The 144,179-nt window shown below is 40.2% G+C and overlaps 4 protein-coding genes across 4 annotated transcripts; all 4 read right to left on the minus strand.

The window, feature by feature from the left end:
• Nucleotides 1–400: 400 nt before the first annotated feature.
• Nucleotides 401–34,865, minus strand: CDK7 (cyclin dependent kinase 7). The gene is made up of 12 exons (XM_070743249.1): nucleotides 34,644–34,865; nucleotides 27,942–28,001; nucleotides 26,798–26,831; nucleotides 23,518–23,585; nucleotides 19,549–19,617; nucleotides 17,552–17,662; nucleotides 16,788–16,906; nucleotides 10,939–11,038; nucleotides 7,461–7,547; nucleotides 7,223–7,372; nucleotides 2,525–2,672; nucleotides 401–941 (listed from the first exon to the last, which is right to left on the minus strand). Exons 1-12 carry the CDS (start codon nucleotides 34,701–34,703, stop codon nucleotides 916–918), a joined length of 1,032 nt encoding a protein of 343 aa, XP_070599350.1. The 5' UTR covers nucleotides 34,704–34,865; the 3' UTR covers nucleotides 401–915.
• Nucleotides 34,866–38,536: 3,671 nt separating this feature from the next.
• LOC139162643 (centromere protein H-like) lies at nucleotides 38,537–65,496 on the minus strand. The gene is made up of 11 exons (XM_070743250.1): nucleotides 65,238–65,496; nucleotides 62,422–62,474; nucleotides 62,163–62,214; nucleotides 57,667–57,741; nucleotides 54,959–55,015; nucleotides 53,234–53,297; nucleotides 53,016–53,067; nucleotides 52,661–52,824; nucleotides 43,640–43,703; nucleotides 41,460–41,662; nucleotides 38,537–40,369 (listed from the first exon to the last, which is right to left on the minus strand). Exons 1-11 carry the CDS (start codon nucleotides 65,393–65,395, stop codon nucleotides 40,352–40,354), a joined length of 960 nt encoding a protein of 319 aa, XP_070599351.1. The 5' UTR covers nucleotides 65,396–65,496; the 3' UTR covers nucleotides 38,537–40,351.
• A 3,739-nt stretch (nucleotides 65,497–69,235) lies between these two features.
• On the minus strand, nucleotides 69,236–78,117 carry CCNB1 (cyclin B1). The gene is made up of 9 exons (XM_070743252.1): nucleotides 77,777–78,117; nucleotides 76,934–77,089; nucleotides 76,704–76,820; nucleotides 75,531–75,713; nucleotides 75,229–75,387; nucleotides 73,511–73,747; nucleotides 72,629–72,769; nucleotides 71,809–71,919; nucleotides 69,236–69,448 (listed from the first exon to the last, which is right to left on the minus strand). The coding sequence occupies exons 1-9, from the start codon at nucleotides 77,795–77,797 to the stop codon at nucleotides 69,344–69,346; spliced, it is 1,230 nt and encodes a 409-aa protein (XP_070599353.1). The 5' UTR covers nucleotides 77,798–78,117; the 3' UTR covers nucleotides 69,236–69,343.
• Nucleotides 78,118–82,106: 3,989 nt separating this feature from the next.
• On the minus strand, nucleotides 82,107–107,688 carry SLC30A5 (solute carrier family 30 member 5). The gene is made up of 16 exons (XM_070743253.1): nucleotides 107,333–107,688; nucleotides 105,055–105,177; nucleotides 104,248–104,314; nucleotides 99,790–99,875; nucleotides 98,976–99,063; nucleotides 98,744–98,831; nucleotides 95,388–95,464; nucleotides 94,653–94,823; nucleotides 92,542–92,830; nucleotides 90,824–91,032; nucleotides 88,789–88,946; nucleotides 87,603–87,732; nucleotides 85,787–86,021; nucleotides 84,355–84,581; nucleotides 84,121–84,249; nucleotides 82,107–82,957 (listed from the first exon to the last, which is right to left on the minus strand). The coding sequence occupies exons 1-16, from the start codon at nucleotides 107,413–107,415 to the stop codon at nucleotides 82,787–82,789; spliced, it is 2,331 nt and encodes a 776-aa protein (XP_070599354.1). The 5' UTR covers nucleotides 107,416–107,688; the 3' UTR covers nucleotides 82,107–82,786.
• Nucleotides 107,689–144,179: the final 36,491 nt, after the last annotated feature.

Consider the following 144,179-nt stretch of genomic DNA (forward strand, 5'->3'; position numbering starts at 1 on the left):
AGCAGAAGGCGGTCCCTGAGATAGTCTGGTCTGGTGCCATGAAGGGCTTTATAGGTCATAACCAACACTTTGAGTTGTGACCGGAAACTGATCGGCAACCAATGCAGACTGTGGAGTGTTGGTGTGACATGGGCATATTTGGAAAAGCCCATGATTACTGTCACAGCTGCATTCTAATCCCCCCCCCCAACTAAACCTGACCCATAGGATAACCTTTCCTTCCCCCATTGCAAATTCCTGAATCTGCTGGCCTTTAAGAATGCTTTGAAGACTCAGTGACCCATAATGATATATGCACCTCTTGTAACGATGTTTTTGTTAGTTTTGAATGGGAAGCATAAAATTATTATGAAATAAATAAGTACACATTTTTCCATGTACATTCCAGTAATCTCTTTGATTTCATGTTATTCATTGTTATGTCTTTATTTCAATCCATTTTTTAAAAATTCTACATACTTTTTAATTCAACATCTGCTCAACATCATGTCTTCAAAGTACTTGAGTTTCTGCTTGGTAGTCTGTTTTCTTAAGCAGCTTTATCCTATATACTGAAGCATATTGTTAGAACAAAATATTTTGGCCTTGTCTCTGCCTAACAGGGATATTTGGAAAAAATGAGTTTCATTTCTAATCTTTGCATTTGCAATTTATAACTTTTCAGTTCATTCAGCTGATTGTTCATGTATTTACACTTAAAACATTTGTACACAACACATTACTTTTTTGTGTTTTTATTTTTTTTAAAAAAAGTAATAAAATACATGGTTGTTGTTATATATTGAAATACTACATACATATTACATACATTTACAAACTTCTCCTATTTTTAATTGACATCTCCCAGTTCTCACATTTGGTCTTTTCAGATACCATAGCAGCAGAAATGTTCAAGATCCTCATTTCTAATAGTTGTCAAAAAACCAGTTTTTTGGGTAATCCTGGGTGGAAAAAACACATGTATCATATTTTTGTATATTAGTTTAGCATATTGCTATGTCCTGATCCTTCTCAAACATTTATTATAGTTATGTATTGTATTATGCTGCTCTGAGTCCTCAGAGAGGGGCGGCAGACAAATTAATTTAATAATAATAATAATAATAATAATAATAATAATAATAATTTATTAGATTTGTATGCCGCCCCTCTCCGAAGACTCGGGGCGGCTCACAACAATAATAAAAACAATGTTACAGTGGAACAAATCTAATATTAAAAGAGAAAAAGACATATAAAACCCTATCATTTAAAACCAAACAACACATACATACCAAACATAAAATATAAAAGCCTGGGGAAGGTGTCTCAGTTCCCCCATGCCTGGTGATATAGGTGGGTCTTGAGTAATTTATGAAAGACAAGGAGGGTGGGGGCAGTTCTAATCTCCGGGGGAGTTGATTCCAGAGGGCCAGGGCCGCCACAGAGAAGGCTCTTCCCCTGGGACATTGTTTAGTCGACGGGACCCGGAGAAGGCCAACTCTAATTAATTAATTGTTGGGAAAATATAAAGTACAGGTTTTACTATTCCCAATCTGAATGTGGAACTGTGGGGATGAGGAATTTCTCTTCTGATTTTTAAATAAAAAAGACTATATTCAATAAATGCAAGTACTCTTTTGCTATATATCAGTATCCTTGTGAAGTCCAATATAGGCTGTGATAAAATTCTTTGCTGCCTGAACAATTCCAGTAAATATTTTCTAGTTTTAGGGCTGTAATCTCTAGATTTTCCCCATTTGTGAAATATAACCAGTGATGGGTTCCTACGGGAATGGTCAGGAACACAGTTCCGGTAGCAAAATTTGGAGCTCCACCCCAGAGCACCCAATTTGCACTGAAAGATGTTGAAAATAAATGCATAAGCCACGCCCACAGTGTGGTAGTAAAAATTTTCATAGCCCATCACTGAACATAACTCATTGAAACTGAATCTCATTCAAGCAGAGCATGGCTACATTTCTCTTACATAATCTCATACAAATAAATCTAAGTCTTTTAGGGTTTTTTTGCTAAAAAGCAGTCTACGAATGTTTAAATAAAAACATTTTAAATAATGGTAACACTAATTCAATTCTTAAACCAAGAGTGGCAAACATACTTTCCTGCCCCCTTACTTTGGATAAAATGCAATATATGTTTATTTTAAACATTAGAATTATGTAGTGAAATGCGCTTTTGTGCATGAAAAGTAAAGATGACTGTGTGATCAAAACTCTGTCCCTATTTATAGAATATGGAGACTTTGACCACACAGTTGCAGCTGCAATTATGATTTCCATAAACTATGTGGGTGCCCATGGATACGGTAGTTATGGTATCTGATAGATTTAACTTCAGACATGGAGACCCAATGCCTAACTTTGGGCCAATCAACCCTCTTAGCCCAATCCACAGGGCTGTTATAGAAATAAAATTAAATAAGATCTCCATATAAAAACCCTAAATTTCTGGGAGAAAAAGCAAGATATAAATTAGTTTAATTAACAGAAGATCTAAGACACACAACTGATCATAATTTTACCTTGATCTTTTCCATCCGTCCTTTTCCTTTTTAAATTACAAACAGGATTTTGTTGCTCTTTCAAAGCCTCTGCAGGGCAGTTGGGTCTTGGCAATTGACTTCCAGGTGTCGGTGCTGGTCGATTACTAAAATATTCATGTTTCAGTGCCTGAAAGGCAAAAGAACAGAATAAGTTGCATCTTTCAAGCAACAGTTTTCTCTATACAAGCTGTATTTAGCATGTTTGGTTGTATGGACTTCGGTTAATTAAAAGTTTTTGCATGACTTGGAAAGAAATATAATGGTAATAAAAAGAGAATAGAATGAGAAGTGGTACAGGAGTTGAAAATGGTGTCACTGTAAAAGTAAAAAGAAGGCAATAAGATGTCCAACGTTAGTAAGTTAATAGCTTTGGTATACTTAAGAACATGTTGCCAACATGTGTTGCAGTCAGACTTGGAAAGTCTGGATTTGTTTGGATCAGCTAGGAACATAGATTTATCATACTAACTCAGCCTCCAGTAACTTTGTACCCTGCAGGTGTATGGGCTATCCAGGTAGGGGTAGTACCTCTGGTGTAGGGCATGTCACGTTCTTTTATGGCAGCTCATTTACCTTTGGTCCTCACCTGTCACTCAGCTTTCACCTGTGGCTCCTAGTAGCCGTAGCATGCACAGTGTCCAGACCCTGGGCAACAGCTTCAACAAGCTGGCCAAACCAGGTTGAGAGTAGCCGTTGGGTCATTGACCTTCGGTGAGATAGGGACTTGAGGGGCTTGTCTGACATGAAGCAAATGCCATCAATGTTCTAGAGGATGGCGTAGATTAGAGCAGAAGTCAGTGAGAACAATTTCTTGGGCATGGTTGAAACCAAGTGTGCCCTTTAGTGATGAAAGACGGGTCTGTATAAAGGACTACCCTGTCCAAGTGGAAAAGACATAGGTCTTCTCTTACCGAGAATGTCCCTATTTCAGAAACCCATCTGGCCAAGGTGATGGCCACCACCAGGAAGGCTGTCTTGATGGAGAGAAATCGAAGGGAGCTGTCTGTAGGGGTTTGAATGGCAAGGAGGTAAGTGAGTTTACCTGTGAACTACTGGAGGTCTCAAACTGGTGGTACCTCTGAGAAACCTGCATATATTCAGATGGTAAGCCAGAGATCACAGGTTATCCAACTTTATGACAGTTGACAGATCCGTGACTTGACGCTGAAGCGTGCTAGCTGCAACTACCTTTTGGAGGCCTGCTTGAAGAAAAATCAGGACTTGCTTGATGCAAGGAGTCAAAGGATTCAACTGAAACTGTCTGCAGAAAGAGCAATAGGCTGACCATGTGGAATTCTAAATGTGCCTCGTCAACCCCCATCGAAAAGCTTGGATGGTGACTATGTCCTCTGCCCTCAAGAGGTCCCCCTCAAGTGCCAGACAGTCAACTGGAGCCATTGGGGCTCTGAGTGGAGTAGTGTTCCTTGGCTAAGAGAGATTCTGGAAACTGACTCGCCAAGATGGGGATATCAAAAGCTCTACTAGATCTGCATACCAGGGTTGACACGGTCAATGGGATGCAAAAGGAGAATTTCTGCACCCTGCATCAGCAACTTCTTAATTACCCGAGGTATGAGGGGAAGAGGGAGAAATGCACAGAGCAATCCCTGAGGCCAAGGACTGCGTTGACTCCTGCTCCCTGCATTGGGAACCTGGAGTAAAATCTTTGTACTTGCATGTTGCTGGGGGTAGCAAATAGTTCCACTTATGGATGTCCAAACATCCAGCAAAGGTCCTGTATCAGAGCAGGGAGACGCCATTCCACTGGGTCTACCTTTGTTCGGCTCAGCCAATTCTGCAGGTTGTGAATTCTGGAGATGTGTTTTGCCCAGAGAGACAGGATATGGGATTCCGCCCAACAACCTATGCTCTCCGCTTTCTGCATGAGGCGCCTCGATTTCGTTCCTCCCGTCGATTGATATGCAAATGGGCCAATACATTGTCCGTGCAAGATGGATGCAAAGTGCCGCAGAGCTAGCTTCATTGCTCTTAGCCCCAGGAAGTTGATGTTGGCGTCTGACAGTTCCGCCTGTGACCAATGTCCCTGGGCCCATAGAGATCTCAGGTGCTCTCCCCAACTGAACAGGCTGGCATTTCTTGAAACTTGTCACCCTGGCCGGTTCCAGAAAGGAGCATCCTTTTAACAGCGCCAGGAGGATCACCAGGTGAGGGAGTGGAACACCTAGGGTGACACCGAGACTGGGCAGTTGGAATGACTGTTGTCGTGAATCCTGGTATGGAAGGAGAACCCACTGGAGCAGTCTAGAATGGAGCACGCCCAGGGAACTATTCCAAAGCAGGAAATTAACTTGCCCAGAAGTTGGGAAAGCAAAGAGACTGGAACCCATCGTAACTTGATGCACTTTCGTAAAGAGAGAGATGATACTGATCTTGCGGTTTGGAGATAGGAACACCTTGCAATTCACCGTGTCGATGATGGCCCCAAGGTGCAGCAGAGAGGTGACTGGTGTCCGGTGGCTTTTTGTGAAATTCACCGAAAAGCTGTGGGCCTGTAACATTAAGATGGTATAACGGACGTCATCCTGGGAACTCTGGAGGAATTTTGATTGAATTATAATGTTGTACAAATAGCATTGGAGATGTAGAAGATGAGCTTGCAGGGTTGCTTTCACTAAGTCCAACAATTTGGTAATTGTTCTGGGGCTGAGGACAGGCTAAATGGTAGGGTCCGGTCAGAGTTGGGCAGCAAGTGGAATGGCATGGAACGCTGTTCCACTGGCGGAAATGGAGCTGTGTGTGCAGCTCTGTCACCGCCTGCTGTGCACGCGCCTTGCATGCGAGATTTGGCTTCAGTGCATGTGCAGCAGCCGAATCTCACCGCCCCAGTCAGGAGCAACAGCGCCCCCCACTAGGTGGGCCCTGATAGCACGGCGCATGTCTGGCAGGTGTGGAGCGCTTCTGCCACTGCTGCTGCTGCTGTAGCCGGCCTGTGGCTGCAGGGTTGGGTCCTGCGAGCCACGGCGGTAGTCAGCCCCACCCTACACTTTAGCTTCCTGCGTGGGTGCAGAATTGTGGCCCAAAGAAGTCCCACCAGGGAGCCACCAGCAGGAAGAAATTCTCCAGGAAGTAGAGCAGCTCATCAGGGAGACTCTGGTAAGCGGGCGAAGCAGGTGATGGAGGAGTGTTGTCTCCCCGATGAGCTGCTCTCCTTCCTGGAGGATTTCTTCCTGCTGGTGGCTCCCTGGTGGGACTTCTTTGGGCCACAATTATGCGCCCATGCAGGAAGCTAAAGGGTAGGGTGGGGTTTACAAATCCTATCCTGAGCCTGGATAGGATTGTCTGCAAGGCCCAAGTATCCGAAGATGTGGCCTCCCATTGGGCGGCAAAATACTGAAGCCTGCTTCCATTGGGAAAGTCCATAATAGAGTCACTTGGACCTTCTGAATCCTCCGGATCCAAATGGAAAGGACATTTGGACTGGGAAAAGGAGTGGCCTCTGACTCTGTTGTTGAATCTGTCTTGATGGTTGGACTCCTGGTAATACGACCTCTGGGATTGGGGACCCCCAGAGGTTTTTTATGGTTTCACAACTACATGATGTATCAATTATTTATCTCCCAATGGTCCCTTTTCTAAGGGTATTGTGATACAGCATGTATGCCCCCAAAAGGCAGAGTTTGTTATACAGTGCCATAGCATTCCTTTTATCATTCTCACAGAAGCAGCAAGATCTTTATACAACAAAATATTTTGTATAAAATCAATGCAATACAAAACAATTACAAAAGAATAGTCTGCACAAAAGAGATATGGTTGTTGCAACTATGGTATAAACCTCATATTTTCTGGCAGGCCCTATAGGACTGAAACACATTTCTAAGTATCTATGCCATGAAAAACTTTTAGTGTGACCTGAGAAAAAAAATTAAGACCACAAGAACAGCTGCAGCACATAATTAGACATTCCCAGTCTTAAATAAAAATAAAAATAAAGGTAGCTTTATCTGGAAACATTTGTTCCTATGTAATTCTCAAGAAACGGTTTTGGAAAAAGGTCTGAAACATTTTGCTAGTGTTGATTAAAAAACACACCAAACCAAGATTTTAAAACACATGCTTTCAATTACAAATATAATATGGGAATAAATTCAGTGGTACTTGCATCTTCTTATAATAAATTCTGTTGCAAGCGCTCTAGCTACTTGTGGGGCCTCAGAGAAAGGGAAGCTATTGGTTCCGTGCCCATTCTTCTACTTTGCAATTTGAGCCAAGGGAGAAATTGTTTTGCCACTAAGTGCTGAGAGGTCCAGTATCTTCTTTCTGCAGGCAAGATACAAACCTTGCTTCCTTCTCTCTCTTCTCCATTGCTTAAACTGCTTTATCTGACTATTTGCTTGAGTTGGTGGCCCTAGATTTTGGCTGATGAAGTCCTGCCTTGCAATTTGGTTTGGTTGAATTACAGCCAGCAGCCTGATTCAAATTGGCCTTTCACTTACCATTTTAATTTTAGCTTGAGAATTGGCTGTCGGAAGGCAAACTAAAGGTTATTAACTCACTGATAACATCATAAACAAACTCATTGCCAAGAAGAAGACTTGAAAAGGGCAACAAGCATGGGAGATGTGGGTTGTTGTTTCTTAACAATAAAATAAGGCAGTTTTCCCAACAATTTTGTTGGAATACACTACCAGTAATTTATAAGAGTAAGTTAATTACCTGGCTAGCTGTGAACCTAGTACAAGGATCAAAATGAAATAAGCCTTGCAGCAATTCCAACAAGTCGTCTCCAGCAGCACTGAAGATGTGCTGTAATGGCATTCCAGGGAAACTTTTAAAAGTAACATAATCTGGAAGATTTGTCATACCCTGTTGGAAGAAAAGGAAACAAATATAAGAATGGAATGATGGTCTCCCATCCATAAATACAATTTCATTCTTCGGCCAATCAACTTACAGGCCATTGCTCCTCTGTTGGCGTACCAAGGGTTTCAAAAATCTTGGTGAGCTGATCCAGATCGGAATCTCCTGGCAAAAATGGAACCTATAGTAAGATTAGATTAGATTAGATTAGATTAGACTAGATTAGATTTATTGGATTTATATGCCGCCCCTCTCCGCAGACTCGGGGCGGCTCACAACAATAGTAAAAAACAGTACATAGTGACCAATCCAATGCCCACCAATCCAATTACAATTTTAAGTTGAGAAATTCATAAAACAATCCCAATATATATAAAAAACAAGCACACAATCAATCAGACAGCAAACAACATGGGCAAGGGGGAGATGTTTTAGTTCCCCCATGCCTGACGGCAGAGGTGGGTTTTAAGGAGTTTACGAAAGGCAAGGAGGGTGGGGGCAATCCTAATCTCAGGGGGGGAGCTGGTTCCAGAGGGTCGGAGCCACCACAGAGAAGGCTCTTCCCCTGGGTCCCGCCAGACGACATTGTTTAGTCGATGGGACCTGAAGAAGGGCGAACACACTGGGACTCAAAATGTTTAATGGTTTCGCTTTACAAGTCTCAGGGTTTCTGAGAAATAAATTCAAGGCATGGCAATAAATCCTCTACATTGTGATGCTTTCTTTTTTTACAATAATTGGAGAATAATTTAATTCCATACAGATGAGAGGGAGGAGAAGAATGGGGAGAAACCCTGGAAGAACGGAGAAAAAGCTTTGAGCAATCTGTTCACTGCCTCATCAAGTGGGACATGAGAAAGAAATTGGCGAGAGGAAAGACAGAGCTTCCCACTCCAATGTGGCTCAGACCCCATCCATCATTAGTATCAACTGAAGGAAAGCAACCCTAAACATGTGAAAATTCTTAGGTAGAGCGCTGGTGAGACCACATTTGGAGTACTGTGTTCAGTTCTGGAGACCTCACCTACAAAAAGATATTGACAAAATTGAACGGGTCCAAAGACGGGCTACAAGAATGGTGGAAGGTCTTAAGCATAAAACGTATCAGGAAGGACTTAATGAACTCAATCTGTATAGTCTGGAGCAGTGATTTTCAACCTTTTTTGAGCCGCGGCACATTTTTTACATTTACAAAACCATGGGGCACATTGAGGGGGGGGGGGGGGCTAAAAAAAGTTTGGACAAAAAAATTCTCTTTTCCTCCCTTTCGCTCTATTTCTCTCTCCCTCTCTCTCCCTCTTTTTTTCTCTTTCTCTCTCCATCCCTCTTTCTTTCTCTCTTCTTTCCTCTTTATTGCTCTCTTTCTCTCTCCCACCTTCCCTCCCTCTCTTTCTCTCTCTCTCTCTTGCTTTCTTTCTCTCTTGTTCTCTTTCTCTCTCTTGCTTGCTTTCTCTCTTGTTTTCTTTCTCTCTCTCTTGCTCTTTCTTTCTCTCTTGCTCTTTCTCTTGTTTTCTTTCTCTGAGCTTCGCGGCACACCTGACCATGTCTCGCGGCACACTGGTTGAAAAACACTGGTCTGGAGGACAGAAGGGAAAGGGGGGGACATGATCGAAACATTTAAATATGTTAAAGGGTTAAATAAGGTTCAGGAGGGAAGTGTTTTTAATAGGAAAGTGAACACAAGAACAAGGGGACACAATCTGAAGTTAGTTGGGGGAATGATCAAAGGCAACATGAGAAAATATTATTTTACTGAAAGAGTAGTAGATCCTTGGAACAAACTTCCAGCAGACGTGGTTGGTAAATCCACAGTAACTGAATTTAAACATGCCTGGGATAAACATATATCCATTGTAAGATAAAATACAGGAAATAGTATAAGGGCAGACTAGATGGACCATGAGGTCTTTTTCTGCCGTCAGTCTTCTATGTTTCTATGTTTTGTGGACATACCAAAGATGATTGCAGAGTACTTTTCCTACCCCCCCCCCTTCATCAAGTGTGACTGACCTTTACCTTCAAAGCAGCTCTATTTTAATGGGCTGCTGGGCCCTGAAATAATAACACTGAGGAACAATTAAAAGTGTTGGTTATGAACTATAAAGCCCTCCATGGCATCGGACCAGAATATCTCCGGGACCGCCTTCTGCCGCAAGAATCCCAGCGACCGGTTAGGTCCCACAGAGTTGGCCTTCTCCAGGTCCTGTTGACTAAGCAATGTCGTTTGGCGGGACCCAGGAGAAGAGCCTTCTCTGTGGCGGCCCCGACCCTCTGAAACCAGCTCCCCCCAGATATCAGAGTTGCCCCCACCCTCCTTGCCTTTCGCAAGCTCCTTAAAACCCACCTCTGTCGTCAGGTATGGGGGAATTGAAATTTCCCTTCCCCCTAGGCTTATAGAATTTATATATGGTATGCTTGTATGTATGAGCGGTTCTTTAAATTGGGTTTTTTTAGATTGTTTTAATATTAGATTTGTTTACATTGTCTTTTTATATTGTTGTTAGCTGCCCCGAGTCTTCGGAGAGGGGCGGCATACAAATCTAATAAATACAAATACAAATTTGTAACACAATTTCTGTTGAGTTTGATTTTTGAACTTTTTTATAGTTAATTAGGCATGCTGGTTTCAAAACTGCAGTTAGTTTTCTTCTACCATGTCAATTTTTTTTTCTACACCTTATATATATATAATATAGTTAATTAGGTAACATGAGCATCAAATTGCATTTTTTACATAACCATCTTGCTAATTTCCCAGCAAATCTTGGTGCAGTCAGTAATGAGCAGGATGAGCGATTCCACCAAGATTTGAAGGTCATGGAGGCTCGGTATCTAGGTAGATGGGATGTACATATGATAGCTGACTATTGTTGGAGCATCAAATGAGAATGTCCACAGATTAAACACTCCAGAAAAAGCTATAAGCTATTTTTTTAACCTTAATATGTATAATTACTGCTTGATAAAAAACCAACTATTTGTATGAACACAATTTAACTTACAGTAACTATTATTTATTTATTTATTTATTATTTAGATTTGTATGCCGCCCCTCTCCGAAGACTCGGGGCGGCTCACAACAGAATAGAACAAATCATAAATAATCCTGTAGCTTAAAAGGTGGACGTGATAGACAAAAACTGTGGTTATTTTTGGATCCAGAGGCCAAACATTAGTTGGAAACAAGTCACAGATTCAAGACAATGAAATTGCTGTTCCCCAGTATAATAGTTTTAGTAATGAGGATGCTGTGCCCTGCTTAAGGTATCACCAGGGGTATCAAACTCACGTCAACAGTCAGTTAGGTTGGGGTAATCTATAAATATAGCTAAATAAATAAGATTCTTGTATTTCTTATGGTGGAAGGAATAACCTTCAGGATCAGTCTGTATCAAAACAATGGCTAGATAAAAGAAACCTAAGTCAGGGCAGAACTGTAACCTAAGAAAATCTCTCCGTAAAGGCTCTCCCTAGTTCTCTCTTATTTGTTAACACCGACAGATTGAACAATGGTGCAAGAAGTGAAATTTAATCTGTCAATCACATTCAGTCAAGGCCTCTCCTATATTTACCCTTAGAAGCAATTCCGCCAAGATGCAGCCTACTGCCCACATGTCCACACCCACGCCATACATTCTAGCTCCAAACAATAGTTCGGGTGCTCGATACCACCTGTAAAAGAGGTAACAATAGATTATATTGTTTTTCTTCAGTGAAGAGACTTATATAAGACTGAAGGTACAAACCTGTCAATTTACAAGTTTAAAACAATATAAAGGAGAAATGCAGAAAAAACCCCAAATATAAACAATGAAATCTATAAAAAAAATCATGTATGAGTAATATTTAGGTCCCACAGAGTGGGTCTTCTCCGGGTCCCGTCAACCAAACAATGTCGCTTGGCGGGACCCAGGGGAAGAGCCTACTCTGTGGCGGCCCCAGCCCTGTGGAACCAACTCCCCCCAGAGATTAGAATTGCTGCCACCCTCCTTGCCTTTCGTAAGCTGTTTAAAACCCACCTCTGCCGCCAGGCATGGGGGAACTGAGATACACTTTCCCCCTAGGCCTTTAAAATTTTATGCATGGTATGTCTGTATGTATGATTGGTTTTTATATAATGGGTTTTAACTGTTTTTAATATTGGATTATACTGTTTTGTTACTGTTGTTAGCTGCCCCGAGTCTGCAGAGAGGGGCGGCATACAAATCCAATAAATAATAATTAATAATAATAATAATAATAATAATAATAATAATAATATATTCTACCCTGTTTCCCCCAAATAAGACATCCCCTGATAACAAGCCCAATCGGGCTTTTGAGTGCACAGCAATAAGGCCAAGCAATTATTTCAAGGTTCAAAAAAAATATGACAGAATTTTATTTTCAGGGAAACATGGGCAGTAAATCTTTAAAAGTTTATCATGGTATGAGATATTTTATATCTTTTTCACAATCAAGATATGTGGAAAGAGCGAGTAACTACAAACTTGTTCACTTTGTCTTTGCGGTTGAAAATATTTCTTTAAGTATAGTCCTTTCCTAAAGATTAATATTTTTAAATTAACTTGAAAAATATTTTAAAACATTGAAGAAAAAGTAATGAAAATATAATTAATTCCATTAATACCAAACCTTCAAAAGCAAAGTTTCTAAAAAAAACCACCTGGTTTTAATTCAGCTTAAATTCACCATTAGGCTGAATGAGTCCTAAATGTAATTATCTACATTAACAATAAGGTCAATTTTGAAGTAACACATGCACTGAAAATTCTTAAAATAATTAAAGTTATTGGTAAGTTGCATGGAAAAGATGCATAACCACTGTTGTTAGCCGCCCCGAGTCTGCGGAGAGGGGCGGGATACAAATCCAATAAATAATAATAATAATAATAATAATAATAATAATAATAATAATGATAATAATAATAATCAGTTCTCATTTTCACACAGCTGAGTAGGTATGCAGCAATTGGCATATTTCCTTTTATCAACTATCTATTTACTCATATTTCTTCCATTTCCTCCCATGTCCATTCTTCACCCCACCCAAATACAAAAATGATCTTTCCCACACTCAAAACCACTCATCACCACTCTTGTATTCTTCATTAATTCTTTCAATTCTTCAACACAATCACATTAATCATATTTTTAGATTTGTACTTTCTTTGCCAAGTGCATATGAATACATTTATGTTTAACCACATATTCAAAACAGACTTGTTTTCTAACTAATTCTCACCATCTGCTCTTCCAATTCATTTTTAGGTCACCTCACAGACCAATGATGGTGAACCTTTTCGGCACTGAGTGCCCAAACCAGAAAGCACATGCATGCTTGTGCATTTGTGCATGTACTGGAGTGCTGGAAACTCAAAAACCAGGTGGCTGGCGCGCATACGCATGTCCGAGCACCAGAAAGCAGCTGAAGATCAGTTGGCTGCATAGTTCCCTCTAAGCTGAGCAGTGAGCAATCGCTCACTTAAAAATCATCATCAACTCAGAGTTTTCCAAACCTGCCCAGAAGCCGAGAGGGAAAGAGTGAGAGGGAAGGAGAGAGAGAGGAAGAGAGAGAAACAGATAGAAAAAAGAGAGGAAGGAAAAGAGAAAGAAAAAGAATGGGAGTAAGGAAGAGAGAAAGAAAATCAAAATCTAGTTTGAAACTAGCTCAACTATTTAAGTGGCATTTTGATATTGATAGAGTTGCCCTATTATGAGCTCACTGTTATAGACACACAGTACAGTATTTTATTTTGAAATTCTCTGAGGCAAAACAGGGTGGGTTTTTTGTTTGTTTGTTTGTTTGTTTGTTTATTTATTATTTCTGTGCCGCCCAGTCCCGAAGGGACTGCCGCTCAGACACTATACTTTTCCGCCCACACCCCCAAAAAATTAGAGGGAACACTGGTTGGCTGGCATGCATATACCTGCTTTTTGGCCATTCCAGGCCATTTTTGGGCTATTTTTAGGCCATTTTCCAGGAAATGAAAAATTGCCTGGAAATGGCCCAAAATCCAGCCTGAAAACTGCCCCAAAATGGCCCAGATGTCAGGCTGGCTTCAATCAGAATTCAAGGAAAATAAAACCCAGAGTCCATTTTGAACTTCAAAAGTGAATTTTACTTAAACGCACAAACACACACACATCCAATTTATATGCTGCCCATCTCACTTTCCAGAGATGTATGATATACATAAAGATGTTTGGAAATGTTATGGAATGTATGGAAATAAAGGTCAGTTATTGAATATTTTATGTATGGTTTGTATGAGATGTATGATTGTTTTTTATATTAAGGGTTTTAAACTGTTTTAATTATTGAATTTGTACTGTTTTTGTTGTTGTGAGCCACCCCGAGTCTTCGGAGAGGGGCGGCATACAAATCTAATTAATAATAATAATAATAATAATAATAATAATAATAATAAATCAGAACTGAGAGGATCAGAAGCAAAGCAAAGATGGAAGAAAAAGGCGCGATAGTTGCCCATATAAAAAAATCCCACTTGCCCCCCCTTTGGGAAATGGCCAATCCCAATTGTCCGTCTTTGTCAGGTGGACACATCTTCACCCCTGCGTCATAGAATGCAGCTTCTAACAGACTTTTTTCTCACTTCTTCTCACGGAGAATCGAAACTCATCTTGGCCCTTGCCAGAGAACTGAAAGTTATCAGGGCGCCTCCAGAAATCTTCCTCTCCCAAATCTCCCATCCCCATCTCCGTTTCTTATGACAGCCGAAGCATAGTATAAATAAATAAATAATAAATAGTGGACAGCATAGTTTCCTCTAAGCTGAACAGTGAGCAATCGCTCACTTAAAAATCATCATCAACTCAGAGTTTTCCAAACCTGCCCAGAAGCCGAGAGGGAAAGAGTGAGAGGGAAGGAGAGAGAGAGGAAGAGAGAGAAACAGATAGAAAAAAGAGAGGAAGGAAAAGAGGAAGAAAAAGAATGGGAGTAAGGAAGAGAGAAAGAAAATCAAAATCTAGTTTGAAACTAGCTCAACTATTTAAGTGGCATTTTGATATTGATTGAGTTGCCCTATTATGAGCTCACTGTTATAGACACAGTACAGTATTTTATTTTGAAATTCTCTGAGGCAAAACAGGGTGGGTTTTTTATTTGTTTGTTTGTTTGTTTGTTTATTATTTCTGTGCCGCCCAGTCCCGAAAGGACTGCCGCTCAGACACTATACTTTTCCGCCCACCCCCCCAAAAAAATTAGAGGGAACACTGGTGGAGAGATGAAACATAGCAAGGCTGACACCAGAAAACAGCCTGCTTTTTGGGCATTTTGGGAGGCATTTTTCAGCGCTGCAGAGACCTGCTGACCAGTGCACACGTGCGCACCAGAAACCAAAAGAGCAGCTGGCGACAGCATGCGTGTCCACATAGAGGTCTTTGCGTGTCACCTCTGCCATGCGTGCCATAGGTTCGCATTCACAGTGATGGACCAATAGTTTTTTTAATACTTTCCTATTGCGGTCATCCCATTTGTTATTTATAATTTAACAAAATAATTTCTTCCTTGTTTGTATTCATTTAAAATGTTGCCTGATTTTATCCAAAACTATTTTTTTATAATTGTTAAGTGGAATATGTCACCGTAATAATGTAACAACAACAATCTATGGTTTTCTACTTTCATACACACAACACATTAGGTTACTCCAATTCATACTTTTAGAGATATATTTTAGTCTTCTGTTCATAATTAAATCCATACTATTTTCCTACATGTAATTAACTGCATTCTCTAAGTTTAGCCAACCTTTATTAAATCCATCATCTTTCTCTTACTTGCATTGACACATTCTTTCTTTCAGTTATTAATGCATGCTTTGTATTACTTATTCTCCTTACATTTCAAACACAATCTTCCATATGCCATGGGCATAATTAGATGGGCTCATACCATCGCTTTGGTCCTTGGAGACTTTTCTGCAGCATTATTTGTAAGACAGAGATGGTGTAATCTAGTTATCAGCCACAGTTATACCATTGCCACATAGTGTAATTTCTAAGTGTAGGGAAAAGTCATTTTTGGTGCATTTTACCCAGTACGCCAAAGCACAATCATATACATGGTTCATTCCTAGCATGCTCACATTATTTTCTGTAAGCCAGGATCTTTATTGCAGAGACTATCTTGCAAGCCAATGTACTATTGTCCATTTCTTACAAAGTAGTCATGTGAAAAAGTAATTACATCCATGTAAAGGTGAAATAAAGGTGAATTGAACAATAACAGCAAACCTATGAAATGGACTTTTAAACATTTTTTAATTTTATAAAAAGATATTAATCTGTTTAAAACTAATAGGGCAGGAATCTAAACCTCCCAAATCAGTATCATTATATATACTGGCAATGAGAAGGAGAGGAAATAATGATTAAAATATTCATCTATCCCAGGATCTGAAAATATACTGCTCAAAAAAATAAAGGGAATATTCAAATAACACATTTGAAGATCCAATATTTCATTCATTTAAAGATCCAAATGAATGAAATATTCTCATTGAATACTGTACTTTGTTCTGTACAAAGCTGAATATTCTAACAACAAAATGAAATAGATTGCCAATCAGTGTTGCTTCCTAAGTGGATAGTTTAATTTCACAGAAGTTTGATTAACTTGGAGTTATATTCTGTTGTTTAAGTGTTCTCTTTATTTTTTGAGCAGTATATATTTCATATTATTATTATTATTTATTAGATTTGTATGCCGCCCCTCTACGTAGACTCCGTAGATATTATACTACCATTATAAATTAAGTTCTGTTTTTAATGTACTGCTATGTAATTTATTGTATTTGTATGCTGCTGATGTGGAATTTTGTGTTTTTACTTTAGTATTACACTAAATAAGTACCGGAAACATCTTCACTGTCTGTTTTTCTGAAATGCTTTACTTAGATAGGCTCTTTTCTTTATCTCCAAAACAAGAGAATCCCCCCACCCCCAGTAACTATGATACAGTCCATCCTTCTCTAAGGTATGACCAGTGATGGGCTGCTGCTTACACGGTTCGGTGCACCATCCCTGACGCACATATGCTACTGCGAGAGAGTTGGCTTCTGCGCATGTGCAGCAAACAAAATCTTATGTGACGATGCTCGCGCAAGTGAGATTTTGGTGATTTTGACTGGTTTTTTGTTTCTGCGCATGCATTAAAGCAAAAATATTGGCACAAATTGCCAAAATCTCTCTTGCATGCATGTCCACACATGAGACTTCGCTTGCTGCACATGCTCAGAAGCTAAATCTCACCACTGGACACGCCCACAACGACCTCGGAGAGCACACTGGTAGCACTGAAGACGAGCACCCCTTCACTAGCTATGACTATACAAGCAAACAAAGTGATTGTAAGAATAGCTTATTAGTTAGTATACGTTGAAGTTTCCTTCCTTACCTTGTGACTACTTGATGTGTATAAACTCTGTTTGGGCTTCCAAAAGATTTTGCCAAACCAAAATCAGCTAGTTTTAAAACTCCATTTTCATCCAGCAACAAATTATTTGGCTTAAGATCCTTGAAAAGAGAGTGAGCACAATGATAGGAGTATGTAATATTCAAATGAAAATACTTTCTGTTTAGAAAAGGAGTAACTTTTACATTTATAAAGGGAATAAATTAAGATACCAAAACATGTACTGAGAAATAGGTTTGCAGGCAGCAGATTATGCACATATGTGATTGAACAACCAAACAGAAAAATAATACCTAAACTTTTGTGCTTATTTCTCTCTGAAATGTCAAGTCCATAATGTATTAGAAATGAATAAAAATTGAAGACAGATATTTTTACACTAATGATCAGTTTGTTATCTGTTATGTCTCTTTATGTTGGCGACATAATATGTTTTTCCACCACTGAAGGCATTCTGAGAAAGTTATGAAAACATACCATAAATCCAAATGATATATTATTTGAAAGTATTGGCTATGTGAGAGGTATCATATTTTCAGAAAGATCACCATTGTCTATTAGGACAAAAATAGCAGTATGAATGCAAACTATTTGGACAAATAAATACAATTTTATTTAGATATTAGCACTTTAGATTTAATTAAGGCCAAGACAAGGAATTTATAAAGAGCTCCATCATTTTAGTCCCTCGATTCCTGTTCACTGTTGAATGGAAGTACATTCATTTTGTCTCTATGCTTACTTACCCTATGAAGAATCCAGTGTACGTGTAAATATTCTAATCCCTGAAGTGTCATCAGCATATATGCTTTGATGTGGGAAGGTGTCAAAACAAGACTAGTGTCCTTTATTATAACCTGTAAATCAATATATTTTTTATAAATTGCAACTACTTAATAACTCAGTTTACACATGTCTGCGTTCAAATACAGAACAGACCAATTCAGATAGTACAAAGCTTCATGGGAATAGTAGTGAGGAACAACAAACCTGAAGGTTTCTGGAATGATGAATACTTTCCACCTCAGGCTTAAAGAAGATTAATTCTTCAAAGAATTAAATATTGTATGTTTTTGTGAAATCTCTATGGTGCTCCCACAAGATACCGGGAGTCATTGCTCACAGTCACTCATGCCCTCATCACCTCAAGGCTCGACTACTGTAACGCTCTCTACATCGGGCTACCTTTGAAAAGTGTTCAGAAACTTCAGACCGTGCAGAATGCAGCTGCGTGAGCAATCATGGGCTTTCCCAAATATGCCCATGTTACAGCAACACTTCGCAGTCTGCATTGGTTGCCGATCAATTTCCGGTCACAATTCAAAGTGTTGGTTATCACCTATAAAGCCCTTCATGGCACCAGACCAGACTATCTCAGAGACCGTCTTCTGCTGCACGAATCCCAGCGACCAATTAGGTCCCACAGAGTGGGTCTTCTCCGGGTCCCGTCAACTAAACAATGACGCTTGGCGGGACCCAGGGGAAGAGCCTTCTCTGTGGCGGCCCCGGCCCTCTGGAACCGACTCCCCTCAGAAATTAGAATTGCCCCCACCCTCCTTGCCTTTCATAAGCTACTTAAAACCCATCTCTGCCGCCAGGCATGGGGGAATTGAGATACTCTTTCCCCTAGGCATTTACATTTTATGTATGGTATGTCTGTATGTATGTTTGGTTTTAATATTAATGGGTTTTAATCATTTTTATTATTGGATTATTATTGTACGCTGTCTTATTATTGCTGTTAGCTGCCCCGAGTCTCCGGAGAGGGGCGGCATAGAAATCCAATAAATAAAGAAATAAATACTAAGCTATAACCTGGAGTTTACAGACTCCAATGGTTAGAGTCATACTTTAAATTAAACCATAACGTGACTTGCCCCGTTTTGATTTAAGTAAATGGTATGAACTGAGTCACAAAGTTCAGAATGATTAACTCATAGGACATCAGTTTGTCTTAACTTAGTATCACTGATATCTATGGCTCTCTGCCAAGCATGATCAAGCTGACTCAGTTTGTATTTAACAAAAAGTTAATAATAATAATAATAATAATAATAATAACAACAACAACAACAACAACAACGTTGGAAGGGACCTTAGAGGTCTTCTAGTCCAGCCTCCTGCTTAGGCAGAAAACTCTACATTACTTCAGAAGAATGGTTATCTGAAATACATCCCATTAGAATATTTTAGATCTAATTTAAATGAATAACTCCTTAAGCAATTTACTCTGATAAAAGCACTATCATTTTCAGTCTTCTATTTAATGAACGTATTACTTTTTGGACTATATCAAATAGGTGGTTTTGCAGTATGACTCAATTATTTTACTTGCCTTCAGAATAATGGCATGTACAGTACATGTTTCTTATATGACCTCTATTCCTCTAATCGAAGAAAAATGAATTAGGGACAGAATGTATTTCAGTTACACATTCTTAGACTTTAAAATAATAAGATATCTCAAAAGGGTTCAAGACCAATTAAAGTTGAAAGAAGGAATAAATGATACCTGAGAAGTCTTATGAGAGATATTTTCAAACATAAAACAATCATTAGGTTTATTTAATAAATCAAGTGACATTCTACTTTTCTATACTTTTTCCTTTCCCCCCCTGTGACTTTGTGACTACTCCCCATGAGCTTTGATTACTCACAGTGATTATGATTATTGACTATGTATAAAGAATGAAACTTGCCTCTACAGGAACCAGTAGGAAATGATTGGTTTAAGCAGTCTTACCTCTAGATCAGTTTCCATAAAATCAAACACTAGACTGATGTTTGATTTGTGTCCAAATGCATCAAGAAGCTGGAAGAAAAAAACACATTTAAATGTTTCCTCTTGTTTCTTAAACGGAAATGGGTCCAGGTTTAAATAAATTCTGAGGAAAATCACCTGGGGTGTCTTCTTCCTGCTTGGTCAATTCACAAGCAGTGTTAGCTAGTTGGGATGCATGCCAAGATTGCTCTAACTACTCTTACCTTTCTACAGTGTCCCAAAATGATACTGGATCCAGCAACCAGCTGTGTCCAGGAGTGCTAAGCTAGGAATTTTTTAAAATGAGGAAACACCCATACATTTTCCTCACCAGCTGACAACTTCTGAAAGACATCAAGTATTGTGATGGCTCTGCCATATGTAGGGAATATTAACAGTAGAATACTAATCTTAAAGTGTGTTTGAGTCTTAAAGAGAATTATCTCATTGCTTTAGAAATATATACTATATTTTATTTTATTAATGCTTGTTAATGTTTTCTATATCTTACCTTGTTACTATGTATATACAGTGATACCTCGTCTTACAAACGCCTCGTCATACAAACTTTTCGAGATACAAACCCGGGGTTTAAGATTTTTTTGCCTCTTCTTACAAACTATTTTCACCTTACAAACCCACCGCCGCCGCTGGGATGCCCCGCCTCCGGACTTCCGTTGCCATTTTTGTGCTGCTGGAATTCCCCTGAGGCTCCCCTCCATGGGAAACCTCATCTCCAGATTTCTGTGTTTTTGTGATGCTGCAGAGGAATCCCAGCAGGGGAATCCCAGCAGCGCAAAAACGGGCGCTTCACTGGCGATGGAAGTCCGGAGGTGGGGTTTCCCAGCGAGGGGAGTCTCAGTGAAATCGCAGCATCACAGAAACACAGAGGTCTGGAGGTGGGGTTTCGAGGACTTCAGTGTTTTTGTGATGCTGCGATTTCACTGATGTTCCCTTCGCTGGGAAACCCCACCTCCGGACTTCTATTGCAAGCGAAGCGCTCGTTTTTGCAATGCTGGGATTCCCCTGCAGCATTGCAAAAACACAGAAGTCTGGAGGTGGGGTTTCCCATGGATGGGAGCCTCATGGGAATCCCAGCAGCGCAAAAACGGGCGCTTCGGCTGGCAAAAGGGGTAAATTTTGGGCTTGCATGCATTAATCACTTTCCCATTGATTCCTATGGAAAACATTGTTTCGTCTTACAAACTTTTCACCTTAAGAACCTCATCCCGGAACCAATTAAGTTTGTAAGACAAGGTATCGCTATACAGTGATCCCCCGCTCGTTGCGAGGGTTCCGTTCCAGGACCCCCCGCAACGAGCGGGTTTTCGCGAAGTAGCGCTGCGGAAGTAAAAACACCATCTGCGCATGTGCAGATGGTGTTTTTACTCCCACAGCGCTAGCGAGGAACCGAAGATTGGGGGCGGCGCGGCTGTTTGCCGCCGGCATGGGGGGCTTCCTAGCAGCCCCCCAAACCCGGGTTGGGGGTCCGGGGGGTGCTGGCAAGCCCCCCATGCCGGCGGTGACATTTTAAAATAGCCGCGCCGCCCCCAATCTTCGGCTCCTCCGCGCTGGCTATCGGCGCTTTCGAGCTGAGTCCGGGAGCGAATTCTCTTCCGGACTCAGCTCAAAAGCGCCGATAGCCAGCGCTAGCGAACGGCTCCTCCGCGCTGGCTCTCGGCGCTTTCGAGCTGAGTCCGGGAGCGAATTCTCTTCCGGACTCAGCTCAAAAGCGCCGATAGCCAGCGCTAGCGAACGGCTCCTCCGCGCTGGCTCTCGGCGCTTTCGAGCTGAGTCCGGGAGCGAATTCTCTTCCGGACTCAGCTCAAAAGCGCCGATAGCCAGCGCTAGCGAACGGCTCCTCCGCGCTGGCTATCGGCGCTTTCGAGCTGAGTCCGGGAGCGAATTCTCTTCCGGACTCAGCTCAAAAGCGCCGATAGCCAGCGCTAGCGAACGGCTCCTCCGCGCTGGCTCTCGGCGCTTTCGAGCTGAGTCCGGGAGCGAATTCTCTTCCGGACTCAGCTCAAAAGCACCGATAGCCAGCGCTAGCGAACGGCTCCTCCGCGCTGGCTATCGGCGCTTTCGAGCTGAGTCCGGGAGCGAATTCTCTTCCGGACTCAGCTCAAAAGCGCCGATAGCCAGCGCTAGCGAACGGCTTGTCCACGCTGGCTCTCCGCGCTTTCGAGCTGAGTCCTGGAGCGAATTCGCTTCAGGACTCAGCTCGAAAGCGGCGAGAATGAACCGCGTGGGCGGGCGAAGGGCGGGCGGCAGCGAGGAGTTTGCGTGGGCGGTGGGGAAACTCCTCGCTGACGCCAGCAAGAGGGGGAAGACCCAGGGAAGCCGGTTGCCATCTACGCATGCGTGCCCATAGAAAAAACGGGCACGCATGCGTAGATGGTATTTTGACTTCCGGGTTGAAAAATAGCGAAGTACCCTGTTCGCAATGGTTGGGGACGCAATAAACGGGGGATCACTGTATTCTGAAAGGCAGGATAAATTAAAATAAATAATACATAAACCAGAAACAGCATTTTTGACTTCTTGGTATGCTAGCTCAATTCAGATATCGAAAGGAATGTTAAATTATGTGCTGGCATTATACTGTACTTCAATAAATAAAACAAAGTTAATCCTTCTGCTCTATCTTTACAGATGTTTGCTCTTATCTTTGACATTTTGAATATGTTATAATTTTCTAAGTCACACAGAGCAGAAACAATATGATGAAAAGCTCCACTCATTCTATCTCAAGCCAAAAAGTTAGCAGGAATAAACCAATGTAAGCAGCCTAGTTTATATAGTACAGCAGCAAAGATGAACTTCTTTTCTTTAACCTGCTTAACTTGCAAATTTTAATAAATTGTGTAACAGAACCATAGTAGCGAGATAATGGTAGGCAATACCGGTAAAACCCTGGGTCATAGGAGTGATTTCTGTTGATCTAAAGATGAAATAGCTCAGCACATTTGCAATTGCAAAAGGTCCTTAGGTATTTTGCTTATCTGAGCAAAATAACCAAGCCAAAAGATTAAAACCACATTCCTGCAGTCAGGTTTCATTGTGAAGCTATAAACTAAGTTCTGGATTGTACTCAGCACTGTCTTTCATTTTTAGATTCTGGAGCAGAGAGAGAGGCAAGAGAGAGAGATTACAGTAATCTTTATGCAACAAGCAGTGTTCCCTAAATAATAATTTTTCTTCTTTGACTACTCCAAGCTATTTTCTTTATAATTTTGATAATTACTGCTGCATAGTGCTACTAGTTTTTGCCCATACATTTATTAACACTGTAATATGTGGTATATGTAGAGATTTAAGATTGCAAAGTTCTTTGAAAACTGAAAGATGTTTTTCAGTGTCTTGAGTTTCCTTGAATAGAAAACTAGAAAACTATAAGCATAATAAAGACATTTTCAGCTTTTTCAGCAAGTAACCAAACCAAAAATTCAGCTCATGGGTTCATAATTAACAGTATTTAGCAATAGCACTTAGATTTATATACCGCCCCATAGTGCTTTATAACATTCTCTGAGTAGTTTATAATTTTAGCATATTGACCCCCAATAATCTAGGTCCTTAATATCTGAAACCAAGGGGTTCATTTCTATTAGAAGATTACAATTCTTTTATTGCAATATATATGGTTTCTTCCCACTTTAACATACCGGTATTCAAGATTTACCAGTAACTGAACCATGCCATTTGCCTCTTTCATATCATCCTAACATACTTAGAGTACATGGGTGAACAGAAAAGTGCCACAGGTAAATATCTTATATAAGAATGTAATGAATTAAGCCTAATACACAAATGGCTTTTCCAAGTAATTTTTACCTATAAACTTTAGAAGATTGATTTTTCTGGAAATTCTCATAGAAATAATAATTTCTACCAATTATATTGACAGCAAGCTAATAGCATAACAAATATTACGTAATACTTCATACTTACTCCAATAATATTTGGATGGCTAAGCTCTTGCAGCAGTTTTATTTCTCGAAGCGCCGTTCTATTTATACCTTATTTGAAAGAACATAAAATTAAAAGACTTTGAGGTACCTTGTATATTTAAAATACTGCATTAATAAGGAAGGCTCAATGCTGATACTTCTGTTTTGATTATTTATGTACACATGTGTAATAGTGTAATGTCCATATGAAAATCTATTTGATGTGATCAGCCCTCTTAGAAGGACCAGACTCCTGTTGTGGACCTTTCTTCTATATCTCAGAAGAAAACTTCCCCAAATAAGAGTTGTACAGTAATTGCTTTATGTTTCTAATTTAATCACTAGAATTTCCAATTAAAAAGGAAGCAAGTTTCAGAGAGATTCCTATAATTTCCTCTCTGTATTAAGTGGTGAATTACAGGAACTAGTTTAACAGTATCTTAAAGCAGTTTCAGGATGAACAGATTAAGCATGGCATGAACTTTCCTCATAAAATTTACACAAGCACACCATTTTTGAATATTCCCATTTACCATATTTTTTGCACTGTAAGACACACCTGACCATAAGATGCACCTAGGTTTAGAGGAGGAAAACAAGGGGAAAAAATTAGGCAGAGCCTGAGAGGACCACAGATAGGTGTCCTCTCGTGTGCTAACTCTGCCTATTGATTCCTGCACTGCCGAAAAGAGACAGAAGAGGCGGGCAATTACAAATACAGAAGTGGCGGGGTTCAGCTTTGTAAAAGGAACCCGCTGCTGCAGCCTGTCTACTATTCACCAAAGGACTGGCATCGGTCCACCGATGGGGACCCCTAAGGTAATACACTTCACAGTCTGTAATACAATATTCTCTCCATAAGACACACAGATATTTCCACTCATTTTTTTTTGGGGGGGGGGGGAAGTGTGTCCTATGAAGCAAAAAAATACGGTATACCCAAGATTCACTCAAATATATTACAGAAAAAAGAGTAGAATTACATTTCACATTCTTTGCACCCTGAGCAGTGTTCCCTCTAATTTTTTTTTTTGGGGGGGCGGAAAAGTATAGTGTCTGAGCAGCAGTCCCTTCGGGACTGGGCGGCACAGAAATAATAAACAAACAAACAAACAAACAAACAAAAAACCCACCCTGTTTTGCCTCAGAGAATTTCAAAATAAAATACTGTACTGTGTGTCTATAACAGTGAGCTCATAATAGGGCAACTCTATCAATATCAAAATGCCACTTAAATAGTTGAGCTAGTTTCAAACTAGATTTTGATTTTCTTTCTCTCTTCCTTACTCCCATTCTTTTTCTTTCTCTTTTCCTTCCTCTCTTTTTTCTATCTGTTTCTCTCTCTTCCTCTCTTCCTCTCTCTCTCCTTCCCTCTCACTCTTGCCCTCTCGGCTTCTGGGCAGGTTTGGAAAACTCTGAGTTGATGATGATTTTTAAGTGAGTGATTGCTCACTGCTCAGCTTAGAGGGAACTATGACCCTGAGTCATGAGGGAAAAACTGTTTCCAGAAAAGGCTAGATCCCTATACATTTTTCCATGTGATGCCACACTTCCTCCAAAATTCATTGTTTCTACAGTAGGTTGTGATGGAGACAAAGAGAGATTAGAAAGATAAGAGCTTATTTTCTATGGGGTAGAAAATTAGGTGCCCATATCTATACTGATACACTTTAGAATTTTAAATTTCCTAAGCATCAGTAATCAGAGTACAAAAAAATTACATGTATCTTTATTATCTGTATCCACAATATTACTGCACTGGCTCTCTAATAATTGCAAAGTCAACAGCATGTAAACAGCCTGACATAGTCTGGTTCAGACATCAGCTACTCCCAATATGCAGTAAATCTTTAAGATTAATTTCAAAGGCCATATTGTTCATTCCACCTGATTCTGAATTTATTTATTTATTTATTAGATTTGTATGCCACCCCTCTCCATAGACTCGGGGCGGCTCACAACAGAATAAAACAGTTCACAGCAAATACAATAATTTACCATTTAAAATATTTTAAAAATCCCCATTATTAAGCAGACATATGTACAAACATACCATACATAAATTGTATAGGCTCTGGGGAGATATCTCAGTTCCCCCATGCCTGACGGCAAAGGTGGGTTTTGAGGAGTTTACGAAAGGCAAGGAGGGTGGGGGCAGTTCTAATCTCTGGGGGGAGTTGGTTCCAGAGAGTCGGGGCCGCCACAGAGAAGGCTCTTCCCCTGGGGCCCGCCAACCGACATTGTTTAGTTGACGGGACCCGGAGAAGGCCCATTCTGTGGGACCTAATCGGTCGCTGGGATTCGTGCAGCAGAAGGCGGTCTCAGGTGAACAACTTAAATAATGTTGTTGATCATGTCATCTGAGGTCCCCTGTTAGTAAATAAGATCTTATTCTTTACAAATTCATTGTAGGTGAGTACGTGAATGCAACGTGTATTACTGAGACCTGGATGGCCAAAGGCAACAAAGTCACGCAATCAGTGATTTCTCACTTCTAGGTTTTTATGTGGTCTCAAAGTTGGTGTTAAAATCTGCTCAGTTTTGGGTGTTGTGTGACTTCAATATCCATTGAAGTCTTAGAGTATTAAAAAAGAGTTTGGGAGTTCACTTCATAGGCTTTATGGTAACTATGAGATTGGCCAAGTAGATATTATAATCTAGATACGGAAGGAAATTAAATCTGCCCTTTGTTGGGATCAGATCCCTTCCTTGTCCAGATGATTATGGCAGCTACTAAAAACCCTGCAAAGCAAAGGGACTTTTTGGACAGTCTGCTTCAGTTGCCTTATACATTCTCAATGTTTCTGGTCATCACCTGGGTTTTTTTCTCAATACATATGTCTCAGGAGAAACTGATCATGATTCTCCACTTTCATGTAGCGGGGGCTGCAAATGCTTTTTTTCTGTCAGTGTTTTGCTGCATTTTGGAATTGCCTCTCCTTAGATTAGAAATTAGATCAGCCCTATATTGTTGGCTTTCCAAAAGGAATTAAAAAAAGAGGCTCTTTTAAACTTTTGTGATATGAGTTGACACCAACAATTTTAAATTTATGCTGGGATTGGTTTACTGTTTTCTTTGCTTTGCTTTATTGAGGGTGCTGTATGATATTGTTTTGATATATATTGTGAACTGTAGAATGTCTTCCTAATTGTGACAGGGATAATTCAAGTACATAAATAAACGTGAACTGGGATTTCCTCCTAACCACTGTCCCTTATTTCATCTTTCAGATGCTAGCTAGCAAAGACATTTTTACTTATTAGGTCTTTCAGATACTTACCATCTTTAGCTTCTGATCTGTGTCCAAGTTTTATCTAGAACACAGAATAATACTTTTTAGCATACGCAGGTCAGAAACTGTAAGAGTTCAATAAGAGTTTTCAAAAAATATGTCCCTTTTATGTACATATAGGATATTGGTCACACTTCCTGTATCTAAATACTGCCTCCCTTGAATCAGTGAAGGGTTACCAAAATTTTTACTACCACACTGTGGGCATGGCTTGTGCAGAACGCCCTGCATTTTCTTTCAACATCTTTCAGTGCAAATTGGGTGCTCTGGGGTGGAGCTCCATTTTCGCTACCCCACTGCCCCCCCCCAGTCCAGGCAATAGCCCACCCCTGCCTAGAACACAATAAATGTTTTATTTATCTGAACATTAGAATAGAATAGAATTTTATTGGCCAAGTGTGATTGGACACACAAGGAATTTGTCTTGGTGCACATGCTCTTAGCGTACATACGAAAAAAAGATACACATGTTAAGAATCATGTGGTACAACACTGAATGATTGTCATAGGGGTCAAATAAGCAATGAAGAAACAATCGTTACAGTACTAGTAGTAAAATAATTTCAGGGAAGACTGCCTGCTGTTATCAACAATTTCTCCCAATTTTTAAGGTAAGCTCTCAAGAAATGCTACAGTTATTCGGGAACAATTTAAAAACTACTGATCTAAAGTTTCATTCTACTTTATCCACATATGCTGTAATATTACAAACACCAAGAATGAAAAAAAAACTTGCTTAGCTAAAATACCATACCAAGCTATGGTTAAGAAAGCCATAATTTATTTATTTTATTTATTTATTATTTGGATTTGTATGCCGCCCCTCTCCGAAGACTCGGGGCGGCTCACAATGTATAGATTTATCCATCCTCCATCCATTGAGGCATCATGATCATCAGTTGCTCCAATTTACACATGACTCATTATCAACTGATAACCATGAGACCCAAATTGATATTGTTTATGATGCCACTACATGAACTACATTTAAAAGTCAGGATATGTGTTGAAAAATAACTTCAGAATATAGATAAATGATAGTTCAGGTCTAAAATCATCGCTGTTTTTTAAATTATGATTAGAACAAAAGATGATCTGAAAAGGCATAAAATGGAGCCAAAATAAGACTTACTTTTTTAATAGCAACAATTTGATTTGTGTTCTTGTCTCTTGCTTTATAAACAGTTGCAAACTAAAGAGAGAGAAAATACCCTGAATATTAAACAATTAATTTTTCCAAAGATAAAGCAATATCATATCCAGTTTTATTTACTTGGAATAATAAAGAGGGGACACTGTTCTTTCTGATCCTGAAAATACAATTTCAAATCTTCAGAATGGCTAACAGCAGTACAGGTAATCTGTATAGTAAGTATAAACTGTAGTTCAGTAAAACCAGAAGAAAAATAGCAATATCAATAGCAATGACTTATATACCATTCCACAGAGCTTTACAGCAGTGGTCCTCAACATTTATAGTTTGGGGGCCAAGGGGGGAGAGGGGAGCTGGACCGTCCAAGTGGCAGGCTAGTGCACATATTTGCACATGTACAACTTAACTTGCAAAAGGTTGATCTGTGCATGCATACACACAAGTGCTAGCCCACTACTTACACAGTTTGATTACAAATAGACCATGATTTGGTAATGTGCTATGGCCCAGGGAGTTGGGGACTGCTGTTTTATACCACTGTCTGAGAGATTTACGACATCAGCAATTGCCCCCAACAATCTGGGCCATTTTCCTGACCTCGCTAGGATGGAAGCCTGAATCAATCTTGAGCTGGTCAGGATTGAACTCCCGGCAGCGGGCAGAATTAGCCTGCAATACTACATTCTAACCACTGCATCACTATGGCTCCTGAAGAACAACTGGTTCTTCACTCCATGGCTAGGAAATATGTAGTAAGATTATGTAAAATAATCAATAAAATGCAGTGGTACAGGCAGCGCATCCATCCTAGAACATGAAAATAAGGTCTTCTCCAGAAAGCTTGACATGTTAGTTTGCACTGGCACCACTTTTTCTGGCAGCAGCAGAGAAGCCACTGTGCATAAATCTTTGACCTATGGCTACAATTGGGATCAGAATTTCTATTACTGTACTAAGATATTAAGTGAATCATGCTCATTTTATATTTTTGGTCATAGTTGTTAGACCAGTGTTTTTCAACCAGTGTGCCGTGGCACACTAGTGTGCCGCGAGACATGGTCAGGTGTGCCGCGAAGAAGGAAGCTCAGGTTCTGGTCTCGCAACTTTTTGCTGAGAGAGTGAGAGTGAGAAAGAGAGAGAGAAAGAGTGAGAGAGAGAAAGAAAGCGAGAGAGAAAGAAAAGAGAGAAAGAGAGAGAAAGCAAGAGTGTGAGAGAAAGAAGGCAAGAGGAGAGAGAGAGAAAGCAAGAGAGAGAGAGAAGGAGAGGAAGGGAGGGAGGGAGAGAGAGAAATGAGCAAAAAGGGGAGGAAAAAAGAGAAATGAGAAAATGATTGAGACAGAGAATGAGAGGAAAGAGAGAGAAACAAAAGAGAGAGAGAAGTGACTCTTGATTTAAAGCATATGATAAAAAGCACCCAAAGAATAAGAGAGGAAAAAACCCAGCCATCACCTGTTTTTGGAAATGGTTCAAGAGTGTGTATACACACACACACACACACACACACAAGGGTGGGGAGGAGACAGGGATGGAAAAAGAGAGGAGAGTGTCTTAGGGTGTCATTTTGTGTCATTTTGGTTGGTGGTGTGCCGCAGGATTTTGTAAATGTAAAAAATGTGACGCGGCTCAAAAAAGGTTGAAAATCACTGTGTTAGACAATTCACTGCAGCTAAGTGAATGAGATGGTCATTAAGTGAATCTGGCTTCCCCATTGATTGGGATGATAGGACGCCTCCTAGGAAGTTTGCAAATGGTAAATCATGTAACTCCAGGATGCTGCCGGGGTGGCGCAGCAGGTAAAGTGCTGTACTGCAGGCCACTGAAGCTGACTGTAGATCTGAAGGTCAGCGGTTCAAATCTCATCACCGGCTCAAGGTTGACTCAGCCTTCCATCCTTCCGAGGTGGGTAAAATGAGGACCTGGATTGTGGGGGCAATAGGCTGGCTCTGTTATGTTGTGCTATTGCTAACATGTAAGCCGCCCTGAATCTAAGGAGAAGGGTGGCATAAAAATTGAATGAATGATTGAATGAATGAATGAATGAATAAATAAATAAATTGTTGTAAATACATGCAGGTTGCCAAGTGCTCAAATTTTGATCACTGTAGGAATGCTGTGAGAGTCGTAAATGCAAGGATCAGTTGCAAGTCACTTTTTCCAGTGCTGTTGTCATTTTAAATAGTTGCTAAACAAATGGTTGTAAGTCAAGGACTACCTATAATTATAGCATAAACTTCAAGGCAAAGCTATTTTAAACATAAATCACTGTGAAGTACATACATGGGAGAGTTTAACATAACAAAGCATTCATCCCCCTTGCCTATGTAGTTTTATGTATAGTATGTTTGTGTGCATGCTTTTTAAATAATGGGGCTTTTAGATTTTAATATTAGATTCGTTATTTTAGACTTTTAATATTAGATTTGTTACTGTGTATTGTTTTATCACTGCTATGAGCCGCTCCGAGTCTGCGGAGAGGGGCGGCATACAAATCTAATAAATCAAATCAATCAAATCAAATCCAAATGACTGTAAATCTCTAGTCAGAAGGGTTTCCTATATCAGTAATGACAAATCTTTTTCTGGTTGCATGCCAAAAGTGTGTGTGTGTGTGTGCGTGATAGCAAGTGTGCGTGCCAGCACCTACAATGCAATATGTGCCCCACCTACACATGTGCGTACGCCCTGCTCTCTGCGCATGCACGTATCCCCGCTCATGTGCCATCCACACATCCCTGGTCTGTTTTGGGCCTGGAAAGCCTCCTGCACTGAACTTTGTTAGCGCGGACGAACAGTCTGCTGCCATTGCTCTTCCTCCTCCTGCCAGTCTTGCAGCCCGGGCATCATCCAGCATGGCCATTTGCAATGGCAAGGGTTGGTACAACCCACTTCCACCATGAGGGACCATGACTGTTTCTCAGCGGGCATGCCTCTTACTGCTTAAGGCGCTCTTCTCCAGTCTTCCTGGGAGGAGTTTGCCTCCCTGGCAGTGGCTTCTCCTTCTGGCTGTGAGGCGCGAGAGGCACGTTGGAGCCCATCAGAGGAAAAGGAGCAGAACTGCCAGCCATCTTGGGGCTTCCCTGTCTCCCTGCCTGAGCGAGCTTCTACTGCGTCTGGTTGGGAGAGAAGGAGAAGACCCATCCCACTCCCCAACCCATCCCCTCGTGCTTGGTGATAGCTGTTCTCAAATTATCATTTCCAGTGGGCTGGGGCTATTCCTTCCCTCACCACCAGGGGCTTTTGGGGAGGGGATGCAGTAGAAGCCTGCTTGGGCGGGGAGACAGGAAAGCCCCAGGATGGCTGGCATCCGCACTTCTCTGACAGTGGCAGGATCAGCTGGCGGGGCAGAGGGGACATTTGCAGGTTGCAGAAGCAAGCCCTAAGAGACAGCAGTGGCTCTTATTTATTTATTTGATTTGTATGCCGCCCCTCTCCGTAGACTCGGGGCGGCTCGCAACATACAATAAAACAATTCATAACAAATCTAATAAATTTTTAAAAAACATTTAAAAACCCCATTATTAAACCAGACATACACACAGACATACCATACACAAATTGTATAGGCCCGGGGGGGGGGGGATGCCTCATTTCCCCCATGCCTGACGGCAGAGGTGGGTTTTAAGGAGTTTACGGAAGGCAAGGAGGGTGGGGGCAGTTCTAATCTCCGGGGGGAGCTGGTTCCAGAGAGTCGGGGCCACCACAGAGAAGACTCTTTCCTTGGGACCCGCCAGACGACATTGTTTAGTCGACGGGACCCGGAGAAGGCCAACTGTGTGGGACCTAATCGGTCGCTGGGATTCATGCGGCAGAAGGCGGTCCCGGAGATATTCTGGTCCGATGCCATGAAGGGCTTTATAGGGCTCTTCATCCTCTTGCTAGCATTGTGCTCTGGACAGCGTCCAACCATCCATGCCTGGCCTCCCCCTGCCCATGAGGATCCCAGGCAGCGTAGTTTTGGAGCCTTTTCTCGCAGTGGCACTGACAAGGCGGGCAGGCAGGCGGAAAGGAGCGGCTGGCAGCAGCGCTCCTGGCTGGCAAGTGGGTGGATGTCATGGGGCATGCATACGCACTGGACAGCAAGTCTTTGGGTTACTGGCATGCATGCATGTGTGATAATCAGCTGGCCGTCTGATCTTCCGATTTCTGGCACTGCCACATGTATGAAGGCCAGTTGATTATTGTGCATGCATGTGTACCCATTTCCAGAAGACTAGCTGGCCGGTGCGTATGCATGCACTGGAAACCCAGAAGAGGAATGGGCGATGCCACGCACGCCAGGTGACATAGCCTCGCGTGCCACTTTGGTTCACCATCACAGTCCTACATAGAAGCAATGCATTGTTATTTGTCCAATTAGCAAACATTCAAAAGGCTATGACAGTGATGATGAAATGTTTAGACACTTATTATTATTATTATTAATTATTATTATTATTATTATTATTATTATTATTATTAATTAGATTTGTATGCCGCCCCTGTCCGAAGATTCGGGGCGGCTCACAACAGTAATAAAAACGATATAGTAGTGGAACAAATCTAACATTAAAAAACATATAAAACCCTATCATTATTTAAAAAACCAAACAGCACATTCATACCAAACATAAAACAAAGTATAAAAAAGCCTGGGGGAAAGGTGTCTCAACTCCCCCATGCCTGACGCTATAAGTGAGTCTTGAGGAGTTTACGAAAGACAAGGAGGGTGGGGGCAGTTCTAATCTCCGGGAGGAGTTGGTTCCAGAGGGCTGGGGCCGCCACAGAGAAGGCTCTTCCCCTGGGTCCCACCAAACGACATTGTTTAGTCGACAGGACCCGGAGAAGGCCAACTCTGTGGTACCTTATTGGTCGCTGGGATTCATGCGGTAGCAGGCGGTTCCGGAGGTACTCTGGTCCAATGCCATGTAGGGCTTTAAAGGTCATGACCAACACTTTGAATTGTGACCGGAAACCGATTGGCAGCTAATGCAAGCCACGGAGTGTTGAAGAAACGTGGGCAAATCTTGGAAGCCCCACGATGGCTCTCGCGGCTGTGTTCTGCACGATCTGAAATTTCCGAACACTTTTCAAAGGTAGCCCCATGTAGAGAGCCGAAACATGTGCATGCCCAAGCTAGGATGCACACATGCGCATGCGCGGATTTGTGTGCAAGCACAGCAGAGGCCCGAAAACCACCTGGCTGGCGGGAGGCAGGGCATCCCAACACTGGCAGCATGGAAAAATCTTTTTCTTTCGTGAGCTTTTGTTTCGTCATTTGCAGGGAAACAGAAGCTCACAAAGAAACACCATGGAGATCTGACCTGGAGCAACAGCGCATGTGCCAGCAGAGAAGGCTCTGGTATCACCTCTGGCACACATGCCATAGGTTCATCATCACACGGCTCTGCTATGAAATTTAATTTTTTGGGAGGGTGAAAGATTTGGGATATCAACAATATTTTTTCAAATTTAATATCAGTCTGTAGCATCAGCTTCCCAAAACAGTTACTGTCTTTTTATCACTATCCCTTTGCAGAGCTGTTTTTGGCATTATTTTGTAATTGTTGTTTCTATAACCATTAATTATTAAACTCAGTTTTAAAGAACTTTCTTAATGAGATTATCAGCAATCAATCTAAACCAAGATAAGTATACTGCATAACAATACTGTTTTGTGTTCATTTGTTTGGAAGAAGTAAAATATTTGAGTATAGGCTGAGATGCCAACCACAACAGAATCACTGATTTTCAGACCAAATCTGGTTCTCTGCCTCTATTTTAACAGGTTATTTTGCTGTTTACTTTCTAATTGCTACCCTACATCTTCACAATGCTGTCTGAAACACCAATCTGAAGAAAGCAAATTTAGAGGCTGCATTTGTATTACATGCTTAATGAGTGAGGTTTACTCAAACTACTTGATTTTCTGTATTAGGGAACAGGTGGTTCTGCCCAAAACAGATAGTTACAGCTTACTATGTTACACCAATATTTATCTAAGGATATTTTCTCATAATTAAAGATTATTTATTATTTATTAGATTTGTATGCCGCCCTTCTCCAAAGATTGGGGCAGCTAAAATCAGAGATTAATATAAACTGATTCCAAATTAGAAATTACATAAACTCTCAAGAAGCAGAAATGCCAGAGTTTGCTTTCCGTGAGGAAAAAAGTGGCCAAGAATTTTAAAAAATGCTGAGGGAAAAAAAAGTGTCTGATGAGGGGAAAGAAGTTGCTTCTTCTGCAGGATCTGTGGCTTAAAAAAGAATTTACATAAACGTCCTGGGAGGGACTGGATGACAAAGACAAACCATTTTTTTGTGCATTCATTTGCCTTTATATTAAAAATAAAGCATTTCAGAAAAGCAGTGAGCCAGCAGTCATTTTGGCACGAGGCACACCATTTACTGAATTAAGCCTTTCCCGCCAAATGTAACCCACTCCTAATTCAGACAGCCATACTTTGACTTTTTAGCATAGTCTACCTCGCAAGGTTGTTAGAAACAGAGACAAGAAAGATCTTCCTTAAATTCCCTTCTAGGAAAAAAAAGGCAAGAGGTAGATTAGAATGACCTCGAGAAATAATGGAATATCTCCGGGCTATTTCCCTCCATATAAAAAATAACTTTTTTTTATTAAGAGTCGCAAAACAGAATTACAGATAGCACAATAAAAAGGCAGATGGGGCTGCTATTCCTTACCTGGCCCTCCCCCAGAAAGTCCAGCTTTTCGTAGCGCTTGGCTCGCGCTCGCGCATCCATGGCGACGCGGGAACCAGGGAAGGTCGGAAAAGAGATTTAAAAACCCTCAGTGGCTGAAAAGGATCTTTAAAACTCTGAAAGCCCCAAAACTGCAATTCCCCCTCCGCAGCTTCCGGCTTCCGGCTTGGCCCTCTGTGGTTGCGCATGCGCCACGCGTTGATCAAAGGACGCTTTTGCCGGCCGGGTGACGGCGTCCAACGCGAAGGGCGCAAACGGCCATTGCTGGGACTCTGTTGTCAAGGGAACGGGGGACGCGAACATGGGATAACGCGCTTAGCTTGAATTGAAGAGCGGCAGCGTTCCCGTTCAACACTTGCCATCGGAAGGAATGCGTGCTTCCTATGACTGAAAGCAGGATGGAGAAGTTTTCGGTTTTAAAATAACGTTATCTGCCACGTTTTGTCCTTAAGATGCCTTGCACCCATTTTATAATATACGTACTGCTCAAAAAAATAAAGGGGACACATCCTAGATCTGAATGAATGAAATATGCTCTTTGAATATTTCATTTGCACAACTATTCCATTTGCACAACAGCATGTGAAATTGATTGTCAATCAGTGTTGCTTCCTAAATGGACAGTTTGATTTCACAGAAGTTTGATGTACTTGAAGTTATATTCTGTTTAAGTGTCCCCTTTATTTTTTTGAGAGTGTACTTTTTAATCGCGACCATGGTACATTAAACATTTTGAGGTGGGCTGGAGAGGGAAGCAGAACTTTGTAAATTTCTTAAAAGTGTTCTGCTTATACCAGCAAGGTGACCTGAAGCATGCAATAATTGAGTTCAGTTAAGTATTAAGAGTTTGTTAATACATTTTAATAATGATCGTGGTACATTGAACATTTTGAGTGGGATGGAGAAGCAGTAAATCTCTTTAAGTGTTCTGCTTATACCAGTAAGGTGACCCAAAACATGCAATAATTAGAGTTCAGTTATGTGGCCAGCTTTGTGGAATTGAGGAAATATCCCAGAGGAATAAGTCTGCATTTGCTAATTGATAGGTATATACACTACTCTGGAAAACATAGCTAAAACTAACCACTTCAGAGAAGACAATTACAACCAATTTATCTGATCCCTGTCATATCTGCTAATCAGGTACTGGTAGTATTTGTTGACGAGATCCTTAAATTCCACATCACTTTTGTTGGTTATTGCAATATTTTTTATTCAGAGGAAGGGCTGGTACTGATCTGGACTTCCAGCTAAAATTTACATATAGAGCTGGAGCTTATTAATATTTTTCCAGATTAAAATAATTCTCCAATTAGTCATTAATATTCTATTCGTAGAGTTTGTAGTCAGTAAATTGTTTTGGTGAAACATATTTGAAAGTTGATTTGCTTTCTCTAACTTAAATTTCACATCCAATTTGCTGCAATGTTCAATTAGCCAAGCCTTGAATGAAGGGTGATCTGAGATGAAATAGCATAATGGTCTGACACCCTTAGCTCTTTTCCAGTTATGGGGCTGGTTATTGAACTCTAGCAATACAATGCAGGTAGTCCTTAACTTGTCATTTATTTATTTATATACTCATTCATTCATTCGACTTCTATCCCGCCCAATCCCGTAGGACTCCCATAGGAATCATTTAGCAGTGATTCAATGTTAAGACAGCACTAAAGTTACAACCGATCCTTGAGTTACAACTGGTACATCAACCCCAATGGTCACGTGTTCATGGTTTGAACATTGGCAAACTGGCTTGCCCTTACACTTGCAGCATCCTGTGGTCATGCGATCTGTTTGCAATCCTTCTAGCCAGTGTCAGAGAAGCACTCAGCGGGGAAAGCTATAATGATAGTAATTTACTTAATGAATAGGGCCATAAAGGTCATAAAATCGGGTGCAGACACACAATTCCTGACTCTGTAGCTTAATGACAGATTTTCTGGTTACAATTGTGGTTGTAAGTTGAGCACCTGTAGCAGATATAACTAGGTTTTTCACTAGGCATGTCTTGTACTTCCAGTAACGATAATCTACATCCCCTGGCAATATTCATTGTTCATACAACTTTTGCCATTTAAAATACAGTGAAGTTGCCTTGAATTCATTTTATTTGTAAATTTGCTTGTATGTTTGGGATTACTATCTGGCTGCATGTCTTGCTATAGCTGATGGCCAAATGACTTGATAGTCTCCTGCAAAATTCTGACAGATATACATATCAGAAGATGGCAAGTCTGGGTCACACCCAAACCGTGACATTGTGCTTAAGAGATAGAATGTTTTTCTTGTGAAATGGACCGTTTAATTCCTTCCAGATACAATAATGTCCATGAAAAAGTCTATTTTTGACTCATGCCATTCATTGAATATTTTTCCAGAAGTCTGGAGAATCATCTGCCTGACTATATATTAATGCAGTGAGAGCTTTAGAAAAGTTTTGCATTTTTCCTATATTGACAGGCATCTTTATAAAAATGACATTTGAGTGAAGCATTGCATACTTTTAAAACCTAGGTGAACAGAATGTGTCTAATGAAAGCAATACTTGTCAGATTGGCATGTATCAACCATGATAAGACGAAGTGGCTCTGGGTTCTGCCTCCCAGGGACAATTCCATCTGTCCGTCCATAACCTTGGGGGGGGGATTATCGACTCCCTCAGAGGGTCTGCAACTTGGGTATCCTCCTCGATCCACAGCTCACATTAGAGAAACCATCTTTCAGCTGTGGTGAGGGGGGCGTTTGCCCAGGTTTGCCTGGTGCACCAGTTGCGGCCCTATCTGGACCAGGACTCACTGCTCAGTCACTCATGCCCTCATCACCTCGAGGTTCGACTACTGTAATGCTCTCTACATTGGGCTACCTTTGAAAAGTGTTCGGAAACTTCAGATCGTGCAGAATGCAGCTGTGAGAGCAATCATGGGCTTCCCTAGGTATGCCCATGTTACACCAACACTCCGCAGTCTGCATTGGTTGCCAATCAGTTTCCGGTCACAATTCAAAGTGTGGGTTATGACCTATAAAGCCCTTCATGGCATTGGACCAGAATATCTCCGGGACCGCCTTCTGCTGCACGAATCCCAGCGACCGGTTAGGTCCCACAGAGTTGGCCTTCTCCGGGTCCCGTCGACTAAACAATGTCGTTTGGCGGGACACAGGGGGAGAGCCTTCTCTGTGGCCGCCCCGACCCTCTGGAACCAGCTCCCCCCCGAAGATTAGAACTGCCCCCACCCTCCTTGCCTTTCGTAAACTCCTTAAAACCCACCTCTGCCGTCAGGCATGGGGGAATTGAGACATCTCCCCCGGGCCTATATAGTTTATGCATGGTATGTTTGCTTTTAATAAGGGGTTTTTAGTGTTTTTTTAAATTATTAGATTTGTTGTACATTGTTTTATTGTTGCTGTGAGCCGCCCCGAGTCTACGGAGATGGGCAGCATACAAATCTAAATAATAATAATAATAATAATAATAATAATAATAATAATAATAATAATAATAATGTTGCAGAGCCTGGTTATTAAGTTAAATTCTAGAATAACTGTCCTTTGTTCTCCCTTTAACAATTCCATACATTAAAAAAGGAATTGGTACCATTTATTTTTTTTATTAATAGCGTATTGTATGTTGGGTAACTTTATGAAATGAAATGTACATACCAAATATTATTTACCTAAATTCCTTTTATATTTCACTAGGACCCACAGGAACTTTTAGTGTTTGCAAAAATTCAGAAAATCTAAAAGAGGGCAAATACTTTTTTCACAGAAAGGTAAGTAATGGAAAAAAATAATGAAAGCACACAAAGTATATTTCAGTAAAAGGCAGACAGCACTGAAATGTGCATTCTATTAAGGAGTGCATTCACGACTGCAAGTCCATACTGTGGTTTTTATTATCCAACTCTCCAGAGGGGTTTGCTATATTTGTATTATTTGTTATACACCCGGCAATTAGAATTCATTTGGGTTTTGTGCAAATGCTAATATAGAACAAATCTTAAAATACATATGAAGAATATATCAAACAATAATAGAAATGCAAACAGTACATTCGGTATCATAAACAAAATTATTTTTACAATAAAAAAGCTGAATGGCTTAATAGATCTTTACCTACTGATTTAGTAAAACCCTGCATACACATTTGCATTGTAAATTGAATCCTTTTCTACTTAAACAGAACAGATGAAAATTCTTCTCAAGTTTGTGTAATCAAAAAATGTTGTTTCAAATAACATTTCTTTACTGGTTGATTGTATAGTTCCTCTTTCCTGTTATAAAAACATATGTGATAGCAAGTACATGTTTAAAATGAAATCAAATATTGATCACAATATTTGCCATTTCAGTGCTGCTCCACAGAAATAAATTTTGAATGTGCTTCATATAATTCACTGATGTGCATTATAATCATGTACTAAGTATTAAATACTATAAATTATACTTCATATTATTCTTGATTTATATATTAGTAGTGTACAATCAGTGCTATCCACATTAATCAGCACACATTTTTCCAGCTCCCTGATTCAGTGACTGAAACAATTCAATGATAGAGATGTTTTGATGTGCAAGTGATGAGCTTCTTTCAAAAAACAGGCATTTTGCTGGAGCTAAGTAAATATACATAAGAGATTTTTATACACTGAAATTCATGGAAATGCCTAGAACTCATCTGAAAACATTTATATTAGCTTTGATTGACAAGTTAATATTACAAATATTTAATTTATTGCAATGTAGTCAACTAGGATTAAAGATAGACATATGAAAATAAATTCCTGTCTATTCTGAACCAAATTTAACAATTGTGTATGTTGAGGTAGTATAGCACACAGAGAAGAGCTGGATTACTTTTTTTTAAATCTGAATGAATATTGTGCCTATCTGTAAATTACATTGTACAATGAGTCCACTAACAACATTTGTTGTATATACGACTCAAAAAAATAAAGGACACTTAAACAACATAATATAACTCCAAGTAAATCAAACTTCTCTGAAATCAAACTGTCCACTGAGAAAGCAACACTGATTGACAATCAATTTCATTTTGTCGTCAGCACATTTAACTTTGTACAGAACAAAATATTCAATGAGAATATTTCATTCCTTCAGATCTATATTTTATTTTATGTACGTTGGGAGCATATGCACCAAGACAAATTCCTTGTGTGTCCAATCACACTTGGCCAATAAAAATTCTATTCTATTCTATTCTATCTAGGATGTGTTATTTGAGTGTTCCCTTTATTTTTTTGAGCAGTGTATATATTCGACTTCTATGCCGCCCAATGCCAATGGGACTTAAGTTTAATTCACAGAATTCTTTGGAAGGACATGCTACTTGCTAGAAAGAACTAATCCTGCATTGTTCAAACTCTGAAAACAGCATGGTATTAATGTATCAATAGCAACTATAAGAGATAAGGAAGCTATATGCTGAATAGAATGAAAAAATAAATTTCATCAGACAATTAAAGTGGATGCTTCTGGTTACCTGAAACAGAATTCTCTTTGAATGAGACATAACCACTTTCTAAAGTGATTACCTTTTAGTCTCTCACAAAAGCACTTTGAAAAAAAAAACCCTTTCCTTTGATATCCAGAGAGAGAGAAAGTGAAGAAGGACTTTATTGTAAGTACAACGGTTTGTTATTCAGCAGTTATAAACTGCACAATGCTCCACCTTATTCTGGACCTCCACGCTGTAAAATAAAATATTATCGTTTAGCAGAAACAAAATCCAGTTCTTGCAAACATTGCTGATCAGAATGATATCTATCATGCACTCATTTACTGCTTTTCCTATAGAAATTCAAGTTGATATATGAAATGCCCCCCCCCCCTCCTATTTGATACCATAACAACAATCTTGTGAGGTAGGCTGAACTAAAAGAGAACTGGCACAAAATAATCCAGCGAGCTGTAGCTGAGGGAACTAGAACCCAATTTCCTCACTCCAACTCTTAATACCTTAACTATTTGTTTTTACTGCTTTCACATATACTCAAATGACACCCATTCTCTCTTCCACTCCCATATGATTGTTTCAGTTCCTTCTCTCAATATATTCCACTTGACTTGGGCAGAAGCTAGACCACATCTAAGTGCCAACTGGAAAACTGTAACAAACCCTTTCTCCAGCTGCAGATAACATGCCAAGCTATATTGGAGAGTACCAGGTTGTCTAAATCAGTTGTGTCAAATCCAAGATTTTTAAAGCTACAGAACACTTTTCTCTTGCCTATTTTTTTAGGGGATCTTTGGGAGAAAGTAACTAAATTCCCAATTTTCCTCTGTGCCCTACATTTATATTATGAAATTCCTGACAACAAACTCTTGGTAAAACTATTCAGAATTTGGAGAACAAGCACCAATAGATCAATGATATAAAGTAATGAAAAGGATGGATCTTGATAAGTAGAACTGACATAATAGCTGATACGCAATTGAGAGAGTTATAATTTTTAGTTATACATATCTGTAGATTACAGTTATTAACATACAGATATGTTTTAACCATATTATGGTGCTGAAAAGATGAATTCACATTGCCAAGGACTTTCTTTGTTTTGCAATAGGCAATCCATTCCTGGTTTAAACCACACTCTTTAATATTTTTTGGTAGAATCTAAACATTTTTCCAGCTGAAATTCATGAACTAATCCTTAAACATCTGTAATGTGAAATAAAATCAATACAATGCTAAAGTCTAAATTTTTATGTAATCATTTAATTTTTTAAAAACTGAAGTTTTGAAAATAATACATTTTTTTAAAAAAAATGAGAACTTACTTGAATGTATTCCATCTCTTCAACTGACATAGGTTTCCTCCTGTATTTCTGAGGTAAAGTTCTTACTAATTCTGCTGTGTCAGGTATACCTTGTATTCTACCAGTAAATAAAGTATTTTGAGAAGATGGCGCTTTGTTTTCTGAAGAAAATTGCGAGGCTACCCCATGAAGTGGAGGCACTCTTGACAGTATAGGATCTTGAACTGGAACAATAAGAGAAAACTATATTAGGAAAAATACTCTGGGTACCCTACATCAGAGGTCCCCAACCGCCGGTCCGCGGACCGGGCCGTTGGGGTTTTCCAGCCGGTCCGCGGCGCCGCTGCCCTCCCGGCAGAGGACATTATGCAGGACAGGGGCGTCGGGCAGGGCGGGGAGAATCAGGAGGCTCCTTTGGCGGCTGGGGGCTGCCTGGCTTTGTGATTTTGGCTGGGGGGGAGTTAGGAAGGTCCTACTTCTCCCCCCCCAGCCAAAAACTCAAAGCCTATCTGCTGGATACGGGCGATGAGCGGGACGAGCAGCGCCGAAGCCGGTGGCTGTGGCAGCTGCTGCAAGAGGCTTCCGCGCCGCTCTGTCCCACTCATCGCCCGTATCCAGCAGATAGGCTTTGAGTTTTTGGCTGGGGGGGGGGACTTAGGAAGGTCCTACTTCTCCCCCCCCAGCCAAAAACTCAAAGCCTATCTGCGATGAGCGGGACGAGCGGCGCCGAAGCCGGTGGCTGTGGCAGCTGCTGCAAGAGGCTTCCGCGCCGCTCTGTCCCACTCATCGCCCGTATCCAGCAGATAGGCTTTGAGTTTTTGGCTGGGGGGGGAGTTAGGAAGGTCCTACTTCTCCCCCCCCCAGCCAAAAACTCAAAGCCTATCTGCTGGATACGGGCGATGAGTGGGACAGAGCGGCGCGGAAGCCTCTTGCAGCAGCTGCCACGGCCACCGGCTTCGGCGCCGCTCGTCCCGCTCATCGCCCGTATCCAGCAGATAGGCTTTGAATTTTTGGCTGGGGGGGGGAGAAGTAGGACCTTCCTAACTCCCTCCCCAGCCAAAATCACAAAGCCAGGCAGCCCCCAGCCGCCAAAGGAGCCTCCTGATTCTCCCCGCCCTGTGGAGAAGTGTGGAGGGCTGCGTCACTAAGCTCCACCCCTCCATAACCCCACCCCCATTTGACCAAAGCGCCCCCCCCCCCACCGGGCCGTGGAAAACTGATCTAGCTTAAAGCCGGTCCCTGGTGCAAAAAAGGTTGGGGACCTCTGCCCTACATCATGAGTAAGCATGTTGGTCAATTGCAGCAAAACATTGCAGCTACCTTAAAGACTCGATAAAATTTCCTAATCTGGCCTACCTCAAAGGGCTGACAATGCCAATCTGGTCCTGATCATTGGCCATACAGGGTGGATAAGATGTGAGGGTTGTAATCTAGCACATATGGAGAGTCAAGGATTAAGGAAGTTTGACTTATATACATCATGTAAGACACTGAAGTTAAATGGTTAATTCAAAAAAGAATTAACTGAGACTGAGGCTCTAATTTAAGCTTAGAGTTACCCAGAAGAAACAATTACATTTGAACACAACAGTGAATGCTGTCAATATTTTTAGTGATGTGAAAAAATATTTTATTTTATCTATCAATTTTTAGTTTTTTTTATTTCCTACTTTTATTATTTTTACAAATAATCCAGGCAGTGAATATATCCAATACACCTTCCTCCTCCTATTTACCCCCTAACAACAACCCTAGGAGGTGAGTTGGGCTGAGAAAGTAACTGGCCCAAGATCAGCCAGCTGGCTTTCATAGCTAGAGTAGGACTTGAGCTAATGGTCTCTTGCTTTCTAGCCCTCTGCCTTAACTATTAGACCAAACTGCCCATCTCCCTCACAGAGCAACACTGTTATAAACTATGCCAGGGACCTTCAACCTTGGCAACTTTAAGACTTTTGGACTTCAACTCCCAGAATTCCTCATTCAGCAAAGCTGGCTGAAGAATTCTGGGAATTGAAGTCCACATGTTTTAAAGTAGGATTGGACACCCCTGAACTAGGGTTAAAGTTGGAAAATATATATTTGGTTTATGTATCATGCTAACCTATAATGTGAATTATAAACAATGAATTGCAATTTGAATGTCTTGAGCATAAATTATGGTAAGATATGGCGCCATGTGGACTTAGTAAAGATGTACTTACTTTTATGTTTTGGAGTACTTTGTCTGTCTGGAAACTTAATCAGTGGTGTATGTGGTTTGACTACCTAAAGAAATAGGAAAAGCAAGTCAATATATACATTTTATATGTGTGCAGTTCTGCCAAGAAAGAGTAAAATTTATGCCTTCTTTTAAACTGAAAGCCAAGTTGATATAGCCAAGTTGAGAACCAAAGATGATGGATTAGAAGCCAGAAGATTGTGAATTCTAGTCTTCTTAGGCACGAAAGGTAGCTCTTTCATCATAATCCCTCTCACATCAATATTGTTGGTGTAAGGAAAAAAGGTAAGATCATTATGTACATTGCCTTGATTGTAGAAAATAAAGGCAATATATAAATATAATAATGATGATGATGTTTCAGTGGAGATTAAGTGGAAGCTAATATAGTATCAACTGAACCAAGAAAGCAGAATTTAATAATTTAGGACTGGAATGAATGTATCTAATTTTACAACACTGCTCTGCTTTTTCAATTTTAAAAACTTGGACTCATTCTGTGCTAAAACTATCTTATTAATTCTAGGCACACCGCTTATTAATTTGCACTCAGGTGACATCCAAAGAAAAATACAGCCACAGTTATTACATTTCTTCTATTGTTTTGAAGAATATTGCCATCTGCAGATTTGCACAGTTGTCCAAAAATTTATTTTATTCTTAGCACTGCAGAGAAAAAAAGGGAAGACTAGGTTCCTACATACATAAACAAGAAATAATCAAAGAATATATTATCCTTTTTCCTTAAAGAATCCTGTGAATTTGGCAATTATAACATATTTATTCTGTCACTCAAGCCAAAAAGGATCTCTGAACACATTATATTTTGATACAAAACAAGAAAATCCCTGCTCATCTCCCCTTGGCACAATTTGGTGGAAAATCTATTTGCTAATACAAGGACACTTATGTGCCAGCTTTACCCTTTTCCTTATTCAGATTTTTTTTTCATATAAAACTTGAAATTCTGAGTTTTGAGTTTACAGAACCCTGGCTGATCTGAAATGGTTCGGTAGAGCAGGTAGTGGGAAGAAAATGAATGGAAAAAAGCATATGAGGAAAGGGGAAAGGAAGGATACATGCAACAGATAAAAATTATGACAGGGTCTGAATATTAGTTCATGGCTCACATTTTTAAATTTAAAAAAAAAATCACTTCCCAAAATAAAAGTGAGGATCATCTATAGAAATTGAAGAAGAATCACCTGTAGGCCATTTAAACCACTGGTACTACCGTAATCTTCTGCTAAGTGCAGGAAATACAAATCAAAAACATCCCAGATAGATGTCTATCAAGATTTTGCTTGAATACATCCAATGGTTGACTCCATCATATTCAAAAATAGCCAGTAAAGGCAGCATATTTAATAGGCAAAGAATGGGAGAAGAACTAGATGTGGCAAAAAAGGAGATACCATACCCCAGCCAATGCATTTTATGTTAAGTAATCCCAAAGAGAAATTGCTGCACCTCAGTTTTCAATAAGTCGAGCCAACAAGACCAGAACTAGTTTACCAATAATTATAGCAGTGGTTCTCAACCTTTCTAATGCCGTGATCCCTTAATACAGTTCCTCATGTTGTGGTGACCCTCAACCATAAGTCTAGCACCAATTCTCCCAACAGAGCTTTACGCTGATTGGCAGGAAGGTCAGAGGGACACCCCCACTGTAAACACCTGATTGGTCAGATTATAAAAATATGTTCCAAGGCACCAGAATAGAAGCTTTAGTTCCTGACAACATGGGAAATTTGTCTTTTCCCCTGTGAAATGGTCATTCGATCCCCAGAGGGGTTCTGACCCCCAGGTTGAGAACCACTGAACTATAGGATCACACACAGTCTACACAAAACCTTTAAATGCTTGACTTCGTAACAGCAATGGGTAGTTCCGGATAGATGTGTTCTAGATTTCTGCAAAGCTGTTCAAATAACAAACCATGCAATTCAATGATAAAAGGGCCCCTCAAACTTTTTTAAAATGTCAGACAAGTATTTGAGTGGAAATTTATATTATTTATATCATTTCTATTAAAACTGAGACAAAGTTAAATCCCCCCCCCCTTCTGACTTGTAGCATTTGAGTGTGGTGTGATTGTGCAGCATTGATTGTTTTTAGTATTAATGGGTTTTAACTTGTTTTTCTTAATATTAGATTTGTATTTTATTGTTATTGCTGTTGTGAGCCACCCCGAGTTCTCAGAGAGGCGCAGCATACAAATCTAATAAATTATTATTAATTTATTATATAATAATTATTATTATTATTAAATGTGGATCAGGATTTTATGCTGTGATGCAACAGGGGGTTGGACTTGATGACCTGCAGGGTCCCTTTCAACACTAACTAACTAACTAACTAACTAACTAACTAACTAACTAACTAACTAACTTTGCCTCCAATCTGGGAAACACGTTTTTTAAAATATGTACTTTGCCAGCCGTCTTGGCAAGCATTTATGGAATAAATCTCCAAGTGCCACTTTTTAAAACAACGTCTGCAAGGTCTCTTCGTGTTTGGGCTTCTCAGCAGCCCTTGCGACAAGCTGGTGTAACCTCTACTTGGAGAGGTCTGGGAATTGCAGTCCAACAATGCGGCGAAATCTCGTCTACCGATTTACTGGGGAGAGGAAACTCAAGGTTTTTAACCTGTACAAGACGGCTAAGAAAAGTCTCCGGAGCGACCGCAGTTTTCCCATTGAAAACTGCCAGGGAAGTCTCCGAGGTTGGCTGGCCAAGACTGAGTTACAGATACCCAGGTGGGTCGAATCCACTTTGTAAGACTGGGGTTCCTTCTCCTTCCCGCTCAAGGACACCAGCACCGGTTAGTGCAGCTAAGGACCGAGGATTCGGACCCCAACTTGCAGGCCCCAGAAACTTGCCCAGAAGCGCAGCGGCAGGCAGTTTCCAGGCCCACCCAAAGCTTTCGTCAAGAGACTCGCTTTGAAGGACTTACCTGAACGACCCTACTGGCCGCCGCCATCTTGCTGCCCATGGTGATACGCCGCCCGGTCAAAGGAAAGAGCGCGCCCGCACAAAGCGTTATGGGAGCCGTAAGGCGGGGTCTAGCTAAGCCCCTCCCTTCACGAAAGGCACGGCTTAGAAACCAAGGAAGCCGCTGTGATGTTTACACAACGTGGCACGGAGTGTTTTTCATGCAGCTATCCAATGAGGAATTGGTGGATAGCCAGTTTGTTTTAAACTAGCAAGTGATTTATTTATCCAACTTCTATGGCCGCCCATCTTAAGGACTCTGGGCTGCTTACAATTTAAAAGGGCTTGTTTAATTTCACTAAAATAACTGACTTTTAACAGATTAACAGAGTTGACCTTGCAGGTCATCTAGTCTAACCCCAACCCAAGCGGGAGACCCTACCTCTGCCTCTATTTAGAACCGAACTCACAACCTCCTGATTATGAAGGAAGAGCTTCACCTCTAGGCCACAGCAGCTAGCTACTAATTAACTATTTAATACTAATTAAGACTCAATTAATGATTAGTTATCCCTTGTTTAAAACTGATTTATCCAGGCTTACATTATCATCATCACCACCATTATTATTATTATTATTATTATTATAATACAACACAGCAAACAAGATCACTGCTGGATTTCGTATTTCATCACCAGTCGGGCGCTTCCCAAGCACCTAGGACTGCGTGATGAATTATGTTTGCTGATCCCAGTAAAGCTGCCTTTTGCAATTGACAGATGGAGATTTTGTCAATTCCGATGGTTTTCAAATGTCTGCTGAGATCCTTTGGCACTGCGCCCAGCGTGCCAAGTACCACTGGGTCCACTTTCACTGGCTTATGCCAGAGTCATTGCAGCTCGATTTTTAAATCTTCGTATTTCACGAATTTCTCTAGCTGTTTCTCCTCAATTCTGCTGTCCCCTGGGATTGTGATGTTGATGATCCATGCTTTCTTTTTCTACACAAACAGGATGTCTGGTGTGTTATGCTTCAGAATTTGGTCAGTCTGAAGTCGGAAGTCCCACAGTAGTTTGCTTACTCATTTTCGACCACTTTTTCGGGCATATGATCCCACCAGTTCTTTGCCACTGGTAGATGGTAGTTTTGGCACAAGTTCCAGAGGATCATCTGTGCCACAGCATCGTGTCTATGCTTGTAGTCAGTCTGTGCGATCTTTTTGCAGCAGCTGAGTATATGATTGATTGTATCATCTGTTTCTTTACAGAGTATTATTATTATTATTGTCAAAGATGTATTTTTGCTATGTAGCAAATAAATGTTTTCACTATGCAAATTGTTTGCTTAGCACCTTTTCATATTTACACAAAAGTACCATAGCAACCACAGTCTGATTTTTAAAAAATATCTGCACATTCAGATATTTGCATGATGTGTTCTGGCCTACAACAGAATATCCAGTCAGATTGTTACCAAGTCATTTTGAAGCATTGACATTTTTTCTTCATCTATGGATGATACTTTTATTTATTTGTTTGTTTGTTTTGTCCAATACACAACAATACACAATGAGGGTTATAGAGAATATAATCAGGCAGAATGTATTAAAGGGAGAATAGAGGAGAAAATAAAGGAGTAAAATATAACTATGAGAGAATAGCAGAAATAGATATAGGGATAGAAGAGAAGATATATGAGATATATGAGATATGGGAGAGACTATAGGACAGGGGACGGTAGGCACGCTGGTGCACTTATGCTCGCCCCTTACTGACCTCTTTGGAACTTGGTGAGGTCAACCGTGGATAGTCTAAGAGGCTTGTCCTCTGTCCTGGTGCTTCTTGACCTCTCAGCGGCTTTCGATACCATCGACCATGGTATCCTTCTGCAACGGCTCGAGGGGTTGGGAGTGGGAGACACTGTTCTCCAGTGGTTCTCCTCCTACCTCTCCGGTCGGTCGCAGTTGGTATTAGTGGGTGGTCAGAGATTGACCTCTAGGTCTCTCCCTTGCGGGGTGCCTCAGGGGTCGGTCCTCTCCCCCCTGCTATTTAATATCTACATGAAACCACTGGGTGAGATCATCCAAGAGCATGCTGATGATACCCAGTTATACATCTCCACCCCATGTCCAGTCAACGAAGCAGTGGAAGTGATGTGCCGGTGCCTGGAGGCTGTTGGGGTCTGGATGGTGTCAACAAGCTCAAACTCAACCCAGACAAGACGGAGTGGCTGTGGGTCTTGCCTCCCAAGGACAATTCCATCTGTCCGTCCATTACCCTGGGGGGGGGGAGGAATTATTGAGCCCCTCAGAGAGGGTTCGCAACTTGGGCGTCCTTCTCGATCCACAGCTAACATTGGAACACCATATTTCGGCTGTGGCGAGGAGGGAGTTTGCCCAGGTTCGCCTGGTGCACCAGTTGCGGCCCTATTTGGACAGGGAGTCATTGCTCACAATTGCTCATGCCCTCATCACCTCGAGATTCGATTACTGCAACACTTTCTACATGGGGCTACCTTTTAAAAGTGTTTGGAAACTTCAGATCGTGCAGAATGTGGCCGCGAGAGCCATCGTGGGGCTTCCCAAATCCGCCCACGTTTCTACAACACTCCGTGGCCTGCACTGGCTGCCGATCAGTTTCCGCTCACAATTCAAAGTGTTGGTTATGACCTTTAAAGCCCTACATGGCATTGGACCAGAGTACCTCTGGGACCGCCTGCTACCGCACAAATCCCAGAGACCGATAAGGTCCCACAGAGTTGGCCTTCTCCATGTCCCATCGACTAAACAATGTCGTTTGGCAGGCCCCAGGGGAAGAGCCTTCTCTGTGGCAGCCCCGGCCCTCTGGAATCAACTCCTCCCAGAGATTAGAACTGCTCCCACCCTCCTTGTCTTTCGTAAATTACTCAAGACCCACCTATATCGCCAGGCATGGGGGAACTGAGACACCTCCCCCAGGCTTATTATATTTTATGTTTGGTATGTATGTGTTGTTTGGTTTTAAATGATGGGGTTTTATATGTTTCTTCTCTTTTAATATTAGATTTGTTCCACTGTAACATTGTTTTTATTATTGTTGTGAACTGCCCCGAGTCTTCAGAGAGGGGCGGCATACAAATCTAATAATAATAATAATTATTATTATTATTAAAGTGTTGGGGGTTAGGGGATGATACTACAGAGTCCGGTAGTGAATTCCACGCTTCTACAACTCAATTACTAAAGTCGTATTTTTTACAGTCAAATTTGGAGCGGTTAATATTAAGCTTGAAGTTGTTGTGGGCTCTTGTGTTGTTGTGGTTGAAGCTGAAGTAGTCTTTGACAGGCAGGACGTTGCAGTTACTAAATTGTATCTTGCATTTAAATTCACCCCCGCATCACTGAACAATTAATTTGACCATTAACCATCCTACACTTTCTTAAACATCTCTAGCAAAATCAGTCTATCTTTGAAAGCAGGCTGCACAGTATTTAACAAATTCTTAATGTTTCACAAACCTTTTTGTATTTTAAACTTCTCAATGGGGCTTTTCTAGTAATAAAACCCCCAAACCTTTTCTTTGGTAGGACAGCTTTTATTGTCTTAAAATATTTTCCCCCCTAGCATACTCAGCTTCACCTATTTAAGAAATTTCCAGGCCTCATACATTTTTTGCCAATGCCTCTGGACATAACCAGTTTGCTATCTTTTGCAAACTAGTGCCCTAGAAGTACAAATGGTAACATGAACTGTAGTTATAACAGCACTGTATTGTCAATTGTCTGCCTTTTTGTCCTCTGACGTTTTCCTAATAGATTATTTTGAAAGGGAAGTTCCGACTTTTATCTAAGTACAGTGCACATATTGCCGTAGAGATAATAGCCTCAATTGGAATTGTATAGATCTAATTTTATTTAAGAGAGCAAGATCCTACTGCCATTTTATATGGATCCTTGTGTGTCTTGGTTCAAAATATTTATTTCTGTCTGGAACATTAACAAGAGGCAACCTAATAACACAGAACAATTAAAGTGTAACATTTCTGCAAAAAATTCTTTATCAACATTTAGGAGATAGCTGCCTATTTAGACATGTTATACTATATTATCTATTTATCAGCTATGAAGATGTAAAGAAACAGACTATTACAAATACCTTACAAGAATGGCCTTGCGAGAAAATACTGTTCAATAATATTTGGCAAGATCAACTAGGTATATTTGAACTGCCGATGATTTATTAAAAAGCTACTGAAGTTAGACATTAAAAATTGTAACAAGAATTTAACAAAAAATAATAATAAAGTTGCATCATACATATGCATACATAACATGAAGAGAAAGCACAGGGTAAATTGTGATTGAGAACAAAGTGGCTACCTTTGTAAAGATCTGCTTTTGCCAGAAAGCCTATTGTTCTATTATTACTGGAATCAGCAATTTGAAATTTATGCAAAATTAAGAGAAGGAGATGTGAATTATTTTACAGTTAAATGAATCTCCTATAATAGCTTCTTGGATATATTAACAATGACTAATAGAATTTCCCTTTTGTTGCCATATCAATTATATTTCAGTGGAATATATTCTTGTACAGATACATAATTCTTAGAATATGACTAGTATATTACAAAAACCTGATAGATTTTTCTATTATCTCTGAATCTGGAAATCACCGAAAGAAAATATAGTCATTAAGTTGATGTTTCAAATACCAGTCGCATTTTTCTCCAGTTGTAGAACAATTGTCTTCAATGTTGGATCCTTTGCCCAATTGACTTCACTTCCCCTAATGAGAGTCTGCAATAAATATTATTTAAATATAAAATAATCTAATTAATTATATAAATATAAATGAATAAATAAGGATTTTTGTCCTCAATTATTTGTCCTCAATATTGTTTTAAGATGCAAGTAAATACAAATTCCACAACAAAAGAAGCAATCAATTATTGCTAGGTTGTATAATTTGTAAATTATATTATGCTTCTAAAAGGAAGTGTTTTTAAATGTTTATTTATACACGATTTGCTTATTCTTAGAATAAGCCTTCCATCCTTCCGAGGTAGGTAAAATGAGGAACCGGATTGTGGGGGCAATATGCTGGCTCTGTTAAAAAGTGCTATTGCTAACATGTTGTAAGCTGCCCTGAGTCTAAGGAGAAGGGCGGCATAAAAATCAATCAATCAATCAATCAATCAATCAATCAAATAAATAAGAATATATAATAAATTCAATTTATACAAGCAGTTCTTGATTTATGACTGCAATTATTACTTTACGTTTACAATCATTTTTATCATTAAGTTAATTACCGGTATATAGGTGTCATAATCACATGGTTGTTAAGTGAATTATGCAGTCATAAATCTGAATCCATACTCCAGAAAGGGTATTTTTGCTGGAAATCTGCAAACATGGTGCAAATTGTGGGACCATGGGACACTACAACCAGTCATAAATATGAGTCATTTATGTGAGGACTACCTTCAATCTGAAAATGAATTCCATATAGAGCTTTATACCTGTAGCTATAATAGTAATTATGGTGGTAATAATTTCTATCAATAAACATTGAAACTCTAACACTCTACAGATGGTCTTTGTTTAAGGACAACTCAAACGTATAAGAGAAGTGGTAGTTACAACTGGTCCATGTATTTACGTTGTTCACAGAATCCCTGCAATCAGGATTGAGATCCAGGTGCATGGCACACATTTTCTACATCACAGCACTTTACAGTCACAATTGCCATTTGTGACTTTTGCTGGCTTCCTACAAAGTCAATAGAGAAGCTGGCAGAAAGTCACAAATGGAGACAGCATGACATCTTCGCTTAATGACCTGTCATCATTCACTTAACAACAGCAACCGGAAGTGCTGGAATTTTCATTCCTAGATAGTGCGGCCAACTGACATCATGCTTTAGAACTAAATCACTTGGCAATGAAAATTCCAATCCCAATTGCCAGAGTTAACCAAGAACTACCTTGCATTTGATATCAACATTTTAATTTTCATGTTTCAAATCTAATACAAATAAATTCATCCTACCAAGTAAGATATTATTCTATCTATACAAATACAACTCACCTGGAAAATGTTTTGAATCAATGTCGTCATCTGAATTTCCTTTTGTAAATTTTCACGAGGTTTCGTCAACATTTCACCAACCTCCATATTTTCTAAATCCTCTTTTTGTTTTGTCTTCATATCATGTATTTGTGCCAGTTTACATTCTCCAGCTCGCTTTAATTCTATTGTAGGATTGGAAGGGGAGCAGGGAGAGGGAAGATAGTAAAGCTATTCATTAGAAAAATGACCTCAAGAACATGACCTGCATTCACTATATTTGTAGATTAAGTAATGAATTTAACATTTGAAATTAAATTTGTGTTTTAAATTAATTTATCCTACTGATTTTTTATCACAACAAATTATAACATACCTAATCTGCTCTTCTTAACGTCATTCAATTTTTCTTCCAGTTCACGGGATTGCTACAAAATCAAGTGATTTATATAAATATATGTATATATTAAGAATTTTCATATATCCAGATTAATACAATTTACAAAGATTAGCTTTTCAAATATGTTACACCGTGTTTCAAATGATAATTTTATAGACAATAATAATTAATATTTTAATATAATGGATAGTCACCTGCTTTGATTTAAGTATTGCTGTACTAAGCATCATGATATGTTTAATGGTATTCCAGATAAACCTAATGAGAAAATATAGAAAAATCAACAAGATCTACTAATACGTGAAACCAAATCATTTTAGATAGATTTAAAACACTGGAATATCTTGCTTACCTTATATACTCGAGTATAAATCGACCCGATTATAAGCCAAGGCACCTAATTTTGCCACAAAAACTGGGAAAACTTATTGACTTGAGTATAAGTCTAGGGTGGAAAAGGCAGTGGCTGCTGGTAACTTATAAAAATGGAATCCAATAAAATTACATTAATTGAGGCATCAGTAGATTAAATGTTTTAGAATATTTATTTCAAAGAAAACCAGTAAACTGTGCAAACATTTTGACCAATTTAGTAAACAGTAAAGTTTATTGATGATTCTGACAATGGTTTAGCTGTCACGTCAGAATAACGTCCATTTGTTCTAAAATTGTGTTCTAGATTATGATAACTGTAGTTGAGATATAGCTACATCCCACAGCCATGATGGCAAACATATGGCAGCATGCCAAGCAGTCACCCAGCTGAGTTCCACCATGCATGCCCATGCGCGCCTCCCGTTAGGCAGTTGATTTTTGGGTCTCTGCAACACTGTTGGTTAATCAAAACGCAGTTAAAACACTATACAAACCATCGAGACTATAACTCTATCCAACAGGAACAGGAAATACCTCACAAGGGCAGATAGAGGTAAATCCTAGAGAGGCAGGAAATACATCACTGAACAATGGAGATGAATGCTAGAGAGGAATAAAGCTGACATAACACCTGTAACAGAGTAGGTATGCACGGAGGGGGGAGGGGGGATGGCGTGCCCCCCCGCCCCCCTTTTTTTTGTTTCCAGGAGGCTTCAGGGAGGCCTGCTAGGCTCAAAACAGGGCATGGGTGGAGGTCGCATGCACACTTTTGGCACACAAGGACAAAAAAGTTTGCCATCACTGTCCTACAGGAAGCAGACTATTTGGACCTTTTCAGTTAAAGTTCAGGTCTGAGAATAGATGGTGATAAGCTTTAGTGAACTATTAACCAGATAAATAATATTTGTATGGCTGGCCAAGTGAAGATTCTTCTCAAGTACAGTGGTACCACTACTTAAGAACGCCTCTACTTAAGAAATTTTCTAGATAAGTACCAGGCGTTCAATATTTTTTTGCCTCTACTTAAGAACCATTTTCTACTTAAGAACCCGAGCTCGGAAAAATTTCCCAGGAAATTTGAGTGGCACGAAGGCCCAAACACTTTCCTGCCATTCCCTATTTATTCCCAGCCATCTCGGGTTTTTCTGGGCTGCCAGAGGAGCCTTTTGGTGGTGCTTAAGGAGGATTTGGCAGACCAGTGCGAACGGAGCATTTTCCTTCCTTTGGGCCCTCTTTTTTTTTAAGCCTTTAAGTTTTGGATTTTTTTGATTCCCCTCACCTCACCTTCTTCCTTAGGCAGTGACTGCCCTTCTCCCCTTCTTCCTCCTCCTCCTCCCACCCAAATTCCGAGCTTGTATTTCTTTCCTAATGGGTTTGCACGCATTATTTGCTTTTACATTGATTCCTCTGGGAAAAATTGCTTCTACTTAAGAACCTTTCTACTTAAGAACCTGGTCAAGGAACAAATTAAGTTAAGTAGAGGTACCACTCTATATTGTGGATAAGTTTACAAAATGCATTCCCTTCATGATTTCAATGCTTACTTTGAATCATCATCTTCATTTTTCAGTTTGGTTCTAAGGGCATCAGTTATTTGGATCCTATAAAATAAAGAGAAAGTAGGTATAAGATTGTTTTGACCCATGTATTAGTGTACTTAGAGTTTTTATAATACTAGGATCAATTTGTATACCAAGTATATTTCTCCCCTCTCTACAATTTCACATAGTGTCAAGCATACGCCAAAGATGAAAAACAATGTTAAGTAAACAAGTTTTTATTTTAAGTATAAGCTTCCATACTTTTAGCAGATTTTAATATTTCTCTCAAGATGCCTATTTCAATTTGTAGCTGAACTTTTTCATCTGATAAAAAGAGAGTTTAGATCTGGAGAATTTAGCATATTTTAATCAATTGGCTCATAGTGGTGACTTAAGAGAGAAGCAAAACAATATTAGAAAAAACAACAGCCACCTTGAGAAAATCATAACTTCAAGTGCTCTCAATCCGTGTAGTTTGGCAACAAAACAAAAAAGGGATCTTTTCAGGGATTTCTACATCAAGATGACTTGGTGGTATTTCATAACACAGGCACTACACCCCGAAGAGCTCCTTGGTTTACCGAGGAACTCCGGGTGTTGAAACGCCAGAAGAGACGTCTAGAGAAGCGGTGGGGGAAAAGTAAATCTGAGTTTGATCGATCACTTGTAAGAGTTCATATTAAGACTTACAAAGTGGCGCTCAAGGGGACAAGATGTGTGTATCATGCCACCATGATTGCATCAGTGGAATCCCCCCTGGCCGCCCTGGTTAGGGTGACCCGCTCCCTTCTAAATCGAGGGTGGGGTTTGGGGACCCCTTGCAGGGTAGTGCCAAGGATTTTAACGTGTTTTTTGCTGATAAAATCGCTCAGATTCGGATGGACCTTGACTCCGATTGGAATGCAGTGTCGGTTGACAACGAGTCAGTCGAGGTGACAGGGGCCCGTCTTTGTCCATCTGTCTGGGAGGAGTTTGACCTGGTGACGCCTGATGAAGTGGACAAGGCCACTGGATCTGTGAGTTCCGCCACCTGTCTGCTGGACGCATGTCCCTCCTGGCTGGTTTCGGCAAGCAGGGAGGTGACACAGAACTGGGTCCAGGAGATTGTCAACACTTCTCTGAGGGGGGGCGGGTCCTTCCCGGCTCCCTACAAGGAAGCACTTGTGTGCCCTCTCAAGAAGCATTCCCTGGATCCAGCCGTACTTAATAACTACCTTCCAGTCTCCAACCTTCCCTTTATGGGGAAGGTTGTTGAGAAGGTGGTGTCACTCCAGCTTCAGCAGTCCTTGGAAGAAGCCAATTATCCAGGCCCTCAGCAGTCAGGATTCAGGCCCAGCTACAGTACAGAAACTGCTTTGGTCGTGCTGATGGATGATCTCTGGTGGGCCCAGGATAGAGGTTTATCCTCTATCCTGGTGTTTCTTGACCTCTCAGCGGCTTTCGATACCATTGACCATGGTATCCTTCTGCGCCGGCTGGAGGGGTTGGGAGTGGGAGGCACTGTTCTTCAGTGGTTCTCATCCTACCTCTCCGGATGGTCGCAGTCGGTGTTAGTGGGGGGGTCAGAGGTCAACCTCTAGGTTTCTCCCTTGTGGAGTTCCTCAGGGGTCGGTCCTCTCCCCCCTGCTATTTAATATCTACATGAAACCGTTGGGTGAGATCATCCAAGGACATGGGGTGAGGTGTCATCAGTACGCATCTACATGAAACTGTTGGGTGAGATCATCCAAGTACATGGGGTGAGGTGTCATGATGACACCCAGTTATACATCTCCTCAGCGAAGCAGTGGAAGTGATGCCTGGAGGCCGTTAGGGTGTGGATTGGTGTCAACAGGCTCAAACTCAACCCTGACAAGACAGAGTGGCTGTGGGTTTTGCCTCCCAAGGACAATCACATCTGTCCATCCATCTTCTTGGTGGGAGAATTATTGACCCCCTCAAAGAGGGTCCGCAACTTTGGCGTCCTCCTCGATCCAGTTGACTTTAGAACATCACCTTTTGGCTGCGTCGAGGAGGGCGTTTGCCCATATTCACCTGGTGCACCAGTTGCGGCCCTATTTGGACCTGGATTCCGGGGGTGGCAGTAGAATAATGGAGGATGGAATCCAGGAAGTGATCACCTTGGCGTGCTTAGCAACCTGCCAGTATACGTGACATCAAAGCTCCGCCCCTGGAATCCCTTCTTGGGATTCCCCAGCTTCTTTTGCTTGTGGCACGGCTGGGGCATCCTTTCACGTAAAGATTAAAAAAATTATTTTTACGTGAAAGGACCTCCCTTTGTTTGTGACGCCGCTGCGGCATACTTTTCTGTAAAAATAAAAATAAATAAAAATAAAAAATTCGTAAAAATAAAAAACGATGGGATTCCGGGGGCGGAGCTTTGATGTCACGCAGTGTTCGGAGTTCGAGTTTGGCCGAACTTTGCGTGAAGTTCGCCTGAACTCGCCGAACCTGAACACCGTTGTGTTCGCCCATCACTAATTACAAATACTGCATGGGTGCTTGGCTGGTTGGAACTTTGAGGACTAGTCATAACTACCATTCATTCAGCACTGTCATAACTCTGAACAGTAACTGAATGTATTAATTTATATTTTGTTCTATTTTAAAAACTATGGTTTCTTGGCAGAATTATATATTTTAATTGGCTGTATCGAACACAGATATTATAGAGAAATGCAATAAATGAAGCATATCAATAGAGTCTCTACCTTTGTAATGTTAAAGTTTTGTTCTGATACGATAGCCTCATCTCTTCCAAGTCTCTTTCCAATTCTTCTATGGAACTAAAAATAATAAGGAAAAGAAGTTTAATAATTAATAACTTGTATTATCTCAGAAATTAATGTTAAGATCATTTGTTTCATATCAGGTCTACAAGGGTTTTGCTGAGTGACAGAGTGACGGTCAGACAGAGTGATTCTGTATACAGTGATAACCAGATAGTTGTCTGTTTTGATACCAAAAGTGGTTTCCCCCCATGTTTGTCAATAGAATGTAAAACAGCAAACCAAAATTTAGTGATAACATATTTAAGATTAATACATTGATTTAAAAATAATGTTTAATTGAATTTCTATCACAACAGAATAGGAAAAGGATGTAAGCTTATGATTTGTTATGAGCATAGAATTGGAAATGGAAGTATAAACATGTTTTGATTCCTTAAAAATAGGATGGGATTCAGCAACAGAACAAAACATATATAAGCCACTAATGCAAGAAGTAGCTTAATGCTTCTCATGACTAGATAAGGCATATACAGTGATACCTTGTCTTACAAACGTACCGTATATACTCGAGTATAAGCCGACCCGAGTATAAGCCGAGGCACCATTTTTTGGCACAAAAACTGGGAAAACTTATTGACCCGAGTATAAGCCGAGGTTAGAAAATGCAGTGGTTACTGGTAACTTATAAAAATGGAAACCAATAAAATTACATTAAATGAGACATCAGTAGATTAAATGTTTTAGAATATTTATTTTAAAGAGGGTAAACAATATTTATTTCAAAGTGGGTAAATAAAAGCAATCTGATATTTACAATAAATTAAATAAAATTAAATAAATTAAAAAGTAAAAAAAGTAGTTCAATCAGCAACCAAGCTAAAACCTATGAGTCAAAATCCCTCAAAACAGGATTTTAGAGACTTAATTTTTCTCTCTATAATCCAATGATAAAGTAGAGAATATGGAATCAACTCCCCCTGGAGAGTAGGACTGCTCCCACCCTCCTTGCCTTTCGCAAAGTCCTGAAAACACACCTATGTCGCCAGGCATGGGGAAACTGACATACCCTTAGCTGCTATGATTTCTGTATGGTTTGTCCAGATTGTATGATTGTTTTTATAAGGGGTTTTTTAAATTGTTTTTTTAATATTGGATTTGTAGATGTATTGCTTGTTGTGAGCCACTCTGAGTCCTTGGAGAGCGGCGGCATACAAATGTAATAAATTGTTGTTCTTGTTGTTATTATTATATTATTATTACTATTATTATTGGAGGTCTTCCAACCCCCTGCTTGGGCAGGAGACCCTACACTACTTCCAACCAATAACCAACAAAGAATCCCTACCCCGGTGAATGGACAGGCCTTGAGGTAGATATACGACTCCTGGCACTTTTGAAACCCTTTTGCAGAATAACCCTTTACTCCTAGTAGTAATGCTTACTCAGGGCCTCTTTTTCACTCCGAGGACCGTTTCTGCGCACATTAGACTGCCATCCCCATTTGCCCCCCCCCCCCCCCCGGCCGGTCACAGACCTTTATATTCTGTTTCCTGTATTTTGCTTTTCCTAGGAATTTAATGAAAATGAATAATATTCGGGCCAGGGAAATGAGGAAAGGGGTCGGAAGAAACCCTTGCTGGGACCCTCCTTTTTGTCTTCTGAGCCACCGCAAAGGGTTTTTTGAACATTGATTTTTCGGGGGTTTTTTTCCTATTCAAGCAGGGATTCATCTAATAAAAATCAGGAGTCACTAACAGGGTATTTCCACACACAAAAAAAGAACAAAAATCCCGCACGCCAATCAACCCGTCCAAATTTCGGGCGAGGGTTGATCCCGGTCAGCGTGTGCTTCGTGATGCAATTTCAAAGACACATCCATGCAGAAGAGAAGTATTCTCCCCCCTCTCCTTTTTTCTCCCCCCTCACTTGATTTTAACAACAGTTTCACCTGAAAAACCTAAGAAAACAATCACGCAATACCGACAACAAAGCCCCATTTTCACCCACAACCCAGCACAATGCAAAAAACAAAACAAAAAACCAACCCACAACACACCAGTAAACTATTCAAACTAACATGTTCCTATATAATTTTGTTATCTAACTGGACCAAAACGTTTGTTACTCAAAATCAAGTTTTTTAAAAAAAGATTTAAAAAAAAGAAACTGGGTTGCGAAGGATGGTTTCCTTCTCTCTCCCCCCCCTCAGGTTGGGCCTCCCTAACCTCTTTATCCGTCGCTTTGTCCACTACTCCCAAAAGCGCGTAGAGGTCCAACTCCAGCAGTTCTTTATCGACCGCCATTTCCCTCACGACTCGCTTCTTCAGACGGTTGCCCACCGGGTTAATTCTCGTCGAGCTCTTTTTTTTTCCTCCCTTGCCCGCCACACACTCCTTCGCCCCTCCCACCCCAACAGCGATTGGACTTCTGGGAAACGTGGATTTTTCTACAGAGGAACGTCTCTTCTCCAGACTGGAAGGTGGAAGTCGAGTGGACTACAATTCCCAGCGTGCCAGACCGGCCATCTCGTCATCGCGCTGCCGTTAAAAACTTTCCCGAGCCGTGATTGGACAAATCGCCTGAAACCTCAGAAAGCTGCTGCGTCAGGGATAGGGGGGGGGGAAGAGTCTCTAGGAAATGTAGTCACAGAACAGTACTGTATTGTATTGCATTGCATTGCACCCGCTAAGATCGCAGGGTCGTAGAAAAGGCTGTAAGTATTCAACTGGTCGTCGCTAGCGGTAAAAGGAGCAGTAGGCAAGACTTTAAGGGGGGGCGGAGCAGAAAAGGCCTGCTGGGTTAGACTATCAGATTATCAGGCTAGACGCGGCTGTGGGAAGGGTAGGGCAAAGTTGCCAGCCAACTGCTCCGACGGCGCGAGAGAGGAACAGACGATGCGAAGGTGGGGGGGGGAACTCATGAAGCAGGAATCCCCCCCCCCCACCTTCGCATCGTCTGTTCCTCTCTCGCGCCGTCGGAGCAGTTGGCTGGCAACTTTGCTGGAACGGAGAAGTAGCTGCAGGAGCTCCAAGCAGGAAGTAAAAGGGGGCTCCGAGTGACGCGGCTGTGGGAAGGGTAGGGCAGCTACCTTCCCTTCTCCGTTCCAGCAAAGTTGCCAGCCAACTGCTCCGACGGCGCGAGAGAGGAACAGACGATGCGAAGGTGGGGGGGGGGGACTCATGAAGCAGGAATCCCCCCCCACCTTCGCATCGTCTGTTCCTCTCTCGCGCCGTCGGAGCAGTTGGCTGGCAACTTTGCTGGAACGGAGAAGGGAAGGTAGCTGCAAGGCGCCGACACGAGCTCCAAGCAGGAAGTAAAAGGGGGCTCCGCGGCTGTGGGAAGGGTAGGGCAGCTGCCGGGCTCCCGCGGTGCGCCCTCTTGTGGTCACCCGGCGCCCTCTTGTGGTCACCCGAGTATAAGCCGAGGTCGGGTTTTTCAGCCCATTTTTGGGGCTGAAAAACTCGGCTTATACTCGAGTATATACGGTATTTGGTTCTGGGACGAGGTTCTTAAGGTGAAAAGTTTGTAAGACGAAACAATGTTTCCCATAGGAATCAATGGAAAAACGATTAATGCATGCAAGCCCAAAATTCACCCCTTTTGCCAGCCGAAGCGCCCGTTTTTGCGCTGCTGGGATTCCCCTGAAGCTCCCCTCCATGGGAAACCCCACCTCCGGACTTCTGTGTTTTTGCGATGCTGCAGGGGAATCCCAGCAGGGGAATTCCAGCATCACAAAAATGGGCGCTTCGCTGGCAATGGAAGTCCGGAGGTTTGGTTTCCCAGCGAAGGGAGCATCAGTGAAATCGCAGCATCGCAAAAATACCGAAGTCCTCAAAACTCCACCTCTGGACCTCTGTGTTTTTGTGATTCTGTGATTTCACTGAGGCTCCCCTTGCTGGGAAACCCCACCTCCGGACTTCCATTGCCAGTGAAGCGCCCATATTTGAGATGCTTGATTCCCCTGCTGGGATTCCCCTGCAGCATCACAAAAACACGGAAATCCGGAGGTGGGGTTTCCCATGGAGGGGAGCCTCAGGAGAATCCCAGCAGCACAAAAACGGGTACTTCGCTGGCAACGGAAGTCCAGAGGCGGGGCATCCCAGCGGCGGCACTGGGTTTGTAAGGTGAAAATAGTTTATAAGAAGAGGCAAACAAATCTTGAACCCCGGGTTTGTACCTCAAAGTTTGTATGATGAGGCGTTTGTAAGACGAGGTATCACAGTACTATCAGTCATGGTAGTTATTTGAAGGACACCCACTCACCTCTGCATATTTAGTATGTATTACTCTGAGATACATTTTCTAAGAAATAAATTCCAGTCAGGTAAATGTGGCACATTTTCAAGTAAAACACAATATATATTAAAATCTTTAAAATACAAGTTTCCTTAAAAATAAAGAAAAGTTACATCAATTCTAATTTTCAAACAGAATACTGTATTAACATGCTATAATAACAAATTTTGAAAACATACCTCTCTAATATTTTTTCATTTCTATCTTGATCTGGAATGTTTTCTGCAGCTGCTAAACAAAAAAGATATACGGTATTTATAAATGATAGCTGAACAATCCTCCCATGTCTCAACACAAATATGGCATACAAAACTCCTATGCTACAGAGAAAAGACAGTAAAAAAACTTTACATTTTAATTTTGCTGGAAACTTTAACCTAATTTTTAAATATTTACTTTGATAATATAAAATAACAGTTTGAGTTTTTATGAACTTACCTGAATTGATTATATTATATTCCATAAGATGTTGACTTATTTGTTCCTTGATTCTAAAATAATGAAAAAAACAGTCACAAAAAAATTAGAAAAAGAAAATGCAATTGTTGCAGTTACTGCAAGACCAAATTGGATTAGTGTTTATTGAAGATTTTAAACTCATAAACTCAGCTTATGTACATTTACATATTTAAAATATCCTAAATTTAAATTTGGAAAAATTATGAAACCATTGCAATATGAACACGATTTTTCCATTTACACCACTGTTCACAGATTTTAAGTTTGTTGTTTGTTTGTTTGTTCGTTCATTCATTCATTCAATTTCTCCCTGGGGACTCTAGGCGGCTCACAGCAGAAATGTAAAATATCAATAACAATACAAAAACCTCTAAAACAGTTAAAAACAGTTTACAATTCACACAGTTAGACCCCTGCCTACCGTTCATGGCTGGATCTCCCTGGTTACCACCATAAGATTAGCAGCCCCAGGGCAATAGGGTGGGAGTAGTCCGGATCTCAGGAGGTAACTGGTTCCAGAGAGCCGGAGCAGCCACAGAGAAGGCCCTCCGCTGCGGACCTGCCAGCTGACACTGTTTAGCTGATGGGACCCGGAGAAGACCAACTCTGGGCCCTTACCGGTCTCTGGGAACTATGTGGTAGTTCCTTTTGTAACTTTTTTGTTGTTGTGGCAACACACTTCACAGGCCGTCAGTTTTTAGAGATCTTAGGAGCATCTTTTATTAAAGATGTGAGCATTGCCTAACTGAAACAACACTAGAAACATTTTGATATATTAAAACTGACCTTGCTTGTACTTCTACCTCTCTAGGTTAAAACAGTCGCTTTGGAGGGAAACAATAGGGAAAAATATTTCTAGGTATACTGTAATAGCTTTAGCTTTACTAGATAAATGGTCAAAACAATGGAAACTGCAGTTTAGTGTTTCCAAATGTAAAATAATGCACTTGGGGAAAAGGAATCCTCAGTCTGAGTATTGTATTGGCAGTTCTATGTTAGCAAAAACTTCAGAAGAGCAGGATTTAGGGGTAGCGATTTCTGACAGTCTCAAAATGGGTGAGCAATGTGGTCGGGCGGTAGGAAAAGCAAGTAGGATGCTTGGCTGCATAGTTAGAGGTATAACAAGCAGGAAGAGGGATATTGTGATCTCGCTATATAGAGTGCTGGTGAGACCACATTTGGAATACTGTGTTCAGTTCTGGAGACCTCACCTACAAAAAGATATTGACAAAATTGAACGAGTCCAAAGACGGGCTACAAGAATGGTGGAAGGTCTTAAGCATAAAACGTATCAGGAAAGACTTAATGAACTCAATCTGTATAGTCTGGAGGACAGAAGGAAAAGGGGGGACATGATCGAAACATTTAAATATGTTAAAGGGTTAAGTAAGGTTCAGGAGAGAAGTGTTTTTAATAGGAAAGTGAACACAAGAACAAGGGGACACAATCTGAAGTTAGTTGGGGGAAAGATCAAAAGCAACATGAGAAAATATTATTTTACTGAAAGAGTAGTAGATCCTTAGAACAAACTTCCAGCAAACGTGGTTGGTAAATCCACAGTAACTGAATTTAAACATGCCTGGGATAAACATACATCCATCCTAAGATAAAATACAGGAAATAGTATAAGGGCAGACTAGATGGACCATGAGGTCTTTTTCTGCCATCAGTCTTCTATGTTTCTATGCTGGCAGCTCTAACATGTGCCAGCCAACTGATTTTTAGCTCTCACAGAGGCTCTGGGAGGGCGTTTCTAGTTTCCAGGGAGCCTCCAGGAGGATGGGGGAGAGCTCCAGGGAAATCTTTGGAGCCTGGGAAGGGAGAAACATGAGCCTACCGGGCCCACCAGAAGTTAAGAAACAGGCTGTTTCCAGCCTCCAGTGGGCTTCCAAGGGGTGGGGGAAGCTGCTTTCGCCCTCCCCAGGCATTGAATTGTGGCTGTGAGCACTCACACATGCATGATAGCATATGCGCATGCTCTTTCGGCACTTGAGGAAAAAAGGTTCACCACCACTGCTCTAGACCATTTGATGGAAGCTAAGAGCAGGGGTGGATTGCTATTACTACTGCTACCAGTGCGCTGCATGCGCAGCTTTAGTTGTCTTGCGTGCACATACAATGTGTAGTTGTCCCCGGCGCGTTTTTGCTTCTGTGTATGCGCAGGAAGCAAAAACATGCTGAAATCTCACGAGGGGATAAACACACACTTATGGGATTTTGGTGATTTCTTGTTTCTGCGCATGCATGGAAGCAAAAACAATCACCAAAATCTCACACGCGCATGTCCCCTCGCAAGATTTTGCTTCTGCGCACAAAGCAAAAAAATACCAAAAATTGAAGGGGAAAAGATGACTGCGCCCATAGAATGCCACCCGAGCAGTCGTGAACAAATTGTGTAATCTGGCAGCCGCCATCAGTGTGCAGTCCCCTACTACACGGGTAGCAACTGGCTAAGAGGGTTTCTAAAGCAGCGGTCGCCAATCTTTTGGATCTCAGGGACCACTAAATTCATAATTTTAAATCTCGGAGACCACTAATATGATTTTTTAAAAAAAAGATATAGTATTTAGTGCAATATTAGAAAATGACATAATTTTTACGCAAACCCCCAAAATTTTGTCCGTGACCACTAGTGGTTCACTGGTTGACCGAACTGAGCTGGAAGAAGCTTCTTGGATGAGAAGCGAAACGTCTTCAAAGAAAAAAGAATAGAAAGTCCAGTTGCCTCTTGGGGGAAAAAAAAGCACTTTTGGGACAACCGTGATGTAGATGATTGAAAATCTGCATAGACTGACCGATAGAGCTTGAGCAAGTCGGGCGTCTTCTCTTTCTCTCCGTTGAAGAGCAAACGGGCTCCTTCCTCCATAACTCCTTCTGCCGGCTTACCGACAGCCGCCACCGGCGATGCCTCGCCTCCTATCTCCAGGTAGTCCGCTACGTCCCGCGCTTCCATCCCGGCACTGCCGCCGCCGCCGCCCAAACCTCTGTTCTTCTTCCCGATTTGCCCGAGCGCTCTACCGCAGCTCCACTGGGTGCTCTTTCAAATAGCCCGCCGAACCGAGTCCGCGTTACGTGAGGAGCATATCGTCAGATCGACGATGGATTGCTCTGGTCTTACGAGGCCTGCTCGGGGTCGGAGGGGAAAGAACGGCGCTCTTTACTCAGGCCTCGTGACGTGCGGGGAGGGGGGAGGGACGGGACAAACCCGTACAAAAGTATTGTGGGCCAGCCCAGCGGAGCCTGGGAATAACTAAAGGAAGCCTTCCATTGGCCGGGGACGCGGTGGTTGGAGTTGGCTGGGGAGGAAGTGGGAGTTGAGGTGGCATTTCTGTCCGTGGTTCTGGGTTTCCCCAAGGAAAAGAGGGGCAGAGATCCAAGGGAGAGAGCAGGAATAAGTTAAATTAGGGAAAATTGGCTATCTATCATCTATCTATCTATCTATCTATCTATCTATCTATCTATCTATCTATCTATCTATCTATCTATCTATCTATCTATCTATCTATCTATCTATCTATCTATCTATCTATCTATCTATCTATCCATCCATCAGCTCCCGCTCTCTCTCTCCCTATCTTACTACCTATCTGTCTGTCTCTCCATCCATCTATCCATCCACCTACCAACCGATCAATATATTATCTATTATTTTATATAGCTAGCTAGTTAGTTAGTACGGATTGGTGGTACACTATACAAAGAAATAACACTGTTTATATACATGATATTGGTACTAAAAAGAGAGAAACTTAGGACAGGACCGGTAGGCACCCTGGTGCACTTATGCACCAGCATACCTACCATATGTTTTAAGACTTGTGGACTGAACTCTGGGAGTTGAAAGTCCAAAAGTCTTAAACTTTGCCAAGGTTGGAGACCCCTGCTTTATTTAGCCAGAACTCCAATCCTAAACCTTTCACTTGGAGAGAATTTGTATCACTTTATTAAGCAGCACAGTGGCTTAGATGTGCTTAGGACGGCGGGGTTGACAAGCAGCGAAGCCCGCAATCGAGAGCTTCTGAAGATTGCCTTGTGTCGGGGTGAGCTCTGATCATTCTCTCCAAGCTCTCGGGGAGCTTAATGAGTAGAAAGTGTGGTCCCCAAGGTGCTTTTTTCAAGAGTTTTTGTCTTTGAAGATGTTTGGCTTCTCAACCAAGAAGCTTCGTTCCTTCAAAGAAAAAAAACAGAAAATCTAGTTGCCTCTTTAAAAAAGCACCTTTGCTTCTTAGATGAGAAGCGAAACGTCTTCAAAGACATAAACGAAGAAAGTCAAATTGTCTCCTGGAGTAAAATTAATGATGTGGTAGATGGATAAATATGCATAGATGTCTCCCCCCCCCCCCATGGAACAGAAATGTAAAATGTAAGAATGAACGTGCTCTGTTAATTGCTTTTATATGATTGTATGTCTTTTAAAATCTAATTTAAAAAATTTAAAAAACAAAAGAAAGTTCAGTTGCCTCTTGGGGGGTGGGAGGTATCTTTGGAACAACCATGACCTGGATGACTGACAATCTCCATAGGCATTCGAGGTTTGGGTTCATGAGTAGATATAGGTACCGCTTTGATGGACAGGTTAATGGAAACTTGAAAGCAGTTGTCTTAACTGGGTATCTTCCAGGTAACGGCGGATCATTTCAACCTGGAAGAGCTTTGGTGCTTCCAACAGGATTGCCACAGCATCATATTTGGTAACATTCCCGAATTAGATGGTTTAGGAATGATTTCTTAATTAAATCCATGTTTTCTACAGAACCCATGTTTTCTGTATTTGGGAAGGGTGTTGAATTTCTAGATCTTGAAAGGGACCTCTGAGAGTCCAGAAAATCAGTTGTTTACCAGATATTGGAGACATTTGCAGATTTTTTTGGTTAAATTCCTTTAATTAATTAATTAATTAAATAAATATTCACTTGTTTCAACATTCTACAAATGTTAAAACAAATATAACTCATAAAAAGTGCTTTTGGAGTCCTGTGTAATATTTCAAGGTGAGAAAGTATTTTAATATAACTAGAGCAGACCTGGGCAAAGGGTAGCTGTGACCGGCCCACGGAGGTTGGAAGGAAGAAAGAAATGGAGGAAGGAAAGAGAAATTGGTCTGAAGATGCTATAGTGTCTGACAGCTTAAATAAACCTGCACTCCGGGACTGCCTTCTGCCGCACGAATCCCAGCGACTGGTTAGGTCCCACAGAGTTGGCCTTCTCCTGGTCCCGTCGACTAAACAATGTCGTTTGGCGGGACCCAGAAGAGCCTCTCTGTGGCGGCCCAGACCCTCTGGAACCAGCTCCCCCCAGATATCAGAGTTGCCCCCACCCTCCTTGCCTTTTGCAAGCTCCTTAAAACCCACCTGTCGTCAGGCATGGGGGAATTGAAATTTTCCCTTCCCCCTAGGCTTATAGAATTTATACATGGTATGCTTGTATGTATGATTGGTTCTTTAAATTGTGGTTTTTTAGATTATTTTAATATTAGATTTGTTTACATTGACTTTTTTGTTGTTAGCCACCCTGAGTCTTCGGAGAGGGGCGGCATACAAATCTAATAAATACAAATACAAAATACTCCATATTACTCTATGGATATTCTAGGATGGCTTTTTTTAAAAAACGCAAGCAAGGCTAATTACTTTGACAATTGCATGATTGGGGCATGCTCTTCTGGAAAAAAGTTAGGTCAAGGTACAATTTGAATTTTCAGAAAACCAATGATGTGAAAAATAGGAGCCTGGGAGATTTACCTAATCAAAACAGGTAGCAATGCATTAAATGGGGAACTAGGCCTAATGTGATCAGAAAACTTAAGACCAAGTATTGCTGGAAGAAGGCCTGGTGAAATGTAATGAATAGAAGAGGTTCAAGTCCACTTTCAGCCATAGAACTTCTTAGCTCAGCTGCTTCACAGATTTGTGGGAAATAAAACCTGTGTTCTTGAACAAAAGGCAGGATATTAAATAAAATAAATTTTACTTAAATTGATATTTAACTTCTTACCTAAATCTGGTTTATTTGGATCATAATTTAGCATAAAACTTAATTGAAAACAAAAATCTACATACTTAGTTTTGATACTTATTTAATAGTCTACATTCCGTTACATTGACAGTTTATGAATAGGCTACAAAGAGTACCACTGGCAACATACAATGACGGAAATAAAAGCTGTGGAAAAGTTCATTTGCAGTTATGATTAATCAGAAATAAAAATGTCCATTTTAGAGTGCAAAAGCTCCAATAGCCTAGAACAAAACCCTGCAAAGGTCCTGACAATATAAATACTGAATAACAGAAAATATTTTCTAGGTTTTGGAAAATATTTTCCCTTAAAATGCTGTATATCATCGTTTCTTCATATTAAAAATCAGTTTCCTTATAAAATCATGCTATAAACACAAAATGTAGCTTACAGTAAGCATAAGATATATCATTTATTGAATTTGAGTTACAATAATTAAATTTACTAGTTCTGATGGTTTGTCAACAAATTACAGTATTCTGAGTTAATTTTTCCTATATTTCACATAGTAATATTTCTTGATGTTGATCTAAAAACAGACTATTTAGTAACTTATCCATTTTATGTATTCACTAAATCAAGTAATTAGGAATGACAATTGTAATTTTTATTACTTCAGAATACAGAAGAAAAATTCTTCAGAGAAAATAAATGAGAACTTTTTCCTGTTTCTTATTCTTCATTCAATAGATTATATAGGCATGAACTTCCAATGTCCTAATTTTATTTTAGGCTTAATATCTAACAAAACAAATGTTGAATAGACCATGACAACTGTTGAGGTAAAAGGAAGTTTATTAAAAACTTTAAGAAAATATATTATATACACACACGCATACAACAGTGACACATGGTGTCAACTTTGTCCAAACAGTTAAATTATATTTATTTCAACAGTGGTTTAGCCAAATCCTGTATGACTGCAGATTTCAACGCCGGAATGGTGCTAATCTTGCCATGCTTGCTGCTGGCGTATTTATTTTTGATAGTCTAGGGAGAAAGATTGTGATTCATTATAAAATACTTTGTTCTAGAGCAAAATTTCATTAACATTTTTATTGAATTTTTAAGGCAGGAGGAATATATAACTACCTCTGTTAAATATATAACCACCATATGCGCTACATAATCAACATTGCTTTAGTATTTGATAGATAAATCTGTATTGCTATACAGTGTGCCCCCGATTTTCGCGGGGGATGCGTTCCAAGACCGCCCACAAAAGTTGAATTTCCGCGAAGTAGAGATGCGGAAGTAAATACACTATTTTTGGCTATGAACAGTATCACAAGCCTTCCCTTAGCACTTTAAACCCCTAAATTGCAATTTCCCATTCCCTTAGCAACCATTTAGATTATTACTCACCATGTTTCTTTATTAAAGTTTATTAAAAAAAATATTTATTAAAGGTGGACAAAAGTTTGGTGATGATATATGACATCATCGGGCAGGAAAAACCATGGTATAGGGGAAAAAAACGCAAAGTATTTTTTAATTAATATTTTTGAAAAACCGTGGTACAGACTTTTCGCGAAGTTCGAACCCGCGAAAATCGGGGGAACACTGTATTATACAAAAATGTCCCAGGAATCAGAAAATTGAAAATCCTGAAAAAATGTGTCTGAGTAATTATGAAATGACTAGCATATTAACTTGCTTAGATACAAAATGGCTGCCACAAAGAGAGGAACCTATTATGCTCCTTCTCCAGGAGGAGGAAAAAAAGACAGAAATCTATTTAAGATTATTCTCCCACTAGTGAGCTGTTTTGGGGTGGCCCATGTTTGAAAGAAGATAGACGGGTGCTAGAACATTTTTGGCCAAACTGAACAATGTCTGGTTCCAGCAAAGGATGAGGACAGATGCAAAGACAATCTGGACAGACACAACGGGACATGCCAAGATGGATTCTTTGGCATTGATGGCTATGGTGGTCAAAGAGGAAATGTACCATGAAAACTGGGAGGCTGAGAATTAGCTACTCAAGAAGCCACCGAGGGATCAATATATACCAGTCTTGCTCTACTCATTCTATTGGGATGTTATATTGTCTGAAACACAGAACAATGAAGCCTGGTGTGGTTTGTTTGTTGCAGGTTTGCGGGGGAAAAAAATTCTACATGCTTCCCCTCTTCTCATTGTATCTTTGCTTTCTGTTCAGATGGAGTACTTTCAAATATTGAAATACAGTGATACCTCTACTTAAGAATTTTTCAAGAACGGTGTGTCCAGGATTTTTTTGCCTCTTCTTTAAGAACCATTTTCAACTTAAGCACAGGAGCCTGGAAAAATTTCCCAGGAAATTTGAGAGCGGCACAAAGGCCCGGCCAGTTTCCTACCATTCCGCCTTTAATCCTGGCCATCTCGGGCTTTTCTGGGCTGCCAGTGGAGCTTTTCAGTGGTGCTCCCCTTCTCGCCCGCCTGGGTTTCTCTCTGGCACAGTGTATGGAAGGCAACCTCGCGCTGGGTGTATGGGAGACTCAGAATCCCTCTTTTTTTTTTAAGCCTTAAAGTTTTGGATTTTTTTGATTCCTCTCACCTCACCTTCTTCCTTTGGCAGCGACTGTCCTCCTCCTCCTGCCACCCAAATTCCAAGCTTTTATTTCTTTCCTAATGAGTTTGCACGCATTATTTGCTTTTATATTGATTTCTATGGGAAAAATTGCTTCTGCTTACAAACTTTTCTACTTAAGACCCTGGTCACGATACGAATTCAGTTCTTAAGTAGAGGTACCACTCTATGTATTTTCTTACCTACAAATAAGAGAGATTGTGACAGGGACACTTTGAGAGTTGTCTGCAGGTAAATTGTTGTCTGCGCCATTATACTACATTTCCTTACATTGTAGAATTGCAGTAGTTGCTATAAATTACAAAGGGACTACTACTTGGATTAGCCAATTTACTTTGAAAAAAGCTTTCTTAATAGAGGCTAGTGGAATAAAGCAGAGATGGCAGATTCCCCTTCTTAATTTATTTATTTGGATTTATCTGCCGTGCCGTTCCCAAAGGGCGGCTTGCAACCAAATTTAACCTTCAGGCAAAGGATAGACAGCCATAGAGTGAAGCTGTGATTTGGATTCTTAGACTGAACAGTGTTTCCCAAGTTTGGCAACTTGAAGATATTTGGACTTCAACTCCCAGAATTCCCTAGCCAGCAAATGCTGGCTGGAGAATTCTGAGAGTTGAAGTCCAGATATCTTCAAGTTGCCAAGCTTGGGAAACACTGCTCTAAAGGCATCTTCCAGCCCATGGGGACTATTTAATTCACAGCCCTTTCTAGGATTTATTCATGAAGATTGAGATTTGTGCTTTTTAAGTAGCACAACTAAGCAAGAGGATATATTTACCATGTGCTTTGTAAGCTTGTCATTTACCGAAATCACATTCTTTGCCAAATGCTGCATCACAGGAATAAGAGTGTCCTCAGTATAATACATGTAGTGTTGAAGAATTGGTGTCTAAAGACAAGAGATAAATTTATAAATTAAAGATTTTGAAGATCTTCTGGTTTTCCAAAAAGCAGCCTTCCACGAATCTTTGAGAGCCTTCTATTAACAGCAAACTGAAAATTTTAGGTATATTCAAGACTAAGTAATGGTTTGCTTACAGATCTGAACTATACTGCTAAAAAAAAATAAAGGGAACACTTAAACAACAGAATATAACTCCAAGTAAATCAAACTTCTTTGAAATCAAACTGTCCACTTAGGAACCAACACTGACTGACAATAAATTTCATTTTGTTGTCTGCACATCCAACTTTGTACAGTACAAAGTAATTCAAATAAGAATATTCCATTCATTCAGATCTAGGATGTGTTATTTGAGTGTTCCCTTTAGTTTTTTGAGCAGTGTAGATTTATAGCAGAAAAAAGTATACCTTTCCAATTCAATTTCTCCATCATGCTAATCTGCTTTAGTAACACCTGAGCAACAGACATTACTTCAACCATTAGTTGGGGAACAGCAGCTTAGTTGCTAAGTGAAACTGCATACGATCTTACTTCTCTTTTCCTTTGTTTTACAGATCTACAAAGGTCATAAATGTGAGGACCGATCACAAAGTTACTTTCCCAACACCATAACTGAAGGTCACTAAAACAACCAGTCTCTAAATAAGGACTATCTGAATCTTTTCCTTTGTTAAGTTAGGGTTTTGTGACTTACCCACTCTCCCTCTTCCAGAACTTTAGCAGACAGACAAAAAGCCGCAGCTGCAATTTGGGAGGGAGGATAATGAACCATTTCATAATCCACCAGTGAAAGTTCCATCAGGTATTTCGCCAATGCATGCTGCTCTATATCTACCTAAAATAATCAGAATAAACATGTTATCTTCATTGCCCTACAAATCTCATCAGAAAATAAATATGTTATTATACCCTGCATAAGATTAAAGCATGAAGTTATTTTCTCTAATTGCATATAGGTAAAGAGATACAAACCAAAAGCTTTTTAAGTATCTTTCATTGGAAAACAGCAGCCATCACTATACACCAGTGGTGGCAAACCTTTTTTCCCTCGGGTGCCGAAAGAGTGTGTGTGCACGCTATCGCGCACGTGTGAGTGCCCACGCCCACAATTCAATGCCTGAGGAGGGCAAAAACAGATTCCCCCCACCGGAGGCCATAGGGAGACTGGAAATGGCCTGTTTCCCAAATTCTGGTGGGCCCAGTAGGCTCGTGTTTTGCCCTCCCCAGGCTCCAAAGACTTCCCTGGAGCCAAGGGAAGGTAAAAATGCCCTCCCCCACCCCCTGGAGGCCCTCTGGAAGCCAAAAACGCCCTCCCAGAGCCTCTGTGTGAACCAAAAATCACCTAGCTTGCACCTAGCTTGGGACTGAGCTAGGGTAATGGCTCGCATGCCAGCAGGTATGACTTCGCGTGCCATCTGTGGCACCCATGCCATAGATTCGCCATCACTGTTATATACCATTGTGTTGCCTCTGTTTTTACAATTAGCATTCTATTTATATCAAAAGGAGAACATTAATAAAAAATAGACAATTAAAAGAACATATTTTCCAATTTAAACATTTAAAAGTGCATTACCTCTCCAATTTTTGATGCCCTCCTTAGAAAATGCAGTGGAAGAGGGCGACCAAGGCTAAAATCCAGTGATCTTAAGATTTTCATTTCCATTTGCCTGATTTGTAAGGTGCTATAAGTATGATCTGTCACATAGGAAAAGTCACTAATTTCTGGTGGATACATTTCTTCGTATTTACTAGCGATGAACATGGCTGTTACACCAACCAGTTGTAGCATCCTTTTGGCTACTTTGTTATTCTGTAAGAGATTTCCCATCAGTTATTTTTAAAAACGCTCTGAAATATTGAAAAAAATAGTGCTTATGATGTCCCAATATGGCATTCATTGATCAGGCCATTCACTCTCATTGGATAAATACATGTAGGTTAATTGCAGAACAAGTTTAAGAGTGAATGTACAGGTAGTCATCAACTTACAATCATTTACCTAGTGATCAAAGTTACTATGGTATTGAAAATAATGTCTAAGGCTGATGTGTCCTTGCTTTTATGACCATCACAGCATCCCTAGTCCTGCCATCAAAATTCAGATGCTTAGCAAATGGCATGTATTTACAATAGTTGCAGTATGCTGGGGTTCATGTAATCACAATTTGAAACCTTTCCAGCTTGCTTCTGAGAAACGAAGTCAATGGAGGAAGCCAGATTTGCTTAAAAATGCTACTCACCTAACTGCAGCGTTATCAAGTGCAAAGAATCAAGACCATACATTAAAGTTACAGTTCAGAATACAGTGGTACCTCTACCTAAGAACGCCTCTACTTAAGAACTTTTCTAGATAAGAACCGACTTTTTTGCCTCTTCTTAAGAACCATTTTCTACTTAAGAACCCGAGCCCGGAAATCCCAGGAAATTTGAGAGCGGCACGAAGACCCAGCCAGTTTCCTGCCATTCCCCCTGGGTTTCTCTCTCTGGTGCAGTGATTCCCCTCACCTCACCTTCTTCCTTTGGCAGCAACTGTCCTCCTCCTCTTCCACCCCCTCCTCCCACCCAAATTCTGAGCTTTTGTTTCTTTCCTAATGGGTTTGCATGCATTATTTGCTTTTACATTGCTTCCTATGGGAAAAAGAGCTTCTACTTACAAACTGTTCTACTTAAAAACCTGGTCATGGAACAAACTAAGTTCTGAAGTAGAGGTACCACTGTATATAATTTTTACTCCAACCTATACACAAGGATCTAGACAACTAAAATTGAACACTCAACAGGTGCAAGTTGAGTTGAGTGTCAACAGAATTCAAGGAGTTGGATTGAGACTCTGGGAATGTAACAACCCTAGGTTGATTATTCCTCCAAGCTCTGCCTACTCCTATTAAGTGTTTCACTTAATATAATAAAAAAGTTTATAAAATCAAGTAGGATTCAAATAACCTTCTTGCTTAGCAATGTAAATTCTGGTCCCAATTGTGGTTATAGGTTTAGGACCACTTGTATCCATTGGTCAGGCTACTCATTCTTATTAGCTAGACACATATGTTGACTGCAGAGCAATTTTAGAGTGAATGTATTGTTCAGCTCCTAGTAGTAGCAGCAATGAAAGAAAAACGCTGCGGGTGAGCCAAGCTACTACTTAAAAGTTTATCCAATGGAAATCTCTAAATTAACATGCATATCTTGATTTCAAAGAAGCCACTTTACTTAAGCAAGCTAAAATTCAGTGGGGAGTTCTCATTATTCCGTTTGTTCAAATTTGGAATGAGTTCTTTGAGTTTTCCTTACCTGAAGAAACCGATCTATTATGGCAACCGCCATGTACATGGTCTCCTGCAACAGTTTGAATTTCATGTGAACTTGCACAAGCCAGTCAATTAGGATGGCCCTCATATTTCCAGTAATTTCATGACCGGCCAAGTAGTTTTCTTTCACGGATTGCTGAGTCTGTAAGGAACAGAAACATGCAGTTTAGATGTTATGGGATAACTTATTATCAACAGCAATCTAGCATTTGTAATAAAATACCATACAAAAGTAGTTTTAATTCCACAACCATACGTAAGGCCTGATTAGGTCTTTAAACCAACCTCAAGGACTTTCAAGTAGTTGTAGATATCCTTCACATATTCACTACAAAGGTTTGGATCGGAGACATCATCTGAATCTACATCTCTCACTTCAAGCAGTACATCCGAGAAAGCCTGGCATAATATGTCCTCTGCTGGAGCACAGCCAGATGTTTCCATGGGGCTTGGGGATAGACTTTCCAACTATAAGGAAAAATATTATCTTTAGTGCTTAACCCACAATGTTGGAAAAAATATGTAGCATATTTTTGCTTAATTCTTCTTTGGACCCACAGACGTACCAGGAAAATGCTACATCATATATGCATTTGTTTGTGTTCCATAGACAGAAGTAGCAGCTATTTTTTATGGATGTTTCACCTATGTACTTCCAGCTGTTACTATAGATGTAATCAAATGCATTAGTTGGTTCAATGATGTTGCTTTTGGAAATGCAAACCACCCCTCATTTTCCATGTTTTATTGATGGTATTAAGCCTTACTTTATACCAAGGAAGGATCTAAACTACAATTGTAGATCAGAGGTAAATTGAAAGGTGAATCTTTATTGAGGGTAGAGATGCTAAAATTGTCTCTGCCCTAGTTGTGCAATGGATTAAAAATATAATATTGCTGGAGAGAAAGCAGCAGTTCTGATTGGAGGCATTCTACAAAATGCCCCCTTGCAACGTATATTGTATAATGTCAATGTATGTCTCCCATCTAGCTATCCCAAGTGAAACATGGTTATGAGCAAATCAATTGACTTCTTGATTATCAGGTAAAGATGTATTTTCACATTTTTGTATTCCATCTCAACTAGCATTGACTTAATGTAAAATAAAGTAAAATCTTCCACCAAATCACCATAGAAATAAATCCAGAATAAAATATTGTTAGTTAATTAGGAATACCATCCTAAACCAGAATCAAACCTACAATCTTAGCCAAAAGATGTTTTAAGCTTTCATAGCTAGGTATTTCTTCACTGCCATCTAGAGGTCATTTGAAATGTTGCAACCTATATTTAAAGTCTAAAGAAAAGTTTGAAATTGCAACCTATTAAAAGTAAGTAAAAATTCTATAACTCACGCTTCCAGCCTACAAGTAACAACTACAGGTTTACAAATCTAAATGAAAAGTCTTTTCTCCTAATTACCCATGATCCTTAAACACTCATTGACAAACTGATACCTTAACAGGTTCTGGAATTGGCTTTTCTTCTTTTATAGGTTCAATTATTGGTTTTTCGGTAGGCTTGGTGATTTTACGAGTAGTCACTTTGTCCAGGGCTGTAGGCTTCAACATTTCCTAAGTGGGAAAGTGGTGTGGGAAGGGGGAAAAAAGATAGGAATAAACAGGACTATGGTTTTTACTAACTCCTATTGTATTATTGGAGAAAGAACAGGCAAGGAAACAATTACCTTTTTCACTACGTCTTTACACTGTGGCTCACACGCTTTGTTGCCTATGTCTCCCAGAGCAGTCCTAGGCCTCAAAGTTGGCTTGCAAACAGCAACCCCTCGCTTACCAAGGGCCATTGCAGGTTTGGTTTTGTTCTCAGCATTGACCTTTGCGTTCTACCAAAAAACACCAACACACACACACATTTAAGTGACAGAACATTCAGAAATATGTACATAGCATTATGATAAACTGGGAAGGGAAACTACATATTGTATGATTGTTTTAATAAGGGTTTTAAAATTGTTTTTTAAAATATTGGATTTGTACTTTATATTTCTTGTTGTGGGCTGCTCCAAGTTGGAGAAGGGCGGCATACAAATATAATAAATTATTATTATTATTATTATTATTATTATTATTATTTTCTAGTAGTTGTGGAGGGAGGGAGGGGAGCCCTCAGTTATATTTTAGGAGTAGGTTTCAATTCTATACGTTTTAAGGAGGCAATATCACTCTTTTCCCACCTGCAACGGGTTACTTCGACTTCCCCGTTCAAATATAGAGTTAAAAATATGAGAACCACCGCAGAGAGAGGGGAGCAAGCTATATTTGTCATGTCACACCCGCCATGTTACTCGCCCCATTATCGCGCCTGCATGATTGACAAAACTAATACAACTGATCTTGGAAGCAGATTTATTTATAAGTAAACTCCACGAGGCTCAAAAGGTATCACTGCCACCCCCACCCCCTTTAAGTTAGGTAGAATTTTAGCAAAAAATGGCAACCAGGCTCCTACAAATCCTAACGTGCAATGCCGGCCTAAAGATACACCACCACCCAGCCACTTTACTCCATACCCGGGTGATCCGCAAAGCCATGGCTTAGTTTGGATTCCTAGATCCTCACGACTGGTCTGCTCCGAATCGCTCCCTTCCTCGCCCAGGACCAAAAATACAAGCCGATTCCTGCGGCCGCACGACTGCGATACCCAATTTGCCTGCCGCTGCAAGTTTAAAACTCGCACCCGGCTGCGCTCATTGGCTGCTGTTCAGCTTCCGCCTTTTCCCATTGGCCGCCCAGCGTTCTATTCCAAATGCGTTTCTACGACTACGGGAGGCCGATTCCTCCGCGATTTCGAAAGGGTGGGGCGTGGTTAAGAGAGGATCGGCAGGTCGGGTCACGTGCCCTTCAGTTTAGCGCTCAGCTGGGGAAGGAAAGTTGGTTTACTGGGACGGTGGGATGATTGTGGGTGGGGATTGCGATTGGGTGATCGGTTTGAAAACTTAAAATTACGTATATTGACTGAGAAATTTGGGCAAAAGATCAGTTCCTCGGATACAAATCACAGCCTACAAAAATAAGTGGGTTTCTTTTGAAAATTATTTTTATTTTATTTTATTATTTTTACCCAGGCCTGTTTCATTTACGATCAAGGCATGTGCCAGTTTGAAATTTGGTGTATCTTAGTAAACCAGTACAATGTAGTGCAGGGGGTCTCCAACCTTGGCAACTTTAAAACTCCTAAAGTTGCCAAGGTTGGAGACCCCTGATGTAAGTGCATCATCGCAAATACAGCTGATACCTCTTTTCCCAATTCCTGACTAGGTCCCCATAAATTTAAACGTGTATAATCGTCAAACAATATAGAAACATAGAAGACTCACGGCAGAAAAAGACCTCATGGTCCATCTAGTCTGCCCTTATGCTATTTCCTGTATTTTATCTTACAATGGATATATGTTTATCCCAGGTATGTTTAAATTCAGTTACTATGGATTTACCAACCACCTCTGCTGGAAGTTTGTTCCAAGGATCTACTACTCTTTCAGTGAAATAATATTTTCCCACGTTGCTTTTGATCTTTCCCCCAACTAACTTCAGATTGGTATCTATATGATTGTATGTTTCTGCTGGAGCAACTGCATCTTTATAACTGCAACAAAATACCTTACTCCACCAGAATTGAAATACTGTACTGAAATTAGACAACTACGTTGCCTCCAAACTGATCTAACCATAGTTCACAAAATCATATACCAAAATGTCCTTTTTTGTTAATGACTACTTCACCTTCAACCGCAACAACACATGAGCATGTAATAGATTCAAACTAAATTTAAACTGCTCCAGATTAGACTGCAGAAAATACAAGAGCAATAGAGTGATCAATGCCTGAAATTCACTACCTGATTGTTGTTTCTTCCCCAAACCCCCAAATCTTCAACCTTAGATTATCTAGTTGACCTCTCCCCTTTTCTAAGAGGTCTGCCAGGGGCGTGCAAAAGCGCACCATTGTGCCTACCATTCCTGTCTTATTGTCTTCTTTTATCATTACTTTCTATGTTATGTTTATATAAGCTACTATCCTATACTTGATTGACGAATTAATTAATCAAATAAATAAATAAATCTTTGCTGGTCAGTGGTTCAAACCTAGATAAAAGAGAGATGGCTTCTCCCGATTTCTTATTAATGGATATTTATTATTTTTTACATAGAGGTTACTTATGTAGAAAAGCCAGGGATTTTACTGCCTCAGCAATGGTACATGTTAAGCTGAGAAATAAGCTATTGGGCCAGTTACAGGCTTCACTTGAAACATACTGAGCATCTTAAATCTCTTCTACTTGAATGGTGAAAGAATTATCTTGGTAGCAAACAGTAATACTTAACACTTTCACAGCAAAATATATAGAAGACAGATATTCTTAGGTTTTATTGATCAATGCCATCTTAATGTCACTTTATTATTATATATGTGCTTCTATGTGATTTGAAAGAAATTGCCTTGTTAAAATCTAATGGTATGTTAAGTCTCCAGGTAACAAACAGCACAATCCCAGGAATGCCTCCTCCGAAGTAAATTTCAGGCTGGCTCACTCCCAGGTGAAGGTAGGATTCAAAATTTAGGACCATTAAGTCTTTGGTAGTCAATAGGCTGACATACTAGCAGTAACACTTTAGATTTATATACTGCTTCACAGTCCTCTCTAAGAGTTCACATATCAACTATCTGGGTCATTTTACCCACCTGGGAAGGATGGAAGGCGGAGTCAACCTTGAGCCTGGTGAGATTTGAACTGCCAAATTGCAATCAATCAGAAGTGGCCTGCAGCACTGCACTCCAACCATTGTTGCTCATTTTGTCAATGTATAACATCTGTTGATTTCAGGCTGTCATTAAACTACTACTGCTTTTACGGAGCTATTGAAACAGTTATTAATGTTTCCAATAAGCAATGGCTATATTGGCTGATGACAGTTGTAGTTGTGGAGAAACACCAAGCTGTGTAAGGCTGTCATAAAACCTCGATGGGTCTTATGTAGTCTTGGCCAAAATGTCTTCACACAATTTAAATAAACTGTTGAAAGACATTGAATCACACAAACCTCAGTTTGAGTAAAAAAATAAGTAATGATCATTTTGAGATTTTTATCCTGCTAGTTAAAAGATTTTTTCAAATTGAGATTCATTTCTAGTAACCATATAGAAGCATTCATATAGTTTGATTTTATCTATCTATCTATCTATCTATCTATCTATCTATCTATCTATCTATCTATCTATCTATCTATCTATCTATCTATCTATCTATCTATCTATCTATCTATCTCAACATGAAAATGTGCTTGCTTCTAAGAGATTTCTTTCCATACTAATCAACAGCCCTTGGATTTCTTCTCATTCAGGTCCAATTGTACTATGGCTATGGTTGTGGTGAATCGGGCTTGTTAGATGGTGCTATATCTGCTGTAATGGCTTGGGTTACATTTACTGTTTACTTACCAAAATATTGTGTTGGACTCTGGATACTTACAAACTTTACTTACATTTCTCACATCTATTAAGTCATGTATTTTGCATTTAAACACAGAATTAAACTTAAAAGTCCTGGATTGTGCCAAATACCTTTATGTTCTTTTGGCATTCAAATGTTGACAATACAAGATTCAACACAGACCTAATGTTGTCTACATATTTGTTCAATATCTATGGCTCTAGAGTGGTGGGGAAGACCAACTGCATCATATTAAGCAGCCGGGGTGGCGCAGCAGGTAGAGTGCTGTACTACAGGCCACTGTAGCTGACTGTAGATCTGTAGGTCAGCAGTTCAAATCTTATCACCGGCTGAAGGTTGACTCAGCCTTCCATCTTTCGGAGGTGGGTAAAATGTGGACCCGGATTGTGGGGGCAATATGCTGGTTCTGTTAAGAAGTACTATTGCTAAAATGTTGTAAGCCGCCCTGAGTCTAAGGAGCAGGGCGGCATAAAAATCAAATAAATAAATGTAGTTCATCATCTTAAGGGGCACAATTAAGGAATTTTTTAATTGATACATATAGACAACTGCAGCCATTGTTTGAAATACTGAAAGGGTCAATGATATTCAAGGGAAATTAATCCTTTAATGATCTCATTATTGTTACATCTGAAATGAAGAAACATACTTCTCAGTCCTATATTCTGTTTCCAACCTCACCATCACCTTATTCTGCTTGTTTCAACATCTGTGGCCATAGCAAGTATTGAACTTGTCTAAATAGTCTATGTCCGTGATAGCAAACCTATGGCATGTGTATCAGAGATGGCACACAGAGCTCTCTGTGGGCACGCGTGCCATTGCCAGCTGCTCTTCTGGTTTCTGACATGCCAGCTGATCCTCATGGGTGCCAGAATGCCAGAAAACGGTCGAACAGCAGCCCAGAAATCGCCCAAAAAACGGTATCCATGTGCCGGCCAGCTAGTGTTCGTGAGTGCAAGAGTACCAGAAAAAGGGCTGGGTTTTGGCCATTTTCAGGTCAAAAGCAACCCAGAAAACGCTTGGAAAACCACCTGAAAACCAGCCTAAAAATGACCCAAAAACAGGCATGCTTGCACCAGCCAGCTGGTCTTTGGGTTTCCAGTGCTCCAGCATGCAAAGACTAGATGGCCGGTGCTCTGGTAAGCTCACACGGACACACATTCAAGTTTGGCCACTCAGTGCCGAAAATGTTCACCATCACTGTTCTATGCCATTTTAGAGGAACTTTATAGTTCTTTGAAATTCTATGGAAAATTGCCCTTGCAGTATCATTTTCTATTTGATTACTATAATTAGGGACAAAAGACTCAAGGCAAAAAACTGTCAGAGAAATGTTCTAGTGTTTAGCCTGTAATTTATGCAATAATTTCACTAGATACTTATAAAAATTACAAAGTATTTATTTTACACATTGGTTCAAACTAAGGAACACAGAAGTGCAAAAACAAAAAAAATATTTTGCCCCTCCCTGATTTGTGGTTACCAGGGATTTTTCCTTCTAAAAAAAATTAATTTACCGGACAATATTTATACAGCAGAATCTATTTTCCTTCATTTAAAAAAGCCATCCTTAGAAAATAGGATAGTATACAGAAATGGAATTAATATAAAAATGTACATTTGTATTTGTTTTTAAAAATATTTGCACTCAATGTGTACGTACACATACAGCAGCAAAACTTCAAAATAATTTTGAAGACAATTAATTTTATGGAGTCGGCTAATGTCCTTTTCAAAGCTTTTGAAAATAATTTTAGTTTGTAATGGAAGAAAATTGTTCATTATTCCGTTTTGGGGAAAGTGTACAATACATTTGTGCTCATCCACATTCATATAGCAAAATCAGTTTAATAAGACACCAAATACAATATTTTACATTGTCATTATTTCCACATATACAGCATATGTCCTAGGTGTCCCTCATTTTTATAAACTTCTTGATCCAATTTTAAAGGTACACAACAGTTTGTCTAAAAATCCATATATATATAATCTGTACATTTATGTGCAAATTCTCTTGATGAAATAAGGAAAATAGTGAAATCGATAGATGTGAACTCCAAATTACATGATGTAAGTACCATCTTTGTAGTACTTCATGGATTCCATTTGTTTTGTCATTGCAAGGACATCATGGAACCCTGTACTGAGGCCAGACATATGCTGAAAATAAGCTTCTTTTTCCACCTGGATTGTCAAATTGTTAACACCAGAATCTTTGAGAACAGCTGATACCTAAAAAAATTAAAAAGAACAGTGAAACACACAAACATTAAATTTTTAGCAAAACTCTCTCTGACGATCTCAGGAAGATAACTGTTCTTAGACAAGGAATATTACTTTATCACCTACATTGTAAATCATCTGCATGTGAAAAAAACGTTTTCCTTAAAAGTTTCTTTCTGAGCAGCAGAGGAATGCTCTAAGGTGGGATTCTACTTTTTCTTTTGGCATAATATGCATAGAGCCTATAGCAGTGATGACAAACCTTTTTGTCCTCAGGTGTCAAAAGAGTGTGCATGTGTGTTATCGCACCTGCGTGAATGCCCACACCCATAATTCAATGCCTGGGGAGGGTGAAAACAGCTTCTCCCGTCCCCTGAAGGCCTTCTGGAAGGAACAGCCTGTTTTCCAACTTCCAGTAGGATCATGTTTTGCCCTCCCCAGGCTCCAAAGGCTTCCTTGGAGCTGGAGGAAGGTAAAAACGCCCCCCCCCCCCCCCGAGACTCTCTGGAAGCGAAAAACGCTCACCCAGAGCCTCTGTGCGAGCCAAAAATCAACTGGCAGCACACACATGCATGCGGAACTGAGTCAGGGCTCAAGTGCCAGCAGATATGGCTCCGCATGCCACCTGTGGCACTCATGCTATAGGCTCGCCATCACTGGCCTACAGTGAAAGCAAATTGTGCCCAATAAACTGCATTTTCAAATAAAACTGGAATAACAAGGGAAATAAGTTGTACTGATCAATCTCAGCATTTTCTAAGGAGCAAGGAAGGAATAGAAAAATATATGCATTAAGCAAATTACATATATGTTATACTTTTTTTAAGATGTAAAAAATGGGTAAAGTATTTCACAGTTCCATTCTTGCCTCATCTAAGTCACCTTCTTACTGCTACACCTTTTGGAAACTTCTGGAGGCTTAGAAATAACTTTGAAAATGAATAATCTCCAGGCTAAGATTGCCTTCAACAATGCACAGAGGGGAGTTACATGCATAAAATTACCTATTGGTTTAAGCATTCTACTAATTGAAGACAATTAGCAACTTTATTAGCAATATGTTATCACAAAGGTGGTTTTACCATTTAGTTGTACTATTGGCAACTTTTCATTAATCTAGGGAAAGTCATAAGTATGAGAACAGAAGATTCATAATGAACATACTAAGCTACCTGCTGTATTATTCTCTGTTCCATTACTTCTGACATTACTTGTACATGTATTGTGCCTGCCATCACATTCGCAGAGTGACACCAGAAGTGAGAATCTCTGTAGGAAATGACACCATCTATGTTCTGGATCTGTTAAAAAACACAGGATAATCAGTAATAAATATTCTATAATACTGTTCAATATTATGCTTTTCCAAAAAAAATCATGAAATTATAGGCATTGTTGCTTCTAACCTTTTCTAAAGCCATGTGCAGATCTTTTTCATGTTCTGGAGGCAGTCTCAACAAGAGTACTTGGCAAGCATCTTTTATTAGAGGGATAACACTGAGAAAAATCAGTGTGGCAATAAATAGAGAACAGAGTGGATCAGCTATCAACCATCCAAACTGCTGAATGAGAATTGTTGATATGATAACACCAACACTGCCAAGGGTATCTGCCAAGACATGTAGAAATACTCCTGGGGTGAGGAAGGAAACACGGATCATTAATACACTTAGTAGTTAAGCAACATGATCACTAGAGATAAGTACTATCAAGTTCTCTAATCGATCCATATCAGATTTTAAAAACTGATATCCTCAAATACTTTTATGATCATTTAAAAATATGTATTACATTTATATGCCACTCAACTCCCAATACCTATGGGAAGATCACAAGTAAAATAAGAGTCAGAAATAAAAAAATAAAGAATTAAAAATAGCAGAGATAACAAGACCTGGATCAGAATGAGAAAAAAAACCACTCCTACAATCCAAGAAAGCTTGCCAAAGGTTTTTATCTTATATGCCATTAAAATACCTCCCTTTTACGACCCTGTAATCCCTTAACGTGGGGTAGAGCTGGGGCAACTGAATAGATCTCAGCATTTAATGGCCAGATGTGTAGGTTATAACCAATTATTGCAACGATATGGAAAATCAATCTTGCTAATATAGCATTTCATTATTCTGTATTATTTAAGTCTATTCATTTATATTCTCTATGTATCTAGAATAAAAGTTACTCTAAGAGCAAAGGTTAAACCAGCAATAATTGTATCAAATCTACCTGCCTAGTTAAAGCAATTCACTCCTTTGATTAGTTTAAGGAAATCTTTCTCTTTGTCTAGGGCAGGAGTAGGCAAAGTTGGCTTTTCTATGACAGGTGGACTTCAACTCCCAGAATTCCTGAGCTAGCATGATTGGCTCAGGAATTCTGGGAGTCCACAAGTCATAGAAGAGCCAACTTTGCCTACCCCTGGTCTAGGGCAAAAACTACTCAAGACATTCTTACTTTTGTTTTAGCCATCCTGCTGACAGGATTATGTTTGCTTCCTGTATGTGACAAATTAAACACTCCCATTGTAACTAGGAGTTAATGTTTTATATTTGTACACTCAAGAAAATGATTATAAATAATAAACTGGCAAGCCTGTGGTCAGAGCATCATCCTAGAGAGAAGAGAGCTTTACACACCAGAAACTGCCCATTCCAGAGAGATTCCTGGCCCAGGCAAAACCTTGCTTCAAGAAATCATGTGTCAATATCTGTGATTTCTGCATCTCTACACAGATGCCCTTCCTGATGGATGCCTTTCTTTATAATAAGATATATTATCTTATGTGTCATTCTATGGTAAATAAAAGCTGAAGTCATAAGAAATCCATTGCTTTCTACTTACCCCTCATATTGGCATTCATGCTGCCTCCTAATGATCCATGCCCATGTCCATGATTATGAGTGTGCCCGTGGTCATTGTGGGAATGGCCATGGCCATGACCATGGCCGTGACTATGGCTGTGATGGGAATGACTGTGCTCATGTGCGTTGCATCCTCGGGAAGGCCCATGGGAATGGGCATGGCTAAAGGCACAGATACCAACAAGGTTTACTATCAGTCCTCCAACTGAAACAGGCTGCATGAAAGAGAACAATCTTTTAAAATATATTTTATTTAATACTATTAACTATGGCTAAAAAGAGCAAAGAACCCAGCCCAAAGCAACTTCCCCAAGTTGATATCCTTGGCCTACAGATTACAGAATTCTTAATTAAAACAGAATGAATATATTGCAATATAAATAATATGTATTCAGAGAATCATGGTGCTGGTAAAATTTAGCTGCTATGTAATTCTCTGGAATAAAGAATCTCTCATGCAATGATGCAAAACTACAATCTTTCACTCTGCATAACTAAGAAACAGAAGGAAGAATGCAAGACTGTATGTTTACAGTACTGCTTTGTACTAATTCCTAAGCTGTGTACATTTACATGTTCACTGTTAACATTAATCAGAGTTTGATGCTAATTAAGATTTAGAATCAGCTAATTCCCTTTAATTATGGAAATGATATATGGATGTACCCCTTGGGAACTCTTAAAAGCAGTGGACCAATGTCAAGCTTGACTGATTGATTCATTCATTTAATTTGCAATGGCCACCTAATCAAAATGCCTCAAGTAGTGTTTAGGTGGTTTAAAACATCATTAAAACAAATAATAAGCAATATAGGACTAATACAAAAATAACACCTCATTGAATATGGATAAAAACATTCAAGAAGTTCACAAATTGCCCTAAACCTGACTTAGGAGCCTAATATTGGCACTCGTATGTCATTAAGCAACATACCTTGTATTCTGTAAATGCGGATGCAGCTAAATCTCTATTTCAGAAGTAATTTAAATTTCAGGTCATAAGAGAAATGTAGATTAGATTTACCGTTGTATATTGTGGCATTTGCCAAGCTGCTTATATCCCAAGTTTTAGTACAAAGGAGAAGATGAAATTTAGAAAACTCTGAAACAGTTGCTAATTTTTATTATATAGATTCTTTTAACCAGGGGAAACATGAAATAGATGTCACAATATATAGTTCAGCCTAGACAGAAAAGATTCAGTGGAGTCAAGTTCTATATTACATGGAGGTATTTTCGGATGAAGAATAATATATTATTCTTCTATTATACATTATTGAGTCTGATTATTATTATCTGCTTACAGGCAAAATATACTTTATTGAGAGAAGGCAATATGTTAGATTAGGTGGGTCATAGACACATAAACAGACATGTATTCTTTCCTTTACTATTCTCATACTTCTCCCCAACTTCCATTTTGCAAATGCACAATTCTGAGCCCTTTGACTGAGGCAATGGCAAGACACCAGGTTTTGTTTTTATCTCATGACGAGAAAAGAGTAAATGCTGCATTTTCTCTGCCATTACCAGCAACAGAATAACATTGTCTATTTTTTGCTATGAAGAAAGATGAAATCATGACACGTTATGCCCATTTACAGACACTCCAGTCTTATTGCCACATAAAGGTAATAGGATGTCAGTGGCTCTGGCACATAAACGCTGTCTGAATTGCCAGCCTCAGTTCTACGTACTTCCCGCCACTTTTTCCCTGAAGGAAAAGTACCATTAAAAAAAAAAAGAGGTTGAAAATTTTGAGGCCAGCTAAGTGTGAGTTATTTTCACAAACTTACAGTCAGCATATTGGTGTCTATATCTGGAGGATCAACCAGCCTGGCCACGGACTCAGTGAAGACAAAGAAAGCTATAACCATGAGAAAAAGGCCGTTAATAAAACCTGAGAGAATTTCCACACGGCCAAACCTGCAATTGAGAAAACAAAGAATAAGACTATAGACAAAATATACTGAGATGTTTTGAATATGCTGAAATTTCAAACTATTCTGAGAACCCAAGATTTCAGATAGTCCTTGTTTAACAGTGCTAATTGGGGCTGGAAACTCTATCATTCTTTTTTAACAGATTATTTTATTCCTAAATTTAAAATACATACATACATACATACATACATACATACATACATACATACATACATACATACATTTTGCACAAAATACTAAATAAGTGGTTCATTCCTTCATTCATTCATCTGACTGGAAGACAGAACTGAAAGCCTAGAAAAGGCTCAATCACCATCCTAACCCAAGGCTTTGGATAGGAACCACTTATTTAGTATTTTGTGAAAAATTAAGGGTTATTATTATTATTATTATTATCAATTTATTGGATTTGTATGCCGCCCCTCTCCATAGACTCGGGGCGGCTAACAACAGTAATAAAAAACAGCATGTAAATCCAATACTAAAACAACTAAAAAACCCTTATTGTAAAACCAAACATCCATACAAACAAACATACCATGCATAAATTGTAAAGGCCTAGGGGGAAAGAATATCTTAGTTCCCCCATTCCTGACGGCAGAGGTGGGTTTTAAGGAGCTTACGAAAGGCGAGGAGGGTGGGGGCAATTCTAATCTCCGGGGGGAGTTGGTTCCAGAGGGCCGGTGCCGCCACAGAGAAGGCTGTTCCCCTGGGCCCCGCCAAATGACATTGTTTAGTTGACGGGACCCAGAGAAGGCCCACTATGTGGGACCTAACTGATTGCTGAGATTCGTGCAGCAGAAGGCAGTCCCTGAGATAATCTGGTCCGGTGCCATGAAGGGAGCAGTCTGCCTTCCCTGGTTTGTAAATCAAGGCTTTAAAAAAACTTAAGTGTCTTAAGAAAATACATAAATTGTGAATATTCAATTTATTGTTTACTTTAGTGTAAACTAAGTCTTTTCATTATTTTTATATGGTGTAAGTTACCTATCTTTTAGTCTCACAACTTTGTCTTTAAACCCTTTATTCAGATACATACCCATAGGAGAATATACGGGTTGCTTTCCATCTCGTCATCAGCGCTGCAAAGAGACCCATAACTAAAGCTGAACAGTCAAAAAGCATGTGAAATCCATCCGAAATTAATCCTAGACTATTGGTCCAAACACCATAAAATAATTCTATGAATGTAAAAGCCTAAAAAAAAAAAAGTAAAATTATACCTGAGTTGTCACAATAACCATTAAAACAAAGATGTAGGAAAAAGTTTCACTGCTTGTCTTTTGAGCAAGCTAACCTGACCTATAGATCCTAACCAGCTCAAGTCTTCCATGCTTCTGAGATCAATAAAATGAGGACACAAATTGTTGGGGACAATATTATGATATCTGTAAATTGCTCAAAATACTGTGAAGAACTATGGGACAGTATACAAAAATAGCAATAGCACTTAGACTTATATATCATTTAACAGTGCTTTACAGCCCTTTTTAGGTGGGTTACAGCAGGGGTCCCCAACCACGGGGCCGCGGACCAGTACCGGGCCGCGGGGCATGTTGCACCGGTCCCTGGAGTCAGCAGCTGCCATCCCTCATGCCGCCACCCCCTCCCTCCAGCGCTTCGCCTCCTGCCGGGCAAGAGGCCTCGGGAGGCAGGTTCTGCCGGCCACAGGACGATGGACGGGACAGAGGAGCGGGAAGGACCAAGAGGCTCAAGCCTCTTTTGGCTTCTGCCGCGGGGCGCTTTTGCGTTTTTGGCTGGGGGGAGGCAGGAGGGCCAGCCTGACCCCCTCTCTCCAGCACTTAGCTCCCGCTGGGCAAGAGAGCTTGGGAGGCAGGTTCTGCCGGCCACAGGGCGATGGCAGTAAAGAGGGGTGGGGAGGACCAGCACCCCTGTGCTTAATCCCGCCCCCAACCACACCCCTTTCCGCCCCCACCGGGCCATAGAAAAATTGTCTTGCTGAAACTGGTCCCTGGTGGAAAAAACGTTGGGGACCACTGGGTTACAGAGTCAGCATATTGCCCTCAACAATCTAAGTCTTCATTTACCAAACTTGGAAGGATGGAAGGCTGAGTCAACCTTGAGCCACTCAGAATCAAACTCCTGGGATGAGTATTGAGTTAGCATGCACTACTGCATTCTAACCACTGCACATCTGCATCATCTGCAGTGCTATTGCTATTTTTTTTTTTTTGCCTTTTAGTAATTTATCTATCTTTGATAAGAGTAAAACAATCAACTGATCCATTGTTTTTTTTCCAAGGTGTGATTTTATGCCTGAACATTTAAAAATGCACAGTGTAAGACAGGATCAAAAATGTTTTTAATAAGGCTTTTAATAATGGTTGGGCAAGGTGGCCAAGGAAACAGCCTAGAGAATAAAATATCACCCTATTTCTAAGAGGAAACAGAAAATAAGTGCTACTCCAAGTCAATCAATTCTGCACACTGAGATAGAGCTCCTTCTTGAACAGTTTTGGCAGTTACAATTTTTGGGTAAGACAGCATATTCTGGACTTTGGGGTACAAAGCTTGGATGAAGCGGATTGATATTATCTAGGAACATATAAAAGTAATGGAAAAGAATCAAACATTCTTACTTAACTGTTTCCTTCTCCAACCCACTTTACATTTTCTGAATGTCTTGTGCCATATCACCTAATGTTTAAAAGCAGCTGACCTTCAGGTTAATTCACAAGTCATTTACATAGTTCTGTAAAACACTGTTATTAGTTTTACTGTTGACCAAAGGGATGACTTAGATCCTTAAGGATATATACATTTTTGGTGACGTTAACAATCATAAGAAATACACAGAAATAAAATTAGTTTCTGTCTGCAGTTCTTACACACTAACCTGTTTTACCAAGTTATCTATGGTGAAACTGGGATTTCTTTTGTCTAAAATAATAAGGCTGGACTATATGATCTCAGTGCAGGCCCTTCCAGAGAGATTTACATTAAATGGAGACCTGTTTTATTCTCAATAACAAATAACAGAAAAAAATAATTTCATATATTTCTCTCTCTCTCTCAAACTCACACAGGCTTAACTATTTTAAAGATAAACTTACCAGATTTAGGCATAGAAAATAAAAGATCTGCCTTGAGTCAGACTCTTCAAGAATTTGCTTCAGTGATTCTTTAATAAATCGAGGCAAGGACTGAGAGCTGTGTTGTAAAGCATCGCCCATAAAATTGTAGAGTGGTATTCCTTCTGGCGAATAACCAATAAGAGTGCCTTTCTGTCCTTTCCGTGTCGGGGAGGAAAGAATATTGGCAGCTGGGGGAAAAAAAGCCTATATCTCACATGAAATAGAAACACATTTTTAAAAGTCCCTCCCCACCCCGAGAGATTCAAAACTATTCAATATCAGTTCAGTTTTATATCACACTAGCTACCTAATCAGTTAATGCAGGGGTATCAAACTCAATTTCATTGAGGGCCACATCACAATTGGGTTTGACCTTGGAGGGCCAGGTGTGGGTGTGGCCATGGTGGCCGTGACATAAAACCGCACCTCTGCAGACATGTTTTATAAACTCATAATAGGGAGATAGACATTTCTGGGATTTTGTTTTTTTAATACTTACTCGATCTACCTTATGAGAGACCAGATCAAGAAACTGATACCATAGGAAGACTAGAACTATAAATTATTGACATAGGCTTGTAGCAGAATCCTACAAGCCTGAAAGGTAAAATATTTTACGTTTCCTGCCTTTTATAACCTTCTGAGTCAAGGACCTGGACTCAGGCCTCCATTTTGGGCCTTGAAGGTCACCTGGATGACTTTGGAGGCCCTGTTTTGGGTCTGGAAGACCTCCTGGGCCAAAAGTACTTGCAGGGGGGGGGGGGAGGCTGCCTGTGCCCCATTTTTGCTAGCAGACTCACCGTGGGCCAGTTCTTTGCTATTTAATGACTGGCGCAGTGGGCCAGATCTAAGCACCCATGGGCTGAATCTGGCCCACATGTCTTGAGTTTGATACCCTTGATTTAATGCATAGAGTGATTTTGTTTCTTGGTGCTTCAGGTTAAGACCCATGATGGTATTGAATTTATTTATTTATTTAATGTATGTGGCCACCATCTCAACTAATGAGTCAGGATGATGAACAATATTAAAAAGATGAAAGAAAAACAAATGCAAAAATTGAAATACACAGCAGCGAGAAAAACACAATTAACAAGGCTGGGAGATGGGCAAGGCTACACAGGGCAAAATACACAGCAGCGAGAAAAACACAATTAGCAAGGCTGGGAGATACTAAATAGCTGTTTTGTTTAAAAAATTAAACAGTAACTAATCACACATCTTCCATGGATTAACCTGCAAGAAACCTCAAATTTTAAAAACTAATCTATTTCTACAATTTAGCCTATGGACATTAACCAAGGCAGGATTTTCAAAGGAGGTAATTCATTCAGTTTGATAGGTACTGTTATAAAAACTTAAGCAAGAAATTGCTTTCAAAGAAAATCTAGAAACTATAAAGCTAATAACCTTGTCTTCATACGGCAACAGAATAACGAACAAGGAATACCTTGGTGCATGTGTACACAAGTTTAAGTTCAGAACACTTAATGTAACTTACTGATTTACTTTAAAATGAACAATGCACTGTGAACTAAATCTCTATAGTAGCAATAGTGATGATTTAAAGATAGAAATTTCAGCACATATTTGGAAAAAATAACACTGCAAATGAGTACATCTTATGATATCTAGATCTTTTATCAATGCATGCAAATGTCTTTAATGGTTTTTTTTTTTAAAATAGTCATACTTACATAATATAAAGAAAATGGCACTGACTACCACTCCTCCAGATATAACATGCTCTGTAGTTTCCTGGTGTGCTGGTTTGTTCATAGCACGAAGATGGTTTGTTATTGGATGTGTCCAAAAATTACCAAAAATTAAAGCACTAATGAAAATGAGAAAGGATCCGTAACGGGCACATTTTGATACTTCCATCTTGACAAAACACACAGATTCTACATAGAAGTCCAAAATTATGACAAAAAAAATTACACTTAAAAAGGGCATGATGAGGGGAGGCCATGATTCTACTTTGCTCTGCAATTAAAATATGCAAATATGTAAATACAGGCAGTAATATTTAAATACTGTTATACATTATTGAACAAATGTATTTTTGTTTACTTTTGAAAGAAACAAAAATTAGCATTGTTTATCAACACATTTTATAATTTGAAAATAACACTGGGTACTTAGGATCTCTTAACAATTTAGGAATAACTACTACAGTACAGTATTCTTAAAATAAATAAATATACCATAAGAAAATATTGTGCGAGATCAGATTTAAAATCCCTGAATATAACATTCATCTCCAAGAACTTGCTCTAGCAATCTCTACAGTACTGTGTATTACAGTAAATTCAGAATTTTAATTAATCAACTTTCCAATTAGGAGGCTAGTTTCATGGTTAAGGTACCAGGCTAGAAACTGGGTGATAATAAATTCTAGTCCTGTTTTAGGAACAAAACCAGCTTGGTGACCTTAAGCCAGTCACTCTTTCTCAGTACTAGGAGTTAGGCAACAGCAAACTACTTCCAAAAAACTTTCTCTTGGCAAGAAAACAGCAGGGACTTGTCCACACAATTCCCAGAAGTCAAGAATGACTCAAAGATACTCCAACATACTTTCCAATTATATCCTATTAAATTTATAAAATATTTATGGAAAAGGTAGCAAAATTCATAAAATTATAAAGACACGTTCTTAAAGCTAGCAAGAAATTGGATTAAATTGATGAATTATTTTTTTCAAAAATCAAGTGATATTTGGAGTGATGAAAATCAGCTGGAATTATGATATCAGTTACAGAAACAAAGTGGAACTATAGTTGCATTTCAAACTTCTGTAACTGGCAAAGCCATACGTAATAGAAGAGCCATGGTGGTGCATGGTTAGAATGCAGTACTGCAGACTACTTCTGCTGATTGCCAGCTGCCACAGTTTGCCAGTTTCATTCTGACCATCTCAAGGTTGACTCAGCCTTCCATCCTTCCAAGATTCGGTAAAATGTGGACCCAGATTGATTGGGGGCAATATGCTGATTCTATAAACCACTTAGAGGGCTGTAAAGCACTGTGAAGTGGTATTATAAGTCTAAGTGCTATTGTTATTGCTAGCATTAACACAGTATTGGGCAGCCACTTACAGTGCTAACCAGACGGTCCTCAACGGCCAGTGCGCGCGCTCCCGCATGTGAGATTTGGCTTCTGTGAAAATTTTGGCTATTTTGCCAGTACTGTATTTTTGCTTTTGTGCATGTGAAGCAAAGAAACCAATGATTTTAGCTAGGAATCTGTTTGTTGTGCCATTCCCAGGCCGAAATCTATCAGTTGTGCCGTTCCCGGGCCATTTCCATTGGCCGGACAGCATCCCCCTATGTGGGGGGAGGAGCCCCTGACTGCATTCACCCATTCCTTCATAATATCATCTAATAACTACTGTAGTATTCTTTGTGTCAAGCTGTGACACGCTGCAGGAACTTGCCCCTCCAAAACATCTTTCCCTTGCCCTGAACAAGATATGTTATTCTGTTTTGATTGCCCCCACCCCATATCTTTATGATAAAGGTGTGGTGGTTATACCAGCAGGTGTTTCTTTTTTATCCATTTTGTTCCCTTTCTCTTTGGGAAATGAGAGAAGTGCAAAAAGCCACTTCTTCCAGAGAACATGTTTCAAGATGAAACTGCAGAAGTTTCAATCGTGGCATCCCCATTCTTTTGGGAAAGGCATGTAGCAAACAAAACTGCCTCTCAAAGAGTCATGGTTTGAAGGTACTGACTGCATTAATAAGGATGACTTAGATATAATGTTTTGATATCAGAATGTTGTTTTCTTTTTAACAGTCATTCTAATTACCTCTGTTGTCAAAGACAAAACAATCACCCAAGGACACAGAAGGAGAACTGAAACAAGATGTGATAATGATTGAAGACGTTTGGCTCCACCAATATCAACTGAGAGTTTTCGGGAAGCTGTGTGAAATCCAACTTTACAACACAATGCTAATACAAGCAAGATTACTCCACCCTACCAAAAGAAAATAGAAAAAAGAAAAAGACTTTGATTAGCACTCTAAAAACAAATGCTCAATATTCCTTTAAGTATATATCTATTAATAAAAACCACAGATTTACATTTTTCTTAGAAAGCAGAAGATGCATATAAAATTATTGGCAGTCCCAAAAATGTGTAAACAATTAATAAAATCAATGCCTACAGCTGTACCTAGTTCATATCTACGTTTCCAGTTTCCTAAATCCACGTTCTCTGCTCCCTAGCATATTGCCATTATGATACAAATACATAATAAATTACTGCAAATTGAAGGCCATTACATAAAAAATGATTTGTCAATGCTGTTGCAATAGCCTTTCTATTGTGAAGTAAGCTACCCTAAATACAACGAAACTTTCCTGTAGGTAAAATATGATTGAAACATGTCTTTCATCTACAAAGATACTTACACTTAAGGACTGTGCATATAAAAAAATTAAAATAATTCAGCAGAAACTACTAATAGTACTTTTTATATATTTTTTGCTAACAGTAACCAATTAACATAATCAAGTCACTAACTTCTCAAGCATTTACCTTATGATCTGCAACTCCTAAGAAAGTGATGACTGTATAAAGCATATGGGTTAGAGCACTGTCATGATGTCCTTCAGCTAAATAATTTGAAGTTCAGGAAAATTCTGCAACAGGACTTTATCCGTGTCTCATTCAGGCATACATAACAAGAACAACATTCTGATTTCTATTAACTACTTTCTTAAATAAATTAAATGAAATATAATCCCTATAATGAAAAAAATAGTTCCATCTGGTTTTTGAAGGATAAGCTAAGCAATACTCAGTCACAAAGGTGAAGCCTTAAAGGTGCAAAACAAAGGAACAAATAAGAAGACTTTTTAACAATCTGGACAAAATATTTTGGAATTGTTTTGTTCATGGTATAATTTTCCAGACCTCCCCCCCCCCCTTTTGGATTTTTGTAAATGTTTATACTATTTTGTTAGCTTTTTATAATTGCTATTTCTTTATGTTAATTGGTTGATATCGCTTTAAAAAAAATCCGATCATAGAACATAACTGTTGGAAAAATTATTAGAATACATATGCTAAAATATACAGTAAATAACCATTTTCAGTCTAATGGGATTGAACCTTTACACTGAAATCTTATGAAATAACCTTCCAGTATCAATTCCATCTTGTTCCTTATTTTTTATTCTTACCAAAGGTAATGTTCCATAGCCTCAAATAGAATGCATTCCTATAAAGAACCTAATCTGTAGACATGCCAAAAATCTGCACCATAATTTATTAAGAAAGCTCGCTCATTATATTGCAGATAGTTAATGGCCTCTGAAGAAGAATTGTGTGCTTTATGTTCTTAAGGGGGCAGTACTGTAGTAATTATTAATGGGACCAACTTAGGAATTCTTCAATGTGAAGAAATAATCATTTAGATTCTAATTTTACATTCCTGGTCAACAGAGTTGAGGAATTCATGACTCAGCTACAATTTTACTGACGATTTAACATTTTTGAGAGGTTGAGGTTCATAAAGTTAAAAGGTAGCATACAAGGGGCACCATTATTTTCAGGGTGTTTGCAGATTTTTTTTTTAAAAAAACCTGTTTTAGATGATCCTTGAGTTATGACAATAATTGGGATTGAAATTTCCACCAAGTGCTCTGGTTATAAGAAGGATGTCAAGTGACCACATCATTTAGCAACAGAAATCCCTGTTGTTGTTGTTAACTAAATCTCAAGTCTCATCCAAGCAAGTCTTGGCTTGGTCCCTTTTGATGCACCCTTGCAGTCCTAAATACCTCTAGGTTGCCAAGCATCCAAATGTTGTTCATGTGATTGCAGGTGCAGCCATAATTTTGGGGACCAGACATAAGTACCATTTGTTTAGCAAAGCCATAACTTTCAACCGTCACTGAACAAATGGTCATTATGTGAGGACTACTTCTATACTTATTTCACCACTGTTTTCAGCTGTTACCTGTCATAAGATGTTGGAAAATTGTGCTTTCAGCAAACATGGAGAGAGGTTAGGATCACAGTATCAGCTGGTTTCACAAGCTGCCTGGATCCCTCTGATCTAATGCAAAATTGGTGTTATGGTGCATTTCTACTGTTGATTTTCCTAAATATCTCAGTAGCTTCCTGGATTGATAACAGCATTCTTCTGACTCCTCTACATGAACACCCACAGGAGGAACTGTGATGATGAATTTCCAGTCATTTTTGGTAATCAGAAGGCAATACTGGATGACAGAGATTACTGCTTTGACTACAGACATTGGTCAAGGGATCATGGCTACCTTTGAAGAGTGTTCAAAAACTTCAAATTGTCCAGAATGCAGCTGCGCGAGCGGTTATGGGGCTTCCAAGGCATACCCATATTTTTCCAGCACTCCGTGGACTGCGTTGGCTGCCGGTTGGTTTACGGATGCAATTCAAAGTGTTGGTTATGACCTATAAAGCTCTACATGGCATTGGATCATATTACCTCCGGGACCGCTTTCTGCCGCATAAATCCCAGTGACTGGTTAGGTCCCACAGAGTCAGTCTTCTCCAGGTCCCATCAACTAGATAACTCGAACAAAGTTCGTAAGAAGAGGCAAAATTTTGCTGAACCCCGGGTTCGGTTCGGGAGGTTGCTGGGAAGCCCCCCAGGCCGGCTGCGACCGTTTAAAACACCTGCGCCGCTTTGCAGCTGTCTCCTGAAGCCGAACTCGGAAGTTCGGCTTTACCGTTCGGCTTCAGGAGACAGATGGGAAGCGGCGCGGCTCTTTTAAAAGGTCGCAGCCGGCCTGGGGGGCTTCCCAGCACCCCCCCGAACCCGGGGTGCTGGGAAGCCCCCCAGGCCGGCTGTCACCTTTTAAAACAGCCGCGCGGCTTCCCAGCAGTCGCCAAAAGCCGTTTTTTTTGCAGGGGGTTTTTTGGTTGCACGGATTAATTGACTTTACATTGTTTCCTATGGGAAACAATGTTTCGTCTTACGAACCTTTCGTCTTACGAACCTCCTCCTTGCACCAATTAAGTTCGTATCATGAGGTATTACTGTAATAATATTGTAGAAAATAAAGTATCCTCATGCTTTTAACCATATTCAAAACCATTAAGCTAAATTGTCTATTTGGCAGCATCAATAGCACGCTGAATCTTTACTTTCTATATTCCCCACTCTCCACTCCCATTGCACTCCGAAGTTTAAAGAACTCTTGCTTTAAAGCAGGAGTGTCAAACTCAATTTCATTGAAGGCCGCATCAGGGTTGTGTTTGATCTTTGGGTTGGGTGAGGGGTTGGGGCACCTGTTTTCAGAAATGATGCCACGCAGCCCCTCAAGAGGGTGACCCCATAAGCCAGATCTAAGCACCCCAAGGGCCAGATGCAGCCCGTGGGCCTTGAGTTTGATACCCCTGCTTTAAAGCTTCAAATGATCTGGTTCAGGGATAGGGATTGTAGCAGAGAATTATAAATAGCAGGGCCTTTTCACTTGGGGTGTCAATTTTTTATATTTTCTCCCTAGGGGGAAATCCTGATTATAGTTAAATATCAGTTTTTCATAAGAGTTAAATATATTACAGTAAAGTTATTTTATTTTCTATTCCGCTGTGTTTGGAAACAAAGGCTAAGCAGTATTTTTCAGAGTTTATTTTGCTTGCACTATAAAACAAAAATACTATATTCCTTGCAGAGCATAATGGTAAATAGGCAATAAACAATAAGCAAAGTATCAAAGTATGCTATTACATAACCACTAATAATACTGTTACATATCTGTAAGTTTATATCAGAAATAGCAATTGAATTCGGCACAATTTCTAACAGAATAAAGTACTTTATTTTTTTGCTACATATTAACAGTCTCATTAAAATTAAGCAGCTAGTAATTTTTTTTCAATTATAAAATCAGAAAGGATACGGTGTTCTGCAATTTTAGCCATGAGATCATCATTATCAAAAAACAGCAGGCAGATCACAGCAATTATAAAAAATGCCACACCTCTAGTCTGGGGGAAAAAATGGAGAAGCTGGTTATAAAAGGAGACAAATACTCTGAATAACTTGTGGCAACAACAACAAAAAGGTAAAACAATAACTTGTTATTACAAAAATTGTTATTACATAAAGTTTTTTGTAAAAAAAAAAGATACCTTTGCTGGGCCTCCTTTGGAACTTGTGAACAAGATACTGAGTAATGAAATGACAACAATATCACTATGTTCAAAAATTAAGAGAGTTCTGCAAAAGAAGAACATAGCAAATATTTTTGTAAGACACTAAGTTTAAAACCTGTGGCTCAAACACTCAAATAATATTCTTGAATTCTTTATACCAACTTAATCAGAACAGTTGTGGCAGTACCTTCTCATCTGTCTATAATTGGGGTGGGAGATACAGTACATGTTCTGCTGAGTTTTCCCAGGCACGACAGAAATAAAATCCTGCATTTTCTCAATATCATCTATATTTTCTCAATATTACTCTTAAGTAACCTTTCACAGAATAAATACAAGTCCTACCCTTGAAGAAACTCCTTCTCCATTACTAAATGGATCAATTTCTGAAAAGAGCATTATAGGATTGCACTAAAAGGATGGGTCTGTGTTAACATGACTTTTGTTTTGGCTGCCATAAAGTTATGAATTCTAGACATAATATACTTTTTTTTGAACTGGTGTAAGAAAAAAGGTTAAAGCTTCTCTAAAAGTTATAATGCAGGTTTTAATTCACAGTCCAGAAAATTGATGCTACAATCATGGACATTTCTGGCATCTCAGTCTGTTTTAAGATATTGTATTATAGCTTAGCCTTTTACTATTACTGTGACTGGGTTCAAATACTGCTAATTTGAGCTGGCTGGCTGGAAGTTATGTTTTAATACTTCTGTAGGACTGGAGAAGGCTAACCAAAATAAACTTGATTTGTAAATCATATTTTTCATGGATAAACCCAGAATATATTTACCTTAGTGGTCCACACAGAGTGAGGCCAAAAAACCACAAGAATGATATTATACAACCAACAACAGCATGTTTAATTATTTTGATCCACTGGAAGAAAAGAAAAATGCATGAGGATTCTTAAACTCAATTCTGAATCCAAATCACTGTCTTAAAAACACACCCAATGTTTTCTTAGATTATTTAACTCTGAAATACATTTCATATAATTCATATTAAAACAGTTTTAGTACAATTATACACATATAAATAATTCATATTTAATTAGTAAAATTGCAGAAATACAGAACTTTGCAGGACATTTGATGCCCATTAAACTCTTTTCTTTGCAGTAGCCAAAATTCTATAGAACTGCAACATCAAATTCTACCATCCTGAGAAAAATACATAACATCAGGTTAAACTTTCACTGTTGAACTATCAACATTGTTTTTTAAAAACTTTAAAAGCTCCAAAATTCTCCCCCTCCAAAAGAACTGGATAATTCCAGTCCTTATGTAATTTAACAAAATAATGTCATTACCAAAATGCTATACCAATTCTAGATTGAATTTTCCAGAGATAAGAATAACGACAGCTCAGTGGCCCCCTGATTCTGCAGAGTGTTATGTAAAAACGAGTTTAGCAATTGACAATTTTTCTATGCTATAAACTCCATTGCCAGAAACAATACCAATCACAACAAACTTTGATAGAGACAGGATCTATCTCTGTTACAACGCATCCACTTCTGTGACCTCTGCGTGGAACTCAAAGGATGACTAGATTTAGGTGAAACAAATTTATACATAGATTACCGTGCTGGACACATCAAAAACAAGATCTGCAATCCATCCCCCAACATCGAACCCTCCATCCCTCAACAACAAATCAACATTCCACACACCACCAACCAAGACTAGGAAAGCACTCCCCTTACTTGCTCAATCCAATCCAATACTAATTTCAAATGCAAACTAATCAATGCAAGAAGCGTAATTAACAAGATGTCTGAATTCCTCCCCCACTGACACCTTCGATATTTTTTCTGCGAAACGTGGCTAAATGCATCCCTCCCTGACTCCATTATCATAGCAAGAAACTACCTTGTCTTCCAGTCTGACTGTGAAACCCGCAGACGGAGGTGGAGTGGCTATATTCTACAAAAAAGGCACTAAACCTAAAAAATATCCAAGTTATACATGATCTCACCCTTGCCAAAACCATTGTCTGTAATCTATCCTTAAATGCCACACTTTGCTTCCTACTTTATTTACAGAGCCCCAGACTACGACATGCAAATAAATTAAACTCACTGCTAACATTGGCAGCTTCCTGCCCGTATCCCCTTATCTTTCTTGGAGACCTCAATCTATCTCACATTAATTGGACCCTAAATGAATGCACGACTGAACCATCCATATAATCCTATACAACGCTGTTACCAGTCTCGACCAACTAGTAATGAAAAATACTAGGCTCAACAACTGCCTCAACCTCATATTCTGCAACAGCAAAAGTCCAACTTATGGATTACAAATAAAGTAACCCTTTTCCAACAGCAATCACAGCATGATAGACTTCAGCCTCAACCAAGACCATTGCAAGAATCACCTTAATAATGGGACACCTAAATACACAACTTTAAAAAAGCCAACTATGAACTCATAGATGCTAACCTCTCAACTCTTGATTGGCAAACTCTATTCCAATGATGGTGAACCTATGGCACAGCTGCCACAGGTGGCAAGTGAAGCCATATCTGCTGGCACAGGAGCCGCTGCCCTAGCTCAGCTCCAACGTGCATGTGTGTGCTGGCCAGCTGATTTTTGGCTTGCCTAGAGGCTATGGGAGGGGGTTTTTGGCTTCCAGAGAACCTCCTGGGGGATGGGGGAGGGCGTTTTAACCCTCCTCCAGCTCCAGGGAAGCCTTTGGAGCCTAGGGAGAACAAAACACAAGCCTATTGGGCCCACCAGAAGTTGGGAAAAAGGCTGTTTCTGGCCTCCAGAGGGAGAAGCTGTGTTTGCACTCCCCAGGCACTGAATTATGGGTGTGGGCACTTGCGCATGCACAATAGCATGCACGCACGCACTTTTGGCACCTGAGGGGAAAAAGGTTAGCCATCACTGCTCTATTCTCTGGCTGTAACACTGTCGATGACCACTATAACATCTTCTTGCTCAAAGTCAAAAGAACTATGAGACCACACGCATCACTAATAACCACCACAACCAAAAAGACCTTGACTTTGTGTCAGAATGCTCAAACATCTGGCAACTCCAAATCTCAACCAACAAATGCTCTGTCCTACACATTTGCAAAAATAATCAGAACACCAAATGCAAGCTGAATAGCCAAGACCTTGCAGACAACCTTCATTCTGTAAAAGACCTTGGAATACTCATATCAAATGACCTAAGTGCCAAAGCCCACTGCAACATCGCCAAAAAAGGCTTCAAGAGTTGTTAACTTAATCTTACATAGCTTCTTCTCTGATAATATCAGCCTACTAACCAGAACATACGAAAATTTCACCAGACCAATCCTTGAATACCGCTCATCTGTCTGAAACCACACCACATTTTGGACATAAATTCATTAGAAAATGTCCAGTAATACTTTACGAAAAGAGCCCTCCACTTCTCTATTCGCAACAGAATATCTTACGCAACAAGACTTGAAATTCTAGGCTTAGAAAGTTTAGAACTACGTCGTCTTTGACACTACCTAAGCATAGGTCATTAAATCATCTGCTATAATGTCCATCCTGTCAATGACTACGTCAGCTTCAACCACAACAATACACAAGCACACAAGAGATGCAAACTCAAAGTAAACTGCTCCAAACATGACTGTAGTAAATATGACTTCAACAACTGAGTAGTTAATGCCTGGAACTCACTATCTGACTCTGCAGTTTTGTCACCAAACCCCCAAAACCTTAACCTTTAGACTATCCACTGTTGATCTCACCTGATTCCTAAGAGGTCAGTAAGGGGCATGCATAAATCCACCAGCGTATCTACTGTCCCTGTCCTAATGTTTCTCTCTTATTAGTACATATCTCATGTACATAAACAGTGTTATATCTATGTATACTACCAATACATACTTGACAAAATAAATAAATAAATAAAAATATAGCACATGAACTCAGAATTTACTTCACTAAATTTTCTCAAAAACTATTGTATACAACACAACTTCCTTCTAGAACAGCGATGTCAAACTCACGTCATGTTGTCGTTATGTGATATATTGCAACTTCTCCCCCTTTGCTAAAGCGGGGGTGACTGTGACCAGCACATGACACATCTGGCCTGCAAACTGTGAGTTTGACACCACTGCCCTAGAAATCTCCCAATATTTTAACTTTCGGGAAGGCTTTAAAAAGCTAGCTCTTCTCCCAAGCATTGGGAAAGGTTAAGGTTAGAGCTAGAGAATTACATTTGGTGATGTACTACTGTACTTTTATTGTTTGTCGTTATTGTTTTGATTTTATTCTTGTGAGCCACCCAAAGTTGTGGCACATAAGATACTTTAAATAAATGCATGAAAATATATGAATACTTCTGCCTGTAATGCAGATAGTGCTCCACTTACAACCACAACTGAGCCCCAAATTGTTGTTGTTTTGTGAAACATTTGTTAAATGAATTTTGCCCAATTTTACAACCTCTCCTGCAAAAGCTGCTAAGTGAGTAACTGCAGTTGTTAAATCAGTAACATGATTATTAAGTGAAGTTGGCTTTCTCATTGACTTTGCTTGACAGGAGGTTGCAAAAAGTGATCACATGACCTCCAGACACTGCAACCATCATAAATATAAGCCAGTTGCCAACTGTCTAAATTTTGATCACGTGACCATGGGGATGCTGTTGTGTGAAAAATGGTCATAAGTCACTTTTTTCAGTGCCATTGTAACTTTGAACAGTCACTAAATGAACTGTTGTAAGTTGAGGTCTCCCAGTCACTGCAACCAGTAATAGTAATAGCAGTACTAATAATAAATAATAGTAAAGCAGTAATAGCAGCTAACATATCATTTCTTGACAATTAAGCTTGTGTTACTTTATAGAGAATGGCATTTGGTCTTGGATTGTAAATATAATGAAGTATAAATAATACAGAGAACTAATGGGTTTTTTTTCAATGTAGTTCAACCTGATTGTATCAATTCTTAACTTTAATAAAGTATTGCAGATAAATAAATATGTAACAGACGCAATATTTTTAAGCTTTCCAAATGCATTTTCCAATGTAAATCATGAAAAATATCTTGAATCTTTCATATGATTTAATACAATTTTGGGGAAGTTTCTGAAATTCTACAATTGATTTCCATCTGAAATAAGCATTCTGCCATTCTAATTCCATATACTATGTTCTGATCTATACATATACACAGCTTGTCTAGATACTTTAACATTTCCTTTAAACAAGTTCATATAAACATGATCTCTATAATCAAAGTTCTACAGACCTGATGCTTAGTTACTGGTTTTCCAGAAGAAAATGGTTTTTGAATCAAAATTGTAAAAAGTGCAGATCTGTACAAAGACAAAATCCTGTTAGTCAACAACTGCAATATAGGAAAAAAGATCAGTGACTATATTATATTTATATATCTGTAATTTGGCTATGGCATTTTAAAGCATTCACTTCACAGAATAAGACATATCCATCATTTCTAATCTGGAATTCAACAAATTAATTTAGGAATTAACATGGATTTATACATATTAAAACTACAGAAAAACAGGATTTCTGCATTGTTTATCTATTTATTTCTATATACTTATTTATTTATTTATTTATTTATTACTTAGATTTGTATGCCGCCCCTCTCCGAAGACTCGGGGCGGCTCACAAAGAGACGTAAAAGAGACGTAGAAATAAACTTATAAATACATCTGCAACATTTTACTAGCCAAGTAACCAAAAGCAATCTGCAAACATATTTCTTTTGACAACAGTCTCAGCTCTAAATTAATGCTAATTATTTTAGCAAACTACTGTTGCAGATTTTTTTGTGACAAAATAAAATTCATTTAATTACAGACATTGATCTGACTGACTCTAACAGTAACTAGAGATGGTTATGAAAAAGAATTAAAATGAGGGGGTTCGCTTGGTAACAGGACCATCAATTTTCAACAGTCATGATCTCAACAGGTCTATGATGATGACCCAGGAAAATGTTTAGATACAAATATCCCAAATGTGGTGTTTAGATACAAAATAAATGATAATAGCAAGTGCTGAAAAACCAAAACAAAAGTCAACTTACCCAAGTTTTACAATGAAGATAAATTGTACAAGGTGAACTACTTTCAAGAGATCATAGGATTCAAACAATCCTAGAGCCTTCAAAAATTTAGTTAAACATAGTAACACTATATATTTAGTCAGGCTGAAAAGAAGAAGAAAAAATTTAGTTGCTAACTTTTCAAGCAAGTCTATACAATTATGTAAACATATTTTAGGTAAGTTAACTTTCAATGTATAAAATCTAGAATTAAAGTTACCATAAGGCCATAAACATTTTTTACTCCTAATGGAGTAAGCATAATTGTACTATCCATGATGCACTTGTTCCTCAAAATAATATCCCATTATTAATTTATCTGCTATTCAGTATATTCCCCGCATGGTTTTAATATGGGTGATTGCGGTCTGTCCAGGTTAATAATACAATGACTTTAGAATAGAGGAAAAAAAGCCTTCTACTGTGATTTTGGAGGGGAAAAGATCTGGGAAGAATCCAAGGATGGAGTGATTCCACTATAATAAAAATTAGAAAATTTTATCCAGTTATCTAAGTCACAGAGAATCTGTTAGGCGTTTACTGGAGTCTAGGATAAATAAAGTTAGTTTTGACAAATGAAAATATTTTTAAAACTGAACTCTTAATCTGGCGCAGTGTAGGCTTTTCTACATTAAAGAAGTTTAGTGTAAAAGAACTGTTGCTATTCTAGGTGAATGTATGACTAAAGGAAATCGTGTATCTACATCTTTAACTGGGGAGCAGTTTAGAACTAAGACATTTCCTGACAGTTAGAATAATTGATCCGTGGAACAGCTTGCTGCCAGAAGTTGTGAATGCTGCAACACTGGAAGTTTTTTGGAAGTTTCATTGGTCTGAAGTGATATAGAGTTTCCTGCCTAAGCAGAGGGTTGCACTAGAAGACCTCCAAGGTCTGTCCCAACTCTTTTTCTTTTCTCTTTGTTTTGAAACCAGGAGAAGCTTCCCACCTGGCTTTGTATTTAATGGTGGACTAAAATACAGAGGCTTTCTAGCCTGCTGCCTTAATCACTACATCAGACCAATGAAACTTCCCAAAAACTTCCAGTGTTGCAGCATTCACAACTTCTGGCGGCAAGCTGTTCCACGGATCAATTATTCTAACTGTCAGGAAATGTCTTAGTTCTAAATTGCTTCTCTCCTTGTTTAGTTTCTACTCACTGCTTCTTGTCCTAATGTGGTGGCACAATGGCAGGCTATTTCAGGTAACTGCTAGCTGTAGTTCAGCAGTTCAAATCTCACCACGGGCTCAAGGTTGACTCAGCCTTCCAATGTAGGTAAAATGAGGACCCAGATAGTTGGGGACAATATGCTGATTCTGTAAACTGCTTAGAGAGGGCTGTAAAAGAACTATGAAGCAGTATATAAGTCTAAATGCTTTTGCTATTATATTCAGGTGCTTGCTTGACTTCCTCTTCTTTGTGGCAACCTCTGAGATATTGCAACACTGCTATCATGTCTCCCTAATCTTTCTTTTCATGAAAACAAGACAGACCCATTTCCAGCAACCGTTTTTTATATATGTTTTAGCTTCCAGTCCCTTGATCATCTTTGCCAGACGATCATGGTTAACCACTTTTGAAAATACCGCCTTAAAATCGCACCCATCTATCTCTCCCCTCCCCCACACAGAAAAGAAAACTAGCAGGTATAGGATAACACAACAAAACCACAGGTGGGAAAGAACAGCTGCTTGTTGTTGTCCCTGTCTCTGGCTTTCACTGCAAGGGATATAAAGAACCTCTGATGAGGATACAGGGTGCATTAAACTGGCCAAAGTCTGCGGTGCTTCTTCTACTTTCGTAGCAAGAACAGTGATTCCCTCGTTGCCTCTTCCACAGAAAGACCTGACTTTGCTCTATAGAGAAGATGATGCCTTCACATTAGCCTGGCTGCAGGTGGCATCTTTCTAGGTTCTATCATATCTGTCATATCATATCATATCATATCATTTCTAGGTTCTATCATATCTCAAGACCTAAAATGGTCACCCAACATCAAAAACATCCTCAAAAAAGCACAACAAATAATGTTCTTTCTGCGCCAATTCAAGAAGCTCAAAGTGCCCAAGGAGCTGCTGATACAGCTGCTGAGAACATATGTATAAAAGACAAATTCCTCGTGTGTCCAATCACATTTGGCCAATAAAATAATTCTATTCTATACTAAATGAAACTCCATCCAAGAAATAAGAACCCTCCTCTCATGCTCCGCCTGGACCCGCTCTCCCTCTCGACTAAACGCTCCCAGGACGGTCAGTTACCGGGCACTCGGCACATCCACCGGCCCCAGCCGCCCGCCTCTGGCCAGGGCCTCGCTGCTGCTCCCGCTGAACTTTTCTTCCATTGCCGGCTCTCTCGCCCGGTCTCCTCAGCCGCCACCGCCGCCACCGCCGCCCACGCGGGGCCTCCTCATTCTCCTCGGACCGAGTGAGCAAACGGGTAAACGACGGCCCGCTGCAGGCCTCGGCCCGCCGCGGAACAGGAAGACACCGGGGAGCCAAAAAGCCACGTCCTCAGCAGCCGCCGGAACTGCAGAGAAGCGGAAAGGGGGAAAGCGGGGACCGGAAGGAAAGAGACACTCGCTGCTCAACTTCCCATCTCTTCCCTCGCTCCTGCCTGAATGGATTCGCCCTCAGGGCTTTAAGGAAATGGTTATGAAGCAGCGCCATCTATCGGCGTATGCCTGCATATTTTCTTCTTGGAATGATGCTTACAGTAGTACAGTATTTATGTCTATTTTCTCTGGAGCAGATTCTCTTTGACATGAGTTCTTCAGACACGGGCGTGTCACACTGAATCAGAACTGCATTCCTATCATCCATTTCCTCCTACTTATGACTGCAACTTGTTGCTTGTATCCTTAAGATTTTTATTAATATTGATTGTTTCCTCATTGCTTATTTGACCCCCTCTGACAATCATTAAGTGTTGTACCACATGATTCTTGACAAATGTATCTTTTCTTTTATGCACACTGAGAGCATATGCACCAAAGACAAATTCCTTGTGTGTGTCCAATCACACTTGGCCAAAAAATAATTCTGTTCTGGGTTGTTCCTTGTAGCCCAGTTTATTTTGTTGGCTGTATGGGCATAGATTCAGAGCGAAAATCTGTGGCCTTCAAATATACCCACAGTTCCCACAATCTAGGGGATTTAGGGGTAGTGATTTCTGACAGTCTCAAAATTATTATTATTACTATTATTTATTACATTTGTATGCCGCCCCTCTCTGCAGACTCGGGTGAACAGTGGGTCAGGCGGTAGGGAAAGCATGTAGAATGCTTGGCTGCATAGCTAGAGGTATAACAAGCAGGAAGAGGGAGATTGTGATCCCGCCATATAGAGCACTGGTGAGACCACATTTGGAATACTGTGTTCAGTTCTGGAGACCATCTACAAAAAGATATTGATAAAATTGAACGGGTCCAAAGACGGGCTACAAAAAGGGTGGAAGGTCTAAAGCATAAAACATATCAGGAAAGACTTAATGAACTCAATCTGTATAGTCTGGAGGACAGAAGGGAAAGGGGGGGACATGATCCAAACATTTAAATAAGTTAAAGGGTTAAATAAGGTTCACTAGGCCTTTACAATTCTATGCATGGTATGTATGTATGTATGTATGTATGTATGTTTGGTTTTTATATTAATAGATTTTTAATCATCAATACCAAATTACTATTGTACACTGTTTTATTATCGCTGTTAGCCGCCCCGAGTCTCTGGAGAGGGGCGGCATACAAATCCAATCCAATCAATCAATCAATCAATCAATCAATAAATAAATAAATAAATAAATAGTGTTTTTAATAGGAAAGTGAAAACAAGAACAAAGGGGCAAATCTGAGGTTATTTGGGGAAAAGATCAGAAACAACATGAGAAAATATTATTTTACTGAAAGAGTAGTAGATGCTTGGAACAAACTTCCAGCAGACGTGGTTGGTAAATCCACAGTAAGTGAACTTAAACATGCCTGGGATAAACATATATCCATCCTAAGATAAAATACAGGAAATAGTATAAGGGCAGACTAGATGGACCATGAGGTCTTTTTCTGCCGTCAGTCTTCTATGTTTCTACGTTTCTATCTGCAACTGCATTGGCCAGTGGTTCATATCTTTCTAACTGGAGACTGTGTGCTTGAATCAGAAACTCTCCAGTGGGAAAATATTTGTCCTGCTGTGGGCTGTGGCTTCTCCCCAGAATTCATTGGATTCACTTAGAATTCTCATATAAAATAAGGCACAAAGTTGTAGCCTAATAATAACTCAGAAGCGAGCTCTAAAGCAGAGGTCTTCAAACTTGACAACTTTAGTGGAGAATTCTGGGAGTTGAAGTCCACAAGTCTTAAAGTTGCCAAGTTTGGGGACCCCTGCTCTAAAGACTTGGTGCAACAACTATATTGGATTGGAATGGGGAAGGTCTGCCCGTTGCTTCGCTTGCGTTACCAGTGTGCTCCTAGTGGTGGGCGCATGCACATATATCAGTGCGAGATATAGCTTCCTGTGCATGCGTAGAAGCTGAATCTTGTGCGAGGATGCTTGTGTGAGAGAGATTTCACCAATTTTTGGTGATTTGTTTGCTTCCGTGGAGGCAAAAACCCGCCAAAATATGCAAAATCCTGCGTATGTGAGCGTCCTTGCCTGAGGTTTATTGTTGTAAGCCACCCCGAGTTCTCAGAGAGGGGTGGCATATAAATCCAATAAATAAATAAAATAAATATATTTGGCTTCCTGCACATGCACAGAAGCCAAATCTCTCACCGATACCTGTGCCTACCTACCGGTCAGCTGGAGCTGTGCGTGCACCTCCATTTTTCCAACCGCAATTGTGCACCTGACCATACTGGCTGCAGCCCAATACTGGATTGCAATCTAAAGTCTCCTATAAGAAGCTTTCTCAGAAATAAGCTCCAGTCAGATTGAAGCCAAGAGGATTTATATTACTGGATCAAGTGTTCTGCTTAATTCAGGCCAGGAGTCTCCTCTTAACTTACCAGGTGCCGTGTGATTCCTGGCTTACCATACTGAGAAAGGAGTGTAATTTCATACCTTGCCATCTTGGCAATGAAACTCCAATTTGTGACCCTAAATTCAGTTTCACCTTCTGAGGTTTTGGCCACGGTACTTACATCTATCTGCTTGGCCCTTGTGTACTCTCTGGACTTTTTGCTGGAAAGCCCAGCCAAATTCTTGGGAAGAGTAATAAAGGTGAAAGGTGAGACTGGAGATGACCATATCTGACCTCAATAAGGCAGACAACTCACCCCAACCTTTGGGTACATTCGTCTCTGATTTCAATGCACCTTCTTCCAACCTTTAGTAGTAAGACAGCGAGGGGAAATTTTTAATTTAGAATTTTAAGAATTGTTAATAATGTATAAAATTAACAGAAAATTTTATACGGGAAGAGAGATAAGACCCACCATGGAGCGAGTAATGAGAAAAGAAAAATTTGTATATTATTGATTTTAAGCATTGTTGTTGTGTTTATAACCATATATTGTTTTATTTCATGGTGGAGAAAAAATAAAAAAAATTATACTGAAAAAATAATAATGAGGCAGACAACTCAGCCAACCTTTGGGTACGTACGTCTCTGATTTCAATGCACCTTTTTCCATTTGAGTAAATCACAGCAACCCGTATTGATTACATATGGGCAAAGTCTGTGCATCCTTCTGTTCCACCATCACTTCAAATTGATTACCTCATAATAAATGGAATAGAGTAGAATTTTTTATTGGCCAAGTGTGGACACACAAGGAATTTGTCTTGGTACATATGCTCAGTGTACACAAAAGAAAAGATATATTTGTCAGGAATCATAAGGTATAACAATGTTAGTCCAGGTACAAATAAGCAATCAAATCATATTAGGAACCAGTCAATATAAATTGTAAGGATACAAGCAACAGTTACAGTCATACCGTCGTTAGTGGGAGGAGATGGGTGATGGGAACAATGAGAAGATTAATAGTAGTGCAGACTTAGTCAATGCTTAGTGTTAGTCAATACTTAGACAGTGTGAATACTTAGTAAATACTAAGCAGAGTGATGGCATTTGTGAAAAAACTGTTCTAGTGTCTACTTGTCTTGGTGTGCAGGGTTCTATAGCGTCATTTTCAGGGTAGGAGTTAAAACAATTTATGTCCAGGATGTGAGGAGTCAGTAAATATTTTCACCGCCCTCTTTTTGACTCGTGCAGTATACAGGTCCTCAATGGAAGGCAGGTTGGCAGCAATTGTTTTTTTCTGCAGTTCTGATTATCCTCTGAAGTCTGTGTCTGTCTTGTTGGGCTGCAGACACAAACCAGATAGTGATAGAGGTGCAGATGACAGACTCAATGATTCCTCTATAAAACTGTATCATCAGCAGCAACATAATGTACTTGTACTGACATGTCATCAGAGGAGAGGGAAAACACTTAAATCTAAGAAATGCCGTAACTCAGAGGTGTACAACCGGAGTGCCTAAGACAACATAGAACATCAAACGTTTGGGATGTAGCTCCCAAATACCTTTGAATGTAGTTTGAAATTGTATCCCTTAATTATACCTCCTTTCGATTACTATAAATTTTCCCTTATTTATATTAAGGATGGCTGGAGAGGGCATTCAGCATGAGTAATAAAGTTGAGATATAACTGTATTGAATAAGGCCTTCATTATGGACCTCTTTATCCCCATTTTGAAGGCTTGCAATGGTTTTTCAGCAATTAAATCAATGTCTTAAGCCTTGCAGAGACTTAAAACTTTTCCAAAACTATTTTGGATGTTCAGGAGGACTTGCAATTACATTAAGGCTTTGCCTTAAATCAGTGTAAACCACCTTACTTTGACAAAGAGACAAAATCAGTGGACCAGGAGAATGCTGTTGATGTGGTTTACTTGGACTTCAGTAAGGCGTTTGACAAAGTAGACCATAACCTACTACTAAATAAAGTAGAAAAATGTGGGATGGACAGCAACACCTCCAGATAGATTCAAAACTGGCTAACTAACCGCACTCAATGTGTAGTGCTCAATGGAACTACATCTACATGGAGGGATGTATGCAGTGGAGTACCCCAAGGCTCTGTTTTAGGCCCAGTACTCTTCAACACCTTCATCAATGACTTGGAGGAGGGGATAGATGGGGAACTTATCAAATTTGCAGATAACACCAAACTGGCAGGAATAGCCAACACTCCAGAAGATAGGTGCAAAATACAAAAGGATCTTGATCGACTTGAACAGTGTGCGCTAATAAAATGAAATTAAATGGTGAAAAAAGTAAAGTTCTACATTTAGGCAAAAAAAACAAAATGCACAGGTACAGCATATGTGGCACATTGCTCAACAGTAGCAACTGTGAGAGGGATCTTGGAGTCCTAGTGGACAACCATTTAAATATGAGCCAGCAGTGTGCAGCAGCTGCCAAAAAAGACAACACAGTTCTAGGCTGCATCAACAGAGGCATAGAATCAAGATCATGTTAAGTGTTAATACCACTTTATAAGGCCTTGGTAAGGACACACTTGGAATACTGCATTCAGTTTTGGTCGCCATGATGCAAAAAGGATATTGAGACTCCAGAAAAAGTGCAGAGAAGAGCAACAAGATGATTAAGGGACCAGAGGCTAAAACATAATGAAGAACAGTTTCAGGAACTGGGCATGGCTAGTTTAATGAAAAGAAGGACGAGGGGAGACATGATAGAAGTATTCCAGTATCTCAGGGGCTGCCACAAAGAAGAAGGAGTCAACCTATTCTCCAAAGCACGTGAGGGTAGAACAAGAAGATATATTTTACTATGAGTATATCCTCTGTAACCTTCATTATGTTTTGTACAAAATAAATGAATGAATGAATGAATGAATGAAGATATTGGTTTTTCAGTGATTCATAGCATAGATTCAAGCACCTTTGGAATAGAGTATGCATTTCTCTTATTTGGTTTTCAATAGTAAGATCAAGGAGAATGTGTCCTGACTGTGTGGTATTTGTCAGCCTTGTTCACTTTAAACGTATCCATGCAAATGCTCTACTTTTTACAAAATCAAATAATCTCTTGTAAGCCAGAAGTCTTTCATTCATAAAACTCTAATACCTTTAAGTTATGAGAAATGAATGGATTAAAGAGCTATCCGCTATCAGTAACCTGCAAATTTCAGTTTTACAGTTTCATTTTGTGATGACAATTCTATATGGAACTTCAGTTTCTTGCAGAGATGACCAAATTTTCCCTTTCCTGATATTACTTAACCATTGATGGATTTTAGTAGCACATAGCACAATAGTATATATTTTATATCCAGAAGGGGGAGATGTTGCCAAACAGAGAATGAATATTTAACAGTCCAGAAAACTTGACCTCCAGAAGACACCCACTAGTAATAGGGGAAGAAAAGCATGACTGTTTGCATAGTTCTTAAACTTTGGCTGCAGGCAACAACAATGGCTTTCATGACTATTTTGTATAAATAGATGGCTGTGTCAGAGCAAGACGTGTTAATGGTCCGGATCCAAGGATATTTATTTATTTATTCAGCACACTTCTTTGCTACCCATCTTACTGACTCCAGGTGGCTTACGTGATATTCAATATGAAGGCAGCCTTGCTGACTTTGGGCAACACTTGTCAGTCTCAAAGGGCAGCTTAGAATATACATTTCCCTCTATTTCAGTGGCATACATTGCACTCCTGTTAGAGATTTGCATCTTACTTGGGCTTTGAGGTACCGATGTCTTCTCAGAATTTAAAGTAAATTCTGAAAGCAGACTGTTAAAGAAGAAAGGAAAACCAAAAGCTACTTAACCTTGTTTTCATAGAAAGGCCTGTATTTATTCACACTAATGAATACATTAGTTGCTGCTATTAATACATTTGAGATCCCATTCAATTGTTCAATTCAATTGTTTATCCAGAAATAATACAGATTATTGTCCTATTGTCTTCTTTTATAGAAACATAGAAACATAGAACACTGATGGCAGAAAAAGACCTCATGATCCATCTAGTCTGCCCTTATACTATTTTTTGTATTTTATCTTAGGATGGATCTATGTTTATCTCAGGCATGTTTAAATTCAGTTACTGTGGATTTACCAACCATGTCTGCTGGAAGTTTGTTCCAAGGATCTACTTCTCTTTCAGTAAAATAATATTTCCTCACGTTGCTTTTGATCTTTCCCCCAACTAACTAACTTTATTATTACTTACTACTTATGTTATGCTTATACAAATTACAATCCTATATTTGTTCGACTAAATTAAATAATAATAATAATAATAATAATAATAATAATAATAATAATTGGCAGAACAAAGCATTGCATGGCCAGTTCTTAGAGAAGATTGAAGGCAAAGTGGATAAAGAAAAGACCTGGTCATGGCTTACAAGTGGAACACTCAAAAAGGAGACAGAAGGACTAATACTGGCGGCACAAGAACAGGCCATTAGAACAAATGCTGTCAAAGCCAGAACTGAAAAATCAACAGATGACCCAAAGTGCAGACTCTGTAAAGAAACAGATGAAACAATCGATCACATACTCAGCTGCTGCAAAAAGATCGCACAGACTGACTACAAGTCATAGACATGATGCTGTGGCACAGATGATCCACTGGAACTTGTGCCGGAACTACCATTTACCAGTGGCAAAGAACTGGTGGGAACATAAGCCCGAAAAAGTGGTTGAAAATGAACAAGCCAAATTACTGTGGGACTTCCGACTTCAGACTGACCGAATTCTGAAGCATAACACACCGGACATCCTGATTGTGGAGAAAAAGAAAGTATGGATCATCGACATCGCAATCCCAGGGGACAGCAGAATTGAGGAAAAGCAGCTAGAGAAATTAGTGAAATACGAAGATCTAAAAATCGAGCTGCAACGACTCTGGCATAAGCCAGTGAAAGTGGTCCCAGTGGTACTTGGCACGCTGGGCGGAGTGCCAAAGGATCTCAGTGGACATTTGAAAACCATTGGAATTGACAAAATCTCCATCTGTCAATTGCAAAAGGCCGCTTTACTGGGATCGGCAAACATAATTCGCCACTACATCACACAGTCCTAGGTGCTTCGGAAGTGCCCGATTGGTGATGAAATATGAAATCCAGCATAGTGATTGTATTGACATAATAATAATAATAATAAACAATATTTTCATCTTTTATAAATATTCTGATTCTGTGGGATATAAATATGCTGGAGATGTGTAAATTGCTGTTATTGAGAACTATTTGCTTTGTTTTTTGTTTAAGTTGTTTCTTGTTTATTTTATTTTATTTTATTTATTTATTTGTCAAACATGTATAGGAGAGTAGTAGTTTGTATAAACATAGCATAAGTAAAAAGTAACAATAAAAGAGGACAGTAGGACAGGGAAGGTAGGCACAATAGTGCGCTTATTGCACACCCCTTAAAGACCTCTTAGAGAGGTCAACTGTAGACAATCTAAAGTTAAAGTTTTTGGGATTTGGGGAAGAAACCACAGAGTCAGGTAGTGCATTCCAGGCATTGATCACTCTTGCTGAAGTTGTATTTTCTGCAGACGAGTTTAGAGTGGCTTACATTTAGTTTGGCTCTATTACATGATTGTGTATTGTTGCAGTTGAAGGTGTTTGGGTATTTTGTTTTTTTAGTTTTAGGATGGTCTCACAATGACAAGTTATTTTGGTGGCAACATTATTTTTACTACAGAGAAGGTATTTCTTACAAAAGAAGAAACATTTAGGAACATCAGAAAAAAAATGGGGATTCTGCAAACATACACGCAAGACAGAAAAACACACATACAGAATTGGAAACAATCACAGGAAAGCAAATACCAAGTTGATAAATGGTACAAATATTTTACCAGGAATCCACTATCCCCACATCCTCGTAAACAAATCAATGTAAGCAATTCTGTATAAACAAACAATTAGTCTCATAGAAACAGTCCTGGGTCTTATTCTAAAACTTCCTTCGGTGCATCAATCGATGTGCAATAGGTGAAACTAAAAATTAACCCATGCACTTGTATTCATCTAGCATTTTATTCATCTTTACTACACATTTTACCCTCATGGTCCTAGGCTTATTGAGCAATATGCTCAATAAGATCATATGCTGCAACGTCCTGCCTGTCGGCGACTACTACAGCTTCAACCACAACAACACAAGAGCACACAACGGATTTAAACTTAATATTAACCGCTCCAAACTTGACTGTAAAAATATGACTTCAGTAACTGAGTTGTCAAAGCGTGGAACTCATTACCGGACTCCATAGTGTCATCCCCAAACCCCCAACACTTTACCCTTAGATTATCTACAGTTGACCTATCCAGATTCCTAAGAGGTCAGTAAGGGGCGAGTACAAGTGCACTAGAGTGCTTTCCGTCCCCTGTCCTATTGCTCTCCTATATCTCCTATACCTTTCTTCTATTCCCATATCTCTTCTTCTATTCTTTCATTGATATGTTCTATTACTATACCTTCTTTTCTATTATTTCTTAGATATATTTTACTATGGGTATCTCCTCTATAACCTTCATCATGTATTTTACTATGTGTATATAGATGTATACCCACTAAAACCCTCATTGTGTATTGGACAAATAAATAAATAAAAATAAATAAATAAATAATAAAGCAATAACCTTCCTTCAGAAGGACAATTGAGGGAAAGACAGCTGAATAACAAAGTGACTGAGTGTGGGGAGGAGGGTTGTGTATGTCTCTGGATTTTCCTTCCCCACCACTGCATGCTTTTGCCTGAGAGGCTCTGACATGTGTTAAGGCTTGGCTTTGTATTTTTGGTTCCCCCGTTCTGCTGTCTGTGGCTGCACTTTGCAAGGGAGGTTTTCAAATACAAAAATATTTGTATTTGAAGAGTGGAAGAGCCAGTGGTTTCAAGGAAGCATGCAGACGGCTGCATTCCATGGCCCTTTGGTCCAGCTTCTTAATACCACCACTAAGTAACAGGATCTCCTGTGAGAAGGGGTGAATTCTAACTCTGGCATTTGCTGATGGGAAAACAAATCTTGCTAAAACTAAAATAAAACGATGGCCCCCGCTGTAGCCTTGGAAAGAGAACGGGCGTTGAATTAACGTTAATTTCCACTTGGCAAAGGGGAACTTGACGTTTTTCTTCTTTTCTTTTTAAGATCTTTCTCGGATTGTGTGGAATTAAAGAAAGCACTAAGCAGCCTGAATGGGGTTTCCTGCCAATGTGCAGATAAAGGGTACATTGTCAAGCCCAGGAAGTAAGTGGTTATAGAAATAACAGGCTTTAACCAAATACACTATCCAGCCCTGTTATTATTACCTGTTATTATCACATTTTGTGACCTGGTGTCCTCTGGATGAAGTTGGAAGCACTTTTAAGGCTTCCAGTTTGATCATTGAAAATTTGGGGAATTGAAATCTCAACACACCAAGTGACTGTTTAGTTGGGAAAGACTGATTTAGTAAATGAAGAGTCTCTCTCTCTCAATTTGGCCTTCTAGAAAAGAAGGATTCTGTGCAGGCGGGGGTTGTGGCTCCCGCCCCCACCCAAGCTTTGGGTCTCTGGCATGTGCGCACCCGTGTCCCATGAGATTTGTGCAGGAAGCAAAATCTTGCAAGGGGACCCACATGCAGGATTGTGGTGATGTTTTTTGCTTCCATGCATGCGCAGAAGCAACCCCCCCCTTGAAATCTCACTCACACGCATGGGCAGAAGCAAACTTTTACTGGGACGCATACACACGCACACCAGAGATCCGAAGCGGTGCACACAGCTCCATATTTACTACCAGTGCGGCATCCTTATCCGTACCAGTAGGAACTCGATACTAATTCTGTGCTTTGCTTCCTTGCAGAGGTCACATTATGTTTGCACCACACAGGTTAGAACATATAAGGCTATCTTCTTTAACATGAAACAACATTTACAGTATTTAACGTTTGTGTCCATATTATATTTTTCTTTGAAGTCCAAGTTTAGTGCCTTTTGTAATAAAATAAGGGAATGGTGCGGTACAGATTTAAATCTTCATTTCGGAGAAGGAATTCTTTCTGCAAACAATTGAAGGAAAAAAACCAGGAACTAGCTCTGTTCAAGAAAGCAAACTGCTCCCTACTCATATGTATTAACACAGAACTTTAGCAAGTAGTGACTAGACAAGTTGGCTTGTGTTGATTTTTTTTTCTACCTGAGCAAAAATAATTCTCAGAAGAATGCCTGGTTAGGTTTTTTTTCCTTTTTCTTTTTTAAATTCTCAGAAATACCATTGCTCTTCGGTTCATAAATGTCAGAAGCATTTTTATGTACCGCATCGTGAAAACAAGACAGTACATGGCCAACAAGACAGGTCCTCAGATAAGTGCTGAAATGTGCTTAATCTTACATTCCTTTGAAACAGTTGCTAGCTTTTTTTATAGTAGAGTGCAGACCATTTATCATAACTGCGCAAATTATCTCTCTCTATGATGGTGTCCAACAGAGAGCATATTTCTTTGAAGTGGACTCTTTATTGTAGCCAAAATATTCTCTTTTTTTCTCCTTGTTCATTTCTAAAGTCATAGATATAGTACAGTAATATATTTTTATTGGACATATCATGTTATGGAATGAATGAACTCAGATTTGGCAAGACATTTGTAGTTCAAATTGTAACTTATTGGCTATTGGCTATTGCAAGGGTTGAGGTCAATTAAATGACTATCTGGTACATATCTCACCATTTTCTTCAGGAAAGGACTGATTGAAAGGTCTTCTAGAATCAATAATTGGACCAATGTCTCTCTTCCATGAACATTGGACAACTTCTGAATAAGTACCTTATTATATGAAACATTAATTCTTCATTTTTTGCAAATCACAATCACAATTTCCTGAGCCACAAGTAATGTGGACATGTGATATTGTGCTTTATCATCATATTGCTTAGCGAGGGAAATTCCAGTCCTAATTACTGTTGTTAAGCAAGGACTACTGGTAGCACCATATATACAGTTCTGAACAGAAGACTCTTAATGCTACAGTATGTGTGAATGACCTTGGGAGAGAAAAGGAGGGTCCACACACTTCCTCTTATCGGCCAAGATCATTCCCAATACTATTTATATGTAGCCCTTTTCTGAGAACGCATAATAGAATCATAGGGAACATTTTACTTCTTTCTTTTTAATTAGCCACAGTTAATTAAAAGGGACCATCCAAGAGTATGGTGATTGGAAAGAACAAATGTTAAAACATGTTAAACATATGACTAATCTTTATTAGCCAAAATTAAGATGAAACATGATTTGGCAGTTTTATTTTTTTTTAATTATTTTTTTGTATACAGTGGTACCTCGAGATACGAGTTTAATTCGTTCCGGACCTGGGCTCTTAAGTCGAGCAGCTCTTATCTCGAACGACTTTTCCCCATAGGAATTAATGTAAATAATTTTAATTGGTTCCAGCCCTCAAAAAACTCACAAAGTTAGTCTAAATTATGCAGAAAGACATGTTTTTAATGAAGAAATGTACATGTACATATAAATGAATAATGAAGTTTCTTTCACTTAACTTGTAAACTTTCTTAAACTTTTAAATTTACGTATGTTCAACTTCTCTGCCACCCAATCCTGTAGGACAGAGGTCCCCAACCCTTTTTGCACCAGGGACCGGCTTTAAGCGATCAAGAGAGGAATGGGTGAATGAATGGACGGAGGGTGGGAAGGAAGGAAGGAAAGAGGGAAGGGACAGGAACAGAGGAAGGAAGCAAGGAAACTTATGAAAGGGGAGAGTAAGAGAGGAATGAGTGAAGGGAGGGAGGGAAGAAGGTGGGAAGGAGAAAGAAAAGAAGAAATAGAGGAAGGGAAGGTAAAAGAGAGAAAGAAAAAGAGCAAGAAAGAAAGAAAGAAAGAAAGAAAGAAAGGGGGAAGGGACAGGAACAGAGGAAGGAAGCAAGGAAACTTATGAAAGGGGAGAGTAAGAGAGGAATGAGTGAAGGGAGGGAGGGAGGGAAGAAGGTGGGAAGGAGAAAGAAAAGAAGAAATAGAGGAAGGGAAGGTAAAAGAGAGAAAGAAAAAGAGCAAGAAAGAAAGCTGCAAGCACCCCCCCCCCCCGAGCCCCCCAGGCCGGCTGCAACCTTTTAAAACACGCGCGCCGCTTCGCAGCTGTCTCCTGAAGCCGAACGCGGAAGTTAGCCTTTGGCTTCAGGAGACAGCTCCTTGGCGCTTGTATCTCGAATTTGGGCTTGTAAGTAGAACAAAAATATCTCTCCCCTCCCAGCTCTTATCTCGAGTTGCTCTTAAGTAGAGCAGCTCTTATGTCGGGGTTCCACTGTATACGAAGCCCTCATAATGGTTCTGTACTCACTCTACTACTTCTTTCTTAAACTATATCCTTCAGCAATCTAAAATGTGGTTGGGAAGAATTCCTTTCTCTTTGTTTTCTTATGAAGTGAGAAAAAATCACCTCACTTTCTAACTGAAGTGGGAAAACCTCACCTTCTCAGGCAAAATAAATGTTGTTTATTTCCTCCAGCCCGATGTTGGATATGATAGTTTAGAAATAGGTTTTAAAGGAGGAAAGGTCATCATTTGCTAAAGTTCTCCTCTGACTTTGGTAGGATGGGAAGTCTAACTGGTCCCTGTCTCTCCTTTCCCAGTTCATTTTCCTTCAAAAAGTAGTTGTAATTGTGTGCCTTAAACATGATCTAAGTATTGCCCACAAGATTATATGCTGCATATAATTCAACCACAACAACACAAGAGCACATAACAGATTCAAGCTCAATATTAACCACTCCAAACTTGACTGTAAAAAATACGACTTTAGTAATAGAGTTGTTGAAGCGTGGAACTCATTACCAGACTCCGTAGTATCATCCCCCAACCCCCAACATTTTACCCTTAGACTGTCCACGGTTGACCTCTCCAGATTCCTAATAGGTCAGTAAGAGGCCTGCATAAGTATACTAGAGTGCTTTCCAACCCCTGTCCTATTGTCTCTCCTATATCCCACATATCTTCTCTTCTATCCCTATATCTTTCTTCTATTCTCTCATTGATTATTTTATCCTATACTCTCTCTTCTATTCTTTCTCTAATTCTGTTTCCTCGAAGGTGTCCTCTATTACCTTCATTGTATATTATTGTGTATTGGACTAACTAACTAACTAACTAACTAACTAACTAACTAACTAACTAACTAACTAACTAAATAAATAAATAAATAAATAAATAAATAAACAGGCTGGCAGGCAGGCAGGCAGGCAGGCAGGCAGGCAGGCAGGCAGGCAGGCAGGCAGGCAAGCAAGCAAGCAAGCAAGCAAGCAAACAAACAAACAAACAAATAAATAAAAATAAAATAATACCCCTGTATGTGTATTTGTATGTTTCTATACATTTGAAAAGGAAGATTTTGTGGAACATATTTGCTTTATTTCCTACAAGAAAATGAAATGGCAAAAGTCATTATGTGTTGAGTTGACGATCTTAGATATATGTGTGTAAATCCTGCCCAGTCACTTATTTATTTATTTATTTATTTATTTATTACTTAGATTTGTATGCCGCCCCTCTCCGAAGACTTGTAAATAATGCAACCTGACATGCATTGCCCTCACTTTGTTTATGATGAGAGTTGTGTTTGTCATAAAGTGATTATTGAAAAGGTATGGTTATTTTGTAAGTGGCTATGCTATAAAGATAAGATTTTTCAATGCATATTCAAATATTTTGCAAACTCATTTATTGAAATGCTTCTGGGATTTTTGAACTATGTAGCTTATGCTGAAATTTCTATCCACAGGAATTTTCAACTTATTTCTTTAATTTACTTATTTACTTATTTCTTTAATTGGATTTGTATGCCGCCCATCTCCAAGGACTTGGGGCAGCTCACAACATATATAAAAAACATAGTAATGCATCTGTTCCAATTAATGTAATTAAAAAACCTTAAAAAATCCTAAAACACTTTAAAACATTCATTATCATCCATTCAGTTAATCACACTAAAAACACTCCTTGGTCAGGGAAAGAGATCTAATGACCCCATGCCTGGTGACAAAGATGAGTCTTTAAACTTTTTTGGAAGGCAAGGAGGGTGGGGGCAGTGCAAATCTCTGGGGGGAGCTGATTCCAGAGAGCCGGGGCCCTCACAGAGAAGGCTCTTCCCCTAGGTCCCACCAGTCGACATTGTCTGGCTGATGGGACCTTGAGCAGACCAACTCTGTGCAACCTCACCGGATGCTGGGATTCGTGCGGCAGAAGGTGGTCTTGGAGGTAATCTGGTCCTATGCCAGGGCTTTATAGGTCATAACCAACACTTTGAATTGTGTCTGGAAACCAATCGGCAGCCAATGCAGTCCACGGAGTGATGGTGAGATATCGGCATGTCTTGGAAGATAGATATAAACATTATCCAAGGAACAATGCAAATACTTGCAAATAGAAGTTGAACAGCAGGTAGTAATAGGCAGTGGTGGGCTCCTCGGGATTCTAAGGGGTTTGGGAGAACCTCTAGCTAAGATTCTGTGCAGTTCAGAGAACCCCCAAATTCCATTCCTGGCTGGCCCCGCCCACCTCACCCCGCAGCTCCCAGGAGTCCCTACAGGGCTCGTTTGGATGCAGATAAAGTGCAGGCATGCACAGAGGTTTGGGAGGGTGAAAAACACCCTACTGGAAATTTGGGAGAAGTTCCAGAGAGCCTCTGAAGCCTGGTATGGTCGTTTTTGCCCTCCCAGAGGTTTTTTATTTTTTATTTTTATTCATTAGGTTTGTATGCCGCCCCTCTCCGAAGACTCGGGGCGGCTCACAACAGCAATAAAAACAATATAACAGTGGAACAAATCTAATATTAAAAACATATAAAACCCATCATTACTTAAAAACCAAACAGCAACATTCATACCAAACATAAAACAAACTATAAAAAATAGCCTGGGGGAAAAGTGTATCAACTCCCCCATGCCTGGCAGTATAAGTGAGTCTTAAGTAGTTTACGAAAGACAGGAAGGGTGGGGGAAGTTCTAATCTCCGGGGGAGTTGGTTCCAGAGGGCTGGGGCCGCCACAGAGAAGGCTCTTCCCCTGGGGCCCGCCAAATGACATTGTTTAGTCGATGGGACCCGGAGAAGGCCAACTCTGTGGGACCTTATCAGTCGCTGGGATTCATGCGGTAGCAGGCGGATCCAGAGATACTCTGGTCCAATGCCATGTAGACTTTTAAAGGTCATGACCAACACTTTGAATTGTGACCGGAAACTGATCGGCAGCCAATGCAAGCCACGGAGTGTTGAAGAAACGTGGGCGAATCTTGGAAGCCCCACGATGGCTCTCGCAGCTGCGTTCTGCACGATCTGAAGTTCAAGGAAAGCCCCCAGAGCCTGGAGAGGGCATAAATGCACCCACTGTTAGGACACCTATTTCCCTCCTCCCCTGCCCCCCAATATCATTCAGCCTTTCTGAGCCACTGCAGCTGCTATGTAACAGTAACCTCTCCGGGGAAGTCCACAGCAAGAGACAATGTTGACCCTTCCATTCACATTTTCTGTATATGTGAGCATTGCTCTGGTCATTTGATAGGTGAGAGGATGCTAACTATTTATATTGCCTTCAGTCTCCATCGCTTGAGAGTTATAATGGTGAAATAATACGTATGTGATGTGAATTTGGCATCAGTCACTTCTACAGTCTTCACTCTTAAACTGTCATTTGTGACACACAGTGGGATGAAAAGGTGCTTACCTGCTGAGATTTTATTTATTTATTGATTCAATTTCTATAGCACCCATTCAAGCCAAGTGATTCCTGGAGCTTCTGTTTCAATCCTCATGGTTGATACCTTATTTTTGTTGTTATTACCTTGACTCTTTTTAAATCCATCTCTTTCCTTTTCCTAGCATGGCTTAAATTGTAGCAGAACCTGGTCAATAGTATATTTACCACCAGGAATATATTATAAGGCATCTGAATAGGGAACAGATTGTCCATAAGCTGCTTCATTGCAAAAAAAAAGAAAAAAAAAGAAAGAAAGGTGTAATTCTGCTCTAGTTCTACATATATCAGCACAGAGCCACAAAAATATGATTAGATCCTGAAACCAGCCAGCATCATTGGAATGAACAACTCCAGAATCAATTCAGAAGTGGCTTCAAGATCACGAGTGGTAACATTTTTTGTAGAACACATATATTAGAAAAAACAGTATTTTGCTTCCTTGATGATGTCAGCTAAATGATTTTCCACTAAAGAAACACCTTTACTGCTACTCAAGGTCATAATCGCATAATCTTATGTTTTATCAATTTTCTTTGCTATCATTTAGTGTTATCCCGTATTTGTACTTAGAGCATCATCGTGTTACAGAAACTAAGGTATTAGGGCAATGTATGACACCCAGGTGCCACATTGTTCATGAATTGATATACTTGTAAAAAATAATAAAAAAATATTAAAAATGTATTACTGAGAAAGCTGAAATTAATCAGGAAATTAGTTTTAGCAATATTTATCAATGTTTGTTTTTATAGTTGAGGTTGGAACAATAAGTGTTATGTTTTCCAGGATTAATCCTTTAAGCCTTGTTCTATATTTTTTTCCAGTCCAACAGAATAATAGAATAGAATACTTATTGACCAAGTGTGATTGGACACACAAGGAATTTGTCTTTAATGCACAAGCTCTAAGTGTATGTACAAAACAGAGTAATATAATCGTAAGATACCAATAGTAGAAAACATGAGAAGGATAATAGTAATACAACCATACTACATGAATGTATATCCTTAAACATGAGACAATTAGGTATTCAGTAGAGTGATTAGTCTAGGAATTCCATAATAAATGCATATAGTTATTTGTATAAATGTAAAGAAATAATGATTGCCATTTTTTGCTCATTTTTTCATATTTTCCCTCCAGTCCCCAAGAGCTGCAGGCTTCCCAGACCCTATGTCCACCCCATTTTTGTGAAAAATGGGTCCATTTTTTTCTTCAAAAATGGGACTTTGGGGTGGGACTTTGGGACAGCAAAAATAGCTGTATTTTATTATTATTGTTGTTGTTGTTGTTGTTGTTATTATTATTATTATTATTATTATTATTATTATTATTATTATTAATTAGATTTGTATGCCGCCCCTCTCCGAAGACTCGGAGCAGTGATGTATAAGGCGTGCCATTTTTCCACCCTCTTTTTGGGGGGGAGGTGTGTCTTATACCCCCCAAAATATGGTATCCTAAATCGTATTTCAGAACACAAGTCAGTATGGCCTTTTTCTTTTGTGCGCTTCTGTTTCGTCATTTGCAGGGAAACAGAAGCTCACAAAAGAAACACCATGGAGATCGACTTGGAGTAGCGGCGCATGTGCCAGCAGAGAGGGCTCTGCATACCACTTCTGGCATGTGTGCCATAGGTTTGCCAGCCTGTCTCTACATCAGGGGTCTCAAACCTGGCAAGTTTAAGACTTGTGGACTTCAACTCCCAGAATTCTCTAACCAGCTATACTGGCTGGAGAATTCTGGGAGTTGAAGTCCACAAGTCTTAAAATTGCCAAGTTTGAAGACCTCTGCTCTACATCTAGCAATCTTCTGAATCAGGGTCTTTCCTTTCTATGAGCTCTGCCTGTACTTGAATTTCTTGGTAATTTTCAGGCACATGTTTGGAGCATAATTTGCAACCATGCATTCTAAATTTAAGTGCCTTATGGTTTGTTTTTAATGTTCTTAGCTTTCATTGTAAGGCAAAAATATTAATTTTGATAATATAGATTCCGACTTCCTGTTATTAGAGCTTAAATAGAAATATATTTTGTTGTGTTAATGCAGCAGATTTGAATTAGAGTTGACAAGTTTATTATACGTTTTAAGCTCTATTGTGCTGGCTAGAATGAATCATAAGATATATTGCACTGTACCTGACCAAATGTATTTTTAACAAAAAAATAAATACCGTAAAGCCTAACAAACCAGACAGGTTGCACTAATCTTTTAATCCGTTGCTTATTTCAGAGTTTTGAACACAAGTTCTCATACTTCATTTTGTAACTATAGTCCACTCTGACGTTTGACATGCATGAATAAAGAATAATAATGATCTCTTGTTCATGTAAGAGCGTTGTAGACGCTTTTGGATTTCAGCTTTATGTGATATTTTTATTTTTTAATCTGGGAATATACACTGCTCAAAAAAAAAAAAGCGAACACTTAAACAACACAGTATAACTCCAGGTAAATCAAACTTCTGTGAAATCAAACTGTCCACTTAGGAAGGAACACTGATTGACAATCATGCTGTTATGCACATTCAACTTTGCACAGAACATTGGGAAGAAGAATCTGAACTCCAAATATGAACTGAATAATCAAATTATCACAGATAATCCCCACTCGGTTAAAGACCTTGGTATACTAAAAACAAAAGATTTAAGTGCCAAAGCCCACTGCAACAATATAGCCAAGAAGGCTTCAAGAGTTGTAAACCTAATCCTACGTAGCTTCTGCTCTGGCAATCTCACACTATTTACAAGAGGTTACAAAACTTTTGCCAGACCCATCCTCGAATACAGCTCATCTGTTTGGAACCCATATCGCATCTCAGACATTAACACCCTTGAAAATGTCCAAAGATACTTCACCAGAAGAGCCCTTCACTCCTCCACTCGAAATAGAATACCCTATGAGACGACTTTCAATCCTGGGCCTAGAAAGTTTAGAACTAAGACGCCTTAAACAAGATCTAAGTATTGCCCACAAGATCACATGCTGCAATGTCCTGTCTGTCGGCGATTACTTCAGCTTCAACCACAACAACACAAGAGCACACAGCAGATTTAAACTTAATATTAACCGCTCCAAACTTGACTGTAAAAAATATGACTTCAGTAATCGAGTTGTCGAAGCGTGGAACTCATTACCGGACTCCATAGTGTCATCCCCAAACCCCCAACACTTTACCCTTAGATTATCTACGGTTGACCTATCCAGATTCCTAAGAGGTCAGTAAGGGGTGAGTACAAGTGCACTAGAGTGGCTTCCGTCCCCTCTCCTATTCCTCTCCTATATCTCCTATACCTTTCTTCTATTCGTATATCCCTTCTTCTATTCTTTCATTGATATGTTCTATTACTATATCTTCTTTTCTATTATTTCTTAGATATATTTTACTATGAGTATCTCTTCTATAACCTTCATTATGTATTTTACTATGTGTATATAGATATATACCCACTAAAACCCTCATTGTATTTTGGACAAAATAAATAAATAAAATAAATAAATAAAAAGTATTCGATGAAAATATTTCATTCATTCAGATCTAGGATGTGTTATTTGAGTGTTCCCTTTATTTTTTTTGAGCAGTATAGTTATACAGATAGTATAATGTTTCACCACTCTGGAGACATTACTTTTCCAAAATTACCCGGAAGTGAAATAAAAGTTTTGTTTAAATGCATTTTGAATTAAAAATACTTCCTATGTGCATATCCCACATTGGTGCTTGAACTTGGCACTGGTTAAAAAAAAAAGAGGCCAAAAAAGAGTATTTGGTAGTTAGAATATTTTGGACATGTGATGCAACACCCAGAAAAATATGGCATACTTCACTTAATCCTCCAAGGAAAAATTAAAGGCAAACAAGGTCCAGGCAGAAGAAGAACATCATGGCTTCAAAATCTAAGGCCCTGGTTTGGACAAAACTCAGCAGCACTTTTTTGCGTGGCTGTTGATAAAAATAGGATTGCAAACTTGATAGCCAAAGTCTGATGATGGATATGGTACAAGAAGAAGCATGCATTGGGTAATTGGACAATTGCAATACACTTACGGAGAGCTTCCACTGAAAACTACTCAAAAACTGCACTTGGTGATATTGACAAATTAGGATTGGCGTAGTCATATAACATTAATATTGTGGACACCGCACTGATTTTTGTAGTAAGAAGAAATTTTATGGAAGATATTATCCCATGGAAGTCAGGTGGTTAAAATGATTGCGCTATTTCACTTGCAAGCAAATTTAAACTGTGGAGAGGGGCCGCATACAACCAACCAACCAACCAACCAACCAACCAACCAACCAACCAACCCCAACATTGGGAGGAAGAAATGGTTTGTTGTCAAGAGGTTGGGAATAAGTTATTGCTATATACAGTGGTACCTCAAGATATGAACCCCTCGTCTTACGAACAACCCGAGATACGAACCTGGGGTTCAGAAAATTTTTGCCTCTTCTTACGAACTTTTTTTGTCTTACGAACGCCAAACCCGAACTTCCGGGTTCGGCATTTGGGAGCCTGCTGGGAAGCCCCGCAGCCCAGCTGTCACCTTTTAAAACAGCCGGGGGGCTTCCCAGCAGCCTCCCGGAAGCCGAAGCCGGAAGTTCGGGTTTGGCGTTGGGCTTCGGGAAGCTGCTGGGAAGCCCCCAGGCTGTTTTAAAGGTGACAGCCAGGCGGCGGGGCTTCTCGGCGGCGGCGGCAGGTTCGTAAGATGGAAAACGTTCGGGAGGCCGCTTTGAGTTTTTGGCTGGGAGGGAGGGCAGGAGGTCCGGCGCTGGGGGAGGGAGTCAGGAAGGTCCTCCTGCTCCCCCCTCCCAGTGAAAAACACAAAGACGTTCTGCCGCCGGAGACCCCTTTGTATTTTTGGCTGGGGGGGGGGAAGCAGGAGGCGCAGGATCGGGCCGGCGGCGGGCGCGGGAAAAGGCAGCAGGCCTGAGACACCCCCCACCCCAGCACTTTGAATCCAGCAGCTTCTGCTGGATACGGGCGATGGGCGGGGCGAGCTGTCACAGCCCCTGGCTTCCGCGCCGCTCGTCCCACCCACCACCCGTATCCAGCAAAAGCTACTGGATTCAAAGTGCTGGGGTGGGGGGGCTGTCGGGACACCCCCCACCCCAGCACTTTGAATCCCGCCGCTTCTGCTGGATGCGGGCGATGGGCGGGGCGAGCTGTCACAGCCCCTGGCTTCCGCGCCGCTCGTCCCACCCACCACTCGTATCCAGCAGAAGCTACTGGATTCAAAGTGCTGGGGTGGGGGGGCTGTCGGGACACCCCCCCACCCCAGCACTTTGAATCCCGCCGCTTCTGCTGGATACGCGCCGCTCGTCCCACCCACCGCCCGTATCCAGCAGAAGCTGCTGGATTCAAAGTGCTGGGGTGGGGGGGGGCTGTCGGGACAAGCCGCGCACAAAGGCCGAGGCGAGGCTGAGCAGGAGGAGAAGCCAACCAGCGAGGCGGTGGGCTGGGAGCCGCAGGCGAAAGGAGCTCGGGCATCGGAGCGCGGCGCCAGGCATTGTTCTCCAGACCCCGCCCGCTCAGCCCCGCGGCGGCCCTTTCCCTCTCCAGGCTGCGGGCGGGGTCCGGAAACAATGCCCGAGCTCCTTTCGCCTGCGGCTCCCAGCCCACCGCCTCGCTGGTTGGCTTCGCCTCCTGCTCAGCCTCGCCTCGGCCTTTGTGCGCGGCTCCTCCGCCGGAGCTCTGCCACGTGCGCCCCTTCGCAGCCCCCTCGCTCCTTGTCCCGACAGCCCCCCCACCCCAGCACTTTGAATCCAGCAGCCGGGCTGAGCGGGCGGGGTCTGGAGAACAATGCGTTTGAAGGCTGCTGGAAAGCCGCACGGCCATTTTAAAAGGTCACAGCAGGGCTGGGGAGGTTGCTGGGAAGCCCCCCAGCCCGGCTGTGACCTTTTAAAAGAGCCGTGCGTCTTCCCAGCCGTCTCCCAAAGCCAAACGCCAAACCCAAACTTCGCTCCTGTACTGGCTAAATCGTGTGGCAGTAAACAGGCTTTGGGGTTTTGGCTGGGGGGAGAAGTAGGACCTTCCTAACTCCCTCCCCCCCAGCCAAAACCCCAAAGCATGTTTGCTGCCACACGATTTAGCGGCGAAGTGACGTGAAGGGATGGAAAGCTGAAACCGCCCGGTTTCAGCTCCCCATTCCTCCACGTCACTTTGCCCTGAATGCTTCTTGGCCGCCTGGCAGAGCGCTCGCGGGCGGCGGCGGTGGGCGGGGGAAGCCTCGCGGGGAAGCCGGGCAAGAGCGATCTTCTGCCGGCCATGGGCGAGCGGCGGGGAGTCGCCAATGGCCGGCAGAAGATCGCTCTTGCTGACGTGATGCCTCGCGGTGAAGCCGGGCAAGTGTGATCTTCTGCCGGCCATGGGCGACTCCCCGCCGCTCATGGCCGGCAGAAGATCGCTCTTGCCCGGCTTCCCTGCGAGGCATCAGGTCAGCATTCTGGACGGGCGGGCGGCGGGCGAGGAGGGGGGAAGCCTCGCGGGGAAGCCGGGCAAGAGCGATCTTCTGCCGGCCATGGGCGACTCCCCGCCGCTCGCCCATGGCCGGCAGAAGATCGCTCTTGCCCGGCTTCCCCGCGAGGCAGCAGGTCAGCATCCTGGGCGGGCGAGCGGCGGGGAAGCCGGCGGCTGTGGCAGCTGCTGCCCCTCCGGCTGTTTTAAAAGATGACAGCCGGGCGGCAGCGTTTTTTTGCGGGTTTTTTTTTTTTGTTGCACAGATTAATAGACTTTACATTGTTTCCTATGGGAAACAATGTTTCGTCTTACGAACCTTTCGTCTTACGAACCTCCTCCTTGCACCAATTAAGTTCGTATCATGAGGTATTACTATATATAAGCCGTGCAATGGTCAGAGTGCAGTACTGCAAGCTATTTCTGCTGCCTGCTGGCTTCCTTCGCTATTAGTGCACCATCCTCAACTGTAGTAGTAGTAAGCCACTACTGCTTGGCTCCTAGTAATTTATAGGATCCCTTTCTCAAAATAGAATAAACCCATTTTTGGTCAGAGGACCCAATATGTTAATTCACAGATGTTCTTTGTTTTATGGAATAACCTGTACCTTGAGGCCAAGTTGGTGCCCAATTTAAGGATTTTATTTTCTGGAAAAAAAAGTGCTGTTGCAGGGGTTTCAGAGTGAGAATGGTACTATCAAGAATCATAGTTGAATGCTTTCTTGTATGTTGTATGTTTTCTGGTTGACTGGTGATTATAGTAACATACAAAATCGATCAATAAGTAAATTAATGAAGAGACAAAGACTATCATAATTCTGAAAAAACAAAACAAAAGCACAAGCTGTTTATTAAATGAAGGCACATAAAAAGAAACATGAATGACAGAATTTAATGCATTCTTTTGCCAAATAACTCCTCTGAAACATTAAAATTATTTGCCTAAATTAACACAAGAGACAAATAAACACCATTCTCCTCAAGTAGAACTCCATCTTAAAAACAAAAAAGGTGGAGGGGCAGAATCCAAGGGAAAGGCATTGAAGCCCCATGCATTCGGATTATTATGGACATTGAAAACAGCCTTATGGCACAATAAGTAATTGGTCCATTTCACTTGGCGTTTCCAGTTTTCAGTATTAAAATAAACCAAAGACACAACTGTCACCTTTGGTATCTCGTAGGTGCTGCAAATTTAATGTAAAGAATTGAGTTGCACTGTTTCAGAAATGCATCCAGAATTATATGCTCCGAAAAAAGAACGTAAAACAGCAATAACCATCGAGATTAAGCAGAATAAAATAGATTGTTCCAGTTCATGCAGTCACTGAAATAAAAGGCACAGTACTGTATAATTGATGAAGCCAGGAACAGCTCCCGATATGAATATATATTGCCATTAAAGGCTGTAAAACATTGGAAGAGCTATGCAAAGGTAAGGATTTTTTTCAGCCCCTGGGTTTTGTTGCTTGATCTCATGCCATGATCTGGAGCTTCTCCTTCCCTGCTTTTTTTTAATTGTTGGAATTAGTAGTTTCCCAATATTTCAGCAATCTCACCCTAGGATCTAAAGTGATATCCTGTAGGAACACTAATAATCCTATACCTAAATAAGGGAAACCAAAGTCATACATATAAACTGGATGAAACCACACTCAATAGCAGTGACTATGAGAGAGATCTTGGAATCTTGGTGGACAACCAACTAAATATGTGTCAGCAATCAGACTCTGGGACGTCTTCTGCCGCACGAATCCCAGCGGCCGAAGTTGGCCTTCTCCGGGTCCCGTCGACTAAACAATGTTGTCTGGCGGGCCCCAGGGGAAGAGCCTTCTCTGTGGTGGCCCCGGCACTCTGGAATCAACTCCCCCCAGAGATCAGAACTGCCCCCACCCTCCTTGTTTTTCATAAATTGCTTAAGATCCACCTATATCGCCAGGCATGGGGGAATTGAGACATCTCCCCCAGGCTTATATAGTTTTATGTATGGTATGCTTGTGATGTATGGTTTTTAAATGATGGGTTTTTAGATACTTTCTTTTAAATATTAGATTTGTTACATTGCACATTGTTATTACTATTGTTGTGAGCCATCCCGAGTCTGCGGAGAGGGGTAGCATACAAATTAATAAATTATTCTTATTATTAATGTGCAGCAGCAGCCAAAAAGGCCAACACAATCCTGAGTTGCAGCAACAGAGGGATACAATCTAGGACTAGGAAGGAATTAATACCACTCTGTAAAGCCTTAGTTAGACCACACCTAGAGTACTGCATCCCTAGGGAAAGTGCAGAAGAGAGCAACCAAGATGATAAGGGGACTGGAAACTAAAACATACAAAGAGAGGTTGCAAGAACTGGGCATGGATAGCAATGTACCCTCTAATTTTTTTTCGGTGTGGGCGGAAAAGTATAGTGTCTGAGCAACAGTCCCTTTGGGACTGGGCACCATACAAGAATAAATAAATAAGAAAAAAATCCCTTCTTTTTTATTAAAAGAAATTAATAATTTAAAAAAACCAAAATCCATTACTATTAAAACTAAATCAACCAGCAAAACCAAAAACAACTATTAATAAAAGCAGGTGAGGGCTGGGTTTTTTCCCTCTGTTATTATTTAAGTGCTTTTACCATATGCTTTAAATCAAGAGTCACTTCTCTCTCTATTTCTCTCTCTTTCCTGCCATTCTCTGCCTCAATCATTTTCTCATTTCTCTTTTCTCCCCTTTTTTCTATCATTTCTCTCTATCTCTTCCTTCCACTCTTCTCTGTCTCTCTCTTGCTTTCTCTGCCTCTCTCTCTCTTGCTTTCTTCCTCTCTCTCACTCTCTTCCTTCCTCTCTCATCTCTCTCTTGCTTTTTCTCTCTCTCTTTCTCTCTCTCTTGTTTTCTTTCTCACACTCTTTCTCTCTTGTTCTCTCTCTCTTGCTATATCTTTCTCCCCCCTCTTTCTCTCTTTTTCTCACTTTCTCTCTCTTGTTTTCTCTCTCTCTCTTGCCTTCTCTCTCTCTCTTGCTTTCTTTCTCACACTCTTTCTCTCTCTTGTTCTCTCTCTCTTGCTATCTCTTTCTCTCCCCCCTTTCTCTCTCTCTTTCTTTCTCACTTTCTCTCTATCTTGCTGTCTGTTGCTCTCACTCACTCTCGTTCTCTCTCCATTCTTCTCAGCGGAGGCTGGCGAAGGTGATATTCAATGTCGGGGGCGCGCGGGCGGTTGCGCGCGCTCCCTATCCCCCTGCTAGCCTGCTTGGAATATTCAAAATAAGAAAAGCCTTCGCCGGCGAAGGTTTTTCTTATTTTGAATATTCCAAGCAGGCTAGCAGGGGGATAGGGAGTGCGCGCAACTGCCCCCGCGCCCCCGACATTGAATATCACCTTTGCCGGCCTCCGCTGAGAGAACGCCTTCCCCGCCTCTCCTGCAACCCCCTTGCTGAGAGCCCGGGTCAAAAGTGCTCTTGGTAAAGGTGAGACGGGCAGGGTGTGCGTTCCGGGTGCGGGAGGAGTCGTGCCGAAAGGCAGGAGGGGGCGGAGGAGCAGAGGGGATGGATTGGGCAGGCGGGGGGCAGCGCCGAAAGGCCGAGGGGGCTGGAGGCACCGTGGGGAGGCAGGGGCGGCTGCGGCTCCCTTCCCTTCTGCTGCCGGCGCCTCCCCCCCCCGTGGGCTGGCAGGGGGATGGGGAGCGCATGGTCGTGAAAAAGGGTGTGCACGGGGGTATTTTGGGGCGCACGCGCGCGCACGCGTGCAGCTTTCGGGGAACGGTGATGGCTAGTCTAGCAAAGAGAAGGACCAGAGGAGATATGATAGCAATGTTCCAGTACCTGAGGGGCTGCCACAGAGAGGAGGGGGTCAGGCTGTTTTCCAAAGCATCAGAAGGCCAGACAAGGAATAATGAATGGAAGCTGATCAAGGAGAGATTCAACCTGGAAATAAGGAGAAACTTTCTGACAGTGAGAGGGATCAACCAATGGAACAACTTGCCTGTGGAGGTTGTGAGAGCTCCAACACTTAAGATTTTCAATTTGAAGTTCACCTACTTTTATTTCTTGCCTAATGTCAGGGTTCCAAGTAACACCCCCCAATGAAAGAAGACTTCGAGGCTTGAAGTTCCTCAAAGTGTTCCATTTTATTAGAGATGTCATATTGGCACATCTGAAAAAACCCAAATCTGAGAGTTCCGAGTTTTCCCCAGCGAAAAGAAAGTCAAAGCCCCTGCACCCACAAGTCCATCACATGGTCCTCTCAATTCACTTCCCAACTGGAGACAACCTCCAGTCCAGGTGCAGGCAAAATGCCCTTAACTACCAGAGAAAGGAATGTTGTTATCCCCACCCTGTTATCCCCACTCCTATTTTCCCAGTCACTAAATGCGGCAGCTCCAACAAAAAAGATGGCTTCCAGGGCTGATACCTAGAGAACTTTGTAAATTTTGTGCATCAAAACTGACTTCTGTGCAGGACAAAGTTCAAAAATCTGAACTTTAGACATATTAATTTGGAAATCCAGAAACTGAGTGTTCAGTAACTCCAATAATATTTAAATTTAAAACTTGAAGGAGAAATATATATGTGTACAAGTGTATATATCTTCTCTCCAGTGAAGAGCTACAAAGGTTTTTACTACCACAGTGTGGGCGTGGCTTATTTTGTGGGTGTGGCTTGCCGGCCCTGTGACCAGGTGAGAGTGGCTTGACAATCATGTGACCTTGGGGTGGCTTAAAGGTCATGTGACTGGCTTAAAGGTGGCCAACTTAACGTCACTCACATCAAGGGTTTGGGTTAGGGTTAGGGTATCTGGCCTCTCCTCACCTCAAAGTGATACAATTTCTCTATCTATTTACTATTACTGAACATCTAAAATATACTATTTAATTCTATGTATATATGCCATATATATACATACTTTATGTATGTATGTATGTATGTATGTATGTATGTATGTATGTATGTATTTATGTGTGTGTGTGTGTGTGTGTGTGTGTTTGTTTGTGTGTTTGTGTGTTTGTTTGTTTGTTTGTTTGTTTGTTTATTTATTTATTTATTTATTTATTTATTTATTTATTTATTTATTTATTTATTTATTTATTTATTTATTTATTTATTTATTTATTTATTTATTTATTTATTTATTTATTTATTTATTTATTTATTTATTAGGTTTGTATGCCACCCCTCTCCGTAAACTCGGGGCGGATCACAGCAATAATAAAAACAATGTAAAATAACAAATCTAATATTTAAAAATATCTAAAAACCCTTTATTTAAAAACAAGACATACACACAAACATACCATACATAAATTATATTACAGGCACACAAAAATATACACTATCTACTATATAAAGTGTATGTACATACACAAATGCACAGCTCTTCTTAAATTCATGTTTCTCTTTTACTAGTATCATATATATAAATATTATTATATATTTGTATACCACCAATACATACTTCACAAAACAAATGAACAAACAAAACCCCACATTCAACCTCATTTATTGTAATAGGAAAAACATACCCAGAGCCCAGAAGGGAAAAAAATAAAAAAATAAAACAATTCTACTGGTTCTGCATACCTGACCAAAGTTTTTCTACCGGTTCTGCATACCTGACCATACCTGTAGGAGCCCATCACTGCTTCTCTCTCTCTTTCTTTCGCTCTCTCTCTGTTTGTGTATATGATACCATACTAGATTGATAGTGATACAGTCTCCTTTCTGTAGCCCAAGGTGCCCATTTAAAAAAATAATAATCTATTTAGTATTCTAGTAGAGAAATCACTAAGATGTACACATTAAGAACTGATCAATATGCCATAAAAGATGATCATTAGGAAGATGATACTTCCCTAGCTTGTAGGCAATTATTTTATACTATTTTTGATTAATGATTTCATTTTAGCTGTTTCAGTGTTCTGTGGTCTTCATTTGTTAGGAATAATTATAGGACACCGTGCCTTGCTTGGATCTCAGTAATTCTGACCAACAAATATGAATTAAAATCAATAGAAATGTTATTAGCATCCCACAACCATTCCTCATGCATTCACTTTATTAAAATTTCCCAAAGTGTGAAATATGTATGACAAGTAACGATGTTTTAATCTTTCACCAAGGTAACAATTGAAAGCTGATTGATTCCTTTCAGTATGCCATTCAGTAATTATAAAATCAAAATGATGGAAGATTGTAATCAAGAAAGATTCAGGCCCATATACCGTTGTTCCTCCATGCAAAATACAATTCTAATTTGCATCCTGATTTTAATCTGAAAAGATAATGAAACTCCCATTCATGCCAGTATAAATAAAATAGATCAGTAGATAATAATATGCTGGGGGAAAGTTGCTTAGTTTTTCTTTGGTCAGCTTTAGGTCATCTAATAAAGAAAGCTCTTTATTTTAACAGGTTTACAATGTAGAACAAATGATGGATAAATCAGAACTGTGATCATAATAGAATTAAACAAAAATACAGTCAGGGGTGGTATTCAACTGGTTCGAACCGGTTCAGGCAAACCAGTAGTGGCGACCAACCCCCCCCCATGCTATGTCATTCTATTTACATAGCATGTGTAGTAGATCGGTGCATTATTATTATTATTATTATTATTATTATTATTATTATTATTATTATTGTAGTTGTTGTTGTTATTATTATTATTATTATTATTACTATTATTATTAATTGGATTTGTATGCCGCCCCTCTCCGTAGACTCGGGGTGGCTAACAACAATGATAAAACAGCATGTAACAATCCAATACTAAAACAACTAAAAACCCTTATTATAAAACCAAACATACACACAAACATACCATGCATAAATTGTAAATGCCTAGGGGGAAGGAATATCTCAGTTCCCCCATGCCTGATGGCAGAAGTGGGTTTTAAGGAGCTTACAAAAGGTGAGGAGGGTGGGGGCAATTCTAATCTCTGGGGGGAACTGGTTCCAGAGGGCTGGGGCTGCCACAGAGAAGGCTCTTCTCCTGGGTCCCGCCAAACGACATTGTTTAGTTGATGGGACTTGGAGAAGGCCCACTCTGTGGGACCTAAGTGGTCGCTGGGATTCGTGCGGCAGAAGGCGGTCCCGGAGATAATCTGGTCCGGTGCCATGAAGGGCTTTATAAGTCATAACCAATATGATGGACACATCTGCGCACACATATGTGAACCGGTAGGGAAGGTAAATGAATACCATCTTGGTCAACTTGCTAACTCCATCCCTCCATTGAAAGAAAAATTCTAACTCACACACTCCTTCTTAGCTGGCAGGGTACATATATTATATATGTCAATTGGGTAGGAGGAAAAGCATGGAGGCTTCTAATCATATAGCTAGCCTCTCATATACACAACATCTATTTCCTTTCCATGTTATATTTATATATTGGCAACATTATTTGTAAACTGCCAACTTCATTGCCTGGCCTCGTATTATGATGCTATCTTCATGTATCTTCTGTAAAAATGTAAAGATGTCCAGAAGAAAAATGAGGTTAAAAATTATGTGGGCACATAAGAACCAGATTGACAAAACGTAATAAATCATTTCTGGGAAGAAGAGCTGGATTGCATGTGTAATGAAATGCTTTAGCATTACATCATTTCTATCCTGTCTTCCAATGTCTTGTATTTTAGTGAAAAGGCTGTAGCACATTAGCAGATAAAACAAAAGCAGCAGATGTACAATAATACATTCGTTTAAGAATTTTTTTTAATGCTATATATATTTATATATTTCACCATAAATTTGAAAATATTTTTTTTGTTAGAATTATATATCTCTGTCTTGAGTGAAACAATTCTGGGATAAATTTTTGTATGTAGAAATCTAAAAGAAATACAGCTTTTATTTGGTTTCTCGCTATAGATTTTAAATAGGCCCAGGAAGATAGGAGAGTCTCCACCTTCTTGAAATCCCATAGATTGAAAAATTGTACTGCATTATTAATCTTTGGGAACTTTTTCAAAAGTGGACAATACAGATTCACTATCTGTCATACAAGATACTATGAGTTTTGCTTGTTGATGGTACATCTGATAATTTGCAAAGTTTCTAAAAGGCCAATATTAAGAAAAGACAGAATATAGTAAAAGCGAAGAAATGGTTCTTACATACTCTCCTTCATGGAGTTAAAGTATAATCAGAATGAGAAGAATTTATTTATTTATTTATTTATTTATTTATTTATTTATTTATTTATTTATTTATTTCTCATTTTACCCACTTCGTAAGGATGGAAGGTTGAGTCAACCTTGAGCCGGTGATGAGGTTTGAACCGCTGACCTTCAGATCTACAAGTCAGCTTCAGTGGCCTGCAGTACAGAACTGTACCTGCTGCGTCACCCTGGCTCAGTTAGGAATTATGAAATGGTAGCAATTTATTAAATTTATTTATTTATTTAATCTGATTTGTATGCCACCCATCTCCGAGGACTCGGGGCAGCTCACAACATATACAAAAAGACAATAGTAAAATCAATCCAATTAATATACATAAAACAATCCATAAAAATCTAACTTTAAAAAACTTCAATTAACATTCATTCAACAAATCATACTAAAAACATTCATTGGTCGGGGGAAGATCTAATAACCCCAGGCCTGGTGGCAAAGGTAAGTTTTTAAGCTCTTTCGGAAGGCAAGGAGGGTGGGGGCGGTGCAAATCTCCAGGGGAAGCTGATTCCAGAGGGCCGGGGGCCCCCCACAGAGAAGGCTCTTCCCCTAGGTCCCGCCAGCTGACATTGTTTGGTCGACCGAACCCTAAGGAGATCAACTCTGTGGGACCTCACCGGTCGCTGGGATAAGCAAAGTATAGTTGAAAATATTTATGTGCATTCACAGAAGCAAATAATAATAATAATTGAAATCTCACATGCTTGTGCGTCCCCTCGCGAGATTTTGTTTCCTGCGCATGCACAGAAGCAAAATCTTGCTGGGACATGAATGCATGTATGCAAGATACTCGAAGCTGTAGGCGCAGCTCAACATTTGCTACCGGTGTGGTGTCCTTTACTGTTCCAGTAGCAACCCACTACTGATGCCCACTAGTGGCTTATCCTATCAGTGTTGATGGGAGGTTCTTGGTGGGGTTTTTTTGAGTCAGTTCAATCTTGAGCTACAAATATTCATGTATATGTATATGTGCATACACATATATGTGTATGCACATATACACCCAGATACCCATTTATTTATTTATTGGATTTGTATGCCGCCGCTCTCCGTAGATTCGGGGCGGCTAACAACAGTGATAAAAACAGCATGTAACAATCCAATCCAATAACTAAAATAACTAAAAAAATCTCTTATTATAAAAACCAAACATACATACATACAGACATACCATGCGTAAATTGTAAAGGCCTAGGGGGAAAGAATATCTCAGTTCCCCCATGCCTGGCGGCAGAGGTGGGTTTTAAGAAGTTTACGAAAGGCGAGGAGGGTGGGGGCAATTCTAATCTCTGGGGGGAGTTGGTTCCAAAGGTCTGGGGCTGCCACAGAGAAGGCTCTTCTCCTGGGTCCCACCAAATGACATTGTTTAGTTGACGGGACTCGGAGAAGGCCAACTCTGTGGGACCTAACTGGTCGCTGGGATTTGTGCAGCAGAAAGCGGTCCCTGAGATAATCTGGTCCGGTGCCATGAAGGGTTTTATAGCTCATAACCAACACTTCGAATTGTGACTGGAAACTGATCGGCAACCAATGCAGACTGCAGAGTGTTGGTGTAACATGGGCATATTTGGGGAAGCCCATGACTGCTCTCGCAGCTGCATTCTGCATGATCTGAAGTTTCCAAACACTTTTCAAAAGTAGCCCCATGTAGAGAGCATTGCAGTAGTCGAGCCTCGAGGTGATGAGGACATGAGTGACTGTGAGCAGTGTATACACACACACAAACACACACACATATTTAAATTTTCAGGCATAAGTATACTTAGGACATTGTTGTTTTGTATAAGAAATACAGTGGTACCTCAAGATACGAACCCCTCGTCTTACGAACAATTCGTGATACGAACCCGGGATTCAGAAAAATTTTGCCTCTTCTTACGAACTTTTTTCGAGTTACGAACCGGCGTTCGGAGACTGCTGGGAAGCCGCGCGGCTGTTTTAAAAGGTGACAGCCGGGCGGCGGGGCTTCCCAGAAGCCTCCCGAATGCCGGTTCGTAACTCGAACAAAGTTCGTAAGAAGAGGCAAAATTTTTCTGAACCCCGGGTTCGGTTCGGGAGGTTGCTGGGAAGCCACCCAGCCCGGCTGTCATCTTTTAAAACAGCCGCGCGGCTTCCCAGCTGTCTCCGAACGCCGAACGTGGAAGTTCGGCTTTGGCGTTCGGCTTCGGGAGACAGCTGGGAAGCCGCGCGGCTGTTTTAAAAGCTCGCAGCCGGCCTGGGGGGCTTCCCAGCACCCCCCGAACCCCGAACCCGGGTTCGGGGGTGTGTGTGCTGGGAAGCCCCCCAGGCCGGCTGCGACCTTTTAAAACAGCCACGCGGCTTCCCAGCAGTCGCCGAAAGCCGTTTTTTTGCGGGGGTTTGTTTGGTTGCACGGATTAATTGACTTTACATTGTTTCCTATGGGAAACAATGTTTCGTCTTACGAACCTTTCGTCTTACGAACCTCCTCCTTGCACCAATTAAGTTCGTATCATGAGGTATTACTGTATTTGGGATTTTCAAGCTTAGTACTGTTTCCTGAAGTCTGATGACCTGCTACATACGAGTCTTTGGAGAGGGGTGGTATACAAATCTAATGTATTAATATTATTATAGGACTGCATGATGTAGCAGCGAATTATGTTTGCCGATCCCAGTAAAGCGGCCTTTTGCAATTGACAGATGGAGATTTTGTCAATTCCGATGGTTTTCAAATGTCTGCTGAGATCCTTTGGCACTACGCCCAGCGTGCCAAGTACCACTGGGATCAATTTCACTGGCTTATGCCAGAGTCGTTGCAGCAAGATTTTTAGATCTTTGTATTTCACTAATTTCTCTAGCTGCTTCTCCTCAATTCTGCTGTCCCCTGGGATTATTATTATTATTATTACATTTTACACTCATCCACATACTCTCTCTGTAACCTTCAATTGGGCAAAACGGTGTATTATAAGGCAATTATTTTTAATCAAGTATCTTAAATGGACTAACTTACAGAATTGTCTAAAATCCAGGACTTGTGAGAGTTGGCAAATCTGGTTCACTGCATTGTTACTATCAGTTGTGATCTTTTGATTGTCATTTCCAAAGCTCTCTGCCAGCTTTCTGCAAGGAAAGTCAGTGGGGAAACTGGCAGGAAGTTGGAGGTTGCTTCCGCTCCTACTGCTTTTTGCTTGCCTGTGGTCATTCTGTTTTTCTGTTAAGATAAGGAAATATCTCTGAAAACAATGACACAATAGGATAAGGGTTGTATTTTATAAGCAATAGACAGGAGTTAAACCAACTCCATTGCTGTATGTTTCTGATTAGAGAGTTTTCACAGCTTGTATCATGGATATAATTACTAGCAATGAGATCATGATTCTAGCTCACACCTTGATATTGGACTTGTTAGAGCATCATGTCAACATACAAGTTAATCTAACCCTAACCCTGTGTAGATTCCTGGGTTTACCAATTTGAAAATATGGTGTTGAAGTTGTACCCCCATTTTTGGGGAGGATTTGTGTATCTCTGTGTGAGTGTGGGTGTGTATATTATGGGAAGTCCCCCCTCAAAGAATAAAATATTTTAAAACAGGATATAATATTTCCCCTAAAAGAGAAAGAAAACATAGAAACATAGAAGACTCACGGCAGAAAAAGACCTCATGGTCCATCTAGTCTGCCCTTATACTATTTTCTGTATTTTATCTTAGGATGGATATATGTTTATCCCAGGCATGTCTAAATTCAGTTACTGTGGATTTACCAACCACGTCTGCTGGAAGTTTGTTCCAAGGATCTACTACTCTTTCAGTAAAATAATATTTTCTCATGTTGCTTTTGATCTTTCCCCCAACTAACTTCAGATTGTGTCCCCTTGTTCTTATGTTCACTTTCCTATTAAAAACACTTCCCTCATGGACCTTATTTAACCCTTTGACATATTTAAATGTTTTGATCATGTCCCCCCTTTTCCTTCTGTCCTCCAGACTATACAGATTGAGTTCATTAAGTCTTTCCTGATACGTTTTATGCTTAAGACCTTCCACCATTCTTGTAGCCCGTCTTTGGACCCGTTCAATTTTGTCAATATCTTTTTGTAGGTTAGGTCTCTAGAACTGAACACAGTATTCCAAATGTGGTCTCACCAGCGCTCTATATAAGGGGATCACAATCTCCCTCTTCCTGCTTGTTATACCTCTAGCAATGCAGCCAAGCATCCTACTTGCTTTCCCTACCGCCTGACTGCACTGAAAAACCTTAAGGGAGACAGAAACTCAGAACCCCAATTCCTTGCCCCCAAGCAGATACTGAGCTGGGGCAGTTTTTAGAAATGCAGATTTGGCAACCCATTACTCCCTGCAGAAAATTTGGAACAAAGGCAGATTAGCCCTCACCCAAGAGCCAAAACAGGACAAAGCAATTAATTATTGCATCACCCTCAGAAACGTCAACCAAACTTTGTTCAGACAGTCTATAGAGCCTTCTATGACCCCTACATTATCCCTACAAAAGCCAATAGAATACAAGTTCTTGCACAGGAACAGGAAGCTCAAGTGCAAAGCTCAGAGAAGGTATAGCCCCACCCCCCATAGAGATGACACATGGCTAGCTGCCCAGGATCACAAACCCATATGGTTCTGTTTAAACATTAAACCATCTTTCCAATCAGCCTCCAGCCTCCAATTTGTCTCCAGTGCCTTTCTCCCGGCTTGGAACTGAACCAGATGGACATTTCTTCCAACAATAGGCAAAGTTCCTGTTTCTGGCCAGCCTTGAGAAATATTGTCTACCTAGGCTTGAGAAAGATTACGTTTGGTAGCTTTCTAGCTGGGCTTTGCATTGGTTGGACCTGCCTGTCACCAGCTGCAAGGAAAGGGAAAGGCCTAGTGGGGCAGAGAGAAGGCCCAGGGCTATTGAGAGTGGTGGGGCAGTGGGAAGAAGGGAGGGGGCTGTGCAGAGCTGGGCTTAGCCAGCTAAGGCCTAATGACCTGAAGCATGTTTCTGCATGCCAGTGGCCCTAACTAGCTAAGGCCTCCCAGCCCATGCTGTCAGTGAAGGGCTGCAAATTTTTTTACTACCACACTGGGGCCTTGGCATATTTTGTGGGTGTGGCTTGCCAGCCATGTGACCATGTGGGAGTAGCATGACGATCATGTGCCTGTGGGTGTGTGGCTTAAAGGTCATGTGACTGGCTTAAAAATGACCAACTTGACGTCACTCATGTCAAAGGGTTGAGTTTGGGTTAGGGTGCCTGGCCTCTCCTCACCTCAAAGAGATACAATTTCCCTTACTATTACTGAACATACAAAATATACTATTTAATTTTATGTATATATGCTATATATGTACATACATATTACACACAGGCAGGAGTGGGCTGCTGACCAGAAGTGCGGGGATGCAATGGGATAGCAAAAATGGAGCTCCACCCCAATTTGCTCTGTGTCACGGTGTATATTGACAGCCCCTCAGAGACATTTAGTAATGAAAGAGTTAACTATGTGTGCCTTATTAGATCCTCCTCTTATGATGTAATATCCTGCCAATCTCACTTCACTTCCTCCTTCTTCTTCCCTCTTCCCTCTTCTCTCCTGAATCTCCATTATGTAAGACGTATATGTTATGCTGTCCCTCGAGACAATCTTTTATTTGTTTATTTCTGTTTTAAAATAAATATATCTTCTTTTTAAAAAAAGGATTGATGCTTCTATCCATCGACCTCCATGGGGTTTAAGGTTAAGGTCCTAACAGATCATTAATTTAAACCTTCCTCCCCGCG

The sequence above is a fragment of the Erythrolamprus reginae genome, chromosome 2 (assembly GCF_031021105.1).
Source record: "Erythrolamprus reginae isolate rEryReg1 chromosome 2, rEryReg1.hap1, whole genome shotgun sequence".
Classification (NCBI taxonomy): domain Eukaryota; kingdom Metazoa; phylum Chordata; class Lepidosauria; order Squamata; family Dipsadidae; genus Erythrolamprus; species Erythrolamprus reginae.

What these genes read in the sequence shown, in the direction of transcription:
- SLC30A5 (XM_070743253.1), bottom strand. Translation starts at nt 107,415, where the DNA reads ATGGAAGAAAAGTTCAGCGGGAGCAGCAGCGAGGCCCTGGCCAGAGGC. An exon ending in ACTCTGTGTGGACCACTAAG is followed by an intron (nt 99,064 to 99,789) that starts GTAAATATATTC and finishes CTTCTTTTGCAG; the next exon opens with AACTCTCTTAATTTTTGAAC. An exon ending in TAGGAGTTGCAGATCATAAG is followed by an intron (nt 94,824 to 95,387) that starts GTAAATGCTTGA and finishes TTCTTTTGGTAG; the next exon opens with GGTGGAGTAATCTTGCTTGT.
- CCNB1 (XM_070743252.1), bottom strand. Translation starts at nt 77,797, where the DNA reads ATGGCTTTGCGGATCACCCGG. An exon ending in TTCTGGAAGAGGGAGAGTGG is followed by an intron (nt 71,920 to 72,628) that starts GTAAGTCACAAA and finishes TCTTGTCTTTAG; the next exon opens with ACACCAATTCTTCAACACTA. An exon ending in ACAAGCTTACAAAGCACATG is followed by an intron (nt 69,449 to 71,808) that starts GTAAATATATCC and finishes CTTTCTCCCTAG; the next exon opens with ACTATCAAAAATAAATACGC.
- CDK7 (XM_070743249.1), bottom strand. Translation starts at nt 34,703, where the DNA reads ATGGATGCGCGAGCGCGAGCCAAGCGCTACGAAAAGCTGGACTTTCTG. An exon ending in AAATTGTTGCTATTAAAAAA is followed by an intron (nt 26,832 to 27,941) that starts GTAAGTCTTATT and finishes TCTGTGTTCTAG; the next exon opens with ATAAAACTTGGACACAGATC. An exon ending in GACGGATGGAAAAGATCAAG is followed by an intron (nt 942 to 2,524) that starts GTAAAATTATGA and finishes TTTTCCACCCAG; the next exon opens with GATTACCCAAAAAACTGGTT.
- LOC139162643 (XM_070743250.1), bottom strand. Translation starts at nt 65,395, where the DNA reads ATGGAAGCGCGGGACGTAGCGGACTACCTGGAGATAGGAGGCGAGGCA. An exon ending in AATGAAAAAATATTAGAGAG is followed by an intron (nt 57,742 to 62,162) that starts GTATGTTTTCAA and finishes TATTATTTTTAG; the next exon opens with TTCCATAGAAGAATTGGAAA. An exon ending in CAATACTTAAATCAAAGCAG is followed by an intron (nt 53,068 to 53,233) that starts GTGACTATCCAT and finishes TTGATTTTGTAG; the next exon opens with CAATCCCGTGAACTGGAAGA.